The sequence below is a fragment of the Excalfactoria chinensis genome, chromosome Z (assembly GCF_039878825.1).
Source record: "Excalfactoria chinensis isolate bCotChi1 chromosome Z, bCotChi1.hap2, whole genome shotgun sequence".
NCBI classification, from domain to species: Eukaryota; Metazoa; Chordata; class Aves; order Galliformes; family Phasianidae; genus Excalfactoria; species Excalfactoria chinensis.
In genome coordinates, this window is record NC_092857.1 from 56063516 (window position 1) to 56184334 (window position 120819).

Here is a 120819-nt window from a genome sequence, read left to right on the forward strand (position 1 = left end):
CTGATAGGCACTGGCAGTGCAGGAAGGGAGGTGATGCAGTCCACGAACTGATTGTCGCCCCGCACGCAGACCTGGATGGTCTGCATGGCCGTCCTGCAGAGCGGGCAGCTGTCCCTCAGAGTCACCCACCGCTGGATGCAGCCGAGGCAAAATGTGTGATTACATGGAATCACACTGGTCATGTCCTGTCGCACATCGCGACAGATGGCACATGTCCATGCCTCTTCTGCAGACATGGTCTCCTTGCTGCAGCTGGCTGGGAGAACTGAGGATGACAAGTTGTTCTTCACCAGAGCTGCAGTGGTGGTGTCTCACCCTGCAAGAGGAAGAGAGGCCACAGTCACTCGATGTCCCAGGGTGTGAAAGTCCTCAGCAGGAAGCCCTCCCAAGCCCATGACTGCCCTGAGGGACCCACATGTCCCTGCACCACTCACCTCCGCTGCTGCGGATGCACTCAGTAGCGTCCCAGCTGCCTGCACTGGGCAGGGCCGGGGAAACAAGTAATACTGCGGGGGCAGACTCTGAGATGCTGTGAGCAGCCCCAGGCATGACCCAGCACAGCACAGCCAAAACCTTGCTTGACCTCCTGTTGCACTGATTACTAGTATTGTGAGCTCATCTCAGTGAATACTGTCGCACACTCACCCAGGGCCAAATACAACACCATCAGTCTCAGAGTGAAGTGCTTCAAAAATGGCTAAATTGTCTTCTCTATTGTGTCTTACCTCTCCTTATATATTCATTACTAACAGCCTATCACAGAGCGGGGGGGAGCTCTAACTTCACAGCCTGAATGTTCGAGAATGCCTATTACAACATCTCCCCCTCCCCATGCCTGACAAAATCTTGTCCCGTCACATCGCAAGTTTCCGCAGTTTACCCCAAACCTTAGACATTTGCTAGATCCTTACATACAAAAACAGCACCAGTAGTAAACTTGCAACTATTAAAACAATCAGAACCAGATGAAGTACCCGTTCCTATCGAAGTTGTATATCACCGAAGGAATACTTTGTATCAGTTGAGTTTATGTTGTAGCTCTTGTGCAAATGCTGCTCTTCAGACAAAAGGCACACATCAAGCATGTGCCTCTTTTTCCTTTGCTTTCACCTCCTCAGTTCAAAGCAACTGAGGAATGAACCTCTGTATAAGCTGAGAGAGGTCCAGTATGCTTGTCACATGAGAGCATTTGCAAATGAGAGTGTTTTCTCAGCTGCAGTCCAAAGGATGTCACCATTTGTGTCAAATGAGAAATAATCAGTGCGACTTCAAAATCTGCTGTAGGCAGAAGCCTCTCAGGAAAAAGGCTTTCTTACTGTGTCTGGATTTCTAGGAATATTCATGCATCTTCACCCTCTCTTGGTGAAAATCTCTTGAAAAACAGTAGGTCAATAGTAATTCTTTAACCAAACTGCATGTAGGCATTTACACATGATTACTACAATCATTCTGAAATGTTGCAGAAGGGATGAGGAATATGAACTCTGCCTGCAGAAGCACACCAGTGGCATTCAGACTTATGTCAATATTAAACTGGGAGGAAAGAGTGACTGCGCTCTTCCTTCCCCCTGTTAATCTCCCACCTAATCACACAGAGCAGTACTTCAAGCCCGGCAGACCCATTTTCCATGTGAGATTCCCACAAGTAGCATCTCTCAGAACGTAAGTGAGCATTGCAGAGATGCTCACACTGACGCCTCTTGTATTTTGGAAACAAAGCATCACTTAGGAAAAAAACGATGTGGGGTTTTTTAGTAACAGCACTTTCCTGATGCTTGTATTGCACTAAAAAAAGTTGCAAATCTTCAGTCCTCCTTCATCTAACTTTCATTATAATGTCGTGGAAGAAGACCTAAGTAGATAAGAACGAAGTACTGCAAGAATCCCAATAGCTGTTGTGATACCATCTCTGGTGGACAGACAGGTCTTCAAGATTTCTCTCCTTAACTTCTATCATACTCAGTAATCATTTGGTTTAATTTCATAAAATTGTTTTTTTCTGCAAGAAAAATGAATAAAACAGAGCAAATGTCAGCCTGAATGTTACTTAACGTGGAAGAAGTTACAACATTCTGGCCTTCAGATAGATCCAATATTTACTGCCAACTTCAACTAGCATTTATATGAGTATTTTAAAACAAGCTCATTACTGCTCCCAAGTACTAACTTGAGTAAGTATGTCTTGGCCAGCTCCACCCTCCCATGTCCCTTTGAGTGCCAGCTATCTGCAGTGAAAGAGCAGAATATCAGGAAAGAATGGAAAATGCAATTGCACAATTCTTCATGTGGGGCAGATTAAAAATTATTGGCTGATATTAGAGAAGGGAATGGGGAAGGGAAAGGAAAAAAAAAGGAAATGGAAGTAGGAAAGCAAGGGCTATAGCATCTCTATTTTTGCTCTGGTTGACAAGAAGGATGTGGCTCCTAGCCACAAGGAGCTCATGTAGCCCAACAAGAGGCTTGTAGAAATGAACGTAAGGTGACAGGTGGTCATTCCAAGAGAGAAGGAATATTACACATTAAACAATCTGTTGAGTCTTAGACAGCCATTAGGCAAGCAGCTCTCAGGTCTTGAGGAAAGGAGCTGTGCATCAGCTCGGATGGATTTAGGAGGCTGCTACAGCTCCAGCAGCCCACTGTTAATTACTCAGATTTTACAGCTTGCCACATTATATATATGCATATATATATGTGTGTTATTTTCCAAATTACTGTATTGTTTTGGAAACACATATTCCTCCCCAGCTCCCAGCTCTTCACAGACTATTAGTTGCAGGCAAATGAAATGCTTGAGCAATCCTGATTAATTTAAAATAAGTTTACTGAAAAATCAAAATCTGTTTATTTAAGTCTGATGTCTTCACCCATAAGGAACAGTAAAGAACACAAAACTACAGAAATACAAGTTTCCAACAGTAACTCTATCTACAGTATTGTACAGTTAATACTATCATAGTATAGTAATAGCATTGTAGTATTATATAGTATGAGCTATAATATAGCCACTGTACTACTATATTGTAGTTCACAGTATGATGTAGCATAGCACAGTATAGAATAAAAACCATAGAAATGTCACTTTCTATAGAAGCTGTGACTATATTATAGTTACTGTACTGTTTTATCAGTATTGGTTTTTAGATGTATAGTTTTAAAAAGTTAAAGATTACAGACTTGTCTTTCTTTCCTCATATCGTAATGTAAAATCAGACCTCACTTCAATATTTTGCTTGAAGTAAAAGACTTCGTACTGGTATCCAGTGACTTGGACTGTCACATGCGCTTTCGGAAATTCTTATTTGCTTTTTATTTGCTTTTGGGAAAATATCTCGTGGTGCTACTGGGAGGGGAGGGAGAGGAGGCGCGGGGCTGCAGAAACGCGGGTCCTGTGTGTAGCATCGGTGGGGCCGGACCCGAATCCCGCGGGTGGTGAAGGGGAGCTGCGGGGGTGAGAAGGAAAGCGAGGGGAAAGGGAGGGGATGGGGGGGAGAAGGAAGGAGGGGGAGAAGAGAAATGAAAGGAGGGAGGAGGAAAAATAGAAAAGGGGGAGATATTAATATATATATATATATATATTAAGGGGGAAAAAGAAAGGAGAGGGAAAAGGGGGAAGAGAGAATAAAGAGATAAAAGGTGAAACAGGAAAAGGGGGGGGAAACGGGGCAAAAGGGGGAAAAAAGGAAAGGGAGAAAAGAAAAAAAAGAAAAGAAAAGAAAAAGAACAGGGAATTTTTTTAAAAAATGAGGGGAAAAAAGAGGGAAGGTGGAAAAGGAAAAGGAGAAAAGGAAAGGGAGAGTGGGAGAAGAAGAAAGGAAACGGAAGGGAAAGGAAGGGAAGGGGTAAAAAGGAAGGAGGCATTTCTGTCTGCGGAGCTCACAGGGATTCATTGCAGGGCACTTCGACTAGATGGCCCTCAGAAGTCCCTTTCTGCTCAAAGGGTTCTATGATTCTATTCTATAATTCTAAGTTCTGTCAACTGAAGAAGTGGCTGCAAAACCGCCACCTGCTGCCCGCCGCCGGGACGGACAGATGAACGAATAGACCATACAGACCTACCTGGGAAACGTCCTTGGAAAAGGGAAAACGTGCAGTCACGGACTTTTATACAATTTAGAGTTATTTAAAATTTCAAAATATATAATTCCTATTACCTATCTGAATCTTCCTCTTAAGTCTTCCTTGTAACACCCACCCTTATAACAATCAGTGTTAGGCGTCTATCCGAGTTCAGGCGACACGCGCTTACTTGGGTTTACCCTCCCACCACGGAAGACGTCCAGCCCCCCCCCCCCCCCCCCCCCCCCCCCCTTTCCCCCGCCGGCCAATGTCTCCGTGTTTGCTTTTCATTTTGCCGTCCGTTCGTTTCACTTGGCAAAAGGCTGGTTATAGAAAAGTGGGGGCCGTCGCAGCTGTCGGTGGCTGCGGTTTGCCTCGCCGCAATCAGGCTCGCACTCTCGGGGCCGTGATTGCGGGATCCTCCAATTCGTTTGCATTGATGAGGTCGTGGTAGCCGTCGGAGCGCAGCTCTGTGCCCAACGCAGTCACTGCGCTAGACATGAGCGAGGAGCCGGGCATCCGCCGCGCGGCGCCTCAGCCCAGCTCGCGTTACAGCCGCTCCTACAGAATGGTCCAGATTAACAACTCTGAAGATGCGCATTAACTGAGGGCTGGGCATTTCCTTGCGATTTACTTATTGAATATAACGATGATGTGCTCTTCAGTGCCCCAGGATTCCCCCAAAGCATCCTACCTGGAATGCCTGATATTTTTAGGACGGGCAAGAAGATTTGTGTTCCACAACCCGAAAGGTTGGGGTTATTCCCCCTTTGTTCACTGTTTACACGAATGAAGAGAAAGGGCTTAGGTTGTTTGTTTATCTCCCCCTCCCTCCCCCCCCCCAACCCTCCCGCCTCCCATCTCCCCCCCCACCCACCCCCCCTTTTTTTTTTTCCTTTCCTCCTTTTTTTTCCCCCGATATATGATCGCTTTGCATACAGGACAAAATGTTTCGGTGTTAGAAACGCCGAAGTTGTTCAAAGCATTCACAACTCCAGACCACTCACGTTGCCTCTCCCAGAGAATGCGTTTTCCACCGAAGTTAGAAGTGTCTGAGGACAGAACACAGTCGTTTCCCTCTGGACCCACAGTGTTCTGAGTTTCTCACAGCGATTAATCTGAAATCTGTTTTTCTGCCCACTTCCTGAACTATAGGTATTGAAATCGTCATCTGTGCTTTGAAAAAGAAAATAAAATTAAAAGGAAAAAAAAAAAATTGTTAAAAAAAAAAAGAAAGAAAAAGAAAAAGAAAAAAGGAAAGAAGTGGGAAAAAAAATGGAAGTGATAATTCAGAGCTAAAGCACGCGGTTCAAAAGCTGAAGCTCCCATTGGAGAACAGAAAATTTAATGAGCTTTTAATGGAATGCAATGCTCGGAGTAGTAAATTATTTGTTAGTTGACGATGCAATCAGCATGCTGATTAAGGTCGCTTGGTTTTTTACCAACATTAACGGAATGAAAACGGTTAGCCCACGTTCTACTTGGGGGGCTGAGGTGTAGCAAATGGACTTTCAGAACAGCGACTGTCAATGAAGGTGAGTGCACTCGAGGTGTCATTTGAATATGGCAATAAAATACTTATGATAAATGTTTAAAAGCATTTTAAATCCACAGCGTTCTCCTGGTGTATTGTGAGCTCTGTTTAAGAGTGGGCCTGGAAAGGCCTTCCCTTAGCCCTTGTTTCTCCCTTAGATGACATGCATTACATTATACTGGATTTTTTTTTTAATTATTGTTATTATTTTAACTTGACCTATGAAATGCTCTTTTGTACAAAGATATGGGCTTGTTACAGAATTTGGAGACTGAATTTGCCGGAGAAAATGAAATGTATCTGGTGGAGAAATACTGTTTTCTGTCTGGGTTAAAAGTGTAATCACATCTCTTCTAAATCTACCTGCAAGATTTATGCATATTAATTGGGTATCTGTTAATGTCAGACACTGTGAGCTTTTTTCTTTTCCTTCCTTCCTTCCTTCCTTCCTTCCTTCCTTCCTTCCTTCCTTCCTTCCTTCCTTCCTTCCTTCCTTCCTTCCTTCCTTCCTTCCTTCCTTCCTTCCTTCCTTCCTTCCTCCCTTCCTCCCTTCCTCCCTTCCTCCCTTCCTCCCTTCCTCCCTTCCTCCCTTCCTCCCTTCCTCCCTTCCTCCCTTCCTCCCTTCCTCCCTTCCATCTTTCTGTACTTCCTTTTTAATGGAAATCCCTAGTTCTCTTTATCCTGGAACGAAGGTTTTTTCCTTTCATGGTCTCGAAGAGAACGAACCCAACACAGCCTGGTGGCATTAGCAAACAATGGGGAGGTTGCTGCGGTTCCGTGCGTGCTGACTGTACTTATTCGCCCTCCGGCTCCTCCGGTCGATCCTTGCGTACATCGGCCGCGTGTGCGCTGCTCTACGACAGCGTTTATCAGTTCGGGCGGCGGTTCGCTTTGCTCTGCGGATTTACGGGGGGCAGAAATGCGAGTTTTAAAATGTAAATAAATAAATAACGACGAGGCTGGAAGCTTTGCATCTTGTGTTAACGACCACACACTCTCTCTCCTACAAATCCCAATTAGCTCCGTCGTCGCGTTGTTCGCCGGCGGTGATGAGATACCTTCAGACCCCGATAAATAACTCTCGGGGTGTTTTAACTGTTCCTGTTTATGACCCAGGAGGTTAAATGCCTTTGACTGGCATTTGACTTCTGACCTCATATAAATGTTATCTTATCAGTTCCCGCTTGTTAACTTGTATTGAGTGCTTGTCCCTGATGGCTTTGAGATAAAGGGGTTTTTATTATATTTCCTATTGAAACGGAACCCTTTGCTTTGTTCTTTGCCTGTAGTCTCAGCCCACACAGTAAACCCGTCACCTAACAGTTCTGCTGAATTGGCAAAAGAAACCCAAACTGGTTACAGCTTACATGGAGCCTGATTTCCTTCTGGGCTGGATGGATCTAATCGTATGCTTCATAACATCGTTTGTTTGCTTATGATTGAGCCGTGATCCAACGCTGAACACTGCCTTTATTTCAAAGAGATGATATTTAATAACTGTAGAATACGGATAAGAAAAGAAGAGTTAGTGAAATCTTGCTAAGGTTTTACTTTTTGCCTGAATCTGGAAATGTGCATCAAAAAGTCAGATGCATTTTTCTCATCTGCTAAAACAGCACAGTGTGCAGACGTATATCTACCCTCATTCTGCCTTTCAGACTGAAGTGACCTTCCCTTTATCTCCCTTATGCTTCTGTGTCGTCCCACCTTTCCCACCTACCCAACATGAAGATGCTATATGATGGCTGAAGGCAGTGGGCATTGCCTCAGTGGGCTTTTGTGTAAGTCGAAGTGTTTTCAATACAAGATATAACTGTTCACTCTCGTGTTAGTAGAACACAACTGTAGTTCTGCTGTTTAATTTGCTGGAGGACATTTTCCATAATCTTTCCTACAGAAATTGGACTATAATCATAGAGAAGGAGTGAGGAGGTAAGCAGCCATCTTGAGTGCATCACACTGCATTTTTTTCTCCTTAGCTCTTTACCCACCTGCTCTCGTCTTGCACTTTAATCGCCTTTCACCCTCGAAGGAAGCACTCGATGTGTGGAAATGTATTTCCATCGTCACACACACTGCAGAAAGTTGCCTCTTAGCAGGCAGTTCGGGTTTTCTCTGCCGGGTGGTGATCAGCACCTTCACATTTACTCATACATATGAATGAAAGATTTATATATATATATTCTTTACACATTTGTCCTTTTAAATAGATTTCAACAGAGCCATACAATAATTATATATATATATATATTTATATATATAATATATATATAATATTTATATATATAATTATTGTATGGCTCTGTTGAAATCTATTTACAAAGGACAAATGTGTAAAGAAATGTTCTTCCTGCGAACAAGATTAACCTTCTGCAAACTAAAATTCAGGCTCACAAATAAGGAATGGCGAAGTGGAAACCCTCCGCGATGGACACTTCTCAGTACTAAATTCGTTCATTCTAATCCCTTTGGTATTTACTGAAATATCTATTTACTGCCTCAATCTTTCGTGTTGTCTCTACGGAAGGACTGAGAACTTTGGTTGCTCATAGCGTTGTTTTTATCTCAGTGTCGATCAGAAGTATTCAAACTAATCCTTAACTTCACGCTTTAAGTAACGCATATTTTAAAGATATCGTTTTTAAAAAGATGTATCTGAAAATCTACTTACTGTAATTTAAAAATTGTAGCATCTATCATTACTCAATTCGTGTAATACTACATATCTTTTGAAAGGAAGAAACTTAAATTCCAGTGCTCAGAACGCCACCACTAACACCACGAGGATGGGGTGTGAAGTTATTTGTCGCTTAAATGAGAGCCGTTGGCAGCGCTGTAATTCATTGCAGGGCTGGCACCTACGGAACTTATTGGTTGCGCCGCAGTTCGCTATTTGCGATCAGACTTTTGATAGGAGTTGAGTATACTGGGTTTTATCTGCTTGAAAACTTTCAGGAAGACTGGAAACTCTTTTTAAGCTTGGAAAAGAAGTTCTGATAAAGGGCATTAAGATGGGAACTCTGATCAATGCCCGTTTCTTCAGCTCTCTGTAAGAGCAAGGAGAGTAGGAAACTCTCGGTGCTGTTACTAACGCTGAGGACAATTCGTTTCTCGCGTGCTTCAGGGTCATAAGCCGTATGTGCCGTAGCTAACACGGAAAAATAAAACACAAAAGGGGGCGAAAGATCCATTCTCCATGTCTTGCTGAAGACAGGATGAACCCAGATTTTTTTTATTTCTCCTGTTTTAGGAGAAAAACTGCTTTACGGGCACAGAGCGGCCGTCGCTTCCCGCCTCCCGGTGCCGCGGTTCCCCAGTGCAGAGCGGGACGCGGCGCAGCGCTCCCCGCGGGGCGGGCCCTGCCGGTAGCTCAGCCCCTCTTTCCCTCCCTTCTCCCATCCATCCGCCCACGGAGGCCCTGAATCGCGCGTGTGCAGCGGGCCGGGAGCTGCCTGCTGGCGGGAGCAGAGCCGATTCCCACCGCAACTTGTTCCAGTTTGAAAATGGCGCGGCCCAGCCCTGCTGTGTGTGTGTGTGTGGGGGGAATTCTTCCTCCTCCCCCCCCCGCCCCCTGTAGAGTCCTTATCCTCAAACAGACTGATTTCGTAGAGTATAAAGATAATTAACTCATTTTTCTCCTCTTAATGGCATTAGCGGCGGTGTACTGTAGGAGAGGATGAATATTCCCTTTTGTGCTCGGACCTGGACTCCTGCAGCCGCTCCCGGGAGCGTGGCAAGGCGGAGGGGAAGGAGGGGCGCAGGTATCTCTCCTGTCACCCTCAGCTCTGAGTTCTTCTCCAAGGGGGAGATTTCGGGCCCCCGTGATGCCATCCCCAAACTGAAAATAGCCCCTAACTGATTCCAACCCCAAAAGAGGGGGAGAAGCGCTCCCATCGGCCCCAAGCAACATTGGCACGGGTCCGCAGAAATTCCCCTTTTCATCCCCTGGCATAAACAAACAAAAATGTGTTTGGGTTATTACTGCCCGGCAGCTCCATTTAAAAGACCGTGTGAAGTACAGCGGCACTCCTGTGGGCCTCCTGATGGTGCCGAAAAAAGCCCTGATATAAATTATCAGCCTGTCCCGGTACGTGCAGAACACGAGTGACAACTTACTGGAAGTTCTCAAGGAATCATTTATATTTCACACTCCAGCGGGCAGCTGATTTGAGGCCGTCTGTTAGCATAACAAAGACTCCGAGCCTGTGAACTTCAGAAACCTTTCGACCCCGTAGCTGCTGGCATGAATAGCACCCAGCCCTGCCTATAGAGATCTCCCAAAGCTCCGCTGTTCGTGGCTAAATTGTTAATCAGGGTAATTTAATATAGTTTTCAGCATGCTCCATCTCTTATTGGGTGAAGTATTCACACATCGCGGCCCTTCCCCGAAGGAAACTCCTCCTTTATTCAGCTGCGTGCGGGGCAGCTGCACCCCGAACTGAACCCCCGATATTGCGCTCCTCCCTCCCTCCTTCTGACATTCAATATGGGAGGTGGTTGTTTACTTGTGGTTGTTTGCTTGTTTGCTTGTTTGTTTAAATTGGCGAGTCATATTCGTATATTTCCGTGTCTCTTTTATTTCCCAATCAGCAGCACCTCATTTTTATTTTTATTTATTTTTATTTTTATTTTTATTTTTTCCCCCCTCGGCTTTATCTCAGCCCCTCAGAGCAAGATTGGACCCCTTGATCCTTATAGGTCCCTCCCAGGTTGGGATATCCTGTGATCTTTGTGCAGGGAAAGAAGTCTCCTTTTGCCGTTACTCTGAAGGAGCTGCAGGAACCAAAGTTCTTGCAAAGATAATTTGGGGACGAGAGGCATCTGGGAAGCAGATTTGTTTGTGCGGTTTTGGGGCCGCAGGTCTCGGTAAGATGGGGAGGAGTGCTCCTGATTTTTGCATCCTGCCCCAGACGGCCGCAGTTGCCCCACAACACAGTTACCCGGGCATTAACTCTGAGAGATGCCTGAAACCGCGCCTCCGCCCCAGATGTCGTGGAATAACGCACTCTTGCAATAAAAGGACAGCGTGGCAAAGAAACGATAACAAATAACTGAGAATGCTGTCGAATTACACACTTCTGTTGTTTGCCTTCCTAAACTCGGGGTTTGGCTTTGCTGCTTTTTGTTTGCACGTTTGGACTGCTGTGTTGAGGGCATTGGTGACACAGACTCCACTCGTTTTTTCCCCCTCGTTTTTAAAGTTCCATTTTTGTTGCTTCATTTCCTTGGTTCTTTTATTTATTTATTTATTTATTTATTTATTTTCAGTAGATGATTCCAGATTTTTCACAGGTTTTTTCCAAGCCTTAGTGAATATGTTTTTGCTTCTCATGTTTATCACGTTTCCTACGGACCATCAACATTGCCCAATAAATAAATCAATCACTTCACATGCACTCAAGAAGTAACTTCTGGTTTCTTTGTTTTTTATTTTGCTTTATTTTACTTGGTAAAATGACAAGTTTTCCCTTCCTTGCCTTTTTCTCATTAATTCTTTCTTTTCGTTTGGACCCTTTCCTTCATTATAACCAGTGATCCATAGGTATTACCATATTTTCATTTCTCTGAGTGTCTCTTAAATTTTATTTGAGAGACGAAGAAATGCAAAGATCAAGACCTTGCTTTTCACCAATAGTGAAGTATATTTCCGGTTTGTTTTGTCCAGATTATGTTTAGGTTCATATTTAAAATGATTACATTTTTAACTCAAGGCCACATTAATTGATCTATTAAAAAAATATGAGAAAAATATGAGGGTTTTTTTTTTTTTTTCTTCTGTCAGCCAATTAAACAACAGGTTTTCTGCACATGAGGAGATATCTGCTCAGGTTGTGGTGTTTTTAGTTGTGTTTTTTTTACCAGTTTGTTTGTTTTTTCTTCAAAGCCGCTTCCGTCTAATGGTGGAGTTTGGGCCCACTGGGCCCACTGCATTGGAAAAAAGGATGCATATTTGGGATGGTGTTTGACAGCGGGAGTGAACGCAGACACCAGAACAATTACATTACAATCCCATAGGGAAATCCAGCACCAAATTTAGCCAGACTGATGGGGCACTGTCTAGACGGTCTCTTTTGTGTATCATCTGTTTTTTTTCCCTGCTGCATTGTCCAGCTTGAATATATGACTGGAACCTGCATATGGAGCCCAAACACAGCTATTCCTGCACACTTTGCTGTAAAAAATAAAAAACAACCATACACACACACACAAAAGTCTGGGCCAAATGCATTCTGTAACCATCTCCATATAAGAACAGTTATACAGCAGAAAAGCAAACGAAAGTCTGTTATTGCACCTAGTGCCCAGGCGTGTGTACAAACGTAGGCAGGCAGACATATGGTTTCAGATAACCGTTCTGTAATTAAAACTGTAGAATTCTTAATTAAAAAACTCTCTGTAGAACTATCACTTGAGATCACCGGTGGGTACTCGGGAAATGCTGGCTGAGGCTGGGCGGGAGCGGGGCTGCCTTGGGGCAGCGCTGTTTTGCAGCAGGGATGGAGATGAGGCACAACTGCCGCTTCCTTTTCATCTGCACCACCTCCTCTCCAGAGGAGGAAGAAAACAAACAAAACAAGCGGGTATTGTGAAGAGGCAATTAGGAACTATAGCACATGTAAATTACAACCTTTCATTTTTGAAAAGGGCAAGGGACGAAAAGAAGGAATATTTATTAAATGTTTACACTGCAATTAGTGGCACAGACTGCTGGAGTTCTACCCTATTGAGGATGGTGCTGTTCTAAGTTCTGCTCCTCCTGAAGACCTGCGGGACTTAGGGCTGTCTGCTTTAAAGTAAGAAACATCAGAAGTCAACAGGAAATAAACTGCTGCACAGCTTGACAGTGCAGTTACCATGCTCCTCGTCACTGTGTAACACCGCACAGTCATCTGATGCAGAAATGGCTAAGAAAGTTTTAAAACAAAGGAAAAGGCCCTCATGATCTGTTCAACGAAGAAGTTTTAGGAAGTGCACCATGCACAGGCTAGGAAGAAATCTGTGGAATGTTCCTGTGCCTGCATATCCATCATCTGAGCAGGGCATACTGTGGGCAGCACTCCCTGAGACACTTTGTTTGGGCCTGGCAAGTTCCTGCTGCCAGTCACAATAAAAATTGTCCATTTTCCACTCTTCTGAACTGTGTGATCCTTTTAAATGGGAATTGCTCTGGGAAACACACACACAGACATATATATACATTTCGCGGTACCTTCAGTGTTGGAGGAGTGTTTGGCTTTCGCAAACAGATACAAGTCTTTGTCTTCTCTTACATGTGCCTGAACATTTATGTATTCACATAGGCACTGAACATACTCTTTGGAAAAATGTCTGATGGAGATAAACACATCATGAAGAAACAGAAAACCAAAGTGACTTTCAAGCCTTGCTTGGGTCCACTGAATGAGTTAAGGAAGCAATGGTTTTCCTCTGGTTTTAGGAATGGAAGATATCCTTCCTGCAGACAACAACCCCTCTCAAGCTCAAAAATCTGCCCTCAGATAGAATCTTCTCTATGATTCTCATTTTTAAGTTTTCCTGAAATTTTAGAGAAGCTGCAATTTCAAGTGCACAGATGGTGTACTTTCCAAAAGTATGTGATTTGAGCACCAAACTGCAGCAACTACTCAAGCAGACAGAAAGCTCCAATTAGATTGAAATTGGAGAGGAAATACATGCAGTGCCCACTACCACCACAACCAACATGACTGTAATAGTTGCAATCCAGGTGATGGTTCAGTGGAGAAGCTGGAATAACACATCTGCCCAGTACCCATGGTGCTGGAGTCCATTCTGTGCCTGGGAATCACTACTATGTGCTCTGTGGACAGGTGCTTTTGCTTGTAAGCAGAGCAGTTTCACCACAGGCTTGCAATGTATGGCTGTCTGTCTGCAGCTCTGTCTTTGTGACTCTTAATTTCTCACAGATGGTGTGTAATTTAGCCTCTTTATTTGCAAGGCCTGCTCTGAAAGCAGTGCCTCAGCATACTGTGTTGACCTGTGTTGGCAGAGGTGGTAAGGCAGTAGAAGTTGAACCTTTCCACCTATAAATATTCTATTAAACATTGCTTCCGTGTGACAGAAGGCAGCAGAGGGCCAATCTGACAAAATGGTGTCTGATAGGGAAGTGTGTGTGGAGCAAAGGTATGTCACTTGCTGAAAAAAAAATGGAACCTGCTGGCATTCATCAATGCTTGCTGACCATTTATGGAGACCAAACAGAGCATGTGAGCACACTGAGGTGGTGGGTGGTGCATTTCAGCAATGGCAGCAGTGACAGTGGGTTACCTTTGCCAGTGCAGATCATTATGAGCGTGGCATGCAGCTTCTTGTTCATCAGTGGCAACAAAATACATAGCTGGTGACTGTGTTGGAAAAAGAAAGATTTGTGGCTGTGAATTTTATTGATCAAATGGTGTTACTGTGCTCTTTGTTGTAGTTTCCATATACGTGCATAGGAGGCATTACTTTTGGAGCAATCTATGTATGCTTTTACACACATTTTTGTCTATTTACTAAAAATGCTTGAATTAGTCTGTTTGGCTTTTTCTTTTCTGTTGTGTACTCATTCAGAGAGATTCCTGTTTTGGATAACAACATTTCTGTGGAGCAGGAACAGAGAACAGAGGACAGGTAAATACAGCAAACTTCAAGCAGCTCTTGACAGGAGAAGCTTTAACCTTGTGTTGACAGTCTTCCATGAGGCCAGAGTAAGCAGGACTACCATGAGTACTGGTAATTAATTGCACCATTGTTGCTGCTTTTATCTTTAGTTACTGTGTGTGAGAGTGAATGGAAGACACTGCACCCATCCAATGTGCTTACAGGCTGCAGTTGGGCTCACTCAGATTTAGAGTGTATGACCAATGGTAGATCCGTTTGGAACTCCAAATTCACTTATCCCTCCACAGAAATAAAATAAAACCTTAGGGATGAATCAAGGATCTCCTGGAAAGGAGATACCCAGCAGGAGTATTGAATGCATAGTGGAGAGCAGAACAAAAGTAAAGTAAAAAGATATGAAATCGGCCAGTGGAACTGTAAGGTGTCATGGGCTTTGTTCTTGCTGCTCCCTCTCCCTTTTCAACAAGTGGCACTTACTGCTTTAATTAACCAGTGAATTTTGCAGAGGCAGGGAACATTCCCGTCTTTGTGCATATTCCTACAGCCTCTAAGCACCACACATCACACAGAGAGGGCTTTCTGCCTGTAGGACTGCATCCCTGTTTCTGCTCCTTCTTCTTCCTCTTCATCTCTGTCTCTTCTCCCTTTTCTCCATCACCTTCTTCTTTTATTTTCTCAAACTTAGAATTCCCAGGCAGGACATTTAACTGATTTAGTTTAACCCTGAGACTGGTTTGCAGTTATAGGACACACAGTAGGTGCAGAAATCAGAGCTGCTGTGACATGGTATGTTCTCATGCAGGCTCAATTAATGACATAATTAATTGGGAAATATTTATAGCTGGGATAGTTTCTTTTGAGCTCTCCCCCATGTTCCTGGATCTGTCCAGGGGCTGACCAGATGAAACTCTGAGTTGTGTTTTACCATTTGAGATATGGGATAAAATCAACAGAAACAGGTTGGTGCATGGTAGTTCTGATTTATTTGAAAGCAGGTCTGGAATTAGTTTGAGTTTTTCACTACTTCAGCAGGGAAAATGAACATCAAATAGAAACATCAATCACATTTGCATTTGCACCATTGAGTGTGTTTACTTGAATTATAATCTTGCAGCAGACACCTCTGTTTTGCTTTGGTTTTGAACTACCAAGGGTATTTTACAAGAAGCAGACATGAAAAAAAACCAAAAACCAAAAACCACACAATTATGGCAATTTCTGTAATGCTCATTGAGTAATATAAGGTGTAGGGCTTTTCATCTTAATTTTGATATGCTGTGGTGTAGAATTAAAAAATAATGAAGTGTTTTAAGGAATCCCTAGATTTTCCTCTTCCTTCCCCATACAGGAAGGAACCCAGTACAGCAACAGAATTGTGTACACACAGGGCAGTTCGAAACACAGTTGATTTCCCCTGCAGTGGGAAGATGTATAGGTTGATTAGATACCAAGTAACAAACCGATGGTGCTGTTAATTGGAGTTAAAGCGTTCTGTGGAGCTTATGAGCTGTTATTGTAACTGCTTGTATAAACATGGCTCAGTTCATTGTTATTCTTCAAATTATGTTTGTGGATAGCTCCAAAGTACGGCTGCTGCCTCCAAGCCTGAAACGACTCTGACGGAACAGCTTTTTCACTTACATTCTGTATTCCCATGCTTTGAGAAAAGGGGGGGAACTGGTCTTTTGTATGGGAGGTAAATGGGCCTGAGGGAGAAGTCCTTCTAGCAACACTGAAGTCTGAAAATGTCAACAAATTGAATTTTGCAGTCAATCAACTAATTGCCCAATTTAATGGGCAACTCACACACATTTTCCTCTCCTATTATGAGGTATTTTACATTAACAGTCATGTATATGTATAATTTTTAGTGTGCATTAGTAATGAAGATTCTCCACCATCAGGCCCTGATGTCACCATGGAAATCATGATCTCCAGCTGAGTTAAAGTCAATCAAACACTGAATTACTTGAGAGGAGGAGACTGGTGTTTATGATACAACACCTCCATCAGATGTGCAGATAAATCACTAAGGAGAGAGTTTGCCTCATGACTGGTGTGCAGCTCCCATCCCTGGAAGTACAAAAGTTTGATCACGTTGCAAAACACAGGGCTTCATGGATAGCTACATTTGCAGCCCCTCAGATGCCACCTGCCATTGGTTTCTCTGAGCTTCTCCTTACAGCCAGCAGTGAGATTTCTGCTCTTAAGGAAGCAAGGACAACGCGCTGCTGTTTCCAAAATGAGGTAACTCTGTGCCAATGTGCACAGGTCACCCAAGAGAGACATCCTTCCTCACACACATAAAGCCCACATTTGCCCTCACACACATAAAGCCCACACTTGCTATGTGGTGGGAGCGGATTTTCCTGCTCCATTCCAAGTAAAAGGATGATCTTTCTATTTTTTCCCCCAAAGACTGCATTGTGTGCAACCACAATAACACATCTGCTCATAAAATGGGCATGCAAGACTCTGCTGTGAAGAATCAAGGTTGTGGGCATTTGTTCACAGCGACTAGTAATATATTGCTTGCTATCATCTGACAGATTGCTAATAAGACACAGCTGCTTTATGTGTTCATGGCTCCTTCAGCCATTCTCACAATGGAATGGGAGATGCAGCATGTAAAGGCAAAAGTGTTTCCCATTTGTTTGCTTCCAGTAAGGGGAAAAAAACAAAAAAATAAAAATAAACAATAAACAATAAAATGCCTGAGATGGTTTAGAGATAATCCCTACAGTTAACAGTGAATATTCCCATAATGACTGATGACAGTTTTATACAGGGCTCTGTGTGTGAATGAACTGCTTTGTTCCTTAAAATCTTCAGAGCTGTATATTTGCAAAAAAAACCCCGACATGGGATAGGTCTTCTATGTGTGGACATATGCAGCATCATCCAGGCAATAATCCACAAAAATGGTCAAAGAAGTAATTTTGTCATTTTGTGAAGATCAGATTGGTAGGTAGTTTTGCTTCTAACACTTTAAAATTAATATGGACAAACCAGATAGAATTTTGTTCTTCACCTCTGTTTGAGCTACCTCTTTTGAAGTCATCAGAGTAATCCCTTACTGGTGAGCACTGTCTGAATAACTTGATAAAGAATAAATCCTTTGTTAAGTTCTATGTAGAAAAAAAATAAAAATAAAAAATAAAAAATAAAGATTGCAAAAGAGACTGCTCATCCATGAATGAGACACTTCAGATAATCCTGTTCTTTAAAGATCAGTGATGTTCAAGATAATGGCTCAGCTATTTTTCTTTTCTATTGTATAAGTAGCACCTGTAAAAAGAACTGGATCACAGAACCACAGAATTGCAGGGGTTGGAAGGGACCTCAAGAGATCAACGAGTCCAACTCCCCTGCTAAAGTAGGTTCCCTACAATAGGTCACACAGGGAGGCATCCAGATGGGTCTTGAATATTTTCATATAAGGAAATTCTACAATCTCTACGGGCAACTTGTTCTAATATTCCATCACTTTTATCAGAAAGAAGTTCTCCTACATGTTTGTATGGTACTTCCTACATTCTATTATGTTCTTCCTACGTCCAATGGTATCCTTGGTACATTAAAGAAAGCATGGCCAGAAGGGTGAGGGAGGTGATGCTCCCCATGTACTCTGCCCTGGTGAGGCCACATTTAGGATACTGAGTCCAGTTGTGGGCTCTCCAGTTCAAAAAAGACAGGGATCTCCTAGTCCATTGGAGGGATATAAAGATGATTCAGGGTATAGAGCATCTGCTATATGAGGAAAGGCTGAATAACCTGGGTCTATTCAGGTTGTGGAAAAGAAAACAGAAGAGATCTGATAAGTGTTTATAAAACACTAAAGGGAGGTGGGAGACAAATGAATGAGGCCAAGCTCTTCTCAGTGGTGCATAGTGTTAGGACAGTGTTAACCTGTTTTCTTTGTTCCTCCATAAACACTGGCAGTGTGAAGCATGAAGGCATTTAACAGCAATATATACCTTTTAACATTTCTGGACATTAATACTTTATGTTTATGCCTACCAAAATTAATGGGACCACCGTTAGCTGTAGACATGGGCTTTTCCCTGAGTATGGGAGAGGTAACCAACGACTATAAAGGAAAACTTGTATTACATGCAGATTTTGAAGTTGTGTATCTTGTTCAACTTTACAACACATGCATACTGCAGGATGCTGAAAACTCTAAGTGGGTTCTTCAGTTCTGTAACATGTCTTTGCCAGAATACAAATGATATTGCCCTGCTCTCTCTTCTTTTTTGCATTTGTTCTTTGCAAAAACAGATGATCTTACAAAGCTGCCTAACAGCTTCCACCTTGCTAACAATAAAATTGGCTTCTTCTAACATTAACCATCTTAAAGTGGGACATCTACTTCGAGGAATCTGTCAAGGTGTTTGTGTAGTATCTTGATGATAGGTAACCCCAACAATGTGGGCTCTAAGTTCTGGAGGTGCAACTGCAAAACCAAGAAGTTAACAATTCTCCCTGAAGTGATAACCATAGGAGCACATCTCGATGGTGAACTTGTGGTTCTCAACTCTAGCAGCATTCTCACCTCAGGACCACCACTTCAACAGACTGAAGATTCTACTGGCATTGCTGACAGTGGGAACTGGCACACACTGGCTGTGAAAGTCAGGCCCAGACATGAAGGTCTTGCAAATCTGCATGTTCAACCCCAAACTACACAAAACACAGTTCCAAAGCGGTCTTCTTAATTTTGTCTGTGAACAGTTTCTGAAATTCCCCCCATTTTGCTTTCCAAAGGAGGTTGTATGCAGCTAAGAGGCTTTTATCCACTTGAAGAAATTTATGTAGGCAAGAAAGCAGACCATTCAGCTGGAATGAATAATGAAAAGGAAACCACTGCTTATGTGCAGAATACATTATTTGAATCAATGAAGAAAAGGCATACTGGCTGGGAATTTGCCTGCTTATTTCTGCTAAGGATATAGAAGCAGCCATTTAACGACTATGACCCTTTTTTTCTTCTTCCTTTGCATTTAAGTAAGCCCTCAGACTGGGGAACTTCCATGATCATTTGTAAAGTTATGTATGGAAGCTCAAGGATATGGCTACATTTGAGTCTTCACACAGTTTCTATTGTGTGAGCTCGTAGGACAACAGTGATTGATACTTGTAGATGTCCTTTCACAGCATGAAGGAATTAAATATCAGCTAATTAATTTTTTTGTTGGATAAATTAATCTGTGTTGAGCTCTTTGATCCCAACCTCTGAGGTGGCAGCTTTAAATTTGGTCAGGATGTCCCTGTTCTAAACGGCACTGCCCTTACTTGGGTGATACTGATTTTTTTGGCCTGTGGCTTCCAAGTGACTTGCAGAGTGCAAACTGACTGCAGAATGCTCTTATTTATGGTTGTGAAACACTTGATATCTACCTTACATGAAGGTAACCATAACTTTAAAAACTGGCTCTTCCTGCAGAACTGCAAATTTCCAAGTCAGGAAACCGCAGGATAAAAAAGAGGAAACCAAGAAACTTGTAAGACCACGCTGTGATAGGTTTGTAGGTGCTCAGCACAGACTGATGGACATCATTTCTGATGGTATGAGGTTTTGCTGTGAAACTCCATATTGTGAAGTGTTGCTACCAACTTCTAAAATATGGACATTTCTTTGGGGAAAAAAAAAAAAAATCCAGCTGAAGTTTATATATATAAAGATGGAATCTTTTGCTTAACAATTTTCTTAACCACAAGCGGTTGATAAAAAAATTAATTAATGATTGCCCTGTTCTTGTTTTATTTCCTAAATATTGACCTTGGCTGGAAATGAGATAAAAGGCCAAACTGACTTTGGATATGACTCACTAGAGGCTGTTCTCATGTTTTTTAAGGCAAAAAAGCAATGCGAGTCACATCAAAGCCAGTTAGAATGCTTTCTTTAAATACAGCAGTAGTGAAGTAAAGAACAATGGAAGTGACTGATTCACTGCCTAGGGGGAAAAAAGAAAAAAAAAAAGGAAAAAAATATATACTAACTACTCTAAAGGAAAAAACGTTCCATTTATTTGTTTCTTTCTAGTATTTATTAGGATGAAATCAGTCACAATAGCTGGTTGTTATGTTAAAAGGGCAAAACTATAGCTCCCATAGTTGAACAGCAGGCTAGGGAGGGAGGATTTATGTCAAGTTGTTTTTAAACCAAATTGGTGAACCTTGAGGTACCAGACAGCTGGTTGAAGCAACTTACCCACATCCCTGGGGAACTAAGGAGACACAAAGTCTTGGCCAGTTCACTAATTGTTGATATTCAATAAAAAGAAAAGTGCCAGTGTTTACTTCCCCCCCCCCCCCCCACACACACACACAAACACACCCTCATGGAATCCTGTGTTTAACATGCTGAGACTTAGAAGCTGAGACTAACTTTGTCCTTGAGTGGTAGTCGTTGGAAACCACCTGTTGAAATGCAGAGCTAGTACACCTCTTCTGAATAAAATCAATAAGCACGATAGTGACAGCTCCCAGGTATGCAGTTCTACAGTTGCTGTTAAAAGACAAAAAATATAAACAATTAACTGATGTGAGATGTGGTTAAATTGCAGTCCTATACAGTTTGAACAGGGTTTGGTCATAAATCCTGACTGGTAAAGCCCTGAAAATCTGATATGAATCAGCAAATCTTAACATTTTAATATTTAGACTAGCAAGATAAAAGATTCTTTTTTTTATTTTTTTTCATATTTAGGCAGAATTAAGTAATGCTTTTATGAACATTTAAATATGAAAAATGCACAGGAACATTTCCATGATATTGGACAGTTCAGTATCAGATATGTTTGTAGTTCCCAGTGGTATGAAGATGACTGAGCAGCATCCAGCTGTGAAAGGCAACACCAGTGCTGTGATGGGCCCACTGCTGCATGATTTTAAGCAGGTAGGCAATACCACAGATGTTATTCAAGGAGCATGACTTGGAGGATTACTACCTCATGAAACCTTGCCTTGGCATTCATTCTGTTTTCTACTTTTAACTGCTGTGTTTAGCTGCATAATGACCTTTCAGGACAATGAAATGTAATTAACTCTGATCCACTGTCATAAAGATGGAAATACTAGTGAAAAATGAAATGCCCCAAATGAGTACCATGAGGTTGTCTCACAGATTCCATGACTAACCACACATTCCTTGATGTGGGTGGTGCTGTCCTCCAAGTGGGATGATAGTGGGTGTATACTGATACACATCTGACCTATGGCTTCCTGTTAAATACAGAAGACAAATTTTACTCTCAAATACTCTTACTAAATGCAAATTCTTAAGATCCAAATTTTGCAGTCTTTGCCTTTTTCTATTACTCAGTGCCCATTATAAACCTGGAATCAGAATTGCTTATTCCTAGAATCATCCCTAGATGCTCTGAAGAGGCAGTGTACATTGGAAGCACACATCAGTCCTTGCTTTTCTCTCTTCTCAAGAGGAAGCAATCATCAGCAGCCCTACTTCCTCACTGATCACAGCGCTGATATCAGCTCCAGAGTTTAGAGATCAGGGTAATTATATCACGAGTCAAGGTGTATTGGTAGAATCACACACAGAATCACAGAATCGTAGAGGCTGGAAGGAGATAATTTAGTCCAACCCCTTGCTACAGCAGGTTCCTAGAATATGAAAGAGTCCATAAAATCACCAAGCTTGGTGGTAGAAATGTTCTGAACAACCAGCAGAGCACAGCATCACACACAAACACAGACAGTTTGGTTTAAACATTATTATCTCATGAAACTGCAAAGGAAAGATTTCCTTTGCAAAGGAACTACACGATTCCAAACAGCTAAACACCACACTTATAAAATTAATCCTACGGGACAATAAAAATCATAATTACGTTGAAAATTCTTTAAGATTTGTCACGGAATTTATATTTCCTTTAATATAAATATATAAAGATATTTTTGATTATAAAAACACAGAAATGTAGTAAGAAACTTGAAAAAAACAGAAGTTTCACAGAAAAATACATAGGTGATTTTCTAAGAAAACTTTAAAGAATGAAAGATACATAAATGCAGTTCCTAAAAGCCAATGGTTTTTTAATATTAAAATTTAATTTGCAAATATTATAAAATCACACCTGAAATACTGATCATATTTTTATCATGCTGGTTTCCATGCTTGGGCAGAAACTGGCCTGTTTCTAAAGTTTACATACCTTTAGAATAAAACAACTTCCATAACTTATTTGCCCATTAGGGTGTACAGTATCAAAAGCAATCAAACAAGTAAACGAACAGAAATGCAATAGAAGAGCTGCATTTTCAATATGTAGTGCAATAGGTAATGGAATGACCTTAGTAACATTTACTCATGAATCCCACCAGAAGAAATAAGAAAGCAAATGAAGAGGCGGTACATGCAACTTGAGTGTTTTATGATGCTTTTTCAACTTCTATTCAGTTTAGTTATCAGCTCAGCAGACTTGGTCCTGTTAGAAGAATCCAGTTGAGCACTTAGACCCACGTGGGTTAACAGATGGTTAATGAGTCTTCTGACTGGGGGGACGTTCTTTACCAAGAGAGTGGTGAGGTGCTGGAACAGGCTGCCTTGAGAGGTTGTGGATGCACCATCCCGGGAGGTGTTCAAGACCGGGTTGGATGGGGCCCTAAGAAGCCTGGTCTAGTATTAGATGTGGAGGCTGGTGACCCTGCATGTGGCGGAGGAGTTGGAGCCTGATGATCCTTGAGGTCCCTTCAACCCAAGTCATTCTATAATTCTGTGATTCAATGACTCTCTGATTACTCCCCAGGTCCTCTGCGTGTGTGGCTATGACTGCAGGACTTGAGACCTGCATCCCAGCAGGAAGCAGCACACATCTTGTCATTCTGCACACACTAGGAAGAGTGCACGTTCCAAATGTGCCCCTCTGCATCTGCTCAAAACCTGAGGACTATCAATGCTTTCTTAAGCAAAAAGTAGAACAACAGTAAAATAAGTGAAAAGTCATATTTTAACTTATTTTACTCTCTAGAAGTGCTTCCTCTCATGGATTTTTTTTAATTTTATTTATTTATTTATTTATTTTTGCTACATGCTGTCAATCTGCAGGTTTCCCTGCACCCAAAGCAGTGTGAGATTCACATTTCTCAAAAATTACTGCCTTTGAAATATTCCATGTGGCAGACAAAGAAAAAGGGTTTATTTTTTTTCTTACTATATTTTGCTTCCAAAACATTAAGGACTGTAGATGTATTTATCAGAAATCCATCTTACATGCTCTTATGGAGTATGGCTAAAATGCTTCATCCGAAAAACAAAACAGAACAAAACAGGAAAGAGTTAGAGAAGCTCTTCATTACAAGACAAATACTCTAAAATAAATTGCTTGTTTCCATAGAGGCCAAACAAAATCATCCACAGTTGAGCTGTTTGTTTTCTCTCAGTTTTACTTCACACTCTCAAAAAAGCAAGAATCAAATAAAAACTGTTTCTAAGGTGTAGAAAATGTTTTCTGGTGGTGGTCCAGTGCCATCCATTAACATCTCCAGTTAATTTTTTAGTTCAGAAATTAATTCAGATATACTTAAGCAATGGGAAACGTCTCCATGAAGTGACACAGTAACTCCTGTAGAACTGATAGCCTCTTTGACTGCAGTGCCAGAATGTCCTGCAATTTCCCATTAGCTCGGGAGGGTGTAAAGTCTTCATTGCTTCAACCAGAGCTGCAACCTTCATGCAGCAGCACTGTTTGACACCTCGCAAAACTCCTTCTTTTTTTTTTTTTAATTCCTTTTTTAAAACGGAAAGCACCTGAATATTGGATGGGGCCCTGGACAATCTGATCTAGTACCTGATCTAGTGGCTGTTAATACCGCCTGCGTCAGGGAGCTTGGAACTCTGCGATCCTTGAGGTCCCTTCCAACCCAAGCCATTTTGTGATTCTGCTGTCTAATGTGTGGTACCTTTCATTTATTTTTGCTAAATTTCACATTATTCTTGCTTGTCCACACTTTCGCATTTAACATTAGCTATTGAAAATGAGCATTTAGTTTCCAGCAGTTGTTAAAATACTATTATGAATTGTAATTAAATTTATGATTTACTGAAGGAGTAATTATGTTCATATGAGATTACAGTAATGATGGTGATGACAAGATCAAGAAGCAGGTGCGTGAACAAAAATGTCTGCCACCTGATTTTAAACATCAGATGATCTAAATGAAAGCTTACATAAATTCATGGCATTAATTTGTTAACTCAATATAAATAATTCTTTAAACTCTATTATCTGTTTGAAGACAAAGTAAACTACAGTTGAATCTTCTTGACACTGCTGGTATTATAGGAGCACTAGCTTCATCACTTCAGTGGCAACTAACACAAAATGCATTAAGTAAGAAGGATATAAAAATGCATGGGTGAAGGAACAATTTGCAGCTTGGTGCCTGCTATCAAACCTTGCATGTGCTTTCCATATTTTCAGTGTCTTCACCACCCTATGTCCTCTGCCATGTGTTTTGCTCAAGAGCCTGGCTGCCACAGTATGGACCATAACTAATGTTTTCACCTAGGCTGTGATGTATTTTTCCAGCTGGAGGGAGCTGCCCTAGATATCACAGAACCACATAATTGTAGGATTGGAAGGGACTTCTGGAGATCACCAAGTTCAACCCCCCCTGCTAAAGCAGATATCCTACAGCAGGTCACCCAGGTAGGCATCCAGGTGGGTCTTGAATATCTCCATAGAAGGACACTCCACAACATATTTGAGCAGCCTGTACCAGCGCTCCATCATTCTGACAGTGAAGTTCTTCCTTATATTAGTATGGAACTTTCCATGTTACAATTTCTGCCCATTGCCTCTTGTTCTATAGTTGCTCACCACTGAAAGTAGTCAAACCCGATCGACTTGGATCCTGCATTTTACATGTTTATAAACAGTGATGAGACCCCCACTATACCTTCTCTTCTACAGGCTGAACAGTCCTAGACCCCTCTGCCTTTTCTCATGAAGGAGGTGCTCCAGACCCCTTATCATCTTTGCGGCCCCCTGTTGGACTGTTACCAGTAGATCCGTGTCTTTCTTGAACTGGTGAGCCCAGAACTGGACACAGTACCCTAGATGTGGCCTCACCAGAGCAGAATAGATGGGGAGGATCACCTTTCTCATCCTGCTGGCCACGCTGTTTTTAATGCACCCAGGCTACCGGCCTCCAACTGAGCATTATATTATGATACAATGCATTACAAAATAATTTTTAATTTATTAGGATAAGAAAAATTTGAGGATTGTTTCCTCTAGCCTTAACTGCTTTACTAATATTAAATCATAAGATTCTGTTATTTTCTTCTGGATTTTTACTCCGATTTGCCTTGGCCTTCTGCCAAATGTGTATCAGGTGTTCAGAATCCACCCTAAACCCCAATTTTCCTACAAAAAAAAATGAAGAGAGATAATTGTGTTTAAGAAAACTGTATAAAAATATAGCAGTAAATTACTTCAGTGGGCACATAAAAAGCAAAACAATAGCTTTAAATAGACACTCCAGGTAAGATGCTTGAATCTACCATGCACTCATACTGCTTTTATGTAATTTAAAAAAGAGAGTGTGTGGAGTAGTGAGGAATACAGCATTTTACAATAAAAGAGCTAGAATCTGATGCTGCAGAAGAGAGAGAATGTGAATACCTTCTCCTGTCCTGTGAATTAAGCCTGGGAATCTCAACACTCTGCAGGATGCAAGCTGGAGGGACAAACTGATATATATATTCACTAGTTGAATATTTATATGTAGACCAATGTAAATAACATTGTTGAGTCATATAAATATGAAGCTTGGTGTCAGAAGGAGGAAAATCAAGAGTCAGCTCATTGAGCTTAGAGAAAATCATGGCTAAAAGAGCAGAAGTTGTCTGTGTGTTTGTATATCCTAAGGCTATGACTTACTTGACTGAGTTTCTTCTAGGTGAAACTGGGGCTTCCTGTTCCCAGGACTCTTTGAAAGTTGATCAATATGATAAATATATTCTGCAGTCTTTCAGCTTCATGTCTTTACAATTGCTACAGCAAAATATATAAGTGGAATCCAGGGGATTGGGCCCAGACAGCATGGGTTCATGAAAGGCTGGTCGTGCTTGACCAACCTCAACTCCTTCTATGACTGGGTGACCAGACCTGTAGTCTAGCTAGACTTCAGCAAAGCCTTTGACATGGTCTCTCACAGTATTCTCCTGGGGAAACTGGCTGTCCATGGCCTGTACAGGTATACCCTTCTTTGGGAAAGGAACTGGCTAGAGGGCTGTGCCCACTGGGTAGTGGTTGATGGAGTTAAGTCCAGTCAGTGACTCCATTACAAGTGGTGTCCCCTGGGATGGGGGGGCATCTTCTTTAATATCTTCATTGATGTAGGTTTTTTTTAAAAATTATTATTATTATTATTATTATTATTAGTGTGTTCAAGAAATATGTACATGTGGCACCAAGGGGCAAGATTTAATGGATACAGTGGGGGTGGGCTGATGGTTGGACTAGATTATCTTAGTGGTCCTTTTCAATCTTAATGATTCTATTATTTGGTGATTATAAGATTCTAAAAAAGTCCAATAATTAAACAGCATTGATCCTAACTTATTAATATATTCTAAAAAGGTTGTGGAAATGCTAGTAATGGGGCTGGGGGCACAAGGAGCTGGGAAGGGACAGAGCCAGGACAACTGAACTAAACTGGCTTAAGAGGTTTTCCATTCCACATAGCATCATGAGAAAAAGCTATAAACTGTGAGGAGCAGTTCAGGGGGTCAACCACTGCTCAGGTACCAGCGGGGCACTTGTTAGTGGGTGGTGAGCAATTGCTTTGTACATCACTTGCTTTGTAAATATGTGTAAGTATTATCATCTATTTTATTTTTCATTTTCTGCCTCAGTAAATAACTTTTTATCTTAGTGTACAAGTTCTACCTTTTTTTCCCTTTCCTTTGCCCCATCCCCCTCAGAGTGATGAGAGTGAACAAAGGGCTGTGGCTTGCTGGGTTGAACCTCAAGACTTTATTCTATTGCCGTTAGGTAACTCAATAAATGTATGCAGTTTAACTAAAGCACACTGTATCCTAATTGCCCTAGTCACACCTTTATCCCCTGGTAAGAGATTCTGAAAATAGCATACAGCTAAATTAATATTATAATGAGGAAGTAAGATGTTTTTTGAATAACCACAAAATTCTAAAGCATAAATTTTATATTAAGATCACCTTGGAGAGATTTTAAAAAATCCTAATGAAACTGAAAAATGCTTTCTGTACTGAAATTCTGTAATTCTGCCAATTTTCATTTCTTAGGCAAGTGCCCTTAGCACAAGGCTCCTCCTGACCTGACGAACTGAGCCAATGCTACCCTAGGTGGAAGGGAGAACAATTATGTACCCATGCTTCACCCCACATTCATGGTTCTGTTCACTACCACACACATATGTAGGCACATCTCCAAATAGCACTCAGGTAAGCAATTCCACCTCACTCTGAAGTCTGACGATCAAAATAAGCAAACAGGATAACAGAACCTATGCCTCTCTTCTGCATTTTATTTTGCTATTACTCTGAAAATCTTTATGATATTCTGCGCAGTCCAAGAGCTCTTTCATTTCAAGAGCTGCCCCATCCTGATGCTCATTGTGCATCCTGATGAACACTGATGGGTTCATTCCAGCTAAGGCTCACTGATTGTTTCAGAATTTCTAATTGGAGTCAATCAATTGATCTAGCCAAGTAACAGAAAATATTAAAACAGAAAACATTCTTTATCCTATGATCAGAATAGAGGTAACATATTAGTTCTGTACTTTGGACAGTGGTTTAATGCAACCATGTCTGGAAAATTACAATATGGTTGGGGGACATCTGATGTATTAAATCAAGTCTTTTTTTCATTTAAGTCTATGAGTGTTCAGAAACTTATGCTAGAATTTGACCTACTGTGTCATTTATTAAAGTGTAAAAGGAAAATAAACAGTGTTCTGAAGCGTTCTGCTAGCAAAGAAATTCTTCCTTCGTGGCTTTGATTTCTTTGCAGAGAATTAATTTGCTTTGACTTTCCAAGGTGCTTTTCTGAACAATTAAAACAGGCAACTTTATCAAAGCAACTCTAACATAACCAGTTGTAACATAAAATAAAACAATGGCTTATAAAGAATTGAATTTTCATTTTATATCTAAATTCCACCACGTACACAAAATGTGCATCTCGAACACATCAGTCTAACACGTCAATGGCACAGCAAACACAACTTCAAAGAGAGAATACCTGGACTTATAAATTGACAATTACACTACTAATCCACTGGATTACATAATGTTGTTAATCAAAGCATTTGTCATGGGAGTGAAAAATAGTAAAGAACTAGAAACAGCATTCAAGAAAAGATAAATATTACATTATGATCTGATTTAATACTCTTTAAAACAGATTTTCTTAAATGTTCAGGCTTGACGCTGTTGAATCACAGCTCCCTTACTATAGGGAACTCCTGGAAGAACAGCAAAGTTTTATCTTTCCTGGAGTGCTCAGCATTCAGTGCCATTTACGGTCAGAAGGTGAACCTAAATAAAACATTGAAAGAGCACAAATTTATTACCATGAACAACTATCATATGCTCCCATAAACTTTATGTTTTATCTTTTGAAAAGATCCTGCTACTTAATGCGATCTAGCCTCTTACTATTAATCTCATACTGCAGTAGCAGGACCTCATACTGCTCTGACATGTTACGGAGTTGTCATGGATACACAAGTATGGTACATTACTTCTACCAGTAAACAAACAAGGATCTCAAGGACCACTTGGTGGGACTTACTAGCCCCATAGCATTGTTAGCTGCACAGAGCTTTAAACAGAGTCCGGAGTTGTTGTTGTAGAGTCATACCCAGGGCTGTCTGGGAACATGCATGCATGATCCACTATTTTTTTTTGTAAATTGAAGGGTGAGTCCTGGACTGTGGAATTGAATTCAGTTTGTCTTTGCCTCTGATTTTGCCTTGTGGAATATACAGCAGATAATTCTTTAATGTGGCAGATAATGAGGAAGTTGCCTGTTAACTGATTAAGTAAATGATTTATGTTTTTACATATATGAACACTAAAAAAGTGTCTTTCTTTGGGGGGGGGGGGGGGGGGGAGAGGGGAAGGAGGGAAGGATGTGAGTAAGTACTTTTAATGTAGCAGTACAGTGCTCAGAGGTATTCTTGCTGTCTTTCTGACACCAAAGTTTTGCAGAACACAAAGTTGAACATGACAAAAGGGAATGGCCTCAAGTTGTGCTACTGGAGGTTCAGGTTAGATATTAGCAAGAATCTCCTCTCAGGAACAGTGTTATTAGAACTGTCTGCACGGACAGGTGGTGGACTTACCGTCCCTGGAGGCATTTAAGGGAAGAGCAGATGTAGTACTTAGGGGCATAGTTAGTGGCTTTGGTGGTGATGGGCTGGTGGTTGGACTAGATGAACTCAGAGGTCTTTTCCAACCTTAATGATTCCATGATTCTGATTCCATCTCATGGTATCTATGTATGTCAACAGTATGGTTGACTTGCTTCCAAGAAATCAGTGTCTTATGCTGATGCATTCATAGAATCATAGAATCACCAAAGTTGGAAAAGACCTAAAAGATCATCCAGTCCAACCATTCACCTATTACTAATAGCTCCCACAAAACCATGTCCCTCAACATCCAGTCTTTCCTTGAACACTCCCAGGGTCGGTGACTCCACTACCTCCCTGGGAAGTCCATTCCAGTGCCTGACCACTCTTTCTGAGAAGTAATATTTCCTAATGTCCAGCTTGAATCTCCCCTGCCGCAGCTTGAAACCATTCCCTCTGGTCCTATCACTAATGACACGAGAGAAGAGGCTGACCCTCAGCTCACTACAACCTCCCTTCAGGAAGTTATAGAGAGCAATGAGGTCTCCCGTGAGCCTCCTCTTCTCCAGGCTGAACATTCCCAGCTCCTTCAGCCACTCCTCATAAGGCCTGTGCTCCAGACCCCTCACCAGCTTCATAGCCCTCCTCTGAACGCATTCCAGGGCCTCAATGTCTCTATTGCAGTGAGGGGTCCAAAACTGAACACAGTACTTCAGGTGCGGCCTCACCAGTGCCGAGTACAGGGGGACAATCACCTCTCTGCTCCTGCTGGCAACACTGTTTCTGATTGCAGTATTTAGCATTAAGCTCCACCAGCAGTAAGACTTTACTCTTAGCCAGGGACTCCAATTTATCAGAGAAATTAAAATAGAGCAGTCAAATTGAGTTCAGTAAAAATAACTGTTTTAAGAGCCCTAAACCAAAATTTACTGAAAAAAAAGTCAGTGTCTTTTATGCAGGATTGGTAAGAATACCAACACCTTCCATTTCTTGCACAGTGAGATGATGTTTCCAGGCATGTACTAACCATGCATGTGGGTGACATGTTCTGTTGGGTTTAATTGTTGGGGTATCTTTGCTGATTAGCCAGCGTAAACCTATTTTAAGGCTAGACTGAGCAAATAATTCACAGTGAATAATTCGCTTGATAAATCTATTGGATATATATATGTATTTTCCTTCACAGTCATATCTGTAAGCAGATGGCAAGGTAGTTTTATTTATTTTTACTTTTCCCAACTCTGTATTTACTTTGCTGATGTTCAGAATCTGCATTGCAATCATTGGTTGTCTTTGGCTGGAGAAATCAGAAGTTGCCAAACCTACTCTTTTACTTTTGGAACTGTAATGCTCTGTCTGATGGAGCATGGCTGTGGGAACACACTCAGCCACTTGTTGCCTATTTGTGTATTGAAACTACTGAAATCTTGTTATAGGAAAAAAATACTGATGGTAGACATGGTGTGCTTGCAAGAAATCAGTGGCAAATATTGATTTACTTTCCAAATTAAAGCTGAAATCACGATGATTTTTTTGAAGGGGAATAAAAGGTTGAGAGAAAATAAATAGAACTGTGATTCCTAAATGTACAACGAGGCACAAAGATACCTCCCAGGAATTAATGATTTTATTTATTTATTTATTTATTTTTTCAAGAATGACCACTTAATGGGCCTAAATATGCTCAAGATTCCCATTCCCTTTGATGTTGCTATAATGGTTATCAGGCACTGGTGCTGACTGACACACTGCTCTTCTCACCCTGAGCTCAGCACTTAGAGAGTTAATTTAAATTTGATAACAAATGGCTCTGCTTTTGAAATGAATGTAGCCTAGCAACTTCAACCGAGAGCCTTTTATCAGGCCTCAATTATGTATGCAGCCTCTTTGAGAAATAGTTTCATACATCTGACCCAAGGCCTGTGAAATAAAACCATACTGAAGCGATATGTCGTTCCTGTACATCCCCTGTGCCTTGGGTGAGGATACACGGGATCACTCATTTCATACCAGTTTTCTTGTCCCAACACACATCTGTCATGAACAGTCTTTGTCCCAGAACTTAACCTGAGCGCTGGTGCTTTTTGGGGGGTTTCCAGCAACTCTGTGTCTGCCCCATCAGCACAGTGGTGTGAAACCAGGGAGACAGGCAACCGGTTAAGCACCCTCACCATCCCTCTCTCTTCTTTTTTTTATTCCTCCAATTTTTATCCAAAACGGCTGCTTTGTCTGTGTGCATACACCAATAGCAAATGTCCTTCTGTTATTTTACAGCCAATTTGGTGTGTCAGGCATTCATATGCTAATGACGGTACAGTGCTTTACTTTTTCACAGATAAACTGTAAAGATTGCTACAGAGAGTGAAACACAAGGATAAACAGCTTTTATTTCAGAAGCGATAAATTACTTTCCATTCAAACAACATGCAACCCATGCTATTGCCTATTATTTTTTCTATTCATGGTGAGTTTGCCTTCTGTTTTGCTTTCTAAGAATGGTCAGAAAATATTTAACAGATATCACCAGAGGTGATACGAACAATTTAAGCTCCTTAATTTCCACTACTCTTGCCTGATGTGAAGTTATTTTTTTAATCTGGTTTTCACAGGCAATAAAAGTTTAATACTTTGATACAGACACTGTTCTCCTGTTGCGAGTGTTCATATTTATCATGGCGTGAAATGGGTGAGATATGAGGATGGGACATTTCTTTGCATGTATTCCTAAAGATGCTCCTGTGCAGGTACCCAGCATCACACTGCCAGTGTGTTTCCTAAAGAAGCAGCAGAGCAAAATGAGAGCCAACATCTTTTTCTTCTGCTCCAAGACCAACATTTATTCAAAACAAGAGTGAAAATTAGGGATGAGTGTTGGGAGACCGAGTTTTCTGTGTAAGGGTTAATGAATGCATAGAATGTATTTCTGAGTAGGATGAGCGTTCTGGATTGGTTGAGTTACAGCCTGTAGATTAGGGAGCTAGTGGGTGGGGGTTTTGGGTTGGTGTGTCTATAGGTTTTTCTTGTGCATGGCGGGTGTACATGATTAAACAAATTCGACAAGGAAGAATTTCTTCTGACTGTTCCCTATTGCCCTCCCTCCCACCCTCGCTGCTGCTTCTTGGTACAAAACACAGCTCCTGCCCGGATTTGAATCGTGGCTCAGCCCCCCCTCCCCACGCCTGCTGTCCTGCTTTCCGCCCCCGAGGTTGCCCGCGCCACTCCTGCCCTCCACCCCATCTACGTCGGTTGCCATGACGCTGCCTCCCTGTACAGCACTACTGCTTCCCACTACCGGCCCCATACACCCCCACACTGTAGTCCTGGCATGCTATGGCCACGTGTTGCGTTGCCACATCCACATCCATGTTGCATAGGATGGTCTTCTCGGTGACATGGTGTGTCTGGGAGAAGGTCAACCCCTCCAGGAACTGCTGACCGATGCAGAAGTCAGTGCTCCTATCAGTCCTACAACTGATGAGCTGCACTGCTCCACTCCCTGCAAAGTGGACCAACACCACATTTGATAAATGGTCATCCAGAGCCTGCTCCAGTCAGTAATTTTGGGACATGTTGCGGATGTGGATCAGGCTGTCCTTGTCCCACTGAGGCCAATAGGGTCGCTCCCATTTCTGGTTTGGAGTAATCCAAGGAGAGTACTTCGGAATTGTGTGCCCCCACTTTGGCCACCGCCCAGTCAGTGCTGCTGACTGACAGCACTGTGACTCTCATACCAACAGGTGCCATGGGTACCTTTGGGGATGGACATAGCACTCTCTTACTAGGACATTCTTCTGTTACACAGAAGGGACTTTTTGTTTTACCAGCACTTGTAGATAAAATAGCATGATTGATCCTTTTTTCATTCTTTGACAGAGCCTGGCATCAGGGGCTAAACCGGTAGATTTGGGAGCATGGCCAAACCTGCTGTGTTATGTATTATGCAAGTGATCATCAAATGCACTCATCAGATGCTGAAATTGCAGCTTATGTGGTTAAGGGTAGGGGGGGACAAGGGTGATCTGACCATGATGTTATAATAGACGCAGTAGTGCTCAACCAGCTGGCTAGAAATGGTGGTGTTACCTCTTGGGGGTCTGGTGTTGGACACCCGTATCTTCTATCTGTCAGTGTCCAGCTGACCTCCTTACATGGGGCCGAGAGTATGCCTGTATCTCCACAGGAACCAGAACCCAGTGGGTTCCTACTTGTCCGGTCCCAGCCATGGGTGCCAGCTACTACTGCTTCTGCTTCCTCTTCTCCCACTGCTGAGACTTAATCTGTTGGAGGAAATATGTAAGAAAGATGTAGGCGTCAACTCTGATGACACCTGAGTAATTGTGGAATTTCTGGCTGCAGTATGCAAAACTGACTAACTCTTCCACAGTGTGCTTGGCCCTCTCAGCACTGATATGCTGAGTTCCTTCAACACCAGACTGACTCAAAGACGGCAGTTGACTTTTTGCTCAGTCGGGCTGGCTTAGGCTGGGGTTTCTTCTCCAATCTGTTCACCCCCACCCAGCTAACTCGAGAGTGTTTTTACTTTGGGTATGATCATTTTAGTTGTTATTTTGCTTGCTGTTTGTTTGATCCCTGTTATAAACCACTTGTGACTCTGAAACACCATTTGAGCAAAGAAAAGGGGGGAGATGTTGGGAGACTGAGATTTCTGTGTAAGGGTTAATGAATGCATAGAATGTATTTCTGATTAGGATGCCTGTTCTGGATTAGTTGAGTTATGGCCTGTAGATTAGGGAGTTAGTGGGTGGGGGGTGGGGGTAGTTGTGTGTATAGGTTTCGCGAATATTGGGTGTATGGTGGGTGTATGCGTCTGTGCAAGAATTGGGATGATATATAAGGAGTGTGATGCAGCAACAAATTGAGAGAAGAACTCATGGTGTCCATGACTGTGCAAGTAATTCAGTGGGAAGGAACTATCAGCAGCAAACAGCTCTGGGTCTGATGACTTCAGCAGCATCTTTAGCCTAATATAGGATCCAGAGTCAGATCCTAATGCCTTGAAAGATGCTTGAAAACCATTTTCACCGTGAGAGTATAATAGAGTATATTCTTAGATAATAAAAATGCCCATATTGTTTCCAAATGGAAAGCAGAAATAATTTTGAATTTCTCTGAGTTGCCTATTAATATGTTTATCATAACTATTTACAAATCGGAGCCCAGTGTGAATAGGATGTGTTGTTTTTTTCCCAGAATATCTTTTTTTTTTTTGTTGTTGTTCTATAGCTCTTCCTCCAATATCTAAAAATATTTCTCTCTCTGAAGACACTTTGGATCTCTTTTTACTGCCTAAGATTTTTCAGTTATCCCCATTAAAATTCTCTTCTGTATTTATTGCAATCCATTTTCCTTGTTATCCATCAGTAATTCTTGATTTTTTTTTTCTTCTAAATTAATATCTGTGTTCTGCCTTCTTTTCTCTGTTTAGTGATCAACACATAGTATTGCCTACTATTTATGTGTTCATAATTTTTGGTTGTCTTATAAATTCATCTCATATAGCCATTACTTTTCTTTCACACAGCTAATTCTAAGTACTTATTTTCAACTGATCCTTTCATTTCCTTTTTCCTAGAACACTTTCAGTTTGAAAAGGTGACATTGCGACTTGAACCTTCCTCCTTTTCCTCACACTGAATACAATCACATCAGAATCAGTTTATGGACAACCAACTTCCAGAGATGACTTCTTTTGTGCATCACACCAAGATATGAAGTAGGGTTGTTTACGACTGGATACTTTATCTTTGGAGACAGGGAATTATAATCTCTATTTTCCAGATGAACTGTTTATAATTCACTGTTTGCTGCTGATGCATCTATGTTATGTGACCCATGACAAGACATAACACACCTACCTTTTTCTTACTGCCTGATGTTACTTTTGTTTTGTTTTTCACTTTTGAAAGTCATTTATGAATTTATAAGCAGTTTATGTAAATTTTACTATGATTTATCATTACTTAGCAGTAAAAGGAGCAGCTAGTTATAGAAATGTTGTAATGGTTTTCAGGAAACAAATGGTTTTCTTTCAACCAATAATTAGAGCCTTGTTGTTAAAGGTAAGCAAAGAAAAATGTATATGTAGCATATGTAGATAGCATATTCATATGGGAAAAATAAGATTTGCTTTTTTTGTTACTGTTGAAATAGCATATTTTTGAGCATACATAATCTGATTCACTAGTTACTCTTAGAAGATACTTAACTCTGTTCCTATGAGTTTGGTTCTTTTTTCTTTCTCAATATGAAAAACAGACTTTATGATTTTCAAATATATCTTTTGCTCAGCTATTACTGCTGATGGAGTATGCAGTAGCATACTCCTGGAGGACACTGTTAAAGAAGATCCTCAAATAAACAGATTCAAGGTGCATCATACAATATTAGACGGATCTTCCACATCACTCTTCAATGAAGTCCTTTTTTATTTATGTTTACTCAATCTATAGAACATTTTTGCACAAGCTGCCTACACAAGTGCTATTTATAATATGAAAAACACTTGGCAAGCACATTTATGCTGTAACACTGTCAAGGAATTCTTCCCAGCCAAAAACAGTGGTGATGGTCCTAAATTAGATATCATCCTGAGATCAACACTGCAATGTGTGATTAATCTGCAAAATTAATTCTGTTGACATGGAAAAGATCTTAATTAAGCAACAAAGTCAGAATTCCGTTAAAGTTACTATAGAACTTTACACCTCTTGTGACAATACTCTGACAGTCTCAATATCAGAAATAGATTCAACATGATATCAGCATGCCAACATATAAAAATCAATTTTGAGTGGAAAAACCAGAGCTTTTTTCCCAAGTCTTCTTTTCTTTGTAACTTTATTATATTTGTGATATCACTCTCTCAGTTGTTTGCCCACGGAGTCTTTAGCAAACTACAGTGTGAATTAAGCTGCAGGAGCTTAACTGTCCAAATAAGGACAAAGGAGAGTGGCTTAAATCTAGCCTAATTCAATCTAGACAAGTTTGCATGGTCTCTTAGTAGCATAAAGTCTGAGTGCTCACCCACAGAACCTATCTGTAACAAGATGTAAAACTGTGTAGTGAAAATGGTTAGTATGATGTAAACCGTGAGTGTGACAAAGTATCTACAGACATTAAAATGAAGTGGAGGTCATATCTTATCCTCCTATAATTTTCTGATATAAACAACTTCCAGATACAGAGTACTGTAGAGGAAGGGGAAGGAAGGAAAGAAGGGAAAATAATGTAATTTTGCTCTATTTGTCTTGATATACTCTTATTTTTTCGCCTATGTACAGCAGTATGTTTTTCTCATTATAGAATGCACTATTCAGTTGCAAGCTCTGTACTGAAAAAATCATTTCTTATTTGCATTTAATTGCATTTCTTAGTTCCTATACAATGACACTTCATGGCAATTTGAGGTGGAAAAATTAAATGAGTATGATGACTACGGAAGTATTTCAGAAATCTAAAACTTAATTAACTTGATCAAATTTTCATCAGAAATTTCAGCTCCCTGCCTACATTGTCAAAATCCCTGACTGGTGTTTTCTGAAGAACAAGGTAAAGTTTGAGAACAGCAGGTCTGAGACATAGATGAACTTAGTCAAATGTGCAGGGATCCATACAAAATAGGTTTGGAGCCAAGACTGAACCATGCAAGGACAACAGCAGGAGCTAGAAAGGTATATGGAGAAAAATCCTACCCAGCAAAAATGTCATGGCAAGCCCCACTGTCTGGGGTTTTCAGCCATCAGGTGTGCAGAACTGTCACATACAGTCCACAGAAGTCTCAGTGGATGCATGCAAAAGATGGAGAGGACCTTTCCAGCACACTCAGCTTTTTTCCTACATGCCATCCTGTGTAATGAATGAGCAGAAGCAAGGAAAAAAGTACATCCAAAAGGAAAAGAAGAAATTGAGAAATTAAAGAGAATCTTCTTTTCAATGTTACTTCTAAAGCACTTAAAATACTGTTGCAAATGCATGTAATTTTAGTTTTTCATTTATTAACATTATATATTTTCTTAAAATAACCTTTTGAACTTTTTTCAGCAGCAGAAATCTCAATATTCAGAAGTCATGATTAACTGGATTTATCTGGAAAAAAAAGAAGTGATTCTATACTTCTTCATGCAGCAGCTGATTGCTTGGGCAGTAGTTGCATGCTGGATTTCATCTTTCTGGATTTAAAAAAGAAAAAAGGAGCTTTCTGCTATAAGCAATCTAGAAACAGACTTGCTGATTCTGCCCTGACAATACATCCATATCATACCAGTGTGGGTCATCTATTTTCTTTGCTGTTACACCTTAATTCTCTTTGAATAACTTTTCTTACAAAGCTGGTGTATGTATGATATCAAATTAAGACAGCAAATTATCCTACCATCTCTTCTATTTTGTGCATCTAGGCCAAATAAGACTGTCATCATAAGCCTAACAAAAGACCCATCCCTGAAATACTGTGGTTCTGTAGGAAAGCACAGATGACCAGTGGTATTTTGTTACTCCCTTGAGGTGGTCTCAGTTCTCAGACAAAAGATTTAAACATATATTTTATATATTTATGGGGAAAATGAGACAATTATTTCATTCTGAGAAAATCCATCATTATTTCAATCTTTCTCTGTTCCACTCTTTTCTGCCCATTCTCTGGCCAAAATATGCCTCTTTTCATTGGCTTGTATCTTAGATATTTCTTTTTTTTCCCCCTATGTAATTATATCACTTTGCTGTATGAGTTCAGTGGCAATGGAAAATCTGCTTCCTGAAGTGGGAGAGAAGATGCAGGTGTGCTGGGCATGGAGATGATGTGCATTTCCCAGAACTTACAGACTGCATCTGAAGCTTAACGGGTTTCATTATTTTCTTCAATATGTCAGTCTACAACCTCCAAAAACACTGCTGCAAATGCAGTTATCCCACGAGTGCAGAACATATGCCCCTACGCTCCACAGGAAGCAAAGAGAGAACAGGACTGAATGGAGTGGACATCTTAATAGTCCTTTTGACATTTTGATAGCACTAAGTGGTGGACAACGACAGTCACATCAGAGGGGACCTGGTCTGCATTAGATCAGGGAACGCAAAGCAATCTCTGTGCAACACTCTTTTTTTGGCTGTAGACCATAGTGTGTAATCTATCCATACTATTCATCTCGCAGACCTTATATCTATCAAAATCTCACAGATTTTGACAGTAGTCTAGATTTTTATTTGGCAACAGGGCAAAATTCCATGACTTAGCTGGTGGTGAACAATATTTCAGGAATTATCAATAAAAGTAGATCCTTGAAAAACAAGTAAGTATGTGAAACAACTGGAAAAGGTATCTCTAGTTTTGTTTTAGATATTTATGAGTTCCTAGCCTTTATGGTTGCAAGGAAATGCCAGATAATGTGGCCTGGATGTCAACAAGTGTTGTAGATATTAGGCAGAAAATAAATGACTCCCTACATTTATTATTTGAAAATAAATTTTAAAAGAATTACCTTTAAATTCTGAGGGAGCTGATCCCTAATTTTTAAGACTATTCACTAGCACTATAGAATTATTTTCTTTTCTCCGCACTTTCCTACACACTGCAAGAAGATTTTCAGATTCTACTGGAGATTTTCAAGGAAACCTTCTCCTGTTCATGGGGAGAAACAATCTAATTCTAAAAGATGGCCCTTGGTTTCGGAAACCTCCCATCTCCTGATAGAAAGTAAATAAATAAATAAAAACAGGAACAACTTCCCCCCACAGAACAATCAAACAAACAATAAACCAACAATCAAAAGTACCAGTCTGAAACTTTCACCCTAACTCCTTCAGGAATTCCTCAAAGCTAAGACTAGGGACAAGGCAGGCAGAATACAAGCATTTCATATGAGGTTTATCTGTGGTTGTAACACATCTCTCTACCAACGGTGCTATGGATAAAACATCCAAAGACAGACATAGCCTCTGGGGACAGGATGCTTCTGTCTTTTCTTTAAAAATTAAACACAAACACACAGAGGATCAGATCTCTGGTTACACACATACTTGAAGGAGTTCAGTCAATAAGAACTAGTCAGGGCTAACCAGCAGCAGGCCGCTGTCCACCCACAAAGGTAGGTCCAGGCTTTCTCAGCCATCTAGACAGAATGTTAGCCAGCATCAACAGCCTGATAAAGGAAAAGATGTGGTCAGGAAACAGCTCACTATATGCTCCCAAAGAACTGAGAATGCTCTTCAAAGAAGGTAGACAGATTGCAATTTTCGTTTCCTCAGCCACAGTGCAGATAGAGCTCTAGGATCAAATCATCTGTCACAGAAGCAGGAGACAGCATAGTTTTACAGGACATAGGCACAAGCAAAACAAACAGGGGCAGCTGCTGTTTCCTGCACCAGCAGCCTCTGGCCCTATTCCTCCTATAATTAGAGCTAGATGATTTCATCAGAACTTTTTCCCTCAGAGTTCTCCTGGAGACTTTTTGAAACTTCATAATAGCACAGTGTCCAGACAGACTTTACAGGTTTTCATGTCCAGGAGCAACATGACCTTTTAGGAAAGAAATATCATCTGCCTCCAGGCAGTAATTCTGGCTATGTATTTCACAAGGATAAGCGCTTTTATGAATATTTCTTTTCCAGTGTTTATGGTAGATCCTATCTGAAGGTCAAGATGGACAGTGTGTGGGTCAAAGGAGGCTGACCATTCATTCTGCTGCCTTGCTGCATAATCCAAGAAGCTTATGTAAGAAGAACAGCAAAGACTTTAAGCTGCCAAGTAAGAAAAGAAATGAAAGCATAAAAATTAAACATACTGTTGTTGAAGGAAGATATTGTGATCATGTTGATCTGGATGGCTTCACTACAGATCAGATCTGAAATTTAATGAAGTTAGGGAAAATCATTTTCATTGATTCTGGGTTCTGGATAAGCAGCTTAAGGCAATTTGCAATCTATGTGCATATCACTTATAACAACCTAATCCAGTTGTAGTCTATGAAATACATACAACACAGCACGTACACTTTGGAATTTTATCAGTACTGAGGAGAATGATTACAACAAATGAGCTTATTTTTCTTAAAAATATATGCAAGAAAATATCATACACCGATTTGCTATATACGTATTTTTAACACTCTTTAACAGAGATTAGGCATAAAAGCAAATACATAGGAAAATCACCTCTATGTCATGAGTGGAATCTAAACTAAGTTTGCATAAAGTACCACAGAGCCACCTTGCACACATGTAAGCCCATATCAGCAACGTTTAGGTATTCATCATTTTCTGCTACTTGACTGAAGCGGCATCATACAAACTGAAGCAGGGTGAGGATGATATGAGGGTTTGGGACTGAAGTAGCGAGTGCAATTACAGCCTCACCGAACAAAATCCCCATCTGTGAGCTCTTTGAATTGCATTTCAGGCAGAAAACGCATATCAAATATTTTAGTTAAGAATCTGGTTACATTCTTAACAATAAAGAGTACTGAAGAGAATTTTCTAGGTAGATATGGTCTAATTTCCTTTCTTCCTTTCGTTTACAAAAATCTAAAGAATAGTACACACTTCAAGAAATAAAGAATGCCAGACAAGCTGAGAAAGGCAGGAAGAAGCAGCAAATAGAAGTTTGTCATAAAATTAAACAAGTTATGCTTTAGAGAGATTTTAAACTACCCAAAAGTAAATCTGTTATAAATGCCATTTTTATTTTTAACAGAATACAAAATCTTTTTCAGTTTAGCAAAAAATTGTACACAATCTCAATAGTCTCATAAGGATATCTGAAAAAAAAAACAAACAACCTGGAGAATAAGTTGCTTTGTGGTGTGCATAACTTGTAAGACCTTCAGAACTAAATAATTTTCAATTCATTTGAGATGTGACAAGCAGGAAAAAAAAGTTACGGAATTTATAGGATTATGAGAACTATTAAGATTAGCTTATTCACAGTACTTCATGGAAAAGTTGATTTGAAAAGAAAGGAAAATTGTAGTTTCTGTATATGTTACATAATGGAGAAATGCTGTTATATCAAGAAACAAAAGTCATCATTCATACCAAGTGAATTTATCTTTGTTGAAAATTAAAAATTAAAAAAAAAAGAGAGAGAGAGATTAATAATCCATCAATAAGGACACAGGACTTTAAAGTCTTCAAAGAAAAACTTCACCCTGAAATATTTTTTATAAAAGGTACAGAAACCTCACTGTACTTCCTGGCATGTATAGATTACCTGGCAAAAAAAGCAGTAAATTGAGTTCTCTATCATGTAGCTGATATTTCAATTGCTTTCTTTTTATCCCAGCAACAGTTTGGAGTATGGAGAAAGAAGAGAATTTTAAAATATCCTGTTCTACATGGCTTGCAGAGTTACTGTAAGTTAAATATTATCTGAACAAATTATCTTATCAAAAGCATGAAAAGGATTTCAAGATTTTTCTTTTTGCCTTTGTTATATTTCCATAGGGAGAAATGAGCCAATACAAGAAATGTCAAGAAGCAGGCGATTTTATGAGATTTAAAAGTAGAGTCAGGTCCAATTTTATTAAGTTCATCGAAGTAAGTTTGCTGAGTCTTCTGATGAAAGGTTGTCTTTTCAAAGATTCTTTGTTCTGAAATAATAGTGGCTTTATAATATATTGTCTTGAACATAACATATTATAGCACCTTTGTAGATTGTAGCATTATTTCCTATGTATTGAAAGTTTAATTTCTTTTTGATAGCTTGACAGTGATGCTCCATTTTTATATTATTTCCAGTGTTTCATAGGATTTGTTTCCTGCAATTGCTAAACAACAAGCAACTAGAATTTCTGCAACAGAGCATATGTTTCTCACAGCCAAAAGCTAAGGTGGCTTATGCATGATTTAAGGATTTATTATCCAATTAATGAATAAAAAACATACACAAAACACATATGGAAGCTTTACAGACAGTGGTTTGCTTCTATAGCCATTTGCCCAATCCCATCCCAATTTAGACTGTTGCAGATCTTGAGTTGCATCTGTGAGTGAATGCTCAACAGAGTTGCTGCACATGGCTGTCTGATGATCTTTAAAAGGCTTTGCTCTGTTCATTTCTCTGTAGGTTTCTTTTATTTTTCTCCTCTACTGCTCTGTGTATTTCAGGTTCATGCCAAGTTTGTTAAGGCAAATGGCAGAAGTTACTCACACACTGGAAGCTGTGCAGTAGTTTTCTTATTTCACTCATTGTTTGAGACAGCCTGACTCAAAAAAGAAGCTCATCCATCTTCTCAGAAGAAGAAAAGTTGAATCACATCCAAATTTTCTAATGTAACTGAAGGAAAGAAACAAGCAACTACAAACAAGCAAAAAAACAAACAAAAGACCTTTTTTCACTTCGGTCCATTTTAAAAAGACATTTCCTCTGCAATTTCTATAAAAATAATTAGGGATAATTCTGATAAAGATAATTACCTTTTCTTATACCAAATTTCTTCTTTGGTGCCATTTTTTTTCTACAGCAGTTTGTTGTTTTATTGTTACTGATTCCATTGAATAGAAAGCACATTTCTTTGCACGCTATAGGTCAGTAAGCAGACAGTCAATGCTAAATATGCAAACAAAAATCATGTATATGTATAAAAATAGATCTTCATCCATTTCCATTCCCTAAATCAAACTCCTCATTAAGGAAATGCTATCATATTTATCTACTTATATGCTGGACTTCTGCTGTGCAGAGATAGAGTACTAGTTTTCACTAGTAATGTATTTATTTTTATTATTTTATGAGTGCTGCTCCAAAAGTAATGTCTCCTATTTTATGATGTTGGCCCACAACTTCAGATGGAGATGCTGATGGCACAGCAGTAGAGGCTGAACCTCCCACCAACATCCCACTAAACTCTGTTGCTGTGTGACAGATGGCAGCAGAGGGGCAGTTTGGCAGAATGGATTTTGACATGGAAGTGCAGTGAGCACAGTGAAGTGATGGGTGGTGCGTTTCAGCAGTGGTGATGTGAAAGACAAGCCATGTTCTGGATGGCCATGCACAGCTCTCACTCTGTGGGAAGAACTGTCTTGATCATCTCATCCACGTGAGCTGGTGGATTGTGGCCAAGGAACTGTGTATAGAGCTGAATATTGGCTTCAGTGTTTTGGGGAAAATGGTGGCAATGCTGGAATCTTGCAAAGTTTGTGCCAGATGAGTTCCACAAAGGCTCACACAGGAACAGAAAGAACCCTGAATACACATTTTTTTCAGGACCCATTGAACAAGTATAAGAAGATGAAGATGACAATTTCCTGAATTATATCATGACTGGTGACAAGAAATTATGTCACCACTATGAGTCGAAGTCAAAAGAGCAGTCCATGGAGTGGTGACGTGAATTACCCACTGAAGAAAAAGTTCAAGACACAGACCTCAGTGGGTAAAGTGATGTACAAGGTCTTTTGGGGATAGGAAAGGGTGATTCTTCTGGATTTCCTGGATCCTGGACAAAATATCAGCTAAGAACATTACATTGTGACACTGACTAAATTGCAGAATCAGGCCAGAGAAGCAGACAGCTGTTCTCTCACAACGCAAGGCTCCATACCAGTTTGAAGACTGCAGAGCACTTTGCGAGTCCTGTCTGGAATGTCCTACCACACCCAACATATAGTCTGGATATCGTGCCTTCTGACTTCCATCTGTTTGGGACGATCAAAGACAGACTCCCTAGACAACATTTTCCAAGCAGTAGGGCTGCCATAGCAGCTGTGAATCAGCAGGTCACCTGCACTGGGGCAGAGCTTTTTCAAGCACAGCATGACAGTTTTCATTCATCGCTGGAAAAATGTACAGTTAATGGTAGCAATTATGCTGAAAAATAGCATCTTGTAGCTGAGAATTTGCTCTGTCAATTAGTGTTATTGTGTATCTTTTATCCTTTCTCGTCTTTCTCATGTGAGGAAGTTCTAAAGCCTGGATAATCCCTTGATCTTAGATTCAATGATCTATGACTTTTTTGATATAGGTATTATCTTCTGTCTATGCCTAATGGAGTAGTCTCATGTGAAAAATCTGATTTGTGCAGAAAATCTGAATTACAGGTGTGCTTTCACTCTGGTGGTTTCCTGAAAGAGTAAGATCAAGTTCTTATGAGTGAGAAAATATCAGTCTTAGAGGAATGTCTACCAACCTGGATACAGTGGTTTTGTGTTCTATGCTGTCACTTGCCACTTATTTGTATGTGTGGAAAGACAGGGAGGCATAGTGACCAGGCAGATAATATAGGGTAAAATGCGTAATTATTGCCCTGATCTGTACCCAATGCAGTAGTTCCTCTGGGATGCAGAGAGGTCACTGAGATCATCTTTGGGCTGATCTAACTAATGTCAAAAGCTATTTGATAGACTGACTGAATGTCTTTTTTAGAGAGGGGAAAGAACTGTGTGAGTGGGTTAGTTCTCCTGTAGAAGCAAGAACAAAAGCCAGGAAGCTGCAGAACAGGCAGGAAAGAGGGCAAAAGCAGCACTTGATCAGAAAACAGAAATGCAGTTGTCTTACAAACAAAATTTTTACAAAATATGCAAACGAAGGAAATCACTTTAGAAAAAGAAAGTTTAGAGATGGCAGATATTAAAGTAATGTTTGTGGTCTTACCAGAGGCAAATACTAAAGGTGAAAATAAAGATGAAAAGTGAACAATATAAAGAAAGTAAAGTCCTGGATAACAATCACAGTAGAAGAAAGAAGTACTGCAGATATGAGACTGTCAAGTTGTACATCTTGGAAAGGGCAAAGCATAGGGGTGGAGGTCAACAGAGGAAAGGAATTTCACTTGAAAGATCATAGCACAAGATCAGTTCCAAGCAGAGATTATGTTGAAAGTACATCACGGCAGTAAGATGTGAGAACTGATGGACTATGTTTGGGCAAATGGTAACAAAAGGAATAAGAAATGAGAGGCAGCTACTTGAAATGCTAGCTGATTTGATGATTCAGGCTAGCAGTGGTGAGTCCAGGAGACTAGAAATATAAATAAAGGGGTACTGAGGAGATAAAGTCAACTTACAGTAGCCATAGAGGAATACAATTAAAATGATTAAAATTCAATTTTTACAAAATGATGTTGTCTGATTGCTCTTACAGTAAACATTTTCATCTAAATCACTTATTTACAGCAACAGAAACTCACAGTATCTTATGCTTGCTTCACAGATATACAACTAAGACAGAGCTGACAGAGCAGTATGGGATTAGAGTGGATGGAGTAAAGTGGAGGATGGCTATCCTGGAAGTCTGGAACTGGCCTGAAATCCTGGATTTTTTTAGAAAAGTTAAACAGATTGTTTACTTGTTTGTTTGTTTGTTTGTTTGTTTGTTTGTTTTAGTACTGTGAAATGAATGTAACTTGGAAAGACATTGTATTATTTTAGTATTTTAAATGTATTTTAAAATATGATGTTTGTCTTCTTGTGGGATTTGAACCCTACACTAAATCTGGTTCTAGTATGCACTGGCAACTGAGTCACAGAATCTTGGAGAACCCTAGGTCAGAAGGGACTCTAGAGATCACCAGATTCAACTTTCTGCTGAAAGCAAAGCCTTGGATTAGGTCATTGAGGGCACTATCAAGCCAAACCTAAAATATTTCCACCAAGGTAGATTCAACTATTTCCCCAAGCAAAAGATTTCAGTATTTGAGTTCTTATAGTGAGTTTCTTTAGAACTTCCTCTTAGTTATCTTGTGCCCACTGCCTATTGCCCTGCATCACACATCCTTGTGAAATTGGGATAGATTCTTCTATAACAACCATTCAGTTATGGAAGCACATGAGCTTTCTCTTTCCTAGGCCAAATAAACCCAATTGCTTCAGCTTTTCTCCATGCATCAAGTTCCCCAGCACTCCAGCAATACTGATGCTCCTTTGCTAGATCATCTGCAATTTTCCAGTATCTCTCTGGAAAGTTTTATATGTTCTTTCAGAATGTGAAAATGTAAGCAAGTTGTATGTATCATGAATTAATGAAAGAAGAACACATAATTTCTTACTGAAACATTTCTATAACTCTGGTGTTTCCCCCATCTTCCTATCATCATCTGTAAAAATAGAAAGATTCCCTATGTCCTTTCTAAGTCTGTTCTTCTCCATTGCCTCAGTACACGCAGGATTCATGTCATAATAGTTCCTCTCAGTACTTGCTCACATTTTAGTCTCCCATTCTTCACAACATTTTGTCTTACATGATGTTTGGGCAAGAGGCGGCATGTGCTGACACTACCCATAACTGGTTGTACATTTGCTTCTTTATTTTCCAAAGAGTAAAAAGTGCTTTTCTTTGCAGAGGATTGTTTGCTTGAAGAGACTGAAGGAATAAGATGTATTATGCTTAGGAGGAGATTCCTTTCTGAAATGGCCCTTTATTGGATAAGCATACAATGACTGGTGATCCATGAGAGTCTGAAAGTTAAAGGTTAAAGGTGAGATGGAGAGAAAACAGGAACAGGCACATTCAAGACTGAAAGCACCGACCGCCTTCAGAGCAATTAAGAGAAATTGTCAGCAAGGGAGCAGAAGAATAATTCAAGAAACATGATGTCACAGGATATCTGTGTCTATGATACTAATGATACTTATGATTTATTACTCTTGCTGATGACCTAAATAATATACAGAAACCCTGGGGCAAAAATAAAAATCAGAAAATGGCAGATGAGATTCTGGGGGTAGACTTCTGCAAGACATTTTTATTTCATATAACTCAGTGTTCATATTTAGAGGTAAAAAGTTGTTTTCTGGATAATTTGGTAAACTTTGGAATGAAGTTTTTCTTCACAGTATTTGATTTCTTCGTTCAACAGGAACTGTTGCAGCTGAAGCTAAACACAAAATGTAATGCCAATACATTCATAGCTTTGTTTCCCAAGACAATTAAATGCATTTGTTTCGCAGTTTTGTCACAATTTGAATCCAAATATTTAATCTGGCTTTATCACAAGGTTGATAGCTCACAGAGGAAACAAGTAGTGATCTGGAACTGGATAATAAAACCAAATAACTTGGAAATATGCAACTGTGTAAATCTGGAATGAGACAAATTGATTTATGAAGAACTGAAGGATTACACAGAACTTGTTTATTCCTCCTTATTAAAGTAGGTTGGTATGGGCAGAATTACACCACTTTAATAAGCACATTAAGTCTGTGATCTTCAATGCACAGAGAGTGCGGCACAGCTTCACAGCGTTATGATCTTAAAAAGGCAGTACAAACCACTGAAAATGGAGAGCATGAGCTGTTATCAAACTCTAAAAGGGAAAATGAGCTGGAAGGCTGTAATGAAGAACCAAAGCGTAAAGATGGAATAAAATTATTAATAATAAAAAAACAAACAAACAAACAAAAAAACACACACACACAAAACAAAAACAACAACAAAACACACACACACACAAACATGATTATGGTGGCTTAGCACCCAGCAGAAAAAAGAAAGATTATACAGGATTGCAGCTATCTGCACAAAGAGCAATAACCAGAATTTTCTGAACAGTAGGAAAAAACAACAACAGAGGAAATAGAAGAAGCATGTGAGGAAACAGATTTGTGGAAAAAATAGGTAAGAAAATCTGGCTAGGCCTACTTCAACACTTTCCTAGATTTAAGCTGTGTAATTGCAACCACTGTGTTGGTCAGGTATGTGTATTTTGTTTATGAAACCTTGGAGAACTGGTGTCTACCAAAATATCTGAAGACTGCTGGTGGAGAGGGAGTGGATACACTCCAAAATAAGGAAAGATAGCTGAAGTCTTTGGGTGAGAAGCTCACAATACAGAGGAAGATACAGGGTAAAGTACATTGGAGACGCGGACCTGAGATTTAGAGCCAGGCTTCTGCATGACTGTGAATATTTGGCCATGCCCTTGGGTTGGGTCCATCTAATAATTTCAGCAAATTATGTGGTGTGACCTGTGCCCAGAAACCACCAGAGACTCTTGGTAAAAGAAGTTTTCCAGTCTAAAACTGTAGTTACATAAAGTTCTGTGAAACCAGGATGAATAAATGCACTTCTGCAAGCTTCCTGTCTGTAAAATCCTGGCTGTGCTGGGACTCTGCTGTCTTCCAAAAGGTGCATTACAATGCATGGCCATGTTGGCATGTTGAATGTGCTCATGTTGATGCTTCCTGAAAGAGGCATGTCATTTGAGATTTTAGTCTCACATGCTAGGTATTTGCATTCCATTACTTGAGACTATTAGGATTGTGCATGCATTCTATGTATTTGCAAAAATAAACAACACTCATAATGCTTTTCAGATGCATAATTAATGTGGAGCTCACTGGCTGCATAATATTTTATGTATTTTGCATCAAATCTAGAGTTCTGCTGTGGTCAGGGACAGTGGGCAGATTTGTGACTCCACCTGCAGAACTCATGGTCCATAAACCTGAGAACAAAACACCCTCATCCATATGTAATTTTAGGTTCCCATTCCTCCAGGAATATTTTCTGCCACATTCCCTCTTAAATAATGGAATGTGAGTATCGTTCAGTACCAGCTATAAATATGTGTTAGAATTTGCATAATTTTTAACTCCTTCTGTGAAATTTCAAAACAGTGCAAAGTGAAAACACTTGTGGAAAACAAAGCAAGGCTTTCTTGGATCTGATCTAACTCTCAGTTAAAAGAAAGTAGTATCACCCGGTGATACAGCAGAAGAATCTCACCTTTGTTGTGCAACCTTTACTTCACCGAGCATCAATAATACTTGACAAAATTCCCCTGAGCCCAATTCAAGCCTTGGGTCACGTGTATTAAATCATATGTAACTCTGCTAAGTTACACCATGGTAAAAATCTCAGTAAGATAAAGAAAGAAAGAAAGAAAGAAAGAAAGAAAGAAAGAAAGAAAGAAAGAAAGAAAGAAAGAAAGAAAGAAAGAAAGAAAGAAAGAAAGAAAGAAAGAAAGAAAGAAAGAAAGAAAGAAAGAAAGAAAGAAAGAAAGAAAGAAAGAAAGAAAGAAAGAAAGAAAGAAAGAAAGAAAGAAAGAAAGAAAGAAAGAAAGAAAGAAAGAAAGAAAGAAAGAAAGAAAGAAAGAAAGAAAGAAAGAAAGAAAGAAAGAAAGAAAGAAAGAAAGAAAGAAAGAAAGAAAGAAAGAAAGAAAGAAAGAAAGAAAGAAAGAAAGAAAGAAAGAAAGAAAGAAAGAAAGAAAGAAAGAAAAGTGGCAGCCCTGCTTGCAAAGCTCTGCAGCACAGGGAAATTGAGTCAGAATTTGGTCTCCTGAAAGATTTTTGTATGCTGTGTTACTTCTTATGTAACCTTAAGAAGTTTTCAGTGGGAATCATAAAACCAGTCTTCTGTTTTGTCTCACTGGAAGCTGAAACAAAATGAACTGAACAAAAGTTTTCCAAAGATGAAAAATAACTGAAAATGTTCCCAGTTAGTTTACATTTTTGCAAAAGAACATTTTGGGAGTAAAACCAGGAGGAAAATTTATCCTCTTTTGAACAATAAACCTGCTGAATTCATGGGCAACCTGAATGGAGTGCTCTGTTAAAGCACATAAAGGAGAAGGCTGATGCTAAATAAATTTATTTCCTCATCTCACCTACTGTATGAAGTCACTACAGTGAACACTATTTATTCCTAGATATTGAATTAATTTCAAAATTCATATTTTCTGCATTATGTTGGATATGTTAATGACTAGGAAATACTCTCTTGCATTGGACAGATCAAATTTAGTGTACATTAGTTCATTAGCAGAACACCAATAATGCACAAGGCATGATAATTGGTGAGACATTAGCAGTATGTGATCCGTATATGAAGCTATAGAATGGTAACAATTTCCTCAACACGGAGAGAAAAGCAGACTGATGTTTAGCTTTCAAACATTGCTTTGAATTTTTTCTCTGTTTTGAAAAATGTTTTCCCAAATGAAAATCAAGACAGAATTTTTCTGATCTGCCCTATGCTTATTCTGGGGCAAATCGAGTGAAATTCTGTCAAAGTGCAGTGATACATGAAACTGATGAAGGGAATACTGAATCAGCTCCCAAAGTGTTTCTAATTTGTCATCATAGAAAGGATGTTTGTGGAAAGCCAGCAAATTCACATCAGTGAACAAACGCCAAAAGAAAAATCAAATATTTCTAAGTATTTCTAATAAAGTATTTCTCTTCAAGGATATCTTTGAAATAATTCTGTGCAGAAAAATAATTACATTTCAGTTTTGTTTGTAAGTTTACCATGGGAATGAGAACTGGCGCAATAAATAGAATCAGCTTCTTCTTGTAGCTCCCCAGTCTCTACCTCACTTTACCAGAACTGTTTCTCTGATCTCATCCCTCAGTGCTACAGGCTAATCATCTTTTGACACAGAGAAAGCTAAGGCCTCTTTTTCAGCCTACTTGTTTTTGATTCTTTCTTGTATGTGTAGCTCAGCTAGCTGGGAAAATCCCTTGAAGTATATTTTGGAGGTAAAAACAAAGCTAAACAAGTTATTTCTGAAATGATTTCCTACCTTCTCCTGAAAAAAAGAAAAAAAAAAAAAGTTAAAAAAAAAATTACAATAAAAATTCACAGGCTAAGAGAAAGGCTGAAAGTGCACAAATTAATTATGAAAAGAGAAAGTTTCTTTGAATGAGGAAAAGCTGATCGGAATTAAGATAGGCTTTGTTCATATCTGCAAGGTACAAGGAGAGGACTTTTCAGGGGAACAGAAAAGGGGGATTTGGGAGTGTTTGGCTGCTTAACGCTACAGTGCTTCAGAGCCCATGTGAAAATTTGCTGCTAGCTATTAATCATCATTGTGCCCCTGCAAAGAAGCTGTTACAATGATGACTGTATGTCATTATATTCCCACTGTAAGTAACGAATCAGAAAGCTGGGAAACTTGGATAAGAGCGGCTGGCAAACTTTTAAGCAGTAGAATCCATTTAAATAAATTTACATCACATTTGCTACTTTCGCTGGTATGGGAATCATACTTTAAAATGAAACAATATGCGGTGTTCATGGACCCTGGTCTTTTATTCTCCTGTCTCTGAGCCTACTTTCCAGGTCAGCCTTTGCCAGCGCTGACAGCACGCTTTTCTCATAGCCTCTCCTTCTCTTAGCCTTTGGTTGCTTTCAAGTTCAATTTAGCACAATGAAGTTGTTATGCATGACAGTTTGGGGAACAGAATAGGTGGTGTCTGAGCCCGCTGCGTTGCTACAAAGTGGGCTCATTCTCTGTAGGCTGGCTCAGTTACTGAAGCCTTGCTGGTGGGACACTGCTGTGGACTTCCAGACGTTCCCATCCTGACGAAAACAATTAGCTTCAAACTGCACAGAGCTGCAGGGTCACCCTTTCTTTCAGCAAGACTGTGCCATTTAATATGCTGCAGTGGATTTCAGATTTGTGGTGATTTATCCCGTTGTATTCCTCTTTTATGGTCTTCATTTACAGAGGTGTAAAGGAGAAGAGAAAGTTTGAATCTTGCATGGTTCAAGAGTTTTATTAGAAATCTAGACCATTGTTTTATGTTTATTTTATAAGGAAATGGAGTTTAAACATGTCAGGCTTAATTCCATTAGGCTGAACTGCCAGGAGAGAGCCCTGAGGTTCCTTGAAAAGAACCTGAAAGTGTCTCTTCTGCTAACCATCAGAAAAGAGCCAAATGACAAACAAGACCAAAACATGGAAGTCACCAGCACAGCAGCCTGCTACAGGAATGCCAGAAAGAGATAGAATTGTTTATAGCTGGCAAATTGTGTGATTATTAAAAATAAGCCAAGTTTTGAGCCCATCCTAAAATACTCTGTACTGCTTGTCTATGTACAGCACAGCTCCATACATTTTGTTGTGTTTGTTGGCAACAGCAACATAGAATACCAAATGCAGTAATACAACACATTTTCTACCCCTTCAGGATATTACATTTTATACATGAACCTTGCTATTAATGCAATGATAGCTTTCCTTCTCTTTTCTTTCTAGGCAGTACAAGTATTGCTGTGACAAAGCCAATCAGTTGAAGTCTGCCTAACTATCTGCTATGAGCAGAGGCACTCAGTTTCTTGGATTCCCCAAAAGAAGATAATCAGTTCTAGTCATTATAGATCTTGCTAATTACTGAGCGAGCCTGTCAAACAGTTCTCATTCTAGACTGAAAAGTAGCTCAAAGATGGTTTTAGCATAAAAGGTTGCACTGTTAGGCTGGTAAGCTCTTCCCACCCCCTTTAGTTCTTCACTTCTCTTCTACCCCACTCCTTTTTCTCCTTTTTTTTTTTTTTTTTTTTTTTTTTTTTTTTAAATCTGCAAGAATAAAATATTATCTTCAGACCTTCTTTGCAAACTGCTTGACTTGGTGGCACACTGCTGAAAAGTAAAATGAAATTATACCAGAAAGTGTTTTCTGTCTTAGAAATGATTTGTTTATCTAAAGAACAAGGTATCATTATTAAAATACCTAGTTTAAAGCAAAACAAAAGGCATTCAATTACAATTGCCGAAGTGCTGCAGTCTGGTCTACATTCAGCCTCTGCTTTAGCAGTCTGACTTTTTAATACTGCAAATTAGCCTTCCTTCTACTGTTCATGAGTAGGATTTGGTGCAATTAGCAGGCCATAGTGAAAATGAAAACAAGTGGTAATATGCTTAAGGACAGGTATAGGTTTCTTAGTCAAGAAAGGGATAGAGAATTATGTTCACATACAACATAATTCACATCAGTGTGTCAGAATATCAGTTATCCTCAGCCGTTAGATACAGAACTTTCCCATCTTTCATTCACAAAAGTTCAAGTACGGCTATAGCTAAACATTTATTTTATTAACGAGTGGCATCTTGTGAAAAATTAGACATTATGGTGCCTACTTCTTATGTACAAAGTAGAAGAGTGCAAACAAGTTGCTTCAGTGAAGAGTCAACTTTGATTATAAAATAAGGTGATGCATAAATTAGCCTTTAAAATCATAAGAAGACCTCTGCATGATATATTTCATCTATATAGTGTCTCTGCTGTTCTTGTTCAGACATCAGTGACATAGTTCACACTGAATTTATCAGCAGCAGATTTCAAGACAGGAAAAAAAACAACTCTTAAATATAAAGATTTTTAGGAGAAAATGGAATATCAGAAGGAATGAAAATAGGGGGAAAAGAGGAAGAGTAACATGGCTGTGCAAAACTGTTACCAGCTTAATCCAAGACCAAAGACGAAATGCTATGTACCAGGAAAGCCTCACCAAGAATGCACTTGATCATGTCCATCAAAAACTGGAAGCTAAACTACGAACCTTAAAAATAAAAAGTTTAAATTTTGGAAGACTCTTTTATAGAAATTGTATTGCAAACACAAAGGCCTGTCTGCATGAGGCAATGTTTATAGCAAGAATTAATACCTTTTACTATGCAGAGACATCAGGGATAGCTGATGAGCCTGAAGCCCTCCCTGTTTTTCAACATGTCAGTGAGGTTAACAGATTTTACCTCTCCTACAAGCATATTCAAGAGCTTTGCAAAATTTTATTCTAAAGAGTGATGAGTTTCCAAAATGTTTATTAAATATTGCCACTCTTAGTAATGCCAACAGAAATTTCTGGTCAGGAAAGATCAGACTCAGAAGGCTCAAAATGTTAGGCTTTTGCTTTTGACTAGCGTGGTCTGGTAATTCAACTAGATATATATGGTGATGATAGGAAAACATCCATAAATACCCTAGGTATGTAATGCTATTCTGTTGGTATATTTGTGTACCTGTATTCATACAGAGTGGTGGACAATTTATACTGAAGATAACCTTGCCATACTGCACAATACTCTTTGTTGCCACTGTTATTTTTTCACTAATTTAACATCACTTTCTCTTTTCCTAATTTCCCTAATGAACACAGCACACGGAGTAGTTAGAACACGCTTAGCTAGGTCTAAACCTGTCTGAATATCTGGGACCAGAATCATGGTGCTGCCAAAATAATTTCCTGCATTCAGAACCCTGTGTAGAGTGGAACTGGTCTTTCTATCTCCCTAGGACTCAGCGTAGTGTTCCTTATGATTAAATTGTGTTTGTTTGTTTGTTTGTTTTCTGTTGCCTGCTTCAAAATGTGTTTGGGGGTGGTTATGAAGAATGAAATACCACTTTGGCAATATCTAAGTCTTCCTACAAGGATATATTACTCATAGAATCATAGAATCACCAAGATTGGAAAAGACCTAAAAGATAATCCAGTCCAACCTTTCACCTATCACGAATAGCTTCCACTAAACCATGTCCTTCAACACAACATCCAGTCGTTCCTTGAACACCCCCAGGGTTGGTGACTCTTCCACCTCCCTGGGCAGCCCATTCCACTACCTGACCACCCTTTCTGAACTTTTAGGATCCAGGTTGCACTGCAATCCATAAAACTAGAACTTTCCCAGAAAAGTACAGCATTCAGGTTAAAGGAAAAATTCTAGCAAAACTGAGTTGCAGAGTTCGACTGATTTGGTATGATTTGGCTTTCTTGGAAGCTGAATGAAATCTTTGGCTTCATATGTATACGATGATGCACTGGTTTAGGGAAAAGTGATAGAAATGTAGAAAATGTTCAGACTTACTTGCTTACACTGGAGTAGTGTGATGTGAACCCAAGGCATTACGCTGTAGTAAGAAACTGGTAATGAACTTTGGTATCACTGGTAATGTGATTGTGACTGAATATGGGAAATTCCACTGCCTGATATGTACAAGTTTGTAAAATGGATTTTGGTGGAAGCCATGAAGGAAGCTCATGCAGCCATGGAGGAAGGTCTTGGCAGTACATCAGGGTGAAGAAGATTCAGCGTATTCCCGAATCCCGTCTTGCACACTGAAATCATACACTCCTGCTGAGAAAGGCACTGTGCTGCCCTGATCTTTCTCATCCTCATGGTACCGTGCATGTGACCAACTATTTTGGAGGAGGAAAGACCACCAGTGGGTCTCTTTGGATTTCACTGAATAGTCATTGATAAATTGGTATCAGTTAGAAATTTTTACGATATGAAACAAAGACATTTTCACTTTCTCAAGCACGTGCACCACAAGTCTGGTGAGCTGTCTAACAGCACATTTATTGAGTTATAAAGTAGGATTAGCTAAAATTCATTTGTTTTGACTCACCATGCCAATCAATACTGCACCAATTTGTTCTCATCTTCTACATATGAACGACAGTAACTGAGGCTAGTGCTTAGATAGATGGTATAAGTGAACAGAGTTTATAATGAGTTACAAGGCATGAACAGAGTTTATAATGAGTTACAAGGCACAAGCCAATTCTGGTTAGTTCTATAAAACAGTAATTAATCCTGAATGTTACTGGGGAGCCAACCAGTCTCCCATTTGTCTTCTGACATAGAGAAAAAAAAATAACAAGGAACTCTATTACTTAAATAATTTTAGATCTTCTTGTAGGGGGGAATAAAAGATTTTTGCAACGTTTAGACATTTTTCCAAATTTCTTGCAGAATTTTCCCATTTCTTCCATGCAGTAGCAGAGCAAAAAAAAGTGTGGAAGATGAGTGATGTTATCAGAACACAATAATGAGAGCATTTAGCAAAAGAGGTAACTTCCTTTATGTGGGGAACTTTGCAGAAGTCAACAACACCTTGCTTAAGTGCGTGCAATTCTGGGATTCAGTGCTACCTCTTTTTATTATGAGTCACTGAGGTTTATGTGAATTATGTTCACTGTAGAAATACATTATCAAAAGATTTCTTATTTATATTGACACTTGCTGTACACAGTTATGGTATAAATTTTATGAACACCAGAGAGCAAAGTGCCTTTCCCAAACATGCCCACATTCATCATGCATTGATGCCTGTGTAGACAGCTTCTGTTCCTATCACAGTAACTACATCTGGGCTTACTTCTGTACACAATGACCCACCTCATTGACTACTCCTGTGTGCAAGTTCTCAAGCTGGTTGGAGGGCCCATTCTCACCATAAATTGTGTGTGAGCATTCTCCCCGTGCCGGGGATCTTTCTGAGTTGCAGTTTTCACATGAGGGACTTCACATGACACTTAAAACTGAGAAAAAAACTCATTCATTACAATGTGCCACAGAATCTTTCAGTAGGAATAAACTTGCAGAAACAGATAAATAAAATTATAATTAATTAGCAGAGCATGTAAATAGCTGAATTAACTTTTAAATACAGCAAGACTTAGGAATTCATTTTAGGCTCATACATCAGTGCAATGCCCACATCTGGGACATTTGTTTTTGTTAGCCTACACTCTTAGTAGGTCTGGTATAACACAAGTCTATGTGTCCTGTATGAAAACAGACCACCCTTCATAAAATAGTAAACCTGCTTCCTCCAAGCATAAGTGCAGTTGCCATGAAATACTTTGTTTAGGAACACTGTTGGTGTTTCTGATAGAGATGCATTCTTCCTGCTTGTATCATATTTAAAAATACAACACCATGGTGTTTTTTTTAAACTGCAGTATGTTATGATGCAGGAATAGAAATATTGTCTACCGTACAAGAAGGTATGCAGAACAACTTTTGGAATAAACCCTTCAGTTGTGTGTTGAAAACAAGTACATGGGCAATGCCTTTAAATGTGAATGTGCAGCTTAATGATGTTCAGCCTCAGCTGAACCTCAGCTACCAAAAAGCTTTCTTTGGCCCTCTTTTACCAAAGAAAGCAGCCAGGTGCATCTAGGGCACTTGTATGTAAAAACAAGAGGATCCTAATTAGACTTCAAAGTCCAGGATCAGCCTGAGCACTGAGCAGCTGCAGGAGTGGATGATGCTCATGGGGTGAAGAGCATGAAGGGCTGCACATCCCCCAGGATTGAGGCCAGGGGTGAGCAGCCTGGTATGGCTGCAAGGGCAGAAAGGAGAAATGAGAGGAGGTGCTATAGAGAGTGGGAGTGATGCAGGAAACAGCAGGCAAGGAAATAAATCCATGTGGGAGAGGCAGAGAAATGGAAGGAGTCTTCAGCTGTAGGGATGCAGAAAGTGATAGAGCAAAAGGAAAAGAACTGAAATGAAGTGAAGGAAAAGTGAGACAGGGAGTGCCTCTGAAGGTGAAGTGTGTACAAAACTGGCAAAACAAACAAAAAAACAAACAAACAAAAACAAAACAAACAAACAAACAAACAAAAATCAGCAATGAAGACCATGGGGAAAAATGTCAGGGAATGCAGAACAAGGACTCTGGGCAAATTAGTAGAAACTTAATAGAATCTGATGGGAAGCAGAGTGATAGAAAGCTGTGGGCATAGATTTGGCCCAGGTATAGCTCAGTTATTTATCAACGGTTTCTCTTATTATAAAATAACAAAACAAGAAAATACAAGTCATTGTTGGAAAACTCAAGATCTAGAAAGGATCAGTTTTGCTATCCAGATTTCTATGCCAGATATGAAGTATGGTGTGAAGTAAAGATATGAAAGCTATGGCCCTCTCTGCAAATTCCCAAACCAACCCTGATGGGGTTGACTGGTATTCCTAGCTTGTAAAAAGTGATTGATTTGCCTGAGGATTGCAATAAATATTAGGTACTTTCAAAGCAGCCCCGAGCAGGAGAAACACTATAATTCTTCAAGGGATTGCAAAACCTTTCTGCTTCGGGATCTAATGTGTATATTCATTGCTCAGCACAAGGCACCACTGGCACATCTGGAGTTCAACACCTTGTCCTGCTCTGCATTGCCATCAGCAAAACTCATTGACACCCGCTGCACCATATTTCCTGTTCTCTTTCACTCAACAAAGAGCTCACACTTGAGCACATCCTTGACTCCAAGGGCAACTCCTGTAAGGGTGTGCCACTTATGAGTTCATCAGCCAGATTAGCTACAAAATGCTCAGTATCTTGCAGGATTGCTCCAGTGATTTTATTAGGATATTTAATGTTTCTTTTGGAGTCTGGTGCTATCGCTTTCACTCATTTTAGGTGTCAGAGACTAAATAAGCTTTGGTGGAGACAATTCAAGGGAGGACTAAAGAAGTAAGTAAAAAATTGTATGTTTAAAAACATATTAAATAACTTGCTGTAACTATCTCAGTGGATTTTTGCTTTCTTGTCTTTCCAAGTAAAGGATAACCAAAAACATGAACGTTACAAATTTACAAATTGCTTCTTTCTTGGTTAATCCTTATAAGAATGAATGTTTTGTTCCATCCCATGCTTGATATTATTTTGTACATCATTCATTCTATATTTTGTACATCATTCATTCTATAGAAAAACAGTGTTGTCATACATGAAAATCTTGCACTGTTACTCATGCATAGAAAATTGATGAGGTTAGAACATACCTATAACTGTATATCTAACTGTAACTGTGCATGCATGAGTGTGTGTGTGTGTGTGTGTGTGTGTGTGTGTGTGCCCTTTTCACTTTTCAAGAATATTTTCGCATTTTTGTAAGCAGCTTGGGCTTTTTTTTTTTTTTTTTTTTTTTTTTTTTTTTTTGCCTTCAAATAAAATAGATCTAGAAGGGAGACATAATCACCGTATGTATTTTGAAAACATTTCAATATTCTCCTGAAAGGACTTTATGTATTCAATCCATTCTTTCCTCAAATTATTCAGAGCATAAAATGCATGAGAGTCTGTGTTGATTCTCTCTGGAAACTGAAGACTGCAGTATTACTGACTGTCCGGTGAGAGAATCTTCCAAGTATGGTTACTCTACTTTTGTATTCTCCCCATAGAATCATATATCTAAAACACATGAAATGTGGAGATTGAAGTACTACATGTAGTCACCACACAGGTTATCTTATTTCCATGTGATTGCAATGTATGTTATGGCCTCATAATGTACATCTAGAATAGCTAGCATTTCTTGAACAGTCCTTCCAGGTGTTGTTTTTGCATGCCAGATAATTGTAAATGTAACCAGAAAGTCTTTAAGAGAGAGATTATCACCTATGAAATCATGCTACTGCACTTTGCTTTACTCTCACACGTATGTGGTTGCATTAGCTATAGCTCTAAGAAAACATTCAACTACTCTGTAACTGACAGGAAACCTAGATTGTGTTTTCACAAAGCTTACTTATTTGTGTACAGAATGAGATTGTAGCTGCAAACTGCATTCATATGGGCATTAAGGCTGTTGTACAGCAGTACCATCATTCAGAGGCATCATTTGACTCCAGCAACCTTTCCCCAAAGAAACAAAGGGCTGCTGTTTAATTAATACTGACAATATGCAGATATATATATATCATTACTGAATAAATGGCTTCACATTTACAGTTTCTGTGATCACAACAGCAGGCTTCTGACTAGTAAACATAGAGCCAGACGTCATCAGGATAATTGCTCCAAGTAGGCTTTTTTGCTTGTAATCTTTTTCAGTCTGTGGAACTGTTACATAAAGACATCTCATTTAGGCAGGCCTTAAATAAAGACAGTGGGTCAGTACATGTTGAAAATGTAATGCTAAGGCTCATAACGAAACACATGCTTTAATTTTTATGGAATAAGAAAAAAACTGAAAGTGATAACAATCCTAAAAGCTGAAAAAAAAAAGAGAAAACGTGTTCACTGCATTCTCAGATGGTGGAGTCGTTGTGAAATTGGTCTTATTTTTGCAATTCAAATACATTATAAACCCTTTCTACTTCCTCTGTCAGTTAGGCAAGAATAAGTCAGTACCTGAAATTAAATACACTGAAATCCAAGTTTTGGTGAATATAATGTAGTACTTGTGTATACAAGAATGTGTTTTTATGTGCTAGTATTCATACAACTATAGTGCAAATTTGTGCATTTCATTTCTATGGCAGAGCACCCTTGGTCAGAAGCTGAGCACCATAAACAATTCTAAGGTCACCTTTGCACAAAATGTGTCAGTCCAAAGCAGAAAATATAGAGAATTTATAATATTGCTGCTTAAAATCAGATACTTCTCTGTACAAAAACACTGTATACGTTCTCCTGTGTCTGTTTTCTGGCAAGAGGCTGCCAACATAAAAAATACACCTTACGATTCAAATTAGAGGTTTTTCGTGGACCTTTCTTGAACATGTTCTGCACAGCTTTTGCACTATGGCAGATTGTTCAATTAGCGTTCTCCCATTTTCCTTAAAGGATTAGCATTTAAGGCATAAGCTGACAGCATCATACGGGTGATGGATAGCTAAATGTAGCATACATGTGTAAAGCAAAACGTCACACTGAGTCTATGAACAGCATACCCTTCTGCAGATGAGTCATTACAACTAAAATAACAGTAGCCTCATGACTAACAAACTTCTCAACTATTTCCCAGTAAATATGTACAAATGTTGGTGTCAGAAATACCTGAGAACTGCTTTCAGTGTATCAATTCTTTTCAAGTGCACTCAACCATGAAAACATACAAATTCACTCACAGTTAAGTAGAAATATTTATAGGTACACATTTATCTGTCTCCAGTTGTGAGTATGCACAGAATGATTAATGCAAACATGTAAAACATTTCCAGTCTCATTTATATTGATATTAACTGTCAATATAAAATTAACAAAAACTTTCAAGTGCATTCTTCTCAGCATTGTTGCTTTTGCAGTACATATTCAGGTATGCATGTTTACACAGCTTTTAGCATGTCTTTCTTTTAAAGCCTGCCTGAAAAAGGCCACATTGCTGGGATGTAGTTCTGAAAGATACCTTATAGAGATGTCCTCCAGGTTTGGGCTAACCTTCCTCTGGCTTATGGAGTAAGTGAAGTCAATCCTTAAGAGACCTCCAATTACACGATTCCCATTTTCTTCAACAGGAATTGGATATTCAAAGCACCTTTAATTATGGAGCCTGGCTAAGGGCATCCTGCTCGTGTGGTCATTCACCCAGGAGGATTAGCAAAGGAAATGCTTTGGGTAGGGGAGGTGTGATATCATATTAAATTGTTGTTTCCAAAGTATCTTTCCAGCAGAACAATGAAACGCCAGTGGATCACAAGCGCAGCAGGACCAGCATTGGGAATTGGCACTGGTTTCAGAAAGCCAGATGAAGAGAACTGCAGTAGGATCTGTTTGGAGGATGCTGGCAATACTGTTAGCCTGTCAGACCTCTCAGTCCCTTCCCTCTGCAGCCTCCCCATTCTACCTGCTGCTCATGCTATGCAAAATACCATCATGAATATGGATAATTATGCAGAATCGTGGTAATTTTTCAGAGTTATCCAGCATGATGTTTATAGGACAGCTGCATGCATCAGTTTAAACAAGAGTGACGAATATCCTTTTCATTTCTATAGCATGTTTTATATTTCCTTGGCATCTTTGGGGAGCAGGATGAAATGGTAGGAATTTGAACAAAATGTTTTAAAGAAACACAACTTTACTAGCATGCTTCTTGATAAAGTTTTTGGTTTTCAAGGTATTTCTTGTATGTGTGCATACACCTAAGTTGGTCTTACTTCTATGTCACTTATATACAAGAAAAAATAGAAGTTTCTGTATATGTTTTACATTTTATTATGTTAACTATGGATAATAACTAAAAGGTTTATTTTCTTGGAATAGCTTCTGAAAATGAGTTTGATCTGTCTAACTACCTCAGCAAATGGTTCACCTACCTGATAGAATGATTTAGCAAGCTTCTCTTGTTCTTATTTTTAGCACAAACTAGAGACAAAGAGATTAAACGATGTGCAGTTAACTATGGCATACTGCAATCATGTTTCAGATCTGTTGCATGTCCCTGAAACTTGAATACATTCTTTCTTGAAGAAATTAATTTGGATCTAACCTAAAAATTCCTTTTTGTAGTAATTACCATGTATGATCATTTTGTTCTTCACATTTTAAGTAGATAGCATATCCACTGGTCCTTCAAATTCATGTTGTGATTTCATTTGAAATCATTCAAGTTGCTTGCAGATGGAGGGGAAGTGCTCTCTGAGGCCTCACATACCAGTGGTATTCTCTACACACAAGTATGCAATAGTAAGACTGAGAAGACTCACTTTTTACAAACAAACAAAAACAAACCTTGTAAAATTGCCTGCTGTATCTCAGATAATTACTGCATATTACCGTAGAGCTAATTACTTTGGGGAAAAAAAAAAAAAAAAAAGAGTATTTATATTATATTTACAGGACAAACCATGCAGCATCAGTACTATATGAATCCTTCTGCCTTAACAGAGATAAATGTGCTGCTATGTGACTAAATAATATATATATATATATTGCAGGTCAAATTAAAGAAAGCACAGCACTTCAGTTTCAATTATGTACATTCTTAATAGAACTTACTGCTGCTCATAAAATTTAAGAGTGCACTTCATTGTGTCTTAAGTACTTACATACACCACGGCATTTGCATTTAGGAAAAAACAAATAAACAGTATACATATATATATACACATACATATATATATATATATAATTTGTTTAATATATACATAAATACATATATATATATATAATTAAACAAATGATATATATACATATATCATTTGTTTAATTTTTTAAGATATTTTCTATGGATTTTTTAATGGACATAAACACAATCCTGCCCTTCATCTCTGATGAGAAAGTGGGAGAGGACCTCACTGAAAGTCCTGTCTTCCAGTATTGTACAAGATCTGAAATTTAATTGGGAAAATCAGCCAGAAGGTACTGAAACAATGGAACAAGGGGGAAGTCTTTGCTTTGTGTAATATGGAGCATAATTTACATTTGTTTGTTTCAAGTGACTGCAAAGGTACACATTGCAAACTTGACTGTGGCACACTGCAGACAAAACTTGCAGATGTGTACAAAGGGAGTGAAAAATGCTGTTCCCACATACACAAGCAAGTGTATCTGGAAACATGCACTAGTACATGTGCATCACACCTTCACAAAACAGTACAGCCCCCACATGTGGTATTTTTATAATGGCAGGATTTATAATCTACCAAAGCATTCATGAAGATCAAGGGAGTGACTTAAGATGCTGTTTTCAGAAAACAGAGAGACACAAATGAAGGAATTTACTCTGTTTGCTTTGAGTATATAATTCATTTCTGGCAGATAGCAAGGTGTACCTGCCCTGCCTCATCCTCACCAAAATCCAAGCTTGGAGGCCTTGTGTGCAAACCAAGAGCTTTCCCAAGAGGTTCTCTGACCAAAGCAATCACAAGAGCTCAATTATCTGACTAATGAAAATTATCACAAGCTCATATGAATAAAATTTAGTAAGAAAAATGACATCAGCAAGGGCTCTGTCCTACATGCATTTTTTAATGATACTCTACCCTTTTCACAAGGCCATCCTTTGAGCTGTATGTGTCCTCTGCTCTTAGTGCTCAGAACAAGCTCAGTTTTAAAATCTGAGATTCAGGAATCATGTTTAAGGGGATACACCTGCTCCTGCAAGCCCTTTTGCAGCTCACAGGCAGGCTGTGACCAAATTGCTGAAGGAGCAGTTCTGAGAGCAGCACCTCAAGAAACTCTAATGTGTTCCTTTAAACTAGTGATGAGTCAAGGCATTGTGCTAGCTCTCATTCAAAGAGAAGGCTCCTTTTCATTAAGATTTTATTAAAATGTGGGGTTCTGAGTTTTTATCACTACCACCTATTAGGACTTGGATTCTAGGCATAACCAAAACTGGTAATGAAAAATGAGATGTTACATCCTAAATTCACTAGGTACCTACTCCTATGTAACAGATGCTTGCATTTTTCATGCTGCTTAGAAAATACTAATTGATGCATACAGCAGTTGGAAAAATGCATCTCCCATACAAATTCGTTCTTATACGTTTGTATATAGATTTTCAAGGGTTGTTTTAATTTGCTTTAAATAACATATCTAATGCAACTTATGGAAGGCAAAGTTCTAAAATTAAAGGGGTACCTTCCACAAATTCTGTGCAGTGGTTATGATAGAGAGTTCCTTTTGCATTGCTAAGAAGCTGAACACAATAATTTGATGGCAAGCTTTTCCCTGTTACTCACATAAGCTAATCTCATAAGCAATGGTATTTATTTACAGTTGCTGCTGTTAGTGTCAAAGACTTTTGTCTACAAGAGGAAGGTAGTTTCCTCCTAGAGTTCTGCAAGCCAAACAGCTGCCAGAGCTCAGCCCTGCACAGAGAGTTCACTTGCTGATTGCTGCCAGCACCCAAATGATGGCCAGGGGCTTCCTGTCCTGCTGCCCCACGAGGTCCCAGCTGCTGCTGGTAGGCAGCCGTAGCACGGGGAAATGCACCCGTAATAGCGCCCTGTAAATTAACTTGACATTTGATGTAGGGCGGGGTGAGGGGGACTAAGAGCTTACAAAAGATGTCAAAAACAAAAGCCACTTGAGACCTGCATGACATACAGTGTGGGCTTCAGGGAGCTACAGGGTGGTTATTGCTCTGTGAGCAGTGCGCAGACCGAACCGTCTTTGTTAAGACAATTCAGTCACTCTTTGTTGAAGCCACAGAATCCATCAGATAAACAAAAATACATCACCATTTTCCCAGAAGAGCTACCACAACACCAAAAGAACCAAATGCTACCACCAATGTGCACTGCCTGCTATGGGCTTGGCTTTGTTTCTTGTCTTGGAAATTACAATCCTTAAAAATCTGTCTGTATAGAAAGATAAATTGAAACTACTAATATTCTGCTATGGATTTTAAAGTGTGGTGCACAACTAAATTACAAATAGTTTAAGTATTTTGTGTACCAGGTTAAGTGTGTGAGATATACAATCAGTGCTATGTCTTCAAAATATTGTTAAGCGTTTCATTTCTCCTTGCACCTGAAGCTAGGAATATTTTTTTCCTTTTTCCTTTTTCACTGTCGTTGCTAAAAAGTACTTGAATCAAGGAGGAAATATTGACTGAGTCTCTGAGTCAGCTTGCAATAGAGTGCAATAGGGCTCAGAGGGACACAGCATCTTAAAGGTATTAGACATGCAGGAATGTTATTATGCTTTATTGTGTCTGCCTGTCCCCACCTTGCTTCCTTTCTCCCACCTCTCTCTTCCTCCTCCCTCTCCTCTCTGTCTTCCACACACATACATGGATACACGCTTACATACATACATATATTCATATGTACGCTTGCACACACACTCCCCCTCTGCAGCACAGACAACACTACATCTTGTTGATGATGTCTGGCCTTATGCTTTTACTAGCAACTTGTACCAGTAAAATGCATAATCGCAACGTCCCTCCTCCTTGATATTCGTGGATTTATCTACAAGTCCCCACATTCTACTTTTTTTCCTGTTTCTGTGGTTTACATTTCTGGCCTGCACATATTCTCGTGGGAATTTCAAATCAGAAGCAAGATAGAACTGGAAAATATTCTGTAGGGCAGCCTGCATCTCCATCATTTAGTGGTCGGGTTTGTGTGTGATTTTTCATCAAAAAAGTCAGTTTTAAGGGTTTTATGGATATATGGAGAGTATTTTGATTGGCTCTGTTCTCCTTCTTAAGGTTCCACTTGTGTAAAATAGCTGTAGTAAAATTAATTGGTGTACACTGATATGCTTGCTTATATGTAAATCCACTGGGAATGACAAAGTTGATAAGTTTTTGTCAGATTAAGCCCCATGTTCTGACATTGGCAGCGCTAAGATTCTGCACAAAAGAGTTAAAATGCTAAAGAGTGATTCATTTTAGTGTTCCTTTCGGTAGCAACTAAAGAAAGGATTTAACTGGTTCAAAAGGAAGTCATTCATACCGAGCTATTTTTCACAACGGCCTTTCATTAGCACATTTTACAGTTGCCAAGTGGACATTTCCATTCTGTAAACAGAAGGATACACTGTATTTCATTAATGATGTATTTCCCAAATATTTACAGACAAGGGCTTTCTCCTGCAAGATCTCACACACTTACCTGAATAAACCTCTTTTTATTAGAGGATTGGTCATGCAAGCTATTTGTTATAAGTGAATTGGTGAATTAGGCTCTAAAATTGAAAAATGGTCTCAATATGAATTAATTTACTACTGTGGTGTATTTTTCTCTTTTTTCTTTCCTTTTTAATTTTTTTTTTTAATTTCCTCTCCTTGTGAACAAATAATTTACAATTAATTACTTTCTAGCAGTTGATATTAATTTTAGAAAGCCACAATGATTAAAAAATAAACAACTCACAATATATACTTTTCAAGTAATATCTACATTTTTACCTATTTTTAATTTGAAGCGAGGAGATATTCTCTATAATTTTACCATAAGTAATATACTGTTGCTCCTAACACAAGCGGGGACTCCAGGATATTTAATGAGAATAACATCACTCATAATGTTCAAAATTACAGTTAACTTACAGTCAGAAGCAAGATAATTCACATTAACATTCTTCTGTCTGGGGTCTGAGGTTTTGTTTTCTCCTGTAAGTAAGCATAGTGTTTTTGCAAGGCATTGCCTCAGTAGTAAAGCAATTTAGAGTACAGGATATTTTTAGACTACATTCATTTAAAGGAGGGGGAGGGAAAGGCCGTGCAGTAGGATATACATGTATTTGTAATTCATATTGTTGCTCTGCTTCTGTTGTACTCTGAGCTTCCATCATGTCTAAGATGGGGAGCTGGCATCCAGACAGTGCAGCAGGGCAAGAAAAAAGCCCTCATTGCAAATACAAATAACCGGGCTTCTACCTCTCCTCTGTTATCCCTACTAATTATCACCAGGCTTCTATTGTTTAAAAAATAAAGGTAAAAAGCTGTAGGGTGGGACAGTGTATCTGGGCAGTCTGCTAAGTAATGTTATTAATCCTTTGGGTCCAAAACAGAATCCTTTTCATTGTGGTCTTTCAAAAGCCTCAGTCTACATTTCAAAAAGATGACAGAAAAATGAACTTGAATGTGTAAGCATTAAACATTTAAATTCTCTACTCCTTGGTTTTTATACTGATAGCCATATTTTACATCTTCCCATCCCCCACTCTACTTCTGCTGATTTCAGTTCATTTGCATGGCCTCATTATGCATATAGCCTTTGTTCTGATGCGGAGTACAGAAGGGTGACAAAGCAAAACCTAGAGACAGAGACCTTTCCTTTTTCTCTTCCTTAGAATTTTTCCAACCACCAGAGATTAAAATTTCATTTACCGACATAATTCAGTCTCAAATCAGATGTATGTTCTTGCTTATAAAATAATAACAAACTTATTACTAAGAAATAAAATAAAATGAAAAGCTGATGTCTAAACTGCCACACAAAATCTTTGGCATTAATGATACATTTGGGTCTTCATTTTTTAACAGGATAAATAAACAGACTGGTGATATGTAACAATTACAAAGTAACTTTTTTTTCTGTGAGAGATCTTTTATATGTATAGCTATATAGCTATATTAATTTTCATAATAAGGTGTTATAAAATACATTACGGAATGTGGACAATAAGGATCGATATGGACAGTTAACCTTCCTTTCCAAAAATTCGCACTTTCCTTGCATCTCAAAACAAAGAAACAACATCCCACAAGCATGTTATATTCATTTCAGATTTTTCTTATACTGTAACAAACATATTTTGATGGCATGGAAATTCGAGACTGATTCATCCAGTTTAATTCACTTGTTTCAGTGGATCTGCCCACCAGAGGGGAGATTTCAGTGTCAGTTCCTTAGTTTTAGTCCAGAAGCAGCTGGTGTAGTTCTTAATGTGACACCCATAGAAGGGCATGGTCAAATCCCATTGACTGCAACTGGGACACAACTGTACTCCTCCAGCCTGTCTACAGAGGAGGTGCTCCAGCCTTCAATCACCCTAGTGGCCCTCCCTGTGAACCTGTTCCAACAGCTCTATGGCCTTCTTGTGCTGGAGATCCTGGGTCTGGATGCAGTACTGCATATGAAGCCCCATGAGTGCAGAGCAGAGGTGACAGTCACCTCTCTGTCACTACTGGCTACCACTCTTTTGATGCAGTCCAGAATACTGTTGATTTTCCAAGCTGCTAATATACGCTGATGGATATGTCTAGCTTTACATCCATCAGAACTGTACAAGTCCTTCTTCTAAGGGCTGCTCTCAAGCCACTCATCAGCCAGGCTGTATCTGTGCTTGAGACTGTCCCAGTTCGGGTTCAGAACGTTGGACTTGGCCTTACTGAACCCCATGAGGGCCCACCTCTAAAGCCTGTCCAGGTATCTCTGAATGGTATCTCTTCCCTCATGCATTTTAATCACAGCTTTCAGCTGTGTGTCATCAGCAGTCTTGCAGATGGTGAACCCAATCCCACTGTCCCTGTCTCCAACAAAGATGTTACAAAAGATGCTTACAAAAGGAAGACACATTTGGCTGTGATTCAGGGAGGCAAAAAAGAGTCCACTCCTTTCTTTTCTACCACACAGGAGACTTCTGCTTATTTTATAGCCCCTGTAGTTTACTGTTTATACATTAACCCCTATAACTACCTTCACAGGTAGAAAATAAACACCCACTTTGCAAGTGAAATTCTCTTGAAGTTGTGTTAACTCCAATCCTGTCCATTTACAGAAGGAAGCCAGGCAGGTTCATAGTGTATTTCAGGGGTGGTGCCAAGCCCACCAAAGAACTGGGAATAGAGCCTGTTACTATTTGCACTGTAGAAGACCACTGAGCTACACATATGTAAGGACAGATCTCCACAATCAGCCTGAGATCTCACTAGCACTTTCACAGAATAAGCACAGGTCTATAGTTAAAAATGTTGAGGAAATCAAGTATTTCATTTAATTTAAATAGGTGAAATGCTGCTTAAGTAAAGTAAGAAGTTGTTAATGTGTTACAGAATAATGTATTCTTTAAGCACACACATCAGAACAATGTAAGTCATTAATTTACTCCTAGAAGAGGCCACCAAAAATTAGAGGGGGATGTGCCTATATGCATATATGTATTTTTTTAATTTACATGTGTAATGCCTATTAAATAATGGGAACTGTATATATGCACTGTGATGAACTTTAGCTTGGAAACAAGAATGAAACAGACAGTTGTTAGAAAATGCAGCAGCATTTGTCTTTAAGAGAAGTTAAGAAAGCATAATTCTCACAAGTGAGTAGTAGCACATAAGGCTTTATTTGACTTTGTATTAATGATTTTTTGATAGTTTTATGAAGTACATGATAAAGTTGCAAAAAAAGCTTTGTTCAAGCTTTTTTCTTAATATATATATATTAATATAATAATAATAATATAATTAAATATATTTCTTCATATATATTTACATATTTTATATATGTATATATATGTATATATATATATTTGCCATCTGTGTTTCTGGTAAGGAGTTTTTGCTGTTAGAACCTGGATTTTCAGCACATGATTTACAGAGCTCCCACTGAAATCAAGACAAACTTCTGAAGTTTCTGAACACAGAGGATTTGTGTCATTTGCAGTATGTTTCAGGATCTTTAAATATGTTTTTGACAATCATTTGAATGCCTTTCTGGAGGTTTTCAATGAATAATAGAAAATATGAAGGGTATTCCCACTCCCAGAAAAGGAAAAAAAAAAAAAAAAAAAGTGTAATCTACCCATAATATTATTAAAATCATACTGACTTGGAATCATTGAAATTATTGCAGAAATGGTATTTTGTTTTGCACTAAAGACATATTAACAACCATTCATCATAGAACACCATTGTCAACACAATCAATTTTTTTTAGAAGTAGTCTTACAGGAGAAACAGTTAGTGAAAGTCATTGCATAATAATTAATATCCTCAATTAATATCTACCCAGGTTGTCACCCGAAGTGATGAGGGCATACATAATTGACGCAACCTTAAGGAAGCAGAATGAGGCAGATATACCTCAGACCTGAGTACATTTTCTCCTGCTTTTGAGCTACAATCATTTAAAGAAAATGTTACAAAAGAACATTCACCAGCAAGCAAATTAGTTTTCATGCATATCACTTGGCAAATCATACTTGACTTACTTATGTGTACAAGTCCCAGTAGGGCTGCTTCCGCCCTCGTTTTAGATCAGGCTCATCCTGATGCAAAATGATTGCAACTGAAACCTCCTCTGGTGTGCTTCAGGTTAAAGGAAAGCAGGATTTCAGTGCTGCTGTATTTGCTGTTATGCTGCGCTGGTGGGTAAACAACTACCTAGCAATTCTTCACAATGACCTCAAGAAGATGCTTTATGGTAGCAGAATTCTGAGCTACCACTATTAGTAGATCTGTCCACCTCCTAGGGAAGCTTTTGTTCTGCTGAATAAATACTCCTCAGAGAGAAATGTGTGGTTGCCATGCCTTGTGGAGTGATGTCCCAGGGGTTACCCATTCTCCTTCTTCTTTTGGCTGCAGGCATACAGAACGTTTGCGAGGCTTGACACCATCAGTGCATAGTCAGCTAGACATACATCACTTTGGATTTCTTGCAATTCAGTGGAATTACCTCAGAGTGGTAGAGGAGACCTCATGCTGTTCTAATTCCAGGAATTATTCCAAACTGACATCTCGTTCATTCTCCTCAGGAAGATAAGTCACTATCCATGCACTGCTCTGAAACACAGAATTATTAAGTACATTAGGAAAGGATGCTTGTTACAAAGCACACTCATTATTTCTTGCTTAAGTAAAACTTTAATGAACAATTCCTTTTCTCTTTTATTCTTTGTGAAGTAGAATGATGCAGGTATGTGCTCATTTACTAAGAGACTCTTTCAGTTTATAGATAGTAGGACACAAAAATAATTATACATTAATGTTTCAGATATTTTGCTCTTTAACATTATTGTCATAAAGAAATAATAAAATTGTTTATTTGAGAGTAAAAGTACAGCTGAAGTAGCAATATGAAGTGCCTCAAGTATAGGAACAACACTGGAAAAGCTCCAGTTTTAATACCAGCTCTGCTATCTTGTACTTGACCTCCAGTAAAATCTTCACCCTGTCTGTATCTCTACTCCTGGGACATGGAAATAAAAAGATCATTTGCTCTTTGCCACAATGAATGTGAGGCCTACTACCTCAGAGTGAGTACATTGTTTTAAGGCACTGTTATTACTGGAGATTCATGCAAAATCTCTTTACAAAATATATTGATGTCATGGTTTTGCAATTTTGTAATTTTGCTATCAGTATTCCACATCATAACATCATGTTAAGCATAGATAATTTTGACGAATCTGCTGCTCACAGAAAGAAGACTACATGTCCCAGGGAGCACCACGGTCAGTCATATGACCAGGACTATATAATCTCACTTCAGTGCTGGACTCGCTCTCTTGGATTCTGCCAGCCAGGGGGAGTGTGTGGAAACGTTCCAGCCGTTTCGCCTAGAGTTACAGTAGGCCTCTCAGTTTTTGGGACTCACTCTCTCTTATTTTACTTGATTTGGTAGCCTTAATTCCAATTATATTGCATTATATTGTGTTATTCTGTATTCCGATATAGTATTTAGTAAAATAGTGTGCCTCCTTAGATCGTTGCCGCTGTATTTATTTTCTCTTTCCTTGTTTTCTTTTCCTTTTGGGATAGCGGCCCTGCAGGCCGTCTATACCCCTGTCATGGGTGCCAGTAGATTTTAGGGTAACCTGTGACATAATTGATGGAGAATGCGGGCATTTTGCCAGCAAAAGTGGGCATAATTTGGGCAAAAGTGGGCAAAAATTGCAAAACCATGACAATTGACTAGACACAAAATCTACTTAGTCATGAGTGATTTATATGGCAATTTTGCAGGACTGAGCTTCATCCATATAGCTTTGATTTTGTTTTCCAAACAGGTATTATTTTACTAGCTAAAGACCAAATAACCTGAGCCTAAGCAGAATGAACTCTTTTTTATGAACACATAGTTACAAACAACCTAAATATTTTCATACACAGTGAAACTGTCCCCAAAGGTCCTGCTTTCACACCTAGGCTCAGATTTCCTCTATCATTTCCACGAGGTGTGTTTGGCAGCACAGCTCTGACCTGGAACATGCCCAGTTCTCCCTTACACATTGGCTGGCAGCTGACTTGTGCTTCCTACAGCAAGAAAGAGAGAACGCAGCCACCTCCGGTGAAGAACTTTCTCCTAATCTCCAATGTAACCTTTATTCTCCTTTTCTGAATTCATTTACTTTTACCTACTGAAGGTGATAATTAGCTGCTATCACATACACAGAATCAGCACACACACAATGAAAAGGGGGAAAAGACTACTGGCCATGGCCCAGAGCTGAGCGTTAGAAAGACACACAACAGAGACTTATGCAAGAAAATTTAATGTTGTAAAACACTCCTTTCAGAGTTTAGATTGTTGCTCTAAGTGTTATGAGAGAGCCCATTTTGTTCAACACTCATTAAAAATTATGGGGACATAAAATATTGCACTTGAATACTGTCTTACATTCTTTGTATAAGCTGGTAAAACCTAGACTTCCCATATGAGCAATAAGGAGCTACTGTATGTCTGCAGCTAGCATAAGCTGCCATTCTGAAACTGGGACAAAGTTTGGATTGTCTAAAGAACAGAAAGGCAGAGAGACATTTACTGTCCATACCTTTGAGGCAGCAATACTGACAGTTTCAAGACATTCCATGAAGTTAGGTAAAACATGAGTTTTTCTCTGTTTTGAAGACATGTCGGCAAACACACTCCCTATAACCCCCAGATGTTGCTGCCATTCTCAGAAGTAGATTCATTTAAAAATGTGAAAGCATGTAGGAATACAATGTGCCAAGCATAATTCTATAGAAAATACTTCTTAGAAGTGCTTTGGTAATCATTTTAAATACACACTCACTGCTGTTTGATTGTTTGTTTATTCCATTAAAAAACAAACCTTGTCCAAAAACTGCCACACCATTAAGAGCTTCTAATCATTCTGTCTAATTTGCCTATACTTTAGACTGAAGTTACCTGCCTATTGTCTCTGTCTTTCAGCTCATGGCTGCAACACCGGATGTGTTTGTTGCCTGTGTTTGTAGTACTGCCTCAAGAATAAGCATTGTGCATTGCTGGTGCAGCCACGTCAGTGGGTCACCCCCCTGTTGGGCTCAGTACAGTGACTAATGTATGTGTGTGCACAGGGCCAGGGCCCTCAGGGGTTAGTGCAGGACAGAGGTGTGAAACCCATGCAGTTCAGGAATGTGGAGATAGGTCTTACAGGCCTGGGACTTTGTAATGAACTGAAACAGGAGATATTTCAGCTCTTCTTGTAGGAAAATTAATTTGAGAAAAAAAAAGAAAAGAGAAGAGAAGAGAAGAGAAGAGAAGAGAAGAGAAGAGAAGAGAAGAGAAGAGAAGAGAAGAGAAGAGAAGAGAAGAGAAGAGAAGAGAAGAGAAGAGAAGAGAAGAGAAGAGAAGAAAAGAAAAGAAAAGAAAAGAAAAGAAAAGAAAAGAAAAGAAAAGAAAAGAAAAGAAAAGAAAAGAAAAGAAAAGAAAAGAAAAGAATTTTCTCTATTTTACTTCGTTCCCCAGTAGCATTATTGCAAACAATAACACAATAGTTAGACTGCTTACTGTATGATGGGATCTCCTTACTCAAGATAGGAATCTCCTAGCTGTATGTTATGTAGAAAGACAAAGGGTTGCTCAACATAAGTATCCCAAACTATTTCACCCTTTGAAAAGCAGTCTGGAAATGCAGGTTAACTCACAAGCATGATTTTCTGTGATTTGGCTTACACTCCTGCTGTATTTATCCTTCCTGAATAATCCCTATCAGTGCAACCATCTGTGCAGAGCACTTTCTGGTTACAGCCCTCACAAATGTGCTCCACTCTGTTACTCCTGACAAAAAACAGTGATGTCTTTGGGGAAAATGCTTCTCTAGGCTGAGCTGTGAGAGATTCATATGTACAGGGGCTGCTTATTGCCAGCATAGATGTAGCCATCAGGGGAATTCAACAAACAAGCCCTCTGCCTGGCAGTATCTGTGCTTAATGCTATGCATGTGAGTTATGGCAAACTATCCTGAAAGGGTCTCCTGCATGCCTAGCTATTTGCCAAGTGGAAGATGATTTATTTTAGATACACCAGAAGGAACAGAACTGAGTCTTTGTTGAAGTCTTACATTCATTTTGTTTTATTTTCAGCGATTCATATGATGTTATTCCTGCTTTTTAGTCTGATGGCTGGAACTGTATGAACAAGACAGTGGGTCAGTCTGGGTTGATTCTCTTGCCAAGAGAGAGAGAAACTGGAAGTTCTCCATAGACTGACAGATACGTATGCTTAAGAAATTTCAAAGATGGCATTTTATGTGCTCATATGCAAAGTTACACACATATATGTACACATATATACACATCCCAAGAGTGCTATATTTAGTTGGATACATACAAACAGACTTATTAAGCTTACAGGGAATATCTGAGAGGCTGATAACTTTTTAAAGCATGCATAGATGATCCTTTTGTTTTGTATTGCACAAAGAATAGCAAGTCTCCAATAGTCTTTCTTTAGACTGTGAAAATCAATTTCTTGTGAAGTTAGGTTCTTATTACAATTTCAGACTTATTGAAAGCACAGAATAGACAAAACCAATATTTCTCCACACTTTGCCAGGCTTGTTAGAATAAGCACTGATAAAGTTCCTTGACTAAATAATGAAATAATATTAAAAACTTGATTAAGGTGGAAGGCTGTCTTTAAATAACAATTTTAGCTGCCAAACCCCAGCAAGCATGAAATGTGAGCAGCACAGCAATGACAGCAACACCATCCCATGATCAGCACAGGCTGTGCCTTTCAAGACTGTTCTTCCTCCTAGATTCCATGCCAAAACATCCCTTGCATTCACTCCAACTCTTCAAAATGTGTTTTTGAGATGGCTCTGCAAATAACACCTTTGAGCATTCTTGTCACTTGCTGCAACTTCGCTTCTCTACTAACTCCAAACATGTGAAGATAGCGATCTTAAAATCCCCAAGAAAGAAAAAATCTCATCTTCTATTGATCTTATTACTGTTACAGTATTTCTTCTAGAATCAATAATCAGTATTAATGACTAAAAATCTCTTTTCTGTAGGTCCTGCTTCTGTTTATTTCAGCAGGAGGAATGACTTCCTGCAATTTCTGGAAAGTTGGATGACAGTGGACAAAAAAGAAGAGCTCCAATGAAGTTTCACAGAAGAACAAAACAAAAACAATTTGCACTCTTTTTTGCTTCCTGCAGAATGTCACCAAATCACAGCCTGGAGATGAACCACATTTTCATTGTGGGACAGGAGATATTAAAGTTGCCTCATCGATTTTGTGTTCTCTGCTCAGTAGCAAAATATTGCCAGACTGCAAATAGCATTAAGTAGAGGGTTGCATGAATAAAGTTTATAATATATGAAGAGTTTTGTAAAAGAAAGGATTGCACCATGGAAAGCAGATTGGAAACCTGAAAGTTTTAACTTCTAGGCTAGGAAAAGAGCTGTTCAAGGATACAAGGATGTATATTTATCTGTAGATAAACAGAGCACTAATATTTCAAAAAGTAAGTTAAACTGGGCCATGTTAGAGAATGAGATAAGAGAGAGGTGATACAGAAGTTGGTTTTATGCATTGGCATCTGGCATACTTATAAGTGGCATACATATAAGTGAGCACTAATTTAAACATTTAAGTGAGCAGTCAGCTGCCCTGCCTTGCCAGAAATGTGTCTCTGCTGAGAACAAATCCAGGCCTTATTGCTGTATTGGTTAAAAAATAAAAAATAAAACAAAGGTAATAATGGATGGAGTGAAAGAAAGAAATCATCATTCTGTGTGAATATACATAATACTTGGAATCTCTCCTATTTACCCTGTGTTTATATGAATCATGAGGTTAAAATTAATAAGCATTTTGAGTTCAGGAGAACTCACAGTAACCCACACAAATTTTCCAGTCGCAGAGACTGTTCCAAATGTTGACTCATATTTTGCAGTAGTCCACAGGATCCCACAGCTGACAAACCAGCCCTTATTCCAATCTGCTTATGAGGCACAAACTTCAGTCAAAGGTTAACCAAAGTCAAAACCTCACACTCTCTGTGATGCAGTACAAGAGTTTGCAAAAGAATAACCTGTGAAGCACCAAATAAGCCTTACTGAGGGCCTAAATATGAGTAAAGCCATTCTCACAGGAAAATGGTGACTACGTAAAAGTGAAGGGTAGGACCTATCAGATGCAGAAACACAGCCAAGAGGTCTCGTACACAGCCATGTACGAGAAGAAAATAAAAATACTCTGTTATTTAGCACTGTAATTAGCAATACAGAGCATGCATGTGCATGTGCTCTCTGTGGCTATGCCTCATCTTCTTATCAAGAGATGATATCAATATGTTGTGGAATTAGTACATGCAGTCTGGAACAGAGGGAGGACTGTCATTTCAAATTTGCAACAAAGAGATTATAGGAAGTCATCAAACTGCGTGGCTGGGACCTTTGGCAGAAGAGGTTTCTCTGCTCCAGGTACAAGGATATAATCACACCTAAAACTAAGTCAAAAGATGAGAAATTTGATATGGGTTTCATGGAGGTATGAAGAAAGGAGAAAGAAAAATAGTAAAGATGAAAAGTGGTGTGTTTTTTGTCAAGTTTACTTTTAAGTAATTCTGGGGATTTTTGGGGGGATGATTTTTGAGTGAGCTTAAATGCATAAAAACTTAAAAATACAGTGTCAAAAGGACAAAATAATAAAAACAAAATATTATGGATCTTCATTATTTAAATAAATTGTGAAAACGTACCTTTTTTTTTTTTTTTACATTTGCTGCATAGTAGAAGGAAAGAAAGTGTTCTGGTATACAATTAACTGTAAATAAAATTATAACAGGGGCTCTTTTGCCAAACTATTAAGTGATGGTAATTCACAAATGTTGCTCACAGGCTTAGGGAGCCATAGGAGTGCACTGTATGCACAGATCCCTGGCCAGGGATAATAAAGCGCAAGCCTGAGGCAAATAGCAAAAGAGAATTTAGATATCAGTGAAACAAATAAATGCCTTCTTGTAAAATTGAGAGATACGTATGTCAGGTCTAATGAAAAATAAAAACAAGACAAATCCCTAAGGAAATACGGAAGGTAATGGAAGATAGCAAGAGGATTATAAATAAAATAAAAAGAAGGTGGTCTTCATAGAATCATAGAATCATAGAATTACTCAGGTTGGAAAAGACCTTGAAGATCATCAAGTCCAACCGCAGCCTAACCAGTAGCCTATCTCTTAAAAAACAACCACAAAACAATACCACAACAACAAACCTCTTCTAAGTCATATCCCTGAGTACCACATCCAAGCGGCTCTTAAACACATCCAGGGATGGCGATTCAACCACCTCCTTGGGGAGCCCATTCCAGTACCTAACCACCCTTTCTGTAAAGAAGTTCTTTCTAATATCCAACCTAAACTTGCCCTGGCGCAACTTGAGGCCATTTCCCCTCGTCCTGTCACAAGTCAGTAGTGAGAATAGACCTGCCCCACTCTCACTGTAAGAACCTTTCAGGTACTGGAAGACAGCAATAAGGTCTCCCCTCAGCCTCCTCTTCCTCAGACTAAACAGCCCCAGCTTCCTTAGTCTCTCCTCATAGGGCTGATTCTCCAAGCCCTTAACAAGCCTCGTTGCCCTTCTCTGGACCTGCTCCAGTACCTCCATGTCCTTCTTGTGCTGAGGTGCCCAAAACTGGACACAGTACTCGAGGTGAGGCCTCACCAATGCTGAGTACAGGGGCAGGATGACTTCCTTAGTCCTGCTCACCACACCATTCCTGATACAAGCCAGGATGCCATTGGCCTTCTTGGCCACCTGGGCACACTGCTGGCTCATATTCAGCCGACTGTCCATCAGCACACCAAGGTCCCTTTCCGTCTGGGAGCTTTCCAGCCACACCTCCCCAAGCCTGTAGGATTGCCTGGGGTTGTTATGACCAAAATGCAGGACCCGACACTTGGCCCTGTTGAAACTCATTCCATTAACCTTGGCCCATCGATCAAGTCTATCCAGGTCTCTCTGTAGTGCCCTTCTCCCCTCAGGCAGATCAACACTCCCTCCCAGCTTAGTGTCGTCTGCGAACTTACTGAGGGTGCACTCAATCCCCTCATCCAAATCATCAATGAAGATGTTAAACAGAAGCGGCCCAAGCACCGAGTCCTGGGGGACGCCACTTGTGACCGGCCGCCAACTGGATTCCACTCCATTGACCACAACTCTCTGGGCCCGGCCATCCAACCAGTTCTTCACCCAGCGGAGCGTGCACCCATCCAAACCACGGGCAGCCAGCTTCTCTACCAGAATGTTATGGGGGACAGTGTCAAAGGCCTTACTGAAGTCCAGGTAGACCACGTCGACAGCCTTTCCCTCATCTACTAAGCGGGTCACCTTGTCATAGAATGAAATCAGGTTAGTCAGGCAGGATCTACCATTCATAAACCCATGCTGACTAGGCCCGATCCCATGGCTGACCTTTAGTTCGTCCATGATGATACCTGAGATTATCCTTTCCATAACCTTCCCAGGCACCGAGGTGAGACTGATGGGCCTGTAGCTGCCAGGATCATCTTTCCGGCCCTTTTTGAAGATAGGCGTCACATTTGCCAGTCTCCAATCCACCGGGACATCCCCAGTCAGCCAAGACTGCTGAAAAATTATGGACAGTGGTTTGGCAACCACATCCGCCAACTCCCTCAGAACTCTAGGGTGCAACCCATCCGGCCCCATGGACTTATAAACATTCAGCTTTCTAAGTAGATCCAGGACCATCTCATCACGGATCACGCAAGGCTCTTTTGGTTCCCCCTTCCCGTCTACCAGTGTAGGGGGCTGCGTTCCCAGGGAGTTACAAGCATAACTATTGAAGACCGAGGCAAAGAAGGTATTAAGTACCTCAGCCTTGTCCCGATCCTCAGTGACCAAGTTGCCCTCAGAATCCAACAAGGGATGGGGATTTTCCTTAGCCTTCCTCTTGGTATTGATGTGTTTATAAAAACATTTACTATTCTCCTTAACCTTAGAAGCCAAGCTCAGTTCTAGCTGCGCCTTGGCCTTCCTAATTTTCTCCCTGCACAGCCTCACTACAAACCTGTAATCCTCATAAGTAGCTCCCCCATTCTTCCAGAGACCGTAAACTCTCTTTTTGTTCTTTAGATCAAGCCAAAGGTCTCTGGTCAGCCAGCCCGGCCTCCTCACCCGTCGGCTCATCTTTCGCGATTTTGGGACAGTCAGCTCCTGCGCCTTTAGGACAATTTCCTTGAAGTATTCCCAACCTTCCTGGGCTCCCACACTCTCCAAAGATACTCCCCAGGGGGCCCTCTCAACCATAGTCCTGAGGAGGTTGAAGTCCGCCCTCCGGAAGTCCAAGGTGGCAGTTCTGCTGACTCCCCTCCGTGGTTCGACAAGGATCGAGAAATCTAGCATTTCATGATCACTTTGTCCCAGACGGCCTCCAACCTTTACATCCCTCACCAGACCATCTCTGTTAACAAACAGCAGGTCCAGAGTTTTGTTTCCCCTCGTCGGCTCCTTCACCAACTGTGTCAGGAAGTTATCTCCCACACACTCTAGGAACCTCCGAGACTGTTCCCTGTCTGCTGTATTGTAATCCCAGCAGATGTCTGGGAAGTTGAAATCCCCCACCAGAATGAGGGGGAGTGACCTTGAGACCTCCCCCAATTGCCTATAAAGCATCTCATCCACCTCATCATCCTGGGTAGGTGGCCTGTAGCAAACTCCCACAATAACATCGGTATTGTTGGCCTTGGTTTTTATTCTGATCCATAAGCTTTCAACCCTGTCATCATCATTATTGATTTCCACGCATTCACAATCTTTTTTAACATAGAGAGCTACACCACCACCTTTCCTACCTAGCCTATTTTTTTTAAAAAGTTGGTAGCCCTCAATCACTGCACTCCATGTGTGGGAGTCATTCCACCACGTTTCAGTGACGGCAACTATATCAAAATTTTCTGAACAAACAATGGCCTCCAGCTCCTCTTGTTTATTACCCATGCTGCGTGCATTAGCATAAAGGCACCTGAGCTTGGCCTCCTTGCGATCAGCAGCAGCCCTAATAGCCTTGTGACTACTATTAGGCGTTTCCACAGCCACCAGCTTAACACCAGCCCTCGTGTTTTTCCTACAAGGAGGCAAGTCATCCTCCTCCTTCACCAAGGGCCAAGACCTTAGGGGTTTAGAAGCATACCCCTCTCCTGCAAGCACAGGGACATTGCATGCAGTTTCCATTTTGGTGACCCCAGCTACTGCCCCACCCCCCTTCATAACTAGTTTAAAGCCCTCTGGATGAACCTACCCAATTCTCTCCTTAAGATCCCTTTTGACCGGTGGAACCCAAGGTCAAAAAACCCAAACCCCTGCCGGGCACACCAAGCTCGGAGCCAGGTATTGATCTGTTGGCCCATTATATTGAATCCCTCATTCTTCCCTGAAGCAGGTGGGATAGAGTTGAACACAACTTGTGCTCCCGAACCCTTTACCTGTCGCCCCAAAGCTCTGAAATCCTTTTTCAGAGTCCTCATGGAAGTTCTGCCTACCTCATCACTACCAACTTGGAACATTAATAGGGGATAGTAGTCAGAGGGGTGGACTAGAGAAGGAAGCTTCATCCTTACATCCTTAACCCGGGCATCCGGGAGGCAGCAGACCTCTCTATGTAGAGGGTCTGGCCGACATATTGGCCCTTCTGCTCCCTTCAGCACAGAGTCACCAATAACGATGACCCGTCGTTTTTTCTTTGATGGTGATGTTCTAATGGTGGGTGAGGAATGGATGGACTTGGGGGGCACCACCAACTGAGGAGTACTACCATCATCACCATCCGAGGACCTACTCAGCTTAGGGGGTTCCCTTTTAGGTAGTTCCTCCACCCTCTCTCCACTCACCTCCTGATTGATTTCCAGTGCCTGAAACCTATTGCTCAGGGAGAGTGGTGGACACGGGGCAGGCAGGCAGGGGGGATACCCACGACGGCGAGTTGGAATTCTCTGCCAGCCCTCCTCAGTGGTAGGGATTGTCCTCCTGTGGTAGGGCAGGGGGTCCACCACCTTCCTGGTGTTTTTTCCATACTCCTCACCCTGCTTCTTACTCCCACGTTCTCTGGTGGCCCTTAGCCGCTGCACTTCCTCCCTGAGTTCCACCACCAGGCTTAGCAGCTCGTCCACCTGCTCACATCTCACGCAGGTGGGGGCCCTGCCACCCTCCCCAGGCAGCAACAACTCCAGGCACTCCACACAGCCAGAAACCTGAACTGCGGCATTCCTGGCCTGGCCCTCTGTCTGAGTTGCCACAGTTTTGGAGGAGTAGGATCTCTTCCTGGTGGAGACCATGATTATACTGTAATCCCAAGAACAGCAAGAAGAGCGTAGGAAAAACTAAAGGCTAATACTTACAGCCCCTGCTACTTCAGCCACTACCTATAAGCACAGCTTACTATGAGCAGAGATAGTGACTACCACGCTGGTGTAAGCTGATTCACAGATATTTTTCCATGCAAGATCACAGGAATGTGGTTGTTTTGGGTGGTTCTTTTGCTTTTCTTGTTTGTTGGTTTGTTTTTCCCAAGGAAATGAAGTGAGAATGGGGTTCTTGACCAAATTCCTACCTCTTGTCTTTCCTTCAGCTCAGGATCACTACTTGCACTACTTGCTTGCGCTGCCTTCCTTTCCTCAGATAACCTTTCACAGCAAAGCAGGCTTACCTTCAGGTTCACTGTGCACCTCGGCCTGAAAGCTCTACGGATACTTTCACCAGAGAAGAAAGGATGCTCACACTTCTCCAGTAAGGAGTTTTGGCAGAGCTCATGAAAAAGCACCTGTAAAAACTTGACTAAATAGCAATCAATTTGCAGATGCACTTGGAGATCTAGCCCAGACTGACTGCAAATGCTCTTGCAGTTCGTACAAAGGGATGGTGCCCTGCTAGATCTGTTCTTCACTAACAGTGAAGGACTGGTGAGTGATGTGAAGGTTGGGGAATGTCTTGGGCAGAGCAATCATGCAATTGTAGAATTCTCTATTCTTGGAGATGTCAGAAGGGTGACTGGCAAAACTGCTCTCTTGAACTTCCAGAGGGTGGACTTTGGCTTGTTCAGGACACTTGTTGCAGGGATCTCTTGGGAGTCACTCCTTAGAGTAAAGGGGTCCAGGAAGCCTGGACGCTCCTCAAGGTGGAAGTCTTAAAGACACAAGAACAGGCTGTCCCTGAATGCCATAGGCAGGCAGTAGGGGAAGAAGACCGGTGTGGATGAACCGAGAACTATTGTTAAGACTCTGGAAGAAGAAGAGAGACTATGTCCTCTGGAAGCAGGGACAGGCTACCTGGGGAGATTACAAGGAAGTCACTAAAATATGCAGGGAAGAAGTGAGGAAGGCAAAAGCCCAACTTAAACATACGTTGGCCACTGCAGTAAAAGAGAATAAGAAATTGTTTTACAAATATATCAATGTTAAGAGATGAAAATTTTCATCCTTTAGTTGATGCAGCGGGAAATGTGAGCACTGAGGATAAGAAGAAGGGTCCTTTTCCATCTGGACTGTCACAAGTCCATGGGACCAGACAGGCTCCATCCTGGAGTGCTGAGGGAGCTGGTGGGGCTGATTGCCAAGCCACTCTCTGACATCTACCAGCGCTCCTGGTTATCTGGAGAGGTCCCAGCAAATTGGAGGCTTGACGATCTGACTCCCATCTTCAAGAAGGGCCATAAGGAGGATCTGGGGAACTACAGACCTGTCACCCTGACCTCGGTACCAGGGAAAATCATGGTGCAAATCATCTTGGGTGAGATCACATGGCATATGCATGGCATTCAGGGAATCAGGCCCAGTCAGCATGGGTTCATGAAAAGCAGGTCGTGCTTAACCAATCTCATCTCTTTCTGTGACTGGGTGATCAGATTGTTTGATGAAGGAAAACCTGTTGATGTAGTCTAGCTAGACAGTCTCTCACAGTATTCTCCTGGGGAAACTGGCTGCCTGTAGCCTGGAGAGGTATACGCTTCTTTGGGTAAGGAACTGACTAGAGGGCTGTGCCCAACAGGTAGTAATGGAGTTAAGTCCAGCTGGCAACATGTTACAAGTGGTGTCCCCCATGGGTCAGTACTGGGGTGCATCTTGTTTAATATCTTCACTGATGACCTAGATGAGGGAATTGAGTGTACCCTCAGTAAGTTTGCAGATGACACCAAATTGGGAGGTGGTGCCAATCTGCCTGAGGGTAGGGAGGCCCTTCAGAGGGATCTAGAGAAGCTGGATCACTGGGCTGAGATGAATGGGATGAGGTTCAACAAGGCCAAGTTCCGGATCCTGCACTTTGGCCACAATAACCCCATGCAGTGCTATAGGCTGAGTGGCTGGATGACTGTGAAGAGGAAAGGGACCTGAGGGTGTTGGTCAGTGCTCAACTGAGCATGAGCCAACAGTGTGCCCAGGTGGCCCAGAGGGCCAACGGCACCCTGGCTCGTATTACAAATATTGTGGCCAGCTGTACTCAGCTCTGGTGAGGCCACACCTTGAGTATCGTGTTCAGTTTTGGGCCCTCACTACAAAAAAGACACTGAGGCCCTGGAACATGTCCAGGCAACAAAACTGGTGAGGAGTCAGGAGCACAAGTCTTGTGAGGAGCGGCTCAAGGAGCTGGGATTGTTTAGACTGGAGGAGGAGATTCAAGACGTCATTGCACGCTACAGCTTCCTTAAGCTGATAAGGAAGTGTTTGGCCTCTTCTCCCAGGCAACAAACAGGACCCGAGGAAATGGCCACAAGTTGTACTAGAGGAGGTTTAGATTAGACATAAGGAAAATCTTTTTCTCTCAGAGAGTGGCCAGGCACTGGAATGGCTGCCCAGGGAGGTGGTGGAGTCACCATCCCTGGCAGTGTTCAAGAGGCATCTGGATAAGGAGCTACGAGTGGCTCAGTGGTATGAAGTGCTGCTTGCGGCACCGAAGGGCCCGGGTTCGAATCCCCCCTGTGGCGCAGGGGGTAGAAGTGCCGCTTCGCTACACAGGGGGCTCGAAACCCGGGAGTTGGACTCGATGATCTCTAAGGTCCCTTCCAACTCGCACGATACTATGATATGATATGATATGATGATACGAGATATGGTTTAGTGCTTGTGGTAGCAATGGTAATGGGAAGACAGTTGGACTAGATGATCTTGTAGGTCCTTTCCAAACTTATGATTCTACGAAAAGGCCTTTTCATCACAAGACTTCAGCTTCCAAAGTCATTCTTTGTACTTATTTTTGTAACTGAGCAATATTTGTATGTTATATTCCTGCTATTTTCTCAAGATGCTCACAGTCAGAATGGAGCTCTATTATAATTAATTAGTACTTATTTAATTCCTTGTAGCTCAAGATACATTTGATGTTTAAGTACAAAGTCTAGTGAAAATTACAGAGTTCTTTTGTCTTGTTGGAATTTCATACTGATAGATTATATATATGCATGTGAGTGAGTGTGTATTTTTTTTTTTTTTTTGAGTTATGAAGGATTTAGGTGTTGTGCTTCCAAAGCAAATAACTCCAAAGCAAATAATTCCAAAGCAAATGATTATTTCCCAGTTTTCTGTTATATGACAGGAGGAAAACAAAAACAAAACAAACAAAGAAAAACAAACAAACAAACCCCATATCCATTCAAAATACTATTGCTATATTAACCAAGGCAACGCTACTTTAAGGTACACATTTATGACAGTAGTCCTTTCTGATATGAGAGCAGGGGTATGGGCCTTTTCAGAAAGGGTTTGGTCCAGAAAATGACTCTGACTTCTCCTATGTGCACACTACGTATTGGACTGTCTGTGAGCTCTGAGGTCTGAGATTAACCACAGATGTGTCTAGAGAGGGGCACTGCCAAGGTTGTCATGAAAATTGGAATTTTTTTATTTCTCATTTTTGTTAGAATGTAATCCAGATAACCTACTTGAAAAAAAAAAAATAGTGTTTACTTCTTAATTAATGGAAAATATTGAGCAATAAAAATAGTATTTCTTGAGTCTTAAAATGAGCCCAGCTTGTTCTCAAGCATGAGTTTGCAATTCAAGTCTAATCAAGAAAAGTCAGGAATGACATCCTAAACCAAGTAATGAGATGGCAATAGTGCCCTTCTAGTGTGTATATTTGTGCACAGCCAGATATGTTTATTAAAGCTTATGTCTATGTATTTTTCTATTGGATCAGCATTTTCTAAGGAATCTGGGAGACTCAATCAGAACATTGAATTTTTTAAGAAGAGCATTTTATGACATCGCTGCCTATTCATCACATTATGTTGATAACAAAAGTCTTTGAGGTAAGACATATAGTCCATGTTTAAAATCTCCATATTCAGTAGTTTCAGAATATGAATGTACGTGTTGAGGTGATCATGAGATATTTTATACTAGAAAGGGCTGTAAATTTGTCTCACCTTTTACTGCTCCTGTAATGGTTAAGCATACATAAAATGTAACTTTGGTTTTGTGATTCTTGTCACAACTGGAAAAGTCTTAAAGTAACAATTCTAGCAAGGGGCAGGTTTTCCTGTTCAGATGGAGGGCATCACATTTCTGCCAATCTGTTTACTCAACGCACTAAAACAGGTGAGGGTTGTTGGCTGGTGTGACAGATAACCATATAACCTTATGGCATGAATGATCTAGGCTCAGAGATACTTCACTAACTTAAGAAAAAGATCACCTGTCTGTACTTGAATGAGAAGTATAGAAAAGTCAAAAGGTGCATGGAAGAAAGACGAAGGGGATTTGCTGAGACTCAGAGAGAGAGCAGAATGCATATTGGAGAGCGTAAAGAAAAGAGCTGTGGAAAATCAGACAAAAAAAAAACAAACAAACACAAAACAAACAAACAAAAAAGCCCACAACAAAACAAAGCAACAAGGAAGATATGGGCAAAACAAAGGAGTCTTTCGGTGTCTCAGGAAGAGTGGACTACACTTTGCAGGAAAGATCTATAGATTACATCGGATTTTACAGAATAAGAGAGTATGGTTTCACAGTGCTCTCACTCATACAAAGAAATCTGCATTCACAAATATCAGTGGAATATACAATCTATCAACTAGTCGTTTTACAGAAGACAGCCTAATGAAACCTCTTTCAGTGTATTTACTGATGTTTGAAACTCTGTAGTCAGCAAATTAGAAAATCCTGAAGATTGAGGTATATTTGATTTTAGATCTGAAGGGCTACATTTGTTTATGTATTTTATATTAATACATAATGTCCCTACTGTTTCCTCACAGACAGCTTTTAATTGTGACCCTTATGAATTTTTAACCATTGCTGTCACAGAGGCTGTTTCCATTACTTCCATGGAAATTAATTGTTCAGTGGCAAAGAGAATGGGAACTGGTGCTTTGGATCAGACTATCCAGGCAGGGCACCTTGCCAGCATTATTTACACACACAGAACAAAATCTGCTTAACACCAGAATGGACCCATCATGAAGCAGCTAGTCAGAAGGAAATTTCACTTCTTTTCTTCATCAGTGAGCTACCTGTGCAGCATGTAAATCCCTACAAAGCATAACTGAAGCTAAGTGAACTGCTCATTAGTGTAGCTAAAACTTTGGTGGAATATCATCATGCTTAATTTTTGTGAAAGTTAATTTCACACATAAATTCTGTAATTTAACTTAAGAAACAATATATTTTTTCTATTTTAAACACCTTTAAGTACCTCTCAGCTTCAACTACTATTTCATGTAGATTACCTTATTTTTACAGAAGAAAATAACCTCCTGTAGCTTTGTGTGTTCTTTTGCTTAGACTCCAAATGCTACTCACACTCTGAAAAAACACTAATTGCTACTAGTTTTATCCTATGATGCAACTTTCTGTTTGCAGCTTCATGAGACAATTTCCCTCTTGGAATCATTTAGGTATTTTTAATAAGACTATTTGGAGGAGCACTTTAAACCCTAATGTTAGAGAAAAGAGATGCGGCAACTTTGTTTTGAAGTTTATATGCTGTTAACCAATAGCAATCTCAATACAACAGGAATGGGTAAGCAGAAGTGACAGTTTTCATATGGCATTCAAATAAGTAAAATCAAGAAAACATAAAAGTAACTGTTAAAATGCTGAGCTGTAGGGCGTACTGTCTGCAGTTTTCTCAGAAGGAAATAATCTGTGTCTATAGGTAAAACATCTATCAGGAAAATACAAACAAATTGCAAACTTTAACTGAAATTGTTCATTAAAAGAATAGTTCTACATTTAGTGTATATTAAAAACAAACGAACAAACAAAAAACAACAGAATATATTCTCAGAAACATGTTACTATATGCATTCCAGTAAGTACCACTCATTCTTGCCCCTGGCAGTGCCATATTCTACAAACATATTACATTTTCCACAATTCCCATGTAGAAAGACATTCATTTGAAAATGTGGAATACTAAAAAGTGTGCTTTAAAATTCTCTCTCTACCTCAACTCAGCTACATTTGCAGTATAATTCTGTAATATCTGGTCTTTACCAATTAGGGTAGTTGCCATTTCTATCTACCAAATTGTTCTCTGGACACTGCCCTTATGTCTGCAGTGCAAGCCTCTACCATAAGCCTGCAGGTACTGCAGCTGATGCCTATAGCCATGACACTGTCCTCCTGACAGCTGTGAGAAATTCTGGTTTCTCACATTTCCTAGAAACACTGCTATGCTTATAGTTGCTGCTAAGCAGTGTTGTAGATCCAAGGCCATCCTCAGCAAAGAGCCCAAGGAGCCGGGAGGGAAAAGGACTGGGACAGTTGGTTTAATCTGGCCAAAGGGATATTCCATACAATATGCCATCATGCAGAAGACAATTTGAAGGGAGTGGGAGTTCATCTCACCTTCTTCAGATGCTTGGAGGTCCTAGATGGGCATCAATCAGGAGGTGGTGGGCAAATACATATGCACCACCTGTTATATATATTTATGTATGTACATATATATATATTTGTCACAATTATTTTCCTTAGTGAATAGTTTTATTTCAACCCATAAGTTCTACTTAGATGGTTTTTGTTTTTTGTTTTTTTTGTTTGTTTGTTTTTTCCAATTCTCTGGTCCCTGTGGTCAAGGAGGGAGCAAGAAAAGCACTGTGTGATGCTCAGCCATCATCTTCAAGGTTCCCTTCATACTTTGACTGTTAGTTCACAATATCTGGCACACTTGGAAGTTAATTTCAGACAGCCATGAACACAAACACCCTTTATCTTCATTAGTACATATCCATGTCAAGAGAAAACACTTAGTATCACCAGTATGATAATAATTTATTACAGAACAGATAACAAATATTTCTACATCCAGGGCAAACTATGTGCAGGTGAGAAGCTCCATACTACAAAACTCGTTCAACTTCTCAGGAGCTCAGAAGAGACTGAAAGTGGGTAAGAGGAGCTGGAGGGGGCTAGTGAATTCTTTTTACAAAGCTGGCATTTCTAGAGCACCCGGGGCTAACAACAGCTGAAGAAGTATTTCATTTATAATTACATTCCTAGATAGAAAATCACTTTGATAACTAACTAACTAAATAAATGAATAATACCAGTTAGCGTAACTGAAATGTGTTAGGAGCAAGACACAAAATGGGATTTTTACTTCATTTCTTTTGGTTCCAGAAACACTCGTGGCTGTACAGCCTTTGCTGTGTTTTGCTCTCTGACACAATTTTGTTCACTGCTGTGTACATTTTTACCCAAAGCCATGACTATCCTAAGCAAAGAAGACATCATGTCAACTCCACTATCTTACTGGTTCATTTCTTATGGCTTGTGCAATGTTTTGAATAGAGAACACTGTAAAAGTGTGAAATACTGTTTTTGACAATTCCTGTAATTCTAAACAACAATATTTTGGTTTCTTACAGAGGATGCATGTACTCCTCCCCACATGAGACTGCATCTCTTTATTTTGAGAAAATCAGAAGGATGCATCCACTGTGTTTTAGGCTTTCATATTTTATGCCCATGAATGTCGCAGCCTCTGCATGCCTAAGGCCACATCTGTCAAAGGCAAACCTTTCTTTAGCAGAGTAATTTTGTATGTGTGCTACAGGAATGCATCTGCAAGAGATTTCTGTGAGAGGCAATGGACAGCAGCTACTCAGCTGAATGAATAGTTAATGTTTTGATCTTTTTCGAACATTATCTCCTCAAATTTAAGGGCATTATTTTAAAAAGTTTACATTTACATATGAATTCTAAACCAGCAGTTTAAAGAAGGTATCTAAATGAGGTAGGCACACAAATTATGACACAACTGCAGAGACACATATCTTTAAAAGAACCTGGGTGCCCAAACTCCTAACTAAGCATAAATCAGTCTTTTGTGAATATGTCCTTTAAGCAGTCACTTCCATGGTTGCAAACCTGAAGTAGGTCCCCCATTGAATGCTTCACCTCCATGAAACTCCTGGTGCAAGCAGAGACTGGGAACAGCTCTGCTGCAAGACATCACCACTAGTGCAGTGTGTAGATGGCGATTTCTAGAGTAACATTTGTGACTGTAACTAGGCTTAGTTGGGTTAGTAGCACATAATTTGTAAATGAAGTCAGAGTAACTCTGGGAACATGCTCCTCATAGCCTGTTATTTTGGACAAGTACTCTTAGTTTTCTTCTGAACTCCCTACTTCCCACTGCTTTTGCCCCAACAATACCCTTCCCATCTCTAACGCAGGGATGTAGACCAGAGTGAAGGCAATATTCTGTCTGTGAGGCCTCCTTCCAGATGAGGAAGACAAAAAAAAAAAAAAAAAAAAAATGATGGTTGTCAGCACACAGGTTGAAGAAGGTCCAAGAGCCAAAACTTCACCTTCAGCTTGGTTTCTATTTTTGAGCACCATTTGCTATCAGCCCTCCTTTCATTTCCCAGCTCTCATGCTGCTGCCACACTATCAGTACTTTCACTTATCCTCTTCTTATGAGGCACCAGGCACTTTCCTTGGAAGGAATCTCATGGTGATCCAGATCGGGCCATTGATTTTTTAGCAGACCCTCCTATTAAAGTCAGTGGGGAATTCTTGTTATAAATCAATGCCACAATCTGTCCCAAAATGAGTGAGTAAGTCTTGGGGAAAGGCACGAAGTGAAAGGTAGCTTAATGCAAAATTATATGTTTTGTGTGAGCCCCTAAAAGTTAAGCATTACAGGACATCCATAGACTTCAGGGGTTTTAATACTTCTCACTTAGATACTGGAGGATGGAGAAGAGGGAGTATCATACCTTAAGTGAACAGAGAAATAGGCTGAAAAAAATCAACTCATGACAATTATCTGTTGTGAGATTTTGCCCTATTCCATAATGTTTTGGCTTAGTGGGGGGGGAGGGGAGGAAGAAAAAAGATATAATTATTTTTAAAGTTCTTTCTATTTTAGAAGCATCATTTACATATTCAAATGTTCATAAAACATGTTCTTCATTTCAAAAAAGCCTTATACCACTGGTGCATGGTGACTTCACATTTACTGCCATTTATGTTTGTAGTGCTTTCAACAGTATGTTTCCATTAACTATTATAAAATACTGTCTATTTTAAAATAGCATTTAGAGTTTGGTTTAAAAATTATAAACAAATATTTGCCGTGAGCAAAATTTATAAATAAACAAATAAAATTGCAGCTTCATTTTTGAGATTAGTTTCTAAATTTTAACAACAGTTTGTTATTTGCAAAAGTTAAAAAACTCACAGTGGTGTAACTGCGAACCTTTCTTATTCTCCATATTATCAAATAAAATACAAGCATAATTAGATAAACCAAACCAGAGTTTTAAAGGATGAATTTGGAAAATCAACTTTCACATAAAATGCACCAAAACTGCAACATTTTGCACATATATCTTCAACTATTAAGTTGGAACATCTTTAATATCAAATGATCTCTTTGCCTGATACTCAAGTTTTCCTCACAAAGACTGTACAGTCCAACTGGAAAAAAAATAAAAATAAAAATAAAAAATCCACCCTTAATTTAGACTGCTACATTATAGTCTGACAACATTTTTCACTTTAGTATGCTGAGTAATCAAATATGTAGGTCTTACTTTATTTTTTGTAATTTAGATGCAGAAGAATCTACTTAGTGGTGAACAGCAGGTTGGCCATGAGCCAGCAGTGTGCCCTTGTAGCCAAAAAGGCCAATGGCATCCTGGGGTGCATTAAAAAGAACGTGGCCAGCAGGTCGAGGGAGGTGATCCCCCCCTCTACTCTGCCCTGATGAGGCCTCATCTGGAATATTGTGTCCAGCTCTGGGCTCCCCAGTACAAAAAAGACAGGGATCTCTTGGAAAGAGGCCAGCGGAGGGCCACAAAGATGGTGAAGGGCCTGGAGCATCTCCCCTATAAGGAGAGACTTAGGGAACTGGGTCCGTTCAGCCTTGAGAAAAGAAGGCTGAAACGTTAATAAATACCTGAAGTGTGGGAACCATAATGGAAAGGCTGGTCTCTTTTCAGTAGTGCGTGGGGACAGGACTAGGGGAAATGGGCTGAAACTTCAGCATAGGAAGTTCCGCATGAATGTGCGCAAGAACTTCTTTGCAGTGAGGGTACTTGATTTATTAGCCTCAATTCCAATTAGATTGTATTATACTTTTTTATCTTGCATTCCGATATCACAGTTAGTAAAATAAATGTTCCTCCTTAGATCATTGCTGCTGATCTGTTTGTTTCCTTGAGCCCAGCTCCCATCTCCCTACCCCTTTCCCTTTTTTTCCCCTTCCTGTTTTTGGGGGCCCATGTGCCCACTGCCCCCCTGTCATGGAGAAAGATTGATCTAGATTACTCCGTGACACTGTCACCAGTGAGAACAGTCTGGCAGCTTTTGCTGCAATCACTTTTCAGGTATTTTAGGAGAGCAATAAGGGTGCTGAGGTATCACTGACGCTTGAGTGGCACCGTGTTGGGCGTGAGCGTGAAGCGCGAAGGGTCTGGGAAGTTGGACCCTGGGAACGACACGTGCTTGTGTGTTTTTATCTTTTATTGGGAAGCTGTGAAAGTCCCGCTAGAGGCGCCGTACTTCTGCCTGAGTGCATGGCCAGGCTGCTATCGAAAATATCTCCTCCGGCGGGGGCGCCGCCTCTTGCGGGGCGGAGGAGCGCGCTGGGCGCTGCCGGCCCTCCTCTTCGTGGGGCGCCGGGATCCTCTGCCGAGGGCCCCGCTGGACGTGCCGGGGAGCTCCTCCGCTTCGGGACCCTCGGAGCTGCCGGAGGGCGCGGCGCTGGGGGCGGCGGAATCCTGCGGGGAGGCGGCGGGACCGGACGGGGCAGCGGGGCCGTCCTCGTGCTCCTGGGCAGCGCCGGGGACTTCAGAGCCGTCCTCGTGCTCCTGGGCAGCGCCGGGGACTTCAGAGCCGTCCTCGTGCTCCTGGGCAGCGCCGGGGTCTTCGGGCCCGTCCTCCCGCTCCTGGGCAGCGCCGAGGTCTTCGAGGCCCAGCATCCTCCGGGCCTCCTGGCCGCACCGGCTCTCGATGGTGCTGATGAGGGCGTCGACGAGCGGTGCGGTGATGGGTCCCAGGGCGTGCTCGATGCACCGCACCAGCGTGTCCCTGTCCGGCCCCACCTGGCACAGGAACGCCAGGATCACGCTCCTTAGCCAGTTGATCTTCCACCAGCGCAGCTCCCCGCTGCGCCGGATCTCCTGCTCCAGCCAGGGCAGCACCGGGTCCAGGATGTCTCGTCTGTCCCTGAACAGCGCAGCCCAGAGCTCCGGAGGGAGGCCGTCCACTCTCTCCGGCTCCGCGGCCATGGGCTCAGGGGACGCCGGTGCAGAGGGCGGAGCGGACGCCGCAGCGCCGCTGGGGCCGGTGGTGGTGCTGAAGCCGGCGGGCACCGGCACTGCGGGCGGGGAGACGATGCAGTCCACGAACTGATTGTCGCCCCGCACGCAGACCCGGATGGTCTGCATGGCCGTCCTGCACAGCGGGCAGCTGTCCCTCAGAGTCGCCCACCGCTGGATGCAGCCGAGGCAAAATGTGTGATTGCATGGAATCACACTGGTCATGTCCTGTCGCACATCGCGACAGATGGAACATGTCCATGCCTCTTCTGCAGACATGGTCTCCTTGCTGCAGCTGGCTGGGAGAACTGAGGATGACGAGTTGTTCTTCACCAGAGCTACAGAGGAGGTGTCTCACTGCAAGAGGAAGAGAGGCCACGGTCACTCGCTGTCCCAGGGTGTGAAAGTCCTCAGCAGGAAGCCCTCCCAAGCCCATGACTGGGTTGTCTCATGCTCTCTGCTCATACGGGGCCAGGCTTCCCACGGCTGCCCTGAGGGACCCACATGTCCCCGCACCACTCACCTCCGCTGCTGCGGGTGCACTCCGTAGGGTCCCAGCTGCCTGCACTGGGCAGGGCTGGGGAAACAGTAGCGATGCTGTGGGTCAGGCACTGAGATGCTGCGAGCAGCCCCAGGCACGACCCAGCACAGCACAGCCAAAACCTTGCTCGACCTCCAAGCCTCGCACAGCTGCTCAGCACGGTCCAGGAACGAGCCAGACTGAGCCAGGCTCTGCCGGCACCCCACTATGAGCAGTGAGGGCTGAGCAGTCACAATCCGTCACCTGGTGATGTCACAGCCTGTTGCTTGGGGACATCGCCATGGGCTGTCCGCCCCCACAGCACCCACCCGTGTTTCAGATATTTCCTCTTTTTCCTGTTCCTGATGTGCTGTACCTTCCCCTTCATTCCTGTCCAATTTTGATGCTCTACATTTGAAGTTAATTCACAGGCCTTTCTTTTTCTCTGATTAAACCAACTCCAGTTGTTCATGTATTTCCTGTGTTTCTTCAATAGTGAGCTGTAGATTTTTCTCTCGCGTGTTTTGTAGAGATTGTGTTTGGCATTCCTCTCTTCTTGCTTCAGGAATGCCTTTTCAAACATTCCCTCTTTGCTCTTCTGTCAGCGCTCTCCTGGTGCTTTCCAGGAGTATCTTCTGTTGTCAGTTTGGGAATATCTTTTGGAGTGCTGCATCCCTGGGACATCGCCAATGTGGTGTTGGTGCAGCTAAGATTAACCCATCTCTTCTGATGGGATAATGTGAAATAACACTCATGGTCCAGACATAAACACATACTTTAATGGGAAATTGATGTAGAACAGCCCTCTCACAACTGTATCTACTAAGTTGTGTGGTTTTGTGGAAATCAAAGTAAGCCTTGAGTTACTTACTTTGGGAAACCTTGTTTTAGCAACTTCAGGAGGAAAGTGTGAAAGAGGGAAAAGGGTGTTTGTGTGGGGATTAGGGGAAGGGAAAGGTGGGAGGGTGTGAAGAGAGATCACCAGTCCTGGATCCAGTGCCTGACCTGCCAGTGGGGTTGTCAGGTGTGGAGGGAAAGGACCTCCCCTAGACTTGTACGTGTCCCTACCTGTAGGTCCCATTGCCTGGACTTTTGGAGCCTTCTCTTGTCCCAGTTCCAGGACTGATTGACATACCTATCAAATCAAGAGAAGTCACACCAGGCAATCTCCCTTGCTTAAGAGTCTCTACTTGGCTTAAGTATTGTGAGGGCTCACAGCAGTCACTCGGGCTCGTCCCTCCCCTGAAGTGACCAATTTTCACTGGCAGTCACTGAGGGAACAAAGTTCCTCTTGCCATAAAAGAGGATAAAGTCTGAGGTCACCCGAGGATCCTGGGACACATCCCTGGGACCTGACAAGATTCATTCTGGAGTCCTCAAGGAACTGGAAGATGGAGTTGATAAGACACTCTCAGAACTGAAAAGTAACGGCAGTCAAGATGTCCCCACTGACAAGAAAAGAGAGCACTGCACCCCTTTTAAAACCTTTGTTAAGAAGTTGTCATGGTTTTGTAATGTTGCTGTCAATATTCCACATCATAACATCATGTGCAGTATGGATCATTACAAGGTTCATACTCCAGTTCCGTGGAATAACAACGTCCTGAGTACTCAGCCCTCAGAAGAAAACTACATATCCCAGAGAATGTCACAGCCAGAGATAAGTCACGGGAGGAGGACATATATAATCTCGCTCCCAGACTGGAGCTCTCTCTCTCCCTCAGACTCTCGGAGAGTGGGAAGCGTTCCAGCCATGACGCCTAGAGATCACAGTAGGCCAGTAGGAGGAAAGTGTGAAAGACTGTGTGACACAGTCAATCAGAACACAGACAGAAATGAATAATCCATTTTTTTCCCCAAAAGAATTTTAAAACATTTTAGCAAATGTTCAATTTCATCTTTCTTCCTATTTTTTTTCCCAAACACTTCCTTTGCCATATCTGTCTATTAGTGCAATTGTAAAAGATGCCAGAAATGGCCTCAGTCTCTCAGAAATAAGCAGGCTAAAGCCACACACAGCAAATAGGAAATATATCTGTACTGACAGCCTGCAACTCAAATTTCTGGTTCTTTTTTTGCTTGTTTCATGGTCAATATTGCAAGATTTTAGATATCCACACAGTGTAATTGAATCTCAGGAGAAAGAAAAGCTCCTCCATTGCTCACTCATAAGTCATCAACAAATAGCACCAGCAAGAAGCAAATCAGATACGAACTGTACCCTGGGGCTTAGCAGGCCTGGCACTGCCACTTGGGGGGGTGGAGAGAGAGTTGTCCTCTCTGCTCTGCGATGTGCAGCATCACTTCCAGCGCTGAGTGTGGGTTCGGTGCCACAGTGTTGGAAAGCCAATAAAGCTATTGGAGAACAAGCAAAGGAGGGCTACAAAGAGGGTGAAGGATCTGGAGGACAAAATACATGAAGAGTGGCTTAGGCCTATGTGTTTGCTCAGCCCAGAGTAGAGGAGGCTGAGCAGCTCTCACAGGTGCTGTGCTGAGCTCTGCTCAACCCAGTAAAAACAAGAAAAAGAATCAGGAATTACAAACCTGGTTTAGGAGTACAACAGTAGCTCTCTGACTCCATGAGGACCACATTGGCCAAGCCCTCTCAGTTTCCAGATAGATCTGACAGATCAGCTGCACAGCCACTGGGCCATTGTGTTAAGATTTGTTCATATTCATATGAATCTGTCGATTTCAGAAGACCAAGAATTTCTAATGTGAAACTGAATCTCTTCAGTGGCTAATGTACCACACATACATTCTCCTGATCTTTTCTAGTGGCTTTATGTTTGTCATTTTCCTCAGTATTAGAGCTTAGAAAGGAGTATTCGGATTTTAAATACAGTTTGTTCTGTCAGAAATCCCTAATGCCATACACTACATTCACTGACTGTTAGATTTGGGTAAAATATACATATATATATATTTCCATAGGGGCACACAGAGTCTTGAAATTATTTTATTGTTCTTTTCCCTGCATTTGATGAGGGAATTGAAGTTTTGGAGCTGCTGAGTGACTACTACAAGGTGCTAAACAATCTTAACTTCCATTAAAATTAAAATGAGTGTGTCACAGAAGGCACTTAGCTTTTTGTGGAGTTGTATATTTGCACAGTCCTGTGCGAAGCAAGATCCACCTGTTCAAAGCAGGAAAGTTTTGAGAACTTCAGTATCTACTTAACCTGATAGGTTAGGTACAGGATGGCGGCTGGGATCTTTTCCTTTGTTGCTGAATTAAATAAATAAATAAGTAAATAGATAAATAAGTGAAGGAACCATTATAAGTATGTATAAAGAGTTCATTCCTATCTAATTTAAGAATCGGTTCATGAAGATGTAAAATCCTCAACTGGGTCCAATGAGATTATACTAAAATATGTCAAAACTGGACAGGAATTAAACTGTCAAGCTTGTAAGTCTCATTCACCAAAATGCTTTATTTAAGACAAGTTCATTCCTGATTCTTGTTTTTGATGATGAAACTCCTGAATAAACAGACAGAATAGTACATTGCCTTCTAAGTCAACATTCATACAACACTTCTGGTGTTATTTAGAAGATCTCCAGGCTTAAGGCTTGCTCCTCTGAAATGAATTTCAAGACAAGATGCTTTGAAGAATTAAAACACACACACAAACAAAACCAAAAAACTGATAAACTGTTTGTAACAAATGAGCCACTTAAATGGAAGTTTGTTCCGATAAGCTTTCGTTAATCTAAAACTTACAAAAGTCAGTCTATTTAATTGAGTCAGTGACCAAAGAACCAAGAGGAGTTTTGTTTATCATGAATGTGTGTCTAGCAAGCAGTCCTTGTACTGAAGAATACTGAACATGCAGCTTCATCATTTTACACGAAGCTGGACAGCTGTCTGTCCTATGCCAGAACGTCAGAACAAGGATGACTATTCAGTTCAGTTCATTACATTTAAAGAATCTCTTGAAGTATGGCATATGTTATCTCTTTATTCAAAACATGCCTTGAGTTATTGGAACTGGCTGACTTCTCAAAAAAAAAAAAAAAAAAAAAAAAAAAAAAAAAAAAAAGTTAAAAAATATGTTGAACTGATTAGAATTTATTTTCCTATCCCCATTGTTCTTCTCTCGACATCTTCACTTCTCTGATGCAATCATTCTCCTAGTTGTTTAGTTGCTGCAAGATTTTTTTCACAGAAGAAAAGCTATTGTCTGAGAGATGTCACCAAAATGTGCAATCAAGAAAGAGAAAAAAAAAAGAATTCAGTTGCTACTCAGTAGCCACAAGTCTAAAGTAGCTCACTTTAGAGCAAGGTCCTAACTGTCTCCTAAATAGTGAAGAGTAATTTTAGCCTGGCTACATTTTGAGGTCATGCCTAAACAGGAGACTCATTATTTCAGGCCAGTCTGCTTCATCTCCATCCCTGGAAAGGCGATGGAACAACTTGTTCTGGATACCCTCTCCAAGCAATTGGAAGAGAAGGTTATCAGGAATCAAATGGACTCAACAAGGGGAAAACATGCTTGACCAACCTGATAGCCTTTTATGATGTCATTACTGGCTGTACAGATAGGGGAAGAGAAGTGGGTGCTGTGTACCTTGACTTTAGTATGGCATAGGACGCTGTCTTCCTCAATATTCTTGTTATGAAACTTTAAAAGTATGGGGTAGATGGGAGGACAGAGAGGTGGATTAAGAACTGGCTGACAGGAAGAGCTCAGAGAGTTATCATCAGCAGTTCAGAGCCTGGTTGGAGGCCTGTAACCAGCAGAATTCCCCAGGGGTCAGTGCTGGCTCTGGTCTTGTTTAGCGTCTTCATCAATGACCTGGATGAGGGCATAGAGTCCACAGCACGTTTGCTGATGATACAAAGCTGGGAGGAGTGGCTGAGACATTTGAAGATTACCATTCAACAAGACATGGACAGACTGGAATGTAATCTACTGGGGAACCTGCTTAAACAGGGGAGTTGGACTCAGTGATCTCTTGAGAACCCTCCCAACTTCTGTGACTCTGATTATAATAAAATAAATATATCAGATATTCAGTAGTTAATGCAGACAATGTACCTTTACTCATAAATGGTACTGAATCTTAGCTCTTAAGTATGCTGATGTAAATGAAGTCAGATATTGGCAGTATCAAATCAGATACACCAGTTATTGACTAAAGGTGAGAGCAAAAAATGAATTTCCCAGGAAAAACATAAGCATTTTAATTCTTCTCAGCAAACAGGAGTAGAATTTTTAATTTTATTTTATTTTATTTTTAATATAATTCCGGTCAAGTAAGGTCCCCTCAAGTTCTTGCAAAAGAATAACACTTATAGAGTGAACAGTTCCCTGTCAGCCTCAAAACCAAGTGTACCTTATTTTAAAATCAACTAACAAGCATTTATGAAGGGAGCTGTATGTGAAGTGCCCTCCCTCTACATATATACACATCTATGCATATACGCATAGATGCACACATATGTAATGTATGTGCCAGGATGTCACATTATTTCATACAGCCACAGAAGGGACCTCAAGGTCCACCTAGTTCCAACCCACCTGCCTTAAAGTCCCACCTACCCCCAACCAACCCAGGCTTGAATGCCTCCAGGGAGTGCTGCAAAAGGCTCATCATTAATTTATACATATATGTTCTACCAGATTTAAAAGAAGACAAAGTAGCAAAGCAGTAAAACCACAGATCGTGTTATTTTGTTTATTCAAGAAAAGGGAAAAATACCTCTTTGCTTACTAATTTTCAGAGTTTGGTAGTAGAGAGTTTCAGTACTGCAAAAGCTTTGCAGTAATAACCCATTTCTACTCACATTCACAATAAATTAAACAATTTAACCAGTTTCATGTGGACTAATAAAATACATCTGCGAAAAACAAATCTCATAAACACATAGCAGAGTATGTTTTCATAATAAAATTATAATAAAATTGATTTTTCATTTTCAATTACAGTACAGATATGCTCAATTACCGTAAAGGTTTTGTCTTAGCTCTAGAAGGCTTTCCATTTTGATTGGCTGAAGAGTTTATAATTTTTAAATGTGGGCAGAAGAAAACCAGTCCTCGTTAGAATGGAAATTAAATGGTAGCAAAACTTCAAAAAAAATAATACTTAACAGTGATTTCATTTCAAGTTATACCCAATCTGAACTAATTCAGTTAACATCACTGGCAAGAAGCAAGGTTAGTAAATCAGAATGTGGCCTAGTCTGCAAAGCCTGAATTCTGTTACTGATGACCTCTCTCATAAGAAATAAAGAGAAAAGGAGTGGAGAAAATTATGACAAAGATCCCATACAGAAGGCTCTGCCAAAAGTGCACCACTTCTCACCCATGTGAGAATCCTCCAGCTGGGACCATGAAAACAGATGCAATAGTGTGCTGGCGATCAGAACAAACAGGACGAAGTAAGAAACCATGAATTCAACATCCATACCTCAGTGTGTGCCCATACCTTTCTGCTCTCCTCCTCCTCTGCCCAACAGAGCCTTCACCTGTCCATGCAGTGACACAGCTTCACCCAGTTTGTAGCTGACATGAAGTTACAGTTATAGCAGGGAAATAAGCCAACACCAGTTTTCTGTAGAACTGAACTCACAATTAAGTCACTGCACTAAGGAAAGTGCTCTTGCATGCATTCCTGGCACTTTCATCCCCTTTCCTACAGCTGTCTGAAATGCAGTGAGTTCTGTCTGGAAGCAGCAATTCTCTGAATGCCCACTTAAGCATTTTAACAGTGATTTAACCATTTTCTAGCACCAGACCAGAATGTAGCTGGTTTGCAACGTTCTTGTTTCCACACACTGTGTGTGACCTTGACATGGGCACCATGATCTCAGTACCAAAACCAGACATCCAAAGGCTTAGGACTGTGGTGCCCAACAGATTGGACACAGTTCTGAGCCTCATTTTGACATCAGCTAAAAAATGAAGCTTTTAATATATTCTTTTAATAGTCTCCAATTAAATGAAGAATATTTTTCCAAAGTATCATATAAATAGTATATAATATGAATCCCTATGTAAATACATCTGTGTAATATGATATATTTCTTCTTCACTTGTTAATAGAAAAAAAGTAACTTGGATATCATCCTACAGAAAGTGTGGGAAAAGACAAAGGCAGCATATTTCTGTCCATGTCAAATAAATTGAAGGAATGTGCCTCTGTCTAATGTAATGACACCTTCGAGATCTTCAGCATATGGCCATGCTTATTAAGATAACTGTTTATGTTTCTGATTTTCAAATGTGTACTTCAAGTCAGTGCTTGTATTCCTGTGACTCCTGGGACAGCAGCTGGGCAGCAAATAAGAGATGTGTTACTGTCTTCGTTTCCTGAAAACAGAATTGTTTTCATGAAACATTTTATTCAAAGATTTACCTCGAGGCAAAAGAGTCACTCAGAATAAAATGACAAAACAATAGCAAAATTTTGGAGATGAACAAAGATACAAGGGCTAACCTGGTCAGCTCTCCCACAGACCGCAACCTGGATTAGGTTCTCTATAAACTGTATTTCCACTCCAGCCTTAAGTGGCTCAACAACAGCATCACCATTATTTCCTCTGAAGTGATTCCATAGTTTACCTCCTAATCAGAAATGTTTGCAGATATTCAAACAACCAGCTCCCATGCTCAGTTTCTTCTCAGTTATTTCTCCTAGCTACACTGTCCATCATGTCAGTGCTACTCTGGCACTGTGTTTCATTTTCAGTTAGACTGGACAGGTTTTGGTCCATGTTACAGAAAGGTGCAGGTGCATGCAAAGTGTGACCAGAGGATGCATGTGTGTCTTTCGGAGCTCAGCTTACTTCTACCTGACTCAAATGTATATTTGTTTTTGATTATCAGATAGCTCAGCTAGTTCTCTCCAACTTTCTGCCTCTGGAGTCACTGACTTAAAATTCTATTCTGTGACTTAAAACAGTTTTCCTTGTTTAATTTAATCTCCTCGCTTTGTCTCATTACAGGTTTTTGTTTGTTTTTTGTTGTTTGTTTGTTTTGACTTCATGCTGTATTCTACATAGTCTAACATTGTCATTTGGAAATTGTGGGTTCGTAATTATGATGTCTTTAAATATACAGCACAAAAGACAGTGGTGATGATACTATTTTTTAATCATATTTTAACCTTGTAACTCACTTTTTGTTCACTTTCCCTCTTTGATCTCTTCCTATTACTTAGTACCTATTTCCACAGAATATTTATTTGTCTTTGAGGCTTTATTTCTCACAGGTACCAATTTTGTTTTCTTTTCTTGTTAAACCTCACGTTTTGAGTTCCAGGCTATATTGCTGGTAGATCTTGTTTAATCCTGTTCTTTCCCTGTTCTCACAAGTATGTGAAGTCTTTCCAAATGCAGTAACTTGAATCATTTTTTTCCATTTGCTGTCTCCAAATTATTAGAAAATAAGTACTTCCAGACTATTAGGGTTACTATCACTATAAGGTGATTAACAGCTATTTGAACAACTGGGAGCTCACACAATGAGGCTTGATATACGACCTAATAGTTCATACAGTGGCTTTTGTTTAGGATGGTGTCATGGCCTACATTCCTGCAAGCACTTGAGGATATATTATTTTGAAAACACAGTGCTTTTAATCCAATCTAAGAAATTAAACATAAGTGTTAAATACAGCATAGTGTGTATATTGTGTGTACAGAGAGTGAACGTGCCTGCATACTGTATGTTATTAGTGAAATGTGCTCAGATGGCTGACTCTCATTCACAGTAACTGGCATATCTCTCTCTTCTTCAGTGATATTTGTTTTGCAGATACTGAAAGACAGGAACAAATCTAATGAATATTTCTAGGCAAATACTTCAAAATAGCGTAGTTCCAAAGTGACAGAAATATTTAATTTCATGAATGTATTCCATTTATGTTCAAGATGGGATATTTCACTGGGAGAATGTACATCTCTCAGCATCATCTATCAACAGCATTTAGAATAGGAGTGGCATCTTTTGAATGCAGCATTTACCAGTCGCCACTTGTCATTAAATGTAACTGTATGTTCAGGAGGTTTGTAATAACAGCCTTTAATTAACCTGGGGACTGGTAGAGGGATTCTGTTGCCCTTTGATGTTCTTAATTATTAGTTGCATCCAGCCTTTAATGGCGCACTTAGGGTTAAATTAAATAATTAAAATATACCTCCAAGAGAAATGTAAAGACTTTACATGATTTAATTAAATTTCTGCATTTCAAGGTGTTTAAAATAATAACGTATGTTTTTATTTCCTTATGATGGCACGCTAGAATGCAACATACATTAAACTAAAAATTGGTAGGCTTATATGAGAATAATCACTAAGCATGACGCATGTAAATGAGCTGTATTCTATGCATGGCTGGCAAAAGTGCTAATTAAATAGTTGGTATTCAAGACTATGCTCGTCCATTGTTTAGTGACATACAAATCCAGCAATGTGTGCCAGCAGACATCTTAAGTTGAATGTTTTCTCCTCTACGTTCTTTGTCGTGAAATGGTGGCACCGTGATGAGAACACTGGTGTAAGCAAAACACTGAAATAGGCTTTAATAATGTTCTAGCCATGTAGCGACACTAGTCAAGTTTTCTAATGAATTTTTAATTTCTTTCTTCTCATAAGGATGTTACATCGTTGATGCATATTTAATCATACACACCAGTCATTTTCTCACCAAATTTGCATAAAATGGCTAAGTGCTAATGCACCAAATGGGGCTTACTATATATGGCACAGCAAATATGCCCTTGCAGGTTTTCTGCAATCAATCTCCTGTATTTCATTAGCAGCTAGATAAAGGTCTGCACTGAAAAGGGAAGAGCTACCATGTAAAGGCTGGGAACTTCCAACACTGATGATGATTCCTATGCAATGATTAGAACCCAATCTAGAATTAGAATTTGCACATGAAGGAAAATAAAGTTCCTTGACACATGCACTTAAGTGTCTCACTGAAAGCAGCTGAGTGCTGCTAATAACCTCCAGGCAGTTCATTGAGACTTTTCAAATCAAGCACTGAATGTCAGGCTTAAAATAATTTGCTCACGTATCTTGATCTACCTTTTAAAAGTCACTGATAAATGTAAAGCCACCAAAACCTTGCCAGCTCCTCACTATTTCTCAGTGTAAGCCAAAGATGCTATTATCTTCCTACTATTGCATAAACTCACCTTCCACCCACGCTAACCATACCCTTTTTGATGTCCCAATGAAATGAAATTTACATGTTGATCAGTGTATATTCAAATTGATGGCAATTGATCACAATAAGAATGGCAACACAGTTGCATTATTTATCTGAACAGAAATGTCACATCTAATGAAGGAAACTTTGTTCTCTCTCTTTCTTTCTGATATCTGGACAATTTTGTACCTGGTGCAAAAAAAAAAAAAAAAAAAAAAAAAAAAAAAAAAAAAAAAAAGGACTGTTTAAAAATAAATGCATACTTGCCCTACAGTTATTTTGAATTAGTCTTGGTAATATATGTATAATATATTATTTAGATGCAATAGTCTTAAGAATTTGAGTGGTATTTCAACTTCAATTATAGTATCTTTTTTATTAGTGAAAAATGTACATAATCACACTTCAAAATCCAGTGGACTGGAGAGATATCAGAAAGACATCCAGGAATGTGCCTAATGACTATGGGCATTAGATTAACATAATAATGTAGTGATCTGCTAGATAGCTAGCATAGCTATATTTGAATAATAATTTTTAAAGGATGATAGTGCAAATAGTGTTTCTCTTTTTAGTCTTATTTTATGAAAAGGCAATTTTTACACACAGAATAGGAAGTAGAATACTCTATATGAAATAAAATATGATTCCTACTTTATTTAAACATAAATTATAATCATATCCTGAAGTCTCTCTTTGTCAGAGAGAATATTAAACATGTTAGAACAATGCCATCATATGGTTATTTGATTCTTTATAGTTACTGTGAGCTGTCCCACTGGCCACCAGTGTTGAAGTACAGTACAGGGAAGAAATACAAGTTTTCTGTTTCACAATGCAGATGGACTGGTGGCAGAGAATCTCATTCCAGTTAATTGCTACACCACACAACTTCCAAGAAGCCCCTCTCAGGCAAATGGGGCAAAGCGCACATCTATGGGGTACAGTGAGCTCACTTGATGGCAATGCACACAGTTGCAGACCACAGGTTGTCAAGACTTAAATACATACTCACAGACATGTAAACACAAGTTTGACTATGCCAATTGTGGCCATGCAAATTCTGCCGAAGCAACAAGAGGATCTACTCTGCTGTCATAGCAGGCTAATTTACTTGAGAATTATGGGCACTTAGAGGGAAACATAAAACTAAAATTCATGTATTTCCCAGCACTATACTTCCACGTACTTGTAAATATTGGTACCTCAGAAAACCCTCACTACTCGACAGAGCAGTACTCAGCTGGGCCTATATAATACAGCCAATAGCAGCCAACTATAAACATAGAGAAGAAGGTTCTACTGCTGTATATAAGGAAGAAGTGTAGAAAAGGCAGCAAAGAATTGGCTTATCATGAGGTTGCACTTTATCTACAGAGAATTGTGAGATGCCACAATGCGCAATTACTTTTTGAGACAGAGAAGAGCTAGAAACAATAATTCATGGTTTATGTAAGAGTGCAAATTCTACTTTTTCTATGTAACGTAACTGTTGCTGAGCCAGACAAGTAAGACAGAACTACATTTGTACTTCCTAGCCTTGACCTGCTGACTTTCCACTACTTGACTCCACCCGCTTCATACAAGGTTACTGTGTTAGTTTCTAGTAACATTAACCTTTTACTGTTATTCTCAGGACCATCCTACTTCATAGCAATCCCAGATCTTCTCTAAAAATAACATTCCAAACAGCAAAGAACGTGGAGCATTTCTTATGTTGTGTCCCTTTTCAGAGAACTCATATTACTGACAGAACAAATGTAATGTATTTGGAAATCCTTAAACACATCCATCCCTGGATGTGTTTAAGAGCCGCTTGGATGTGGTACTCAGGGATATGATTTAGCAGAGGTTTGTTGTTGTGGTATTGTTTTGTGGTTGTTTTTTAAGAGATAGGCTACTGGTTAGGCTGCGGTTGGACTTGATGATCTTCAAGGTCTTTTCCAACCTGAGTAATTCTATGATTCTATGAAAGAAATCTCTTAAAAGCAAACAAACAAGCAAACAAAACCTAGATTAATATATATAGATGTATAGAGAACTTTCATGTATATATGTCTACAGAATTTATTTTGGAATTAAAACAATACTGAATAGGACAGAGTAGAGCTTTACAAAGGACAAAATGCTGATCCCATGCGAGTACAAAGACAGACTGACCAAAGTCTGACCCAAAGCTCTGGACATTCATTTTTTTTCCAACTCTTCTTAAAACACTAAAGAAGACAAATTACTGACCATCTCCCACAGTCACTTATTTATGAAGTTCGTTCTGACATAGCTTCTACTTTCTCCCCTTGGATGTGCAGACTGAAGGTCAGAAGGCCAGACCCAAGGCAGCTCCTCACTAAACTCTGCCTTAGTCTCCTTCAGTTCTGCGTCACACGGCTCTGGTGATGCTGCTCACCACACACTCAGTGACAGGGTTCTTACTGCACTGCACTTTAGCCTTGTTACATAACTTATTGCCGTTTGGGAGGGCTGAACGGCAGCTCACCAGCACATGATAGCCATCAGCTTTTATTAACTGCTGAGGGAACCGAACACACCGGCAACAAAGCACCTGCACCTGGAGGAACACGATCCTTTGTGCCCTCGACTCAAAGCACTCTGTGATTATCTGCCATTCAAAAGTAAAACCTTTCAGAAACACCTCTCCTCAGTATAGTCCAGGTGGAGTAAATAAATAAATTAATTAAAGAAATAAAATAAAAGAAGCCAAAGGTGAGAGAGGTTAGAGGTGCCCAGTGTCATTAGCTGCGCTCAGCGGGAGTCCGCCTTAATCCCGTCTGGGACTTACAACAAGTTTAAACGTCCGTATATGATGCCATTAGCCGCCTTTGGCTGCTCCTCACACCCCTCCTCCCCTTCTCCCGCCCACCAACCGCCGGCGTCCCCCTCATGCGGGCGGCACCCCGCGCAGGGCCCGCACCAGCCGGCCACCAGCGCCCGTCCTGCTCCGCTGGGCGCGGCGGTCTCCCAGGAAACACCAATCAGCGACAGCCGGGGAAGGGGGCGTGGAAAATGGCCGCCGCCTCTCCCGACGGGCCCCGCGGCCCCGCGGCCGCCATCTTGGCGGGGGGATGGGGCTATGGGGTCTTTCTTAGTGCCCGGCGACGACGGCTGTGTGTGGATGTGGGCTTTGCAGTGCCCACGCCGTGTGTGTGTGTGTGTGTGTGTGGCGTTTGCCACTCAAGAAAATGAATTACCCAAGTCTGATGTGTTATTGTTGTTGTTTGTTTCCCTAAGTTAAAATGATGGGGTAGCGCTAAGGGGTGATCAACCTGCGCACCTCAGAGTGCTACAGTGCTCATTTTCAGCACCAAAACAAACTTGGGATGGGTGTGCTATTTGCTAGATGTTGGGGACAGGAGAGCAACTCTGCCCTGTTGGAGCTGGCAGTGATTTGCAAGGCCCAGCACCACAGCTGTCAGCCGGGCCGCTCTGCATGGAGCTGTGCTGGTGTCTGGTGTCCGTCCGTCTGTCCGCACAGCACCACCCAGATGGCCTGTTTGCGTTTCCCTGCTCCTCATGCTTTGCTTTCATGCAGGGTGCAGGCAATCCGGTTTAAGACACAGCCACTCTAATCAGCCATGCCTAAGTCCTTTTTGCACAGTGTGCTCTGACAGCGGTGTGAATCTCTAGCAGAGCACTAGGCACTTGTAATAGAAACCATCACCAAGGTGAGGGGGATGCAGTGAAAACAGAGGGAACTGGAAGCATTTCTTCTGTGCCTTGGTCCACACTGAGAGGCACTGATGAATTCCTCTGACACCTGTGCCCAACACTTTGTGAATGTCAGCCTTATTTCTTCCAAATATTCAAGAGGAGATCTTTCCCTGCACCCAACTCAGGAGAAGCGACCCGTGTAACACAGAGTGCACTTATTACTATTCTGTCAGTCCCAGGCTGGCAGGCTGCACTAGTTGCAGAAGACAAGCTTGTTTACACAGTTTGTTTTCTTAATTATACAAGAAGCAGTTTTGTCACTTGAACTACTCAGGAAGCAATTAGTCAGCTCCACAGGCTGCACTCGAGTTTCCTCGAAAGAAAATTAAAGTGTTTATCTGGCTAAAATAACTGGTAGATGAACTCATTATTTTTCCTCGCTTCTTTTTGTATTTTGTGCATTGTGAGTCATAGCAATGATATTAGTTCTAGTGTGGGAAAATATTATAATTGAGATCTGGTAAGTTATTTGCAGACTTCACGTTTTTCTTTACACTGTGATGACATTTAGTACAGCCCCAGTGAGGAAAACAATGCTGCCATTCATGGCTGTAGACGTAGATTTCAATCGACTTAAGCGGGCACAATGAAACTTGGTCATTCACTGGTTACCCATTTTGTGTTCTCAAATTTTCTCTCAGCAAAAGTATAATGACCCAGTATTGTGTGGTTGCATAGACAAGGGCTCGGAACAAGAGACACTAGTTTTGTCTGACGGTGTGAGAAAGTCGTGAAGGGATCTTTTCTTCCAGATGGTGTTAAATTCAGCTGCCTTTTTAACATTGGCCTTGCACAGCAATCTGCTGCTCCCTTTTCACAAAGAATAAGCCCGGGTCCCTGCTAGTTAACATGCATACTCACGCAACCTGCAACTTCACTCCAACTGTTTTACAATGCGCTGGTATGCTAAATAAACTTGATCTGGTCTCTCCCGGTGCTAACACTAGCCTTCAAAGGACTGCTGGACTGATACTTATACCATTTTTTTTCTTTTTTCTTTTTTTTTTTTTTCTTTTTTTCCCCTTCTTTTTTCCCTTGAATGTGAAGCTGTATATCGTTCCATTCCCCCCCCCACCCCTCCTCCCAGTTTTCAGGAAACAGCACCTTACAGATAGATAATCCTATAAAACATTATTTGCTGCATGAGCCTATTAAAGCATTCCACCACGTTTCCACATGCTCTCTTTTCCCACGTCAGAAGTTAGATGCGAGGGACAAAAAGGGGCACAAACGGGGAATTTTGCTTCTAAAGCAGTGAAGGACTAACCATAATAATAGTGATAATAGCCAATTGCTTTTTATTGAGCGATAGTCACGTAACAGGATGAGTGTATGAAACAAGTTAGTATGACAGTGGCCAGCATACGAGTGCAATGTTGATATTTTTCTCTGCGGCTTTCCTCACTAAATTTACACCGAAGACCAGGACTCCAAGGAAAGCCTGCGTCAACTGTCTCTGCCAAATGGCTAAGCAAACAGTGGGCTTCCCCAGGAAAACAGCGTATTGCCTTAATTGAAACTCTTTGAGAAAGAAAGCCTTCATACTTTGTAATGTAAATGTTAATGGTAGTAAACAATGGCCCTAGGTAAATAGCTCCCCTGGACACGGGGTGAATGGGAGGCGTGCGGGCCGCGCGCTGAAAGCCCGGGCGATGTCAATGAACGGGGTCCGCTGGGCGCTGCGGTACGGCCCCGGCACGCGCGGCGCGGGGTCTGCGCCAAGGGCCCGACAGAGGCCGGGGGGAAGGAAGCCCTGGGGGCAGAAAGAACCGCGTAGCGGCTTCGGAGCTAAGGGCAGGGTGAGGAAAGTTCTATCCGCAGCTCTAAGCCCGCCTCCGGGCCCTCCGCTGCTTTCCCCTCCGAGACAGCAACTCTCGCTGTATGGCCTGACCCCAATACAATACTGATATATGTGACTGCTCCTCGTGCGCGGTGGCCCTTAAGCTGGTGCAGCCCTTCGAACCCCGCTCTCATCTCCCTGATCAATCAGCCCCGGGGACGTTCGGTTTCTCACTCAGCGCGCCTCTGGGAAGAGATTTAGGTCAAGTCCAAAGGAAAACGGTACCCTTCAAAAATTACTCATACTCGATTGCTGCGATAATTACAAGCACCCCAACTCGTGCTCATTATCCCACTCTTCCCTTTTGCTCTGCCATTCTCCCACCGGCAGCTGCACCCCTCAGCGCCCCCCGCGGAAGTTCCGCGCCCCCCCGCGCCCCCCTCCCCGCGGCGCTGTCCGTCAGCGACCGCCAGAGCCCGGCGCTGCCACTTGCCCCGAGCGTGGGAACGGGAGCGCCCAGCCGTTCACAGCTCCTGCGCGCCGGTTAACGGAATCAATTAGGCAGGACAGACCCTCTGCCGCCCCGCCCCACCCCGCCCCTCCCCCCTCTCTGTTTTGTCAGGTCTATATACGTCCTAATTATTTCGGGTTGGGATGCCAGAGCTGTTTCCCGGATAGATCTGATCATCCTTAAACAAAAAGAGAGGAGGCGCACACGTGGGTTGGGGAGTAAATGTCACTTTCATTTCCAATGCTGGGCGCAGAGTAAGACACAGAACATTTTTTAGCACTTTGACAAGGGGGGAGGCGATCTCGTCTCCATCATGTCTTTCTGCTTCAGTAGCTTCCTCAAGGAAACCCTCTCGGAACAGAGAAGCATCTGTGCTGGCAATTTGAATAGAAGAATAAAAATCAGCCATTGCTTTTTTCATCTTTGTGCAGCTCCATCGCGTTCTTGCTAGATATAAGTTATTAAGCTCGCCTACACTGCAGTACAAACTTTCTGAAAGCCTGATTTGGTATTGTTCAGAGCAGACCCCAGTGCTTTGTCTTGGGTGCACACTGACAGGTCTGGGGTTGTTTTCCTCCCTGCTCAGTCCACACAGTACCACCACCAACACCATCGCCTTCATCACCACCAGCTGCTGGAGCATTTCTGAGGCTGTCTCATTGCAGTGCATCATTCTGAAAAGTTAAGTTCAGCATTTCTAAACAGCTTTCTAATATATGTATAGCTGTGTGTGTGCATACATATCTTCTCAGTTAAGCATTTACTGGCCTGGGTCCTTGTTTATCCATTTGTGCAATGGCAGCAGTCACACAAGCACTGTTTGCCACCAGCAGCCATCCATCCCGTGGCATCTGACAGCTCCACATTTTGGCATGAGTGATAAGCACACCATGTAGTGCCCTCCGCTCCCACCTCCAGCTTTAAAAGCATTTGGTGCAATGAGCGTTCCCGACCTGTCTCGGGTATTACTGTCTCTTGCAGCAGTCTCTCATTTTCACACGTTGTACGATGATCTTGAAGGAGTTTTTACTTTCGGTTATCTAGCTTTATGAAGACCAAAACACTCATACAGCTAGATAACCAAAGATAACAACTCACTTCCCTCAAAGCTTTATTATTATTAATAATAATAATAATAATGTTCCTTGCTAGAATCCAGATTCTCCCTGGCAAACAGCCATGCTGTCTCCTCCAGGAGCTCCAGTCCTGTTTTAAAATTCCATCCTTTCATGCAGTTGTGCCCTGGTTTGTTTTCCTGTCTGCCTGCTCAGCCAGCAACATCCAAAGGAGATCCATCACCTTTAGAGTTTATTCCCAACTTTTCCTTCCAGCCACTGATTTCCAACAGCACAACCCATGGTCCATCTGCTCCCCCCAGAAAACAGCATCAAGGATGAAGGTGCGTTGACTGCGTTAGGAGCGAGAAGCATCCATCCCACTGCAGGCCTCTCTGTGCATTGTAAGTCGCTCCACTCACAAAAGTCTCCTAAGCATCTGTGAAGATGGAAAGCCATCAGCAATTTCCAGCACTGTGTAAGGAAGCCAAAATAAAAAAATAAAATCCCATTTCGGTAGAAAGTGACGTGTGGACACAGCTCCCAGTCCCTTATGCACAGCAGAGAGCTTTTGGCCAAATGGTGGCAGCTCGGTGGCAAACATCTTATATGCGTGCGTGTTTTGGGGGGGAGCTCCTCGCTTTCCCCGGGCTGGGAAGGAGAAGGCGCGTTCCAGCCGGCGTGCTGCTGCCCCCGGTCTGAAAGAAGGAGAAAAGGGCCATCACTGGAGAGCTCCCGGTGCCACGGCGAGGGCCGGCCCGGCGAGGTCAGAGGTCCTGGACCGCGGGAGAGCAAGGTAATGATGATGTCATGAGAAACCTCGAGCACACGCGGCCGAAAGACGCGGCGGCCGCCGAGAGAAGCGCGGCCTCCGTCAGCCCCGGCCTCCGGCGCAGCCTCCGCCACCGCCCCAAACGCGGGCAGCGCCGCCGCCGCCGCCGCCGTGCCTTCCACCGGGGCGGGAGAGCTGTCCCTGCGGGCAGGGGAAGGCGCTCTTGAGGCCGGGGCCGCCCCCCGCCCGCCTCTCCCTGCGGGGCTGGCAGCAGGGACGGAGTGTGACTGCACCGGCAACTGCCGCGGCTGCAGAGCGCCGCTCGCCCATGGCTTCCCGCTGGCGCTGCGTGCCCACAGGGCTCGGTGCTCGAGCCAGGACAGCTCTGCAGCGCTTCTGAGGGAGGCTGCGAGCCTGGCTCCATGCGTCTGCACCTCCTCTCCTCCCATCCTCTGCGTGTGCCCGCGTTAGAATGCAGCGCAGGTAAACGCTGCAGCAGTGCTCATCCGAAGCCGTGCGTTCTTCGGCCAAAAGCCTCCGTAAAAAAGCGGATTTATCGCTAGTGATTGTGAACCCTGTACGAGAAGTGCAGACACTCGTGTTGCATAACGCGTGGGGCCGATGAGGCACCTCCTTCTCAACTGCCACGGCTTTAGGACCTAAATCTCTCGATTCCCCCTCCCCCACCCCAAAAAGGTGATTACTGAATTATTTAACACTGTGACTCGTATATAATTTTCCTAAGTCTTAAGTGCAAACATTGAAGGTCTCCCGAGTGTACATGGTACAGTGAATCTTCTCACTGAGATCTGCACTATTTGCTATTGGAATTAATAAATGCACTTCAGGAGCTCGTGCATGCTGCAGTGGGGATGGGATGCTCACTGGAGATTTCAGCACAAGCAGAACATGGACTGCCCCACTCTTCTAAGGAAGGAGGGCTTAAAATCCTCTAAGAGGAGCAGCACAGCTCTGCATGTCCTGCTCTGTCTTCCCTTAGAGTTACAGAGAATATACCAACTCACACTTTTGTGAATCACTTTGTAAATCTACTTATGTTTGTGTATGCTGATGGTTTTAAGGCAAAGATCTTCAATGAGTGAAGATAAATTTAAGCTACTGTAGCTCTGTTGTGAGTGCATGGCCTGTTTACCCTACAAATGTCTGTGTGCTGGTGCATGTATAGGGGAACCACATGCACATGTGTCAGCCTGCCTGCATGAATGCACATATATATTTTTGTGTTAAAATACAAAGACAGAGCTGTGTGGTTGCACTGTAAAATGGCACAGTACCAGCCTCCCCATTCTTTATCATAGAGTAACACTACAAAACCATGAAAATGGGAGAGCAGTCTCCTTTATCAGACAAGGCCCAAGAAGTAACAGATGCATGTTGTGAAGGTGCCAAACCCTGAATTCGGGGCTCACATTACTAGTGATGTCTCTCACCAATGCTTTCAGATTCTCAGCCTCTGAGTTTGGGCTTTACTTGTTTGTTTGTCTGCATATTTCTGTGATGCCCATCAGATGTCCCAGTATAGGTGTCACTGCAAATCACCACTGGTGTAGGAGGGTGCAAGGAGCTGATTACATGAAGTGGCCAGAGTTCCTACTGGGCTCTGTTACACTTCCTCTGCTTCTTCATTATCTCTCAGGCTGCTCAGGCACAAGTGGGACATCTGGAAGCATATAATTGTTTTCATATTATATAAAATTCTAATGATTTTATTTTTTTTTTTTCCCCTGGACAGTTAGAAATGTGTTGTTTTGTTGTTTTTGCTCTTCTTCTTGTGGCAACATCTAGAGGCAGCAGCATCAGTGATCAGACATATGTGGATGTATTGCACACAACAGGATTGTGAGTTCGTGCAGTGAATTCTTCCAGTGAGAGACATGATGGTTCAGGTGCTCCTTGTGCCATTGTGTGTACATGTCTATGCTTATACATACATATGTGTGTGTGCAATGTGTATCAACACAGACACATAAGTGCACATTGATGCATGCATGCAAAACATGTCACCATGTGGCTGGATTTACAGCGAAATGCAAGGCTTTAGAAAAAAAGAGCACGTTTCAGAGGTGTAAGATGTACCTTTAAAATTTGAAGATCTGTCCTCAGCACCACCTTGCTTACTCACACAGTGACTGAATTAGTAAATGCAATACTTCTTGAGAGCTTCAGCAGTGATGGCTATAACCCAACATGATGGCTATAACCAGCTGTTCTTTAGCTGTAGTAGCAAATGAGTTCTCTAACTCTCATTCACTTGGCAGGGTTTTGAAATCTACACGTGTGCAGTGAGTCTGCACAAAGTATTCGCTTGCTCTGAATATCATAGAAATGCATTCTGCAGTGGACAGTATACATATCCAGGGCTGCAGCGTTTTCCAGCTTGTGAAAAGTTCATGCAGCCTGCTGCTCTGGAACGACCATCACGAATAACAGCCGCCGTCAACACTACATGCAATTTTATTCCCAAATAACAGTACAAAGCTTACTTCTTCCAAAAGCCTTTTGAAGACGAGCTGCATATTGTGACACACCGAGCCCAAACGTTTACTTTTTCCTCCCACCTCCCTAATGAACTCCCGCTAACGGCCTGTAGATCAGTACGTGATTGCCATGCTTGTTGTCTAATCTTTTTATAGGTCTCCAGATGGCTGTGACGTAAAGAAGCATCCTGCACGGATTTCTTAAGAATTAACAGTCCCTATTTGCCTTTAGAGAGGAATGCTCACGACGCTCCAATTAACGCAATCAGAGCCGGGCTTCATGCCGGCACTCCGCCTTCCGCGCAGGAACCACGGAAGGAGGTGCAGCGCGGCGCAAACTACGGCCGAGCAGAATTCACGCGGAGAGGAACCACGACGCAGCAGTTCGCGGCGGGCAGTGCTCCCGCAGCGTCCCGCTCCCGCAGCCAGGAGAGCCGCTTCCCATAGAGCTGCCCTTATCGTCCCTCTGGTGACCGCGGTGCCGCCGCACCGGCAACCCCGGCGGTACTGCTGCTGGCATGCAAGGGAATCCGAACTGTGCAACAAGAGCAGGCGAACTATCGAGAATACAGCATCTCAAGGAAAAACAAATGAAACACGCACTCGGTCAGTAATCATACACGAAAGCAATGCACTCTGCTAAGCACCACGTATTTATAAAATCTGTATGTAACATATAGAGCACCGTCCGGCTTTAATAAGGGAAAGCATTTTACCGTGTCTTGCCTTGGAAGTCATTCCCTGTGCTCTGTCTGCGTTGTTTAAATCTGAAAAATAACCACAAAAGAAGCGAAGGGTCATGATTTAGATATTTTTACTGTTTGATTCTTGTTCGTTAAGTGCATGTAAACAGATGGGTGTACAGGTGCTCAGATCTAGATCACTCAGATCTGAGCTGGTTCATTCAATAAGACCAAAAGTTGTTAGCCATGGGCAGGCTCAGCTCTGGGTTTTTGCCAGGAGGCAGCCAGCCACATTTCTTGCAGATGATCCAACATGACACAGAACAGATATGAGTGATGCACTCCAGCATCTGCAGAGTTAAATGTGGCAATCAGTATTTGCATAAAACAAAAGGGCTAATATAAAGACTGTAACAACTTGTGGTTAACTCCTCTCAAGGAAAATGGATAGAGAATATTTTGGGCCGCTGAATGGAAGTGGCCAAAACTCCAGGGGCGGGCACGGTATTTGCATACTATATGCTGCGGCTCCTTAATGAAGGACGGAGCTCCACCTAGCCTCCAGCCCAGAGCGTGCACAGAGCCTCACGCCGCTCTCCTTAGGGCCCTCAGCCCGGGAGCACGGCGAAGGAGCCGTCGGCACTGACAGCGTGCCAAGGGAGCAAGGGTAAATAAATTCAGTGAGCCAAAGGCTTTCATCGCCTTATATCAGCTGCATCAGCTTTAGTTGCAAAATAAAAATAATAAGAGTAATATGTTTTTAAAGCACATTATTTCCCATGGAGCGACTGTTTTCCTGTGTTATGTCGAAGAGATTTCACTCGTTTCATGGGCACAGAGCAGTTGGCAGGGAGAGCGATGCTACTGTTGTAGGGCCGCATGCAGCGGGCTCGGGGCCGTGCTGAGCATCCAACTCCGCATGGCCCCGTGCCTGGGATGCACGCTCTGATCCGGTGGCCTTTCGCGCAGTGCAGGATGCTTCCTTCTCACAGAGGCAGATTTACGGACTACGGAGGATAATTTCTCACACCCCTGACGTCTCGGAAGCATATACATAAGTGCATATTTAAACGTATTTAAATATAGCTGGCAGATAGGCTCCACATAAAGAGTGATACCAAGGGCCGAGTTCGTTCCCTGCCATCAAAACTCCCCGTGTCCGCACGGCTCCGAGAACCTCACACAGCGCTGCGGTTCCCACGCCCCGAGACCAACAGGTCCGGACTCGGGCCCCCTCCGCGGTACTCACATCGCTGCGGCTCCGAGGGTGGGGGGGGTTCCCCCCCCCGGTCCCGGCGGTACGACGCACACAAAGATTCCCACAGGCAAATTTCCACAAATTCACGTCGTTCTTCCATCCTCATCCTGCTTTAAAAGTTCCGCGTAGCTCCACGGTGCGGTTCTTGCGCCAAATGGCTTTAAAGAAGCTCGGCATCCTCTATCCAGAAAAACGGAAGACGATAGCAGAAAGTTTCTGATCTCCCGTCGTCGCCACCTTCCCTTCTTCCCCCCCGCCTCCCCCCCCCCCCATCCCCCTATTATTATTATTTTCCATATTGCTTCTTAAGCCCCGGAGTAAAAAGTGAAGTCCTGCATGAGATGCTCCTCAAGTTTTTTGGGGGGCTTGGCCAAGGTCTAGTCCAGCCCTCTCTGCTGAGGAGGACGTGCTCTGAAATCCAACCGGTTTCCCCACAGCTTTTGTTGCCGACGAACTGAAGCCCCATTGTTCACCCATTGCCACGGTCTTTCTCAGTTCCTGCTCTGTGCTGTGCGTTGCCAGAGATAATGAATTTGCACCAGACCTCTCTTAGTGCCGCTTTGACGGATGGAACAAATTAGAAATGCCTAAAGAAGAGCCGTGGCTTGCGTCTTCCAGGAGAAAAATGAAAGCTGAGTGCATTTCTTTGGAAACTTACAAATGCAGAGAACGGTGGAGTTTTTTTGTAGGTGTCTTCCTTCAGCCATGATCTGAAGAGCGGCTCCTGCCGAGTGCTGTCCTTGGGCGGCATTGCCATTCTGGGTAACTTTTCGCTAAACCAAACAACTGGTCGATGATTACAAAATAAACGGATAAATAAATGAAATAATAATAATTATAATAATAATAAATCATAAAGTTTAAAGAGAAAAAGAAGGGAAAAAAAAAAATAAGAGAGCTCCTCTCCCCACTCACGCTGCCACGCTCAGCGCTGCGTGCCCTCCCGCCGGCAGAGCTCCCCCGGCTCCTTCGCTGCCTCCCGGGGACCAGCGCCTCGCAGTCTGCGTGGAAACGCCGCGTTTTAGGGCGTGAGGGCGGCAGATTGGGTGCGCGGAGCTGCGCGGAGGGCGGGAGGAGATGAGGGGCGTCAGAACAGCTCCCCGCTGCCCTTTTCGGGGCGGGCCGCTGGCAGCCGTGCGCGACGTCCGCGATGGCGTGGGCAGGTGGCGGGGGGCTGGGGGCGGGCTGACGGCCGGAGACGTGTGTGTGCCTATCGCAGCCGCTTGCACACGCGTGTATGTATGTATACATGTGCGTATGCATGCTTGACTGCCTCCTCCCCCCGCCCACGCACTCGGGACCCTCCCGGCAGCGCTGACCCCGCGGTGCGGTGGGACAAAGGACGCTCTGTGAGGACGGAGAGGGGCCCACGGGCGCGCAGGGCGACTCTCGGCCTCTGGGGATACGCGCAGATTCCGACGCCGCGCCGTGCTTATACACACGCGTGCTGGCATCCCCCGGTTCGGCCCTTTGAGTTCAGGGAAAGACTCTAATAGGAGAAGCAGCGTGCGGTGTATGCAAATCGGAGAGACCGTGCCGCGGCGCAGGGAGATGCTCTGAAGGCATTACAGCAAACAGGGGCGGGAAGAAGAGATAGGAAGGCTTGGATCCGAATAGAGAACACCCTCCCCTTTCAGGACACTGATGGCATTTAGTGTCGCAGCTGAAACTTCTTCCCACATTCCCGCAAACAGCAGTGCAGCAATAGCAGGGAGGGCCCAGGTAAGGGAAAATGGAGAGGGGATCGGTGGGAAGCCGCCCTTACCCCCACCACCCCCATGCTCGTGACTCGGCCGCTTCTAGTCCTTTGCAGCCCCTTCCAGCCCCGAAGGTGCCGCCGAAGCACGGCTGCCCCCGTAGGGGGGATAGACCGCGATCCACCGCCTGTCATTTTTGGAGACATTTTTTTTTTTTTTTTTTTTTTTTTTTTTTTTTTTAAGCTGTTCTGAGTTTCCTATTTCCCGCTCATCATCTGATGAACCGAAACAGCAAATAACATCCCATTAACGAGGAAAAAATAATAAATAAAGAAAGAAAGAAGGGAAGAGGGGGCGGCGCGGCGGAGCGGGGTGGGCTTTGTGCTGGGCCATTGGGACCGGGATGCCTCTGCTCGTGTGCGTGGGATGCAGAGATGCCCGACCGCGGAAGGGATCCTCCCGCTACCCCCCCCTCCCGGCTCCACCGTCGCCCCCCGCGCGGCCATTCCCGTTCACGTTCAGGTTTAGCGGCAGGGTCATGTCCTTTGACGTCACTGTACGTCCTCTGCATTTACGTACATCGAGGAAACTGGGGCATTAAGAAAAAAATATATTTGCAAATCTTCCCTCTGGCAGCAGCGGGCGCAGAACCCGGCGCGATCTCTACGTGTTCTCGGGGATCGCGTCTGGAGGAAGGAAGAAATCCTGCGGCCACCTCAGCCGGCAGCATCGGCAGCAACGAGAGGAGGCCCCGAGATGGGATCGCGGGGACGTCGGAGGGCCGGGCTGCCTTCTTCCCTTCCTCCCGCCTCTGCCGCTGGAGCGGGGCCGGGGGGCAGCGCGGAGGTACCAGGGGATGTGGGCTGGGAACAGCGAGCTCTGTTCCCATGGGTTTGTGATGGCTCACTGCCGGAACACGGCTTGTGGAAGCGCCTGCTTCTGCGCTTGTCTCGGGAATCCTTTGCTTTAAAGACTTCCCTGAAGCTGTTCAGACTCCGGGACACAGAACTCGGGGACATTTTGCGCCCTCCAGTTTTTACATTATTAAATGTGTTGTTGAACGTATCACCTGTCAACGCATGTAGATTTGAACAGACTATATAATTATTCACAGAAAAAGAAAGAAAACCAAAACACAACACCCCAAATTGGCGTTTTCAGGGTCGTGCCACAACCCGGCAGGCAGTGCTGCATTTCCACTGACTGAAAAATTCGCAGGCCCCGAGTTGCATTCCAAAGGCAGCTGGTACATTTTTACTTACCTTCGTGGGTTAGTGGCTAGTAAAATACAATAATTTAAACCTGGTTAAAGCCACAAGACTCCCTTCTTTGTGTAGCTTCTGTATGTGCTTCTGTACATATCTGTACATATACACAAATTATACACATATGTATGCTTACATGCTTATATATATATATACATGTATAAATATATGTGAAAAATATATGCATGTTTATATATACATATGTATAACTGTATAGATGCACTTGAATATATATGCATACTATATATATAAGCGAGTAAGCATATATGTAAACGTATTTTAAATGAGTGAGGTGCCATGCCTGGGCTGTGCGACCCAGTTCCACCACACTGCGTTCCTCTGGGTATTTCCAGCTTTATCACCTCCACGGCGAGGTGCTCGCATCTTCTGTGGACCAATGAAAGGAGGTCAGATGGCTCCATGCAAAGCAACGAAATAAAAAGAATAATACAGAGAGGCTGTAAGGAAGCAGACGCTCCTTAGGTCCTTTCTCGCGCTGCCCCTCGGCCCGCACACCACTGCAGGAGCCGAGCGGGGACGGGGCCCTCACGGATGGGGGCCAAATCGCCCTGCTGCCTTCAATCAGCGTACGTTCACCTGCGGCCGGCGTCACCGCTGTGCAGCGCCCCCCTCTATCTCCCCACTCCCATCCTCCTCCTCCTCTTCCTCCTCTCTAACCCTCTTCTGGGATGAAGGAACCGGACCGAGGGCAGCAAGGCAGTGACAGTAACCGCACCCCATGCACACGCTCCGGGCACTTCCGAAATCGCCTACTTTGGGCTGAGGGCAGCAAAGAGCACTAAAATCGAAAGCATACAACGCATAGGTGAATGGGGAACTGAATGCACGAGAGCGTGAGCGCTACTCAGACTTCGTGTGAGAGGTGCAGCCAGGAGATAGAAAAGGTGTTGTGTTGAAAATAGATTGAAAGACAGAGAGATAAATGCATCCATCCACCTACCCGTACACATCAGTTCACCTACGCACACATACACACATGCATACACAAATTAAACTCCCCTTCTTCGCTTTTTGAATTTAAATTTAACCTTTATTTATTTGTTTGTTTATTTACTTACTTTTTTCAGATGATGGTGATGATGACTTTTTTCAAAGTTCTCGGCCTCATTCGTCCCCGCCGAGAACCTGGCACTTATCACGGAGGATTTGGTCCCTCCGTCCTCCTACCCTGCCCAAGCTCTGTGCTCACTGTGCTCATGGGCTGTCCGTGGAGGGAAGTATGGCCATGCAGAAGTATGCCAGCCCCCCCCCCCACGCCTTTCCTCCAGCAAGATTAAAATGCCCTGATGAAAAATGAAAACATGCAGAAAGTTTTCCCAAATAATTTAGGTGGAAATTTGAATACAAAAACGTGCTTGTATACACCCCTGTAAGGAAGGAAAAAAAAAAAAAAAAAAAAAAAAAAGGAAAAAAGGTGGATTGAATTCAGGGTTTTCTGCCTTGCACAGAAGTATCAAGCGCAGATGCGCCTAGAGACACGCCTCCAAGTTTACCCCCGCTCTGCGTAGGAGTCCCCCCAGGTCAGGCAGATGAGGACCAGGAGGGAGGGGGCACATCCGGAGAATAGCCATAAAGCTCTTCGCTTTGCTTTTGCTGTGGTGTTGCTCCTATGTCCACTCGCGTCCCCTGTGGGGACGGGCGAGAAGCGTCTGCGCCGTGCACGGGAGGCATGGGGGCCGCGGAGGCACAGCGACACCTGGCGGGGCAGCCCTCCGAGCA

General features: G+C 41.5%; 1 protein-coding gene and 1 long non-coding RNA gene across 17 annotated transcripts; one reads left to right on the forward strand and one right to left on the reverse strand.

Moving 5' to 3' along the window:
- Nucleotides 1-20637: 20637 nt before the first annotated feature.
- On the reverse strand, nucleotides 20638-117820 carry LOC140264340 (uncharacterized). 16 transcript variants are annotated; one of them, XR_011906030.1, is made up of 4 exons: nucleotides 117033-117820; nucleotides 114893-114943; nucleotides 70385-70955; nucleotides 20638-20723 (listed from the first exon to the last, which is right to left on the reverse strand). XR_011906030.1 is itself a non-coding variant. In XM_072360050.1 (3 exons), the coding sequence occupies exons 1-3, from the start codon at nucleotides 117569-117571 to the stop codon at nucleotides 70940-70942; spliced, it is 606 nt and encodes a 201-aa protein (XP_072216151.1). In that variant the 5' UTR covers nucleotides 117572-117820; the 3' UTR covers nucleotides 69718-70939. The 16 variants fall into 16 exon arrangements, 5 of the variants coding, with proteins under 5 accessions (XP_072216151.1, XP_072216150.1, XP_072216147.1 ...); XR_011906034.1 differs by lacking the exon at nucleotides 20638-20723 and adding an exon at nucleotides 116109-116903 and having other exon boundaries at nucleotides 69718-70955; nucleotides 117033-117249; XR_011906038.1 differs by lacking the exons at nucleotides 20638-20723; nucleotides 70385-70955 and adding exons at nucleotides 109829-111345; nucleotides 116109-116903 and having other exon boundaries at nucleotides 117033-117251.
- Nucleotides 40257-47587, forward strand: LOC140264342 (uncharacterized). Its single transcript, XR_011906041.1, has 3 exons — nucleotides 40257-40346; nucleotides 41880-41949; nucleotides 45747-47587. It is a non-coding gene; the product is annotated as an uncharacterized lncRNA (long non-coding RNA).
- Nucleotides 117821-120819: the final 2999 nt, after the last annotated feature.

What these genes read in the sequence shown, in the direction of transcription:
- LOC140264340 (XM_072360046.1), bottom strand. Translation starts at nt 117,571, where the DNA reads ATGCCAGCACGCGTGTGTATAAGCACGGCGCGGCGTCGGAATCTGCGC. An exon ending in GCAGCGCTGAGCGTGGCAGC is followed by an intron (nt 114,944 to 117,032) that starts GTGAGTGGGGAG and finishes GTTATTTTTCAG; the next exon opens with ATTTAAACAACGCAGACAGA. An exon ending in GACTTCCAAGGCAAGACACG is followed by an intron (nt 111,605 to 114,892) that starts GTAAAATGCTTT and finishes TCCTTCTTTCAG; the next exon opens with ACCGGGGGCAGCAGCACGCC.